Genomic DNA, 144,179 nt, shown 5'->3' on the forward strand with positions numbered 1-144,179 from the left:
GTAACTGTAGATTTACTCTACCGTAGATAGATGTGAGTTAAGTGCAGTAAACCTATACTTACCTGTATACATTTACCTTAACTGTATTTTGGAAGTTGATATTCTATATTGCTTTATTTTTGTAGTTCAGTATTTAAAACCCAAAATTCTAGTGGAGAGTTGTGATCAGAAGTTTTTAATGTTGATGATAAACAACGAGGAAGCAGGGATCCACATTCAATATGCATTGAATGTTATTGAGAATTGTTTCAATGCTATAATCTATCTGACATCCAGATTGATAATCTCTTAATATAATCATGATTATAAAAGAAGTTATTGGGTGGCGAGACAATTTTCAATTAGTTTCCAGATCCTCTGAAGATTGAGATGGGCTGGAAAATGGCTAAAGGGTTTCGGTCGGTGTACATTTCTTTTGAGTGGGTTAATCTTAAAGATTGACCACATCTTCAACATGTCTGGGAATGAGCCCTTAGGTTGAAAAGCATTGATGATTGCATGCTATTTCTGCAGAAAAATGTAAAAATGAGCTTTTATGATATTGGCAGAGAGGATATCCATGGATGGCAGAAGAGTTTGAGTTGTTTTATGATCTCACAAAATATTTTGTCACTGACTGTATTTGTCCCAAGTATTATTGGTTGGTGGGAGAAGGTACTTCCATAGAATTTGAGTTGGTGGTGAAAGTTCGCCCAATGGCTTTGAACTTTTCTGCAGAGGAATTCTTTGTTTTTAGTATTTGAAAAGGTCACTAGTTATGAACATGGGAGTGATAAGTTTTCTTGTATACATTTGAATGATGTTTTGTTGGGATTAAAAGAGTTGTTTATTTGTTCTTGTAAAAAACTGGAATTTGAGGCAACACTGAAAAGTTTGCAATCTCTTCTGAGGGCTTGTCGTTTGTGAAACAAAGGTGAATTTATTTAGTTACCTCCTTGTTTAATGTAGGACTTCTGTTGAACTTGATGGATTCAATTTCTTTCGCTGGTGTTTTAGTTGCTGTGGGGTTGCAGCACTGACTCTGGCCAGGATACGTTGCCATGGAATTGATGCCTTTCTAAATATCTGGAAAATGTGGTCTTGTTGGTAATCTTTCTACGCTGCTCGTTAGTTTCCTTGTCATACACAAATAACATAGCAGGCATTACATGTGGGCAAGTGCCCCATAAAACCTGTATTTAAAAATTAACCACTCCAGAGTGCACTGTAAGGTCAGCCTTGGAGATGCTGATAGGACACCCTGAGTCAGTTGAGAATGGGTTACATTTAAGGTCAGCTGACGAAGCCCAATCTTCACCTAATCTCGATAGCACTGATATCCAAGGAGATTCCCAAAGCCTGCTCCTTGTCTCCTCCAACCAACCCCCACAGGGTCCCGATTCTAGGAATAAGACCCTAGAGGCTAACCAAGGAAAAGGCGCAACCACGAAAAGGAAAATGTTCAACCAGGGTCCGGGGGGGAAAAAATCCAAAATACTAAAATACGATAACCCTCAACCCCCACGAAATAAGAGTAAGAAACGAGGGAGGACCCCCCAGGTATCTAACACTAACACAAGGGCAGAAGTTACTCCCCTATTGTCAAGTAGTCTCCTTGCAACTACTAATACTGATGGGGAAGCGCAACCAGGGGATAGAGCACTAAGCTCCACCATTGAACGCCTGATAAACTCCCTCGAAGATAGGCTATCACGGCTAGAGGCTAGGCTGACTGGCATTGAGGAGGGTATAAATGCTACTCAGCAATCCCTAACGGAATCTACCAGGGGGCTTGTGAAAGTAGAGGGTAGGCTGACTAGAATGGAGGGTCTAACGAAAGATTTGGTAAAGGGTGTAGGGACACGGAAGGTATCACTAAATAGCAGTGGCATCTGCTCAAAGTGTGTAGCAAGGGGAGGTGCTGCCCCCGTAACACCATCATCCTCCCACCAAACGAACCCATCCTACTCAGCCACTAACCAACCTAGTGTATCTGTTACCAATAATCGAGCCCCAAGTAATAACATAGCATGGGATACTTCAAACCCTTCCCTTCCACCCCCCCCACTTCTACCTCATGGGGAGGACACTACTAACAAAACTTCGGTAATGGCTATCCCTGTTACCCAGACACAGGTACCTAATTTTCCGGTACAGTTACCAACTGGACCCAATTTATATCCCAGGGAGCAACCCATGCAGCCTCAAATGAAGATTTTCGATCCAAAGCCCGCCAGGAGATCAGCCCATCTACCGCCTGGTGCCGCTCCCTATGTGGTAGTCCTTAGTGGTGTCCCGGAGCTTGCTGAGGGCTCCAATGAGACTCCCATTTCGATCAAAAACAAGACTATTGACTGGCTCAATAAATTCAGGCCCCTACCCCCAGGCATGTATAATGAGGTCATTCTGGCAAGGCGGGTTCCGTGGGTAGGAGAGACAATTAAAAGGGGAACAGGGGACTGTGTTCTGGTCAACTTTAGAGACCCAAGAACAGTTGCTTACATCTGCAATTGGGTTGGGGGTTCACCACACACCACCATACAGACACTTCCCCTATCGGCCTTTTACCCCGACAAACCAGAGCGGTTTGCCGAGGGAGGCGATGAGGGTTGGTCGTGGGCGGGCCGGAGAAAGCTGTATCAGGGAAGAAGAGTCCATCCCCAAGGGGACCCTCGGGGCATTAATAGATGGAACCAGCCAGCCCTAGATCTGAACGGGGTCCCATTCATTCACTCTAACAGATTCGACTGCCTCGATGCTGTGGACTGACGGTGCACTCCCAAAGGGGAGTGCACTGTCCGCCCCGCACTTGGGTGGGAGAGGAAAAATGGGGCGGGTGGGTGTTCACTAAGACAGATCCTCCCGCCACAGGTTATCCTAGATAGGGAACGCTCTGATACCGGGGTCCGGGCCCCCTCTGGGCCAGCACAAAGTATTCCTGACGAGATTGTTATAAGTACAGCTAAGGATCTGAGGTCACTAGAAATCCTATCTTGGAACATTGCTGGGTTACCCAATAAGTTAGATTGCGGTGAATGGGCAACCTTCATAAAGAAATATGATATATGCATGTTCCAGGAGACGTGGGCTAGAGAGAACTATTGTTACTCTGGGTTTGCAACCTTTAATGTCTTAGCCATATGGGGAGGGAAGGGACGTCCGTCCGGTGGTTTGTCAATATGGATTGGCTCCCATCTTGGCTGCAAGGCCGAGATTGTAGAAACCAATTCAGTGGACATTTTGTGTGTGGCCTTACGTTGGCCCACTGGGATGGGCCTAACACTGGTAAACGTATATTCCAGACCGGTTGGAGTAGCGGGCACTTCAGGGACAATGGAGGACCTGGTGACATTCCTTGATTCTCTCTCTAGTTCAGTAACACTCCTGGTCGGAGGTGACTTTAACACCCAGTATGAACCATTCCCAACTCATCTAGACGGGGTTAGTAGTGAGGAGGATGATCTCTGGGACATTCCAAGTATTGCGGGCCCCCCGGTTAGGTCATGCTCACCACTCCTATCCCAAATAATAACAATGACCCTTGCAAACTCACTTAGAGCTTGCAATGGCAGGTTCAAAGGGGACATACTACCGCAACCAACCTTCCACAGACTAGGCCAGGAGTCCCGGATAGACTACATATTGATCAAACTTCAGGTCTGGAAACTAGTTAAAGAATTTAAAATAGCCCCCAGGCTGGACAGTGATCACAATGGCCTGTCCCTCTCCTTGGCTGCTGACGGATTTCTTAATGCTGCTGCCGCAGAAAATAGAGTATTCGCCCCAAGTCTAACCATATCTAGTAACAGGCGAAGAATAAGGTGGGACAAACTCCTAGAAAAACCAAACCGCATTAGGACAATTTATGAGCTAGTGGCATCAGCCCTTGAAAAGGTGGGAAGACTTCTCCCACTATTGCCCTCGCCTGATGGGTGCCTTTCTCTCGGGGACATTCATCTGACCCTGTGCAATAACCTCGCCGAGGTATTGAACCCTGTGGTCCGGGAGAGGAAAGTGAGGAGAGAAAGAGCCTCCTGGTTCAATGCTAGCTGCAGGCGAGCCAAGGCAGACCTTCTCCAGGCATTTAAAATTAAGGAGGCTCCTACGGTCATTAGGGAAAAACGGGCTGCTTATAAGCTCCTTCTTGAAAATGCCAAAATAGATTGGGACTGGGAGAACTGGTCAGAAATGACATCTGCACTCAAAGTCAGAGACTCCAGGAAATTCTGGCAAATAGTCAAACATGGCTCTGCTGAGCCTGTTATGGCTATAGAGGGAAATATTGCGCCTGAAGTGTGGGAGGAACATTTTTCATCTCTCTACAGTGTAGCTGGGCTGGATCACCTAGGAACTGAGGTTGGGAAAATAGCCTCCCTAACTACTGATAACTCTTCCGCGATGGAAGATTTCAATTTGGAGGAATTGGAATTGGCAATTACTCGCCTTTCCTCGGGAAAAGCGCCAGGTCTTGATAAGCTCCCAGGCGACCTTTTAAAACACGAGGTTAGAATCTGGGCCCCCTACCTCTTGGTACTGTTTAATGCTATCGCCCACGGTATGGCGGTCCCCCCCACTTGGCTTGGGGCGGAGATCGTCCCTATATTCAAAAGGGGCTCACCTTTACTCCCGGCCAACTACAGACCGATCAGTCTGATAGACGTCCCTCAGAAGCTTTTCGCGAGGCTTCTGTTGAATCGTCTCTTGGACTGGATCGAAGATAGGGATATCTTGAGCCCCCTCCAGGCTGGGTTTCGGCAAAAGATCTCTACCATAGACCAGGTCTTCAGGCTGTCCCTCTTATACTGGAAAACAATACAATTGGAGGGTGGCAGCCTCTATACTGTATTTGTGGACCTAAGGGCGGCCTTCGACCTGGTTCCACGTGGTAAGCTGTGGGAAGTGCTGGCTAGAGCCGGGGTGCCAGGTGATCTTTTGACGATGATCATCCGCCTTCATACCAACACCTATGCTCAAGTGAGGTGTGGCAGGCATGGCGCCCTATCTAACAAGTTTCCCGTTGACAGAGGGGTAAGACAGGGGTGTGTACTTGCACCGACCCTGTTCTGCCTCTTTGTCAACGGGGTCATCGATCACCTCAACGAGGTCCCCAATTCCGACATCCCAAAGCTGGCGGGAAGGAGGGTTCCGGCAATTATGTTTGCGGATGATACCCTCCTTCTCTCCAAGTCGCCGATGGGAATTCAGCGTGTGTTAGATGGCTTTGGGGACTTCTGTAGAGAGCACGGATTGGAGATTAACACTCTAAAGACCAAATTTATGGCCTTCAATCCGCCACCTAGGTTTCACCGCATCCCACGCATAGGGAATAACATGCTAGAACGAGTTAACACCTTTGAATATCTTGGTGTAACCCTTAATGAGAAAATGGGGTGGGGTCCGCATCAGGAGAAAGCAAGGCTAAAATTAGTGCAACACGTGGGTGGGATACTAAGGCTGGCGGGGAAGAATAGGTCGACCCTCAAACCCATAGGTCCTCCGCTCCATATTTATAGGGTGCAAGCCAGAGGAGCCGTCATCTATGGCAGTGAACTATGGGGTCATAAAGTCTCACCAAGCTTGACAAAAGAGGAGAATAGGTTTCTCAGGTGCCTAGTAGCCCTCCCTTCAAGCACACCCCTAGTGCCATTAAGACTCGATCTAGGCATCAGACCCCTGGAAGAAGAACTGGCGCTCCGCCCTCTGATCTACTGGCGTAGATTGTGGGCGGTGCCCGAATTGATTCACTATAGACAGGGCTTGCAGGAAGTCCTTAGTCTTCCAAACTCGGGGAATATTGCCTGGTTCAAATTTGTAAGGAACAGTCTGGTGGGTTTAGGCCTTGACACACTCTGGAATGACCCCCTGAATGCTTGCCCCAGGCTCCCAAAAAAGGTTCTAATTAAATTGCATTATAACTCCAAGGCTCCCACATTATATTCTTCCATAACCTTAGGGACTCTAACGGAGCAATTTCTCTGTATTAAAAATGCCTACAGTTTGGAACCAACCCTGGACAATATTTACCCTGTACTAATTAGGAAGCTCTATCTACAATGGAGGCACGGGTCCTTGCCAATACGTGCATTCACTAGTCATTGGTCTGAGTCTGCATCCAGCACTTGCCCGGCATGCAGAGTAAGTGAAGAAACCGAGCTGCACATCATATTTTTTTGCCCGGGCTATAATGAGGCGCGCAGAAAATGGATCATTCCCATTTGTAGGAATTTGGGTTTTATTAGGTGTCATGAAGCCTTCAGAATCCTCAAGAGTGAAATGGCTGCTCATATTGTGTTTGCTGTGGCCAAATTTCTGGGGGCTTTCTGGCATACGAGAAAACGGTACCTGAAAATGCTTACCTGATCCAACTTGCACCAGGTTAAATTGTACATGAGTTTTGTAACTAGCGGACATATAGATGTCCTGGTGTTTTTAATGTTGTAACCATTTTAACCACTTTTTAACTATCCAATGTATGTTTTTAAACGTTCTTTTATATTTTTATCTTATGTACCTTTTATGGAGACTTTCTCCGAAATAAAGTTCTTTTGACTTGGTTACATTAACTTTTCACCTGCTCATCCCATCAATCCAGGCAGATGCTATTAACCTTCTGCCCTACTGAACTCACTTAAAGCCCGCTTCGCTCTTAACGGTCTGGTCCTCAAATGGTTCTCCTCCTTCCTTCAACACAGAACACAACAAATCAAAATCCAAGTCTGCCTCTCCAACCCTACACCTGTCTCCCTAGGTGTCCCCCAGGGCTCTATTCTCGCCCCCTTCCTCTTCAACCCCTTACCCTCATTTTGAAAACAAGCTGGAATCAATTGTCACCTCTATGCCGACGATACTTAACTCTACTACAAGATTAGATCCCACTCAGACATCCTTCATCTCAACAACACCCTGAGCAAGATCCAAGACTGGTTCTTCTCTAACCATCTCAAACTGAACCCGAAAAAAACTTAAATCATTCTCTTCTCCCCCCAAAATATCCGACTACCCATCCAAAGCTGGATCTCGGACGTCAATGCCCTTAATTGCTCGCTCTCCCTATCCAACTCGGCCAAATCACTTGGTTTCAACCTTGACAATAACCTTACCCTCAATTACCATATAAAAAATTCTGCTAAAGGAGCTCTTTTCACTCTCCGACACATTTAGAAAATTAAACCCTTCATTTCTTTTGAGGACCTCAAATGTGCTGTCCAATCTCTTGTGCTGTCCAAACTTGACTACGACAACGCTATCCTCACCTGAACACCTAAAGTACACCTAGCTCACCTTAGATCCGTACTCCATTTGGCGGCCAGACACATCACTGACTGCAAACGATTTGATCACATCACACCAACCCTCAAAGCCCTCAACTGGCTACCCATTGAAGGCAGAAGCCAAAGTGCTTCACCAACAAATCTCGCTTTACTTTACTAATAAACTCAACAACGCAGGGTGCTCCTGACCAACAAGAAGTACCAATTCTTTCCTCCTCATCCCCCTTTTGTTTACTAAGAATTCTACCCAATATCGCTTCTTCTTTGGGAACTCTCCGAACATCTGGACCTCACTCTCTAAAGACCTGCGCTGTAATCTCTCTTACCTCAGCTTTAAAAAAGACCTCAAATTCCACCTCCTCAACAAATACTTTGGTCCATAATCTCTCCTCCTACCCTACTCTCCATGTCTCCCTGCATTAATGATAATTTTTGAATTCATCTCTTCCCTCTACTTGCCCCCTCACTTTATTAAGCCGCCATCTTTCCTGTTACTTGTCCCCCATTCGCCCCCTCCCCATTTCCCCATCTTCCCCCTCCCCTCACTACCCTGATTGCTTCCCTACAATTCATCATCCAGTAACTTATGTTATCTTTGATGCTCATATCATGATAATCCTCCACGGTTCTGGCCCTCAATCTACGGCTGAGCCCTTCCGGTGTGCTTTTTTTTTATCCCTTGTAAACTGCTCCTCCTTCCCCCCTCATCCCAGGGTAATTACCCTGTTATGTACCATTTTATTTCCATACCATTTTGTGGTGCTGTAACTGACTGTTTTGGTTTTACCCTTATGCTCTCCTCTTTTGTATCTTGCTTGTGCCCTTCCCTTTTTACCTAAATCAAGTTGTTATTTTGTAGTTTATGCGTTACCCTGAACAATTGTTTATATTTTCTGTATTGCTCCTGCTCCTGTAAAGCGCTCTGATGCCCACGGGTCTAGCCAGCACTATATAAAATCTTTCAAATAAATAAATACCCTGTTAGTTCAAGGTTGAGTCATAAAGTCATCAAATGCCTTTACATGATTTCTGCATCACTGGATTTGAAATGTCTAATTGCGAAGTGTCCTCCTTTCTTCCTTCTTAGTCAATGTATTAATACCCAGCTCATGCTGTCTCAATAAATTAAGATGGTCTTCTCTCATAGTTTTCAGCCCTTTATCACCAGGTCCCTTTATTATTATAGAATCTGATTCTGGCACTGCCTGTAGTGAGAGCAGAAACCAGGGTTTGGGGCTCCCAACCATTATCTTGCTTAAACCCCCACCACCATCCTGACAATGATTCATATTTCCCTTTTTCCATTCTGTGTTTGGAAACCAACCTGTCCTTCTCTGTGGGGCTCCCTTCGTCGTTTCCAACTTCAGATATTTTCAAGTGGGACTCGTTGACAAAGTCAAGTGCAACATGTTGGAAAAAGTAGTCACTCTTTTCCTGCAGTGCCAGGATCCAGTTCCTCGCTATAGTGGACATACTAAACCACACACGAGAAGGACTCTGCGATAAGTTTTACTAGTCTACAGCACAAGGGTGAAACCTGGCTTACAACCTTCCTTCTGCGGTGCGAGAGAGGACAGACACTGATCTTTGCGTGCATCAGAAACACTCTGTGCTCCCTGCAGACTAGAACCTGTTCTGGCTTCCCTGACCAACCTACTCGCCACCACATGGAGTGGCTCAGCCACCCTGTGGATGTGATGCCCTGGCCCCTTGCTCAATCTACAGATGAGCTTCCTCTTTGTACCATTCCATAAGAGTCACCCACCAGTCATACAATGATGCTCAATAAGGTACCCTTCACTCACATTTGGTAATGTGGCATGAACACCTGGGGCATGTTCTAGGAAAAAGTGCATGTGGTGGACATGTCACAATCAGAGCAAAAGAGAACATCTGAAAGATAGGAAATAGCTTTAAGGACCACGCTAAGGGGGTCATTAGGATGGCGGGCAGATCGCCACTGCCAGCTAGGCTGTGGCAATCCGCCCGCCATCCCAACTTGATGTACCCCCGCCATATTATTATGGCGGGGTGTATCGCTGCAGACGCGATGCCGCCATGAAAAATGCTGGTGGGGATGTGCTTTGGGGACCCATTGCGAGCGCCCAGGAGGAGTGGAGGTGCACTTGGGGGGTACCCATGGTACCCCCCTGCATTCCCATGCACAAGGTGGCAGGCACCACGCGATGCCTGCCACGCTGTGCATGGGAATGCACAACATGTCAATTTGGCATTGCGCGGGTGCTGCTGTAAGCAGCACCCACCGCAATGCCAAATATACGGAATGCGACCGCCAGGGTGGCGGTTGCATCCTAATCAGGGGTGCGGGACCACTGCACGTCTGGCGGCTGGTCCCAGCACTGTGAGTATGGTGGGCAGACTGAAGTCCGCCCACCATCCTAATGGGCCCCTATCTGTTGTGATGTTGCTCATCCATTACATGCCTATTGTTCCGCTTAGACTCTACCAGGAGTTGTATTTCCGTTGACTCCTGGAGCTCGTAGGGGCTGTGGTGGATAAAGAGAACTGTTAACAACCTTCTGCATATACTCTATGACAACCTTGCATTCGTTCTACTACATATTTGGCAACAAGGATCACCGCAGCACACACCCCCACTTTGGAAAGCGGTAAACAAATCTTCTGACAACAAAATTTTGGACAGGTTTGGAGCATTTTACAGCATGTGAGTCTCCTCTACTGTATGCATCTAGAACCCATTGAAAAATGTTGAAAATTTAGCCTGCTCACTGATATTTCCTTTCCTGCAGTCCAAACGTCCTTTCTATGATGATGTGTGATCACCGAGTTTTGATTCAGCGGATCACTAACAGAATATCGACAGTCAGAATATCGAGGTACGAAATTATCGACACAAAAATATCGATGTCCAGAATATCGAAGTCCTATCTACATAATGGTAAGCACAAAAAGATCCCCAAAAAATATTGTTGTCAAAATATTGTTGTTAAAAAGATCGATTTTTTAATGTTTAAAAAATAATGTAAAATAAAGTTAATAATACATATAATTAAAAGAAACATAGTTCAAATTATTTTAAAATGTTTAAAATTATAACTAATATATATAATGTAAAATTAAATTAAACATTCACATACATCAATAATATAAATAAAAATATAAAAAATATATACAGCAAATGTAAAAGGTAGAATATTTTTAATCTTTTTAAAATACATTAAACACTACATTAACTAAAACAGTAGAGAAAATATTGGATAGCGGAGAGGATAAAATTACTATTCCTACTCCAGACAGTACAACAGTGGGGAAAGTGTTGGATAGGGTAGGGGTAAACATTACTATTCCCACTCCAGTGAGTGCAACAGTATGGAAAGTGTTGGATAGCGTAGGGGTAAAAATGACTATTCTCACTCCAGAGAGTGCAACAGTAGGGAAAGTGTTGGATAGCGTAGGGGTAAAAATTACTAGTCCCACTCTAGAGAGTGCAACAGTAGGGAAAGTGTTGGATATCGTAGGGGTAAAAATTACTATTCCCACTCCAGAGAGTGCAACAGTAGGGAAAGTGTTGGATAGCGTAGGGGTAAGAATAACTATTCCCACTCCACAAAGTGCAACAGTAGGGAAAGTGTTGGATAGCGTAGGGGTAAAAATTGCTATTCCCAATCCAGAGAGTGCAACAGTAGGGAAAGTGTTGTATAGCTTAGGGGTAAAAATTACTATTCCCACTCTAGAGAGTGCAACAGTAGGGAAAGTGTTGGACAGCGAAGGGGTAAAAATTACCATTCCACTTCAGTGAGTGCAACAGTAGAGAAAGTGTTGGATAGCGTAGGGTAAAGATTACTATTCCTACTCCAGAGAGTGTAACTGTAGGGAAAGTGTTGGATAGCAGAGGGTTAAAATTAACATACTTATCAATTTTTTATTTATTTTATTTCATAACCAATTAATAATTAATTAATAATACATTATTTATAAATAATAACAAATTAAAATTAATAATTACTTCATTATAATTAAATTACTTCCCACTCTATTCCCCTATAACCCCACAACCCGCTCCTAAAAAATAACACAATCAATATAATTATCAATAAATCAATTAAGAAAAATGTATTACCAAGTAATAATTAATTAACAATAAATTAATTATCAATACCAATAAATAAAAAATATTTACTTTATTAAAATGAAATTACTTCCCACCCTATTCCCCTTTAAAGCCACAACCCGCTCCTAAAAAAAAATTAACACAATTACTAGCATTATCAATTAATCAATTAATAAAAATTAATTAGCAATTTGTAATTAATTAAAAATACATTAACTATCAATACAAATGAATAATTACTTTATTATAATTAAATTACTTCCCACCTTATTCTCCTATAAACCCACAACCCGCTCCTAAAACAAATAACACAAGCAATATAATTATCAATTAATCAATCAATAACAATTAATTACCAATTAATAATTAATTAACAATAAATTATTTATCAATACCAATACAAAAAAAATAATAATTACTTTATTATAATTAAATGAATTCCCACCCTATTCCCCTATAAACCCATAACCCGCTACGGAACTAAAACGCAAAATTAATAACTTCCAAAAATGTAACACAAATATTAAAAAAGAATACTTTGTTATCTGTGGGACTTGTCTGCCTACGGGGAGAAAATCGAAATAACGGAGTCCGAGGCGAGGGGCTGCGAGACCACTCCCCTAAAAGGTTGGACTGGAGTCCACATGCTCTTAGCGCCGAGTGAGCTTTGACCAGCTGAAGAGAGACGAGTGCCGGAGAGATGGAGGTTTGAGGCGGACGGCACCTCCCAGTAACACCGGGACTGGTGCAGCCGTTGGATCTATGATGATGCCCCCAAGGTGAAAACCTTTTATGTTGTCCTGACTGCTGAGTCCGAGCAACATGGCTAGTGCCCGGTGGAGCTGTTTAGTCAGCTATAGAGGAGATTGATTTTGGTTTTACCCCCTTGGCCGTCACCTACCCAGCCGGACATTGGACATTGTTTTTCCTCGTCTCTCTGCTATGTCTCCTTTCCCTCCCCTACCTCCTCCCTCCGTGATCCTGTGGCTGCCCCCTCCCCCTTCCAGCCCTGCCTGACTTTGTCTGTTTTGCTTTTTTTCCCCTACACCCTTGTCTCATTCCTCCCCCCACCCATCCTCATGCTCCTATTGACTCGTATCTGTTTCTATTGTATGCTATTGTAACTGATGTAACTATGTACAATCTGTTCTCATGTAAAGCGCTCTGATACCTCCGGGTCTAGCCAGCGCTATATTAAACTCTTCAAATAAACAAAGAAAAATAAATACAATACTTAACAAAAAATATAGAACACATACATTTAAAATACATACTAAAATACGTAACACTAATATAAACATCGATATTATTAACAACAATTGTTTTACAAACAATATTACTGACTTCGATATTAACAAAAGTGATATTTCTTACCTTCATGTAGATATTCTGGTCACCGATATTCAGTCCATTCGATATTTCCAACTCAATATTTTTGCACTCCGAAAATATATGTCGATATTATGTCTGTGCACCGATCCAGCACAACCTGTGTATCTTCCCCTAACAGTACTTTTGGCTAGTGTGGTGTCCCTCAGTACAGACGACAGAAGAGGAGTCTGGGTAAGAAGAGTCTTTATTCAAGGCACCTAAGCTGAGATGAGAGATCTAAATGATCACACAATTATTATCGCTAACCCTGACTTACCATATTTGCCAAGGGTGAGCACGATACTTGAAAGGTATGATTTTGGTTTGAGAAGTCAAGGAAAAGATGAATCCGTGGAGGAGTTTGTCACTAGTTCTAGGAAAATTTGGAGGCACTTTGGATGAGAGGATCAGAGGCCAATTGGTACTGCGTTGTCACGGTGATAAAAACCAGGAAGAACTATGGATGACCAATGAACCACCATTAAAGGAAGTGCTTTCCGTTGCCTAATATTGAGGAAATTAAATCGAACCTTTGCAAAAGCAAAAGTATTTACGGCATTATATCTGATATCAGCGTACCATCAAATAGAGCTTGATAAGGCATCATAAGATCTCACAGCTTTAGCGTCACCTAAGGAAGTGTATCATCTTAAAATAATGCTTTTTGTTTTGATCTCTTTAGCAGCTGTTTTTAAAAGGGCAATGATGATGATTTTAAAGGGAATTTCTGTGGTCAAATGTTACCAGGATCACATTATTATTTTTGGCTCAAACATAGAGGCAGAGACGTATGTGTTTGGTGTGAGTGAGGTAAATTACCATGGCTATAAAATTCCGGGTGATGGTATCCATCCTCAAAAAGACTTGGCGGACACCATCATGTCAATGAAAGAACCAAAGTCTAAAGAAGAATTATCATCATTCCTTGGACTGGTTCAGTATTATAGCAAGGTTGTGAAAGATTTTGCCAGTAAAATATCCAACATGAAAAAACTTTTGAATAAAAAAGTTTAATTTCTGTGGGGAAGTGAATGTACCGAGGATTTTAGGATGGTGAAGGAAGAGTCATGTTCCATCTCTGCAAGCATATGATCCCACGTGTGACACAAAAGTGTTCTGCGATGCGAGTGTAAAGGACTTATGGACCCTTCTCATTCAAATGAGAAATGGCCATGAGAAACTCGTTGCATGTGTCTCTCAGGCCCTAAGAGATGCTGAATGTAACTATTCGGTTATAGAAAGGGAGTCTCTTGTGGTTTTTTGGGCTATTAACAGATTTAAAAATGTTTGTGGGGAATGAGATTTGCAGTTCAAACAGACCACAAACAATTAGCAAAAGTCTTCATGTGGAGGGGCTTGATTCTATTTCCTCTTGGATCCGTAGGTGGGTTGTGGGTTTTCAGGAATATTGCTTTCTAGTACAATATATATATGGAGCAGTGAACCTTTCAGCACATTGTTAACAAGACTGGTTGGTGTGTGTGTGATTCAGATGACATGCATGAAGGGGATCCTGTGGATGAGGGTATCAGTGTTTGCAAAGTTACCCAAGGGAGCATTGAAGAGGGATGATGGTTACAAGAACTAGAGAGAGATGAGGAATTAAAGGGAGTGATTGATTTGTTGTCTGCTGAGAAACTCAATGGGAGAGAGTTGAAGACGTGTGGTGGACGTGAATGGACGCTGAGGCAAGAACTTGCCATTGACAAAGGGTTTCTTTTCAGAGGGACAAGATTTGTACCACCACAAAGTCTATGGCAGAAACTATTATAACTGGCACATTAGGGTCATTTAGGAATAGTAAAGACAAAAGGGAAGCTTCAAAGAGATTTCTGGTGGCCAGCCCTTGATCATGAGGTTGAGTGTTTGGTTAGGGAATGTTTTGAGTGTGTGGCATTTGACAAAGGTTTGAGAACCAATAATACTCCCATGGTGTGCAGGAAGCTATGGTCTTTTCCCTGGGAAGACGTCACCATGAATATTTTGGGGCTGGTACGGGAAGAAAATGCTACTCCATATGCAGTAGTGCTCATGGGTTTACAGTTAAGGTGGGTGGCTTTATCGTGTTTACTGGATATTTCCTCTTCAGCTGTGATACATTTCCTAGAGAATATATTCAAGAGGGAAAGTTATACCCGATATTTACTCAACGATAATGGGGTACAGTTGTATTCCAAAGGATTGAAAACGATTTAAACGAGTGTGAAATAGAACTTAAGATATTTGTTTTATATCTCCAACAGATAAATGGCACAATTGAGAGGGTGATAAAAACATTGAAGAAGGAAATACAAATGGCCAGGGTGAATAGTCTTGATTGGAAAATGGAGTTGTCCTGGAGGATAGCTCGGTAGAACATGTCTCCACACTCACTGCAGGCGCATCTCCATTTGAACTGTTTAGGGGTGGAGCCCCATCTATAAAAGTGTGTCTTGGGTGGATGTTGTGGAATAAAGGTTGCGTGAGTAATGTCTCGGGAGGTGGGAATAAATGGAAATAGATCTACAAAAAAGAAGAAATGAGAGGTATATCAAACAGAAGAATGTAAGGAAAGTTGTAGTCAAGGTGAGAGATTATGTAAGAGTGAGAGCGCCAAAGGGGTGTGCTGATTGGTCCAAGTTTACAAGGAAATTAGAAGTAGCCAAAATCTAGAAATGCCTTGAAAACCCAAACACATGATGACAGGATCTGGAACAGAAAGTCAGTGTCAGTTCTTACCCATGTTCCTGTGGGATATGAGATCATTACAGATGATCAGAATGGTGTGAGGGATGGAGCAGAGATTGTAGGTATCAACCGACCTCCTGTGGTGGCTTCTGATAGGAGGACGAGTAGGAGAGTAACCACGAAACAATCCTCCTATTTACAGGATGTTGTTGCACAGTAGCCTGGGTGCTCCTCCAGTTCTATGCACAATGTTTATTCATGTCCTTTTCTTGGCATTTTCAGTGCAATGTGTTTTATGATTATTTTAGTAGTAGTTGTTTATTGCATTTTCTTCGTATTTCTTTGCTTCTCCGTTTGAATATTTTTTGATTGAGTGTCTGTTACGGGGGAGAAGTGTGGCATATATAATGCTATCATGTACCCTGCTTAGAATGGGAATGAGAATGTGGTGAGGTAACAGAATTAGAATGTAGTGGGGGGGCAGTTGAAGGAGGACGGTCAGTTGGCGGTGACTGAGGTGCCTGGAATAACGCCTCTTCTCTCCTTGGCTCCTGTCCTGTCACCTGTACTGAGAGACACCACAGCTACCCAGGTGTTTACTAATGCATGTCCAGCAGTGGCTTCTTTGAGCACGCCTCTCCTCCTGCCTCCATGATTTCAATCAATCAATCAATCATAGGCATTTATATAGCGCACTACTTACCCGGAGGGTCCCAAGGCGCTCGGGGGGGGGGGGGGGAGTGCTGCTACTGCTCGAATGGCCAGGTCTTGAGCTTCTTCCTGAAGGAGAGGTGGTCTTGGGTCAGGCGCAAGTCGGTCGGTAGGGAGTTCCAGGTCTTGGCGGCCAGGTAGGAGAAGGATCTTCCTCCCGTTGTCGTTCTTCGGATGCGGGGGACGGCGGCGAGGGCGTGGCTGGCTGATCGGAGATGTCGTTTGGGAGCGTAGAAGTTGATGCGGTTGTTGAGGTAGCTGGGGCCTTGATCGTGTAGGGCTTTGTGTGCGTGGGTGAGGAGGCGGAAGGTGATTCTTTTGTTGACGGGAAGCCAATGTAGGTCTCTCAGATGTCCGGAGATGTGGCTATGTCGTGGGATGTCGAGGATGAGTCTGGCTGAGGCGTTCTGGATCTGCTAGAGTCTCTTCTGGAGCTTGGCGGTGGTTCCGGCGTAGAGGGCGTTGCCGTAGTCCAGTCGGCTGGTGACGAGGGCCTGGGTGACCGTCTTCCTGGTCTCGGTGGGGATCCACTGGAAGATCTTCCGTAGCATGCGCAGGATGTTGAAGCATGACGAGGAGACGGCGTTGACTTGTCTGGTCATGGTGAGGGAGGAGTCCAAGATGAAGCCCAGGTTGCGTGCGTGGTCTGTCGGTTTGGGTGTGCAGCCCAGGGCGGGGGGCCACCAGGAGTCGTCCCAGGCGGAGGGTGAGGAGCCCAGGATGAGGACCTCCGTCTTGTCTGAGTTCAGTTTCAGGCGGCTGGTCGTCATCCACTCGGCTACGTCTTTCATTCCTTCGTGAAGGTTGGCTCTGGCTGCGGCGGGGTCGTTGGTCAGGGAGAGGATCAGCTGGGTGTCGTCAGCGTAGGAGATGATGTTCAGGTTGTGTTGGCGTGCGATGGCCGCAAGGGGGCTCATGTAGACGTTGAAGAGGGTGGGGTTCAGCGTGGATCCTTGAGGGACGCCGCAGATGACTTCGGTGGCCTCTGACTGTACGGTGGTAGGCGGACTCTCTGTGTTCTTCCGTTGAGGAAGGAGCTGATCCAATCCAGTGCCTTCTCCTGGATTCCGACGTTGTTGAGGCGTTGCACAAGGGTGCGGTGGCAGACAGTGTCGAATGCCGCGGAGAGGTCTAGGAGGATGAGGGCCGCTGTTTCTCCGTTGTCCATCAGGGCTCGGATGTCATCGGTAGCAGCGATGAGTGCGGTCTCGGTGCTGTGGTTGGCTCGGAAGCCCGACTGTGAGGGGTCGAGGGATCCATTCGTCTCGAGGAAGGCGGCCAGCTGCTTTTTGACGGTCTTCTCGATGACTTTGGCTGGGAACGGGAGGAGCGAGATGGGGCGGTAATTGTTGAGCTCGGTGGGGTCCGCTGTAGGTTTCTTGAGTTGAGCGCTGAGTTCGGCGTGCTTCCAGCTCTCCGGGAAGGTGGAGGTGTCGAAGGAGGTGTTGATGATGTTCCGCAGGTGGGGAGCGATGACAGCGTCGGCCTTGTTGAAGACGTGGTGAGGGCAGGGGTCGGTTGGAGATCCGGAGTGGATGGAGTTCATCATGCGGACGGTGTCTTCCGTGCTGATCGGAGTCCAGGCGCGGAGGGTGGTGGTGGGGGGCGGTGGTTCGGTCGTGGCAGGCGTCGGTTGTGTGCTGAAGCTGTTGTGTATGTCCGCGATCTTGTTGTGGAAGTAGGAGGCGAGGGAGTTGCAGAGGTCTTGCGATGGGGTGATGTCGTTGTTTCCGGCGTTGGGGTTGGAGAGCTCTTTGACGATGATTTCAGTTTCAGCTGCGTCTGAAGACGAGTTGGAGTGTCGCAGTGCAGACACCCTCTCGGCACCATTTTACCACACAGCACATGTGCCTTCTCAGCACTATTTTGGAGTTTAGTGCATCTACACAAGCCCTTCATCAGCGACTCTGTCTGCTATCAACCCCATTTTAAATTCTCAGTGCATGCGTATCATTCATCAGCGCCATTTTGGATCTGGATGTCGACACATTATATTGTATGTGCATTGCTCTTCTCTGTCTCTCTCTTTCTAACTCTGATAAGCATATCGATGTTCAAGTAACAAAATCACAATTTTCGAATTGCGAGCTTTTCTTCCAAACTCTACGTGTGACATTTTTAATGTATCTTTTTGAACAGTATTCATCTATACCATGCGTGTCCAGGACATCCGAACATTGTTGAAACTGTGACATGCACACCTCTACAAGGTTAATTTAAATTTGTTTTTTTATTTACTCAACATATTTTGTGTTGACAGCATGCAAAGTGTACGTACTCTCTCACCTTTTCTTAAGCTCCAAGGAGAACCACCAGTCTATTAGGATGGCAGGCGGGGGCAAGATGGCGCGAAGGCAAGATGGCTGCTGGTTGATTGCAGCGTGAGGTCGCGTTTTCTCTCCCTCTTCCCTGGTCCCTGAGTATGCCGTTTTAGAAAAGGCGTTGGGATGCTTGGGATCCCCCTTCGAGTAAACTATTTGACTGCGGCCCTGTCCCGGGAATTGTGGTCGCTACGCTGGGTGTCACAGCTTTCAGTAGCCTTTCAAACTTTTCAAAATGTTCACCCCGGTTTGCTCTACCAGCAGCTGCGGCGGCTCTGGAGTCTTAGAGGTGAGCTGGATATGGCGCCTAGGCCGCCCAAACAACCGAAGGATGATGGGGTCCAGAAAGAGCAGCTGGACCATGATGGTGGCAAGGACTACCCGAAGGATCCGCCGGCCCCCGGGTCACAGCGAGCTATGCTGCCACGGAGAGGCTCCAAGAAACCGGACGACGCGCGAGGCTATGGAGGCAATGGTGTATGCTCAGCGTCTACAGGTATTGGAAGAGATCTCAGCGGGTATACTCACAAATTAGCAGCGGCGGCAGTGAAATCCGGCATTGACGGGAGTAGGCTTAAACCCCTCAAAACCCCCAAGGACCCACGACAGGAGCTACGACAGCCTACCCTGCAGGAGTCCTTCTCTGGGAAGACGGCGGAGACGGTCGTGAGACAAGCCGGGGCGGGAGACAGAGCTGCACCAGTGGACGCTGAAGGTATTGTTGCCGAGCAACAAATGGATACACTGTTGCAGGTGCCCTCTGAGACCCAGGATACTTCGATCGCGGTCCCTACGGGATTGAGAGTCGAAGCGCTGAAATTGCAGAGCAAGCTAGAATTGCGAGCTCCCCTGTGGTGGCGCGAAGCTGGCTCATAACATTGTATGTGCTAGCGGCGATATTATACTCCCTCAACCTACAGATTTTGACGGGAGGGAAGGTAACGAGCCTATGGGACAGGCTAAGGTATCACTTAACAGAGGAATCCCTGGCACCCCGGATGGAGAATGCTTTTTTTCATTAAATGACGAATCTGATTCCTTATTGTCAAGCGAGGGAAGTCTGGATACTAGCTCTGATTTAGACTCCACAGTTAGCTCTTCAGTCCAGAAGGCACCTGCTACTCACAGGGCTTTGTACAAAAAAAGGACAAAATCTAAACCAAAACATCTTCCCAGCCCATCAGAAGCTGGGGAAAATAGGAAACTTTGCTGGGACTATTCGGCGACGCCAAATCTCTATCGCGAGGGTGTGGCAGCTGATTCACAGGTGGATCAGGATGAGCCCCAGGCCACATCTCTTGATCTTCTCTATACTACTCTGAAACAGATGCAAGGCGAGGCTTGACTCGAGAGTCAGAGAGCTAAACAGGCGGCGAAAAAAATTCAGAGTTCTATGCGGAGGATGAATAAACTATATGAGGAGATGGCTGACAGGGTCGCTCATGTCGAAGAAAGAACGGGTCGGCTCGAAGACGACGTTAGCAGATGGCATTCATTCAGAGAGGCGCAGGAGAAACTGACTGAGGATGTTCAATGGAAACTGGAGGACTTTGAGAACCGCCAGGGACGTAACAATATAAGACTTTTGGGCGTAGCGGAAGGGGTCGAAGGACAGGATGTCAGGGCATTTGTTATTAATTTGTTTAAGGGAGCTTTCCCCGAGATGGAGTCCTGGGGCTGGGAGAGTGAAGTCCAGAGAGTGCATCGCTTCCCTTTCATTCAAAAAAAGACTTATGGGGCATCTCAGGCAGCAAGACCTCGGGCAATCCCGGTTTACATAGGCAATTTTCTCCTCAGGCAGGAGATTATCGAGAAGGCAAGCCAGAGGCTAGACGTACATTTGACGGGGTCACTTTTTTTGCCCGGCCTGATTTTTGTCACGCTACCGTGGAAAGAAGATGGAGGTTGAGGCAATTGATAGCGCCCCTTCAGAGCCTCGGGCACGAGGCCTTTTTGATGTACCCAGCAAGGCTTAAGGTTGTTGTTAAGGGGCAGGTTAGGATCGTTTTTTCAGAGATCAAGGCCCAACAATATCTGACAGAATTAAAAGAGCAGAAGGGGGGTTAGGGGTTAGTTTTTTTTTTCTCTCGGCTTCCGAGAGATATGGTTTTTCTTTTGAAAGACTCTTCGGTAGGGATTAAGGAATACAGGGGGGACATGTGGGACATGTGGGAGAGGGGGGCGCGACTGCTGCATTCTAGGCTGCCATATATGGGTCATGAGTGACCCATTTGCCTGTAAGGGGGGAGGGTCTTGGGGGGGGAGCTGCAGGGGAGGGGTGGGCTTGGGGAAGGGGAGGGGATGGGGGATTATATGGTTTATATGGTTTTGCACAGCACTTGGTCTGAGATGTTTGAACAATCACAAGAGAGGTATTAATAAAAAAGGGGAGGTAAGGCTACAATCTATCCAAGAAATAAGGAATATATGCAATGACATTTTGGTTATCTGGAGGGGCAAGACATACGACGTATTTTAATGAGTATAAGGATTGCTTCTCTTAATGTGTGTGGGCTGAACGACCAGGTGAAAAGACAGCGTGTCGCAGCTGCCCTGAGATTAATGCGGTTGGATTTTGTTTGCTTACAGGAGACACATGTAGAAGGGATACGGGGTCACTTAATGGAACAACTTGGTTTCTCCCTGCTTGCATGTTCAAGACAGGGTACTAGGACCAGAGGGGTTGCTATTTTGTCTAAATGAAGGGATGTTAAGGTTATTAGGAAGAAGGAAGATCAATTGGGAAGATGGGCCTTGATGGAATGTGTAATTAATGATCAAACAGTTACTATTGGGTCAGTATATGGATCTACCGAGGATGACCCGGGTGTTTTTGAATTTTTTGATTCAGAACTGGCTCTATGGCCAGAACCAGTTATTTTGGGGGGGGTTTAATATAAATGGGGTTGGGGGCTTGGGTACTGAGGAAGGACAGCGATATCGAGGTAGGAAGAAAAAAGTATGCCGAGCAATACTTAACTTGGCGTACCACAATTCCTTAACTGATGCATGGAGACGCTTGAACCCATTAGACGATGGAATAACTTACTATTCTGCCCCTCATAAGGTGTGCGTTAGATTGGATTATTTTTTTATATCAAATTCTTTAATTTCTAAAAACCAGATTGAGAAGTTTCCTCGATTGGTTTCTGATCATAATCCATTGGTGTTAACACTAAAATCGATAGGAAGTGATAGGCGGGAGCGAACATGGACTTTTGAGAGGAGGTTGCTTAAGGATGATGATTATGTTAATCATATGAATAACTGGATAACTACATTTTGGGAAATTAATCGTGGTAGCACCTCCTCGGGTGGGATCTGGGACGCTTTTAAGGCTGGTATACGGGGGAGACTTTAAGCTATAGTTTGTATAAACAAAAACAAGAGGAGGTTAGAGTTAACAAAATGGTTAAAGCAGGCAGAGCCGGAGCTGATACTTGCAGTCCAGGCCGGCGACTCTCCGGATCCGGTGCTTCTCAAAATGTTGTGTAGTAAAGCAGATATAAATGAGGGTTTTGCTATAAAGGCAGCCGCGACCTACTTGACCAATAGGGAGCAATGCCATGAGTTGAGTGAGCGGGTGGGGCATATTCTCGCAATTCGCACAAGCCAAAGAGTGGCGTCGGGAGAGATTAAAGAAATATCTGATGGTAAAGGAGGTAAAGTCACTGACTCTGAGGAAGAAGTCTTCAGACAGTTTTATGTTAAATTATATAGCGAGGATCAGTTAGGAGATCCCTTAGATATCCAGCGGTAATTGGGGGGTTACTCCTCCCCAGCTCTCTGATGAAGATAGGCATTAGATGCATCCTTGAACTCTGAGGAAATCCTCGTGGCACTTAATAGTCTCCCCTCAGGTAAGGCTGCGGGTCCTGACTTAATCCCCATCGAATTTTATAAAACATTTCAAAACGTATTACGTTCTGACCTGGTTGATACAATCTTACAGGCACAGTCAGGAAAATCTGTTCCAGTTTCTTGGGCAGGTGCCGATATTGTGGTGATCCCGAAAAAGGGTAAGTCACCCCTGGAACCGGGTTCGTATAAGACCTATTACTCTTATGAATTTGGATGCTAAAATTTTTTGTAAGGTAATGGCTCTTAGGCTGTGTAAAATAATAGGTCAATTGGTTAGCCCTACACAGCATGGGTTTATCCCAGGGAGGGGAACCACACAGCATGTTCGTAAGGTAATAACTTTATTTGATGCCACGGAAGTCTCAGGAGATCCTATGGCGGTTATGTTCCTGGATGCAGAAAAGGCATTCGACCGGGTCTCCTGGGACTACCTCTGGGCTGCTCTATCATGGTGTGGTATTGGAGTAGGGTTTATTAGGGCAATCCAGGCACTTTACCGATCTCCCACAGCCCAGCTTAGAATCAATGGAGGGCATACATCGGCAGTGCAGATTAAACGAGGCACCCGTCAAGGGTGCCCGTGCTCGCCCTTGCTATTTGCGGTTTACATTGATCTGCTGATTCGTAAGTTGGAAAAAAATGACCAAATTATTCCAATTAAGATTCAGGGCCAACTGTTTAAAACTCTAGTTTATGCGGACGACATCGCGATAGTGACTCCTTCCCCAGCTAAGGCAATTGTTGAAGTAGAAACAGAGGCTGAGGTATTCGGTCGGATATCGGGATATGCATTAAATGGCCCCAAGACACAGATCGTTAAGAATAGCCAGGTGGTCTGTAACGATGTGCGGGTAGTCAAATCGGCTGGGTATCTCGGTATTGCTACATCAGCAGATTTAGATAAGATAGTAGAGCATAATATTGAGCCTATAATGGTTAAAAGCAAGAAAGATCTAGATAGGATACATAACCTTCATCTCTCTCTTGTTGGGCGCTCTAACGTAGTTAAAATGATTATTTTGCCCAAATTCCTCTATCTATTTAGGACAATCCCATTGATATTTGAAAATAAATGGTTTGTGGCAATTGAACGTTTGATTAACAGGTTCATATGGGCACAAGGGAAACCAGGAGAGCCCTCCGATTTATAACTCTTCCTAGGGATAGGGGAGGATGGGCGGTTCCCGATTTTAAGTTATATTACTGGGCAGCAGCCTCCCAGTACATGAGTGGGCTTATGGGAGGAGACACCTCAGATCCGCAGGTTAAGATAGGATCAACTGATATATACGCAATACTTATTGGCGAAGATGCAGGAGACTGCTTCCTGAAATATACAGACCCCGGATACTATAAAAGAACCAGATTTAAGACACTTATAGCAGGTTTTAAAATTTGGGCATCATTCTGTAAAAAACTGGGGCTAGGTAGATTTAACGCCTATACTCAGATCGAAGGGAATGTGTCTCTTCCAGGAGAAATATTTGCAGATACTGTTATGGGTGATTGGGGGCGGCGGGGGATTCGGAAATTGGGAGACCTCATGGGAGCTCAAGGCATCTTACAGTTTACTGACATTCAAGGGAAATATGGTATTATTAGGAATAATTTTTTTAAGTTTTTGCAAGTCCGGAGTTATCTGATAAATAAACAGGGTGGCACTGCCGAGTTTTGTAAAAATAGGATATTGGATGTCATTGAGGGTGGGGCAGGATGTTCTATAAGGAAAATTTATGCTGAACTGTCTGTCTTAAAAAGTGATGATCTGGAAAAATATGGAAGGAAATGGGCAGATAAGCTACAGGTTGATCAGGATTGCTTCCAGGACTCTCTAGAGTTGGGGCGGACCATACTTTGCTCAGCATCACTACAGGCGCAACAATATAACATGATATACTCCTTATACCATACACCTGATAGGATTGCTCAATGGGGGGGGGACAACAGGAATTACGTGCCCCCGGTGCGACAGCGGCAAGGCTGATATTATCCATATTTTTGCGTTATGTCCACAACTTAACTCGCTACATAGGGCTATTGAATCTTTCATAGATAGAAATTTAGGAATCAATCTTGCCCTCACGCCAGCATGGATTCTCCTTGGGGTAGGTCGGGGAAATGAGCAGGTTAGTTCGTCTTACTTCTTGTTCATGGCTGTCAGTTTTGAGAATCTGTGTGGCAACAGCATGGCTGGATAAGGTAGCCCCAACATTCCATCAATGGTTGGCTAGACTGTTGTCAGTATATAATTTAGAAAAAGGGATATACGACAGGAAGGGAAAAAAGGGTAGAATTCTAGGAAAACGTATATGGGAACCTATTAGGAGGTGGAAGGAGAATGTTTGAAAATAAGTTTTGGGAAAAAGAAAAATTTGAACTTATGAATATTTTCATTTTGTGGTATAAAGGATTCTTTACAGGTTTTTAGTTCTATTTGCCTCTCGGATAAGGGAATGTGCTATGTGCAAAATTACTGTAATTTTTTGTTCGGGTATTTGGAAAACTCAATAAAATTAAAAAAAAAATTTTAAAAAAAGGATGGCAGGCGGACTTTAGTCCGCCCGCCACCCTGCCGTGCTGGGACCGTCTGCCAGTGGTGTGGTGGTCCGGTACCTGCAATTAGGATGCCACCGCGGCATCCTCAATTCACAGCATTGTGGTGGGCGGTGCTCACAGCACCACCCGCCACAATGCTGGGAATGCACTGTGTGCATTGTCATGCACAAGGTGACAGGCACCGTGAGGTGCCTGCCACCATGTCCATGACAATGCAGGGGGGTACCATAGGTACCCCCATGTGCACCCCCCACCCACCAAATACCCTGGGGGCCTGCAACGGGCCCCCAAAAGCAGACTCCGCATGGCTTTCCATGGCGGGGTCTCCACCATGGAAAGCCATGCTCTGCTGCACATGCTAATATGGATGGCGGTGTCTAGCAGACACCGCCGCCATATATAACCCCTTTTCCGCCCGGTCAACCGGCGGAAAACCGGCGGACGGTCTTTCCGTCTGCCGGGGTCCCCCGCCATACTAATATGGCGGGGGAAATGGGTGGCGGGCGGGGAAGGATTTAGGGCAGATCGCCACTGCCATGAGGGCGGTGGCGATCCGCCCTACATCCTAATCGACCCCTAAGTAACTAGGCGCTATAGGACGAAACAGATACTGTGCAGAGAGTAAATGTTATATTTTCAACGTAATCTAGGGTCACGTCATTTTTTAACATTTGCCTCCATTGGAAGATACTGATGAAGAGGTTGATGGACATCAGGATGCTGTACGCAGATCAGAAAAACTGTTTGATGAACATCCAAGCGTACTGGTAATGAGGAAGAAGTTCTTTACAAGAGAGCAACATCAGGATGAACCCGCTGATATTCATGCAGCAGCTCTGCGCATGTCAGCTTCTGACTGTCAGTTTAGAGAATTTACTTCACACTTGATTAGGGATCAAACTGTTGTATTCTGCAGGGATAAAAGGTTCAAAAGAAATTACTTACACTTAAGAATCGTTCACAACAAGAAACTATTAGTATTGTTAAGAGTATTGAAATGTCTCTAGCAACATCTAAAGAACGTGTGAAAAACAATAATTCTGGTGTGGGGGCAGTTAAGGATCAAATAACCAGGCATATCACAGGAAGACATTTTGGAAGGGTTGTCTTAAGGTTGTCCTTGTCCAGTTAAATAAATAAAGGACATGTTGTGACTGTGGTAAACAAGGACACTATGCTAAAGCGGGCCAGGGAAACAGCAGGGTCAGCTGTTTGACACAAGAGGATGGTGTCCGTGAAGACACATTCTGAGGGAGAGGTACATCTGAGGAGGTCATTTTGGTGATCAGACAAGATTCTGACAAGTGTTTTGATCCTTATACAATACTTTTTAATGAATAATAGGAATCTCAATATACAAGCTGACCCAATGGCTAGGATGGCCATGAGAACCCAACAGTTGTTTGGAGCGAAATGGAGTAACAAGCAGCTAGAACCATGCAATAGGAACTTCGGGCCTGATTACGATCTTGGGGGATGGGATACTCCGTCACAAAGGTGACAGATATCCCGTCCGCTGCATTACAAGTTCCATAGGATATAATTGAATTGTAAATTGGCGTACGGGATATCCATCACATTTGTGATCGAGTGACCCTGTCTGCCAAGCTCATAATCCGGCCCTTCGTCTCTTATGAAGGCTGGAACATTGATTTACTACAGTACTTTGTAGCCATCTTAAAGGTCAAGGACTGTACCATACAGGAAAAGGTGTACTTTGCTTAAAAAGATTTTAACATTCTTGGTATCACCAAGGTTTATTAGACATGAAAATAAGACTAGGAACCAAAGACCAGCTGCCACTTATAGTTGAAACTTATGAATGTGAAAAACAAATTGACTGATTCTTTCAAAATGTTTTTTGGATAACCTACGCTAATCAAATATTTTAAGCTCAAAATTAAGGTTAAAGAAAGATCTAAACCTATCAAATAGAAGTTGAGAAATGTACCTTTCAGTGTAAGGGAAGATTTAGCGGACAAACCTAGACAGATGTGTGAAAGAGGAGTTATGGAACCAATAGAGTCATCCTTGTGATTATCTCCTTTCGTTATTGCATGCAAAAGAAATGGGTCTTTGAGGGTGGGTTTCGACGTATACAGCCTAAATAAGGAAATATGGATAGATTAACATCGTCTTACAAGAATAAATGACTTCATTACCATAGCTGCAGGGGCCAGGTATTTTTTCAAGATTGATTTGGCTTTAGCATATCATCAAGTAGAATTAGACCCTGGCCAGCTTCTATTTCTCCCATAGGCACTTTCCAGAATGCCTTTTGGATTGACATCGGTGGCTTCTTTATTTCATGGAATAATGGAAAATGTGCTATCAGGGGAGGGTTGATTTCCACCTTGACCTGTTAGTGGCAGGCAAAGATAAAAAGGAACTTGATAAGATAAAGAAGGAAGTCCTGACCAGATTGAATGATGCTGGAATTGAAGTCCACAGAGAGAAATGTGTTGCAGCCAAAGATTAAATAGAGTACTTGGGATACGTTATTTCTCAAGATGGGATGAAGTCTAGTCCGGGTTTAGTTATAGCCAATATTGAAGCACTTGTTCCTACAGACAGGGCCAGGCAGTGTCAGTTCTAGGGCTTTGCTCATTTTACTCAAAGTATGTCCAAACTTTAGAAGCAAAATCTAAATGTCTATATTAAAAAAAACATAAACCTTTGAATGGATTGAAATGTGTGAGAAGGATCTTCAACAACTAAAAAAAAAAAAAAATTCTTCACAGAAAGTGCTTTCTCCATTTCATCCCATCAAGGGCTGCATAGTGACGATTGATGATAGCTTGTGAGATGTAGGAGGGATGATCCCTCAACTCTGTGGCAATCAAGAACACACTTTACAGTTTGCCTCATTCCCTTTCAGAAGTCCTGTGCTTTTACTAAACTGGTGCTTCTGTCTTACTATAGCACTCGGGACCCTAGAATGAGGCAAGCAACGTGCTATTTATTTATAAACCCTTCAGGATACACCTCACACTCCTGATGTTTATTTGTGAGATAAAATATAACCTGACATTTTTTCACATGAAATTAGTACAAGGTTATTGATAATAGATGTATACAGCTAATTACTGCATACACTAGATGCATCATTATATCCTGCACTACAAAGGTTCCTTTGCTAGCTGCCCTTCATAAGCAGAACTCATTGAATCTCTTCAGCATTTGTTTACGAATCACACATTTTGCAGTGAACTAAATTAGCAGTCATGTGCATCGTCACTACTGAACTGTAATTTTAAACTAACTGTGAGAAGCTAGCATCACATTTCTGCAATTATACCTCTTTTGAGCTGTACATTTAGTTTGCTGCGTCAAAACTACCATTAGGTCAACCAAATTTGTCACAAAGCACAACACTGTCTTTTTCTGCTCATATTTGTGCTCTGAACATCGCATTTGCATTATCTACAAGTGTTGATCACAACACAAGTTGAATGTCTACTAATAAGCACGGGAACAATCTCCCTAAACAACCTCTTTTTGCGGAAGTTCTCAAAAAATCTAATACTATGCCTGTGAAAGGAAATACTTCCACTGTAATGAATTCGCTGCAGGTCACACCTCCTTATCCTGATCGCATGGCAACAGAAACTATGGAACGTATATTGCATGAAATTTCAGGGGTCAGCCGTCGACTGGAAGGCATGGATATCACTATTGCATCTTTGGCTGCAGAGACTAAGACAATTAGAGCAGACATTGCGGGCTTTCATACTAAAGTTGAAGGAATTGACTCAACTGGTGGTGATGGAGAATCGTCCTGACTCAGTACAAAACAGAGACCAAGAACTCCTATTTCTAGTAGCAAAATAATTGATTTGGAAGATTGCAACGGAAAAGACAATATTTGTTTCTTTGGGTTTCCGGAACGCATTGAAGGCCAACATACTAGCGCCTTTCTGTGTGACATTCTTCCAAAGTTGACTGTCATTTCTTTTAATCCATAGTTAGAAATTCAACGAGCTCATCACATTGGTCCTCCGCGTAAAGATCCCGCAGCACGCCCGAGACCGCTTAAAGCTTATTTCCTACGCCTTGAACAAACGAGACAATTGTTAGCTGCAGCCCATTCTCAAGCTTCCTTTTCATATGATGGCCATCTCATCCACATAGCAGTGGACTTTTCTAAGGAAACAAATGAGCGTCGGAAGGCATTTCTTTCCATGCGACCTCTGCTTTGACAACTAGACATTAAATATGGCTTAGGCCTAGACTGTATGAAACTCCAAGACATGGAAATTCAGTCTCCGTCACAAGATCAGCTCCAATGAACCTCTCACTTCTTCCAACCAGTACCAGACCGCAGCATAGGAAATCGCAGCAACCCAAGACACCGGGGCGGAGACTTAGAAAGATCAGCCTAACATAAGCCACTGAGGCTTAACCTCTCTGCACTGTTGCTATGGTGAATTACCATCAACAAAGTTTTTACCTTACTGTTATACATTGTTATTTAACACAATATTCTCAACAGTATTTTTTGTTCTTACAGTTCACCATGTAAAATAGACAAACAAACAACACACTACAATGTCTGTAGCAATATCTTCAACCAGAATTTTATAAAATAAACAGTTTCTTCAAAACAATTGTGTACATAAACTTTTTGTACAATAAAAAATTCATAGAGATGGCACAGTGGCCAGAGCCAATTGTTTGCTGCGGCGACCTAAATATTCATGATCATATTGGTTCATTTTTAAAGCCAGGTGGGCAATATAATGGGAGGAAGAAGAAGACATTTAGGGCTCTTTCAGATATGGTTCAGCATAACTCCCTGGTTGACCCATGGATTGAACTACACCCATATATAGACGGCAGCACATTCTATTCTGCCCCCCACAAGGTCTTGGTAAGGCAGGATTATTTTTTAATTTCCAGGTCCTTGATGCAGGGTTCGCAGATTGATAGATACCCCCGCGCAGTTTCCGATCATAATCCACTGGTTCTAACAGTCACAATAGGGAAGCAGCAAAACAGGGTCACTCAATGGACTTTTGAAAGAAAATTATTAAAAGACGAGGTATATCGGGAGTTTATGGAATCTCGGATCAGGAATTTCTGGGATATAAATAGGGGAACAGCACCTCCAGGGGTGGTATGGGATGCCTTTAAGGCTGGGGTTAGGGGTGAGACTCTGAGCTTTGTCTTAGCAAGGAATAAAAAGGAGAGACTTAGGGCCAAAGAAGTTCTAAACAGCTTACTTAAGGAGGAAGAAATGCTGGCCCTCGATATACAGTACCATCGTCCATTGGAGCAGCATCTGCTTAAAATTGCAGTACTCAGAGCTGAAATCACAGAATCCATTTCCAGGAAGGCTGCCGAGAACTTCCTTACTAGAAAAGAAAATGCATATAAATTAAGTGACCTCTGACCCTGGAGATTGGACAAAAGATATAGAGAGCTATCTTGAGGGTACTCCTTCCCCTTCATTACTAAAGGAAGCCAAAGATATGTTAGATGTCCCATTCCAAAGGAAAGAACTCACCGCAGCTCTGTCTAAATTACCTTTGGGTAAGGCAGCCGGACCGGACCAGATCCCGGTGGAATTTTATAAAGTCTTTCAAAGGGTATTGGAAAGGGACATGTTTGGTATTATGGTGCAGGCGCAGAAAGGGGAAGCTATCCCCGAGTCATGGGGAGGGGCGGACATTATAGTGATCTTAAAAAAAGGGAAGCCCTCGTCAGCACCAGGCTCATATAGGCCAATTACGTTAATGAATTCAGATGTCAAAGTGTACTCAAAAATGTTGGCAAGTAGATTGGCCGGCATTATTGAAACTCTGGTAAGCCCCGCACAGCATGGCTTTATCCCAGGGAAGGGAACGACTCAACACGTTAGACAGGTAATCACAGCGTTTGACGCAGCAGGCACCCTAGGAGACCCAATGGCAGCCCTCTTTTTAGATGCAGAGAAGGCGTTCGACCGGGTCTCCTGGGATTACTTGTGGTTGGTCTTGAAGTGGTGCGGCATAGAAGCGGGATATATAGTAGCCATCCAAACACTATATAAAGAACCGATAGCTAAAATAAGAGTTAACAGGGGATGCTCGCTCCCAGTTAAGATTACCAGGGGGACTAGGCAGGGGTGCCCTTTGTCCCCCCTTCTTTTTGCTTTATACTTAGACCCTCTATTATGAAGGTTAGAAGACAATCATAACATTCCTCCTATGAAGTGTAATACTATTGAGGTTAAAACGTTGGCATACGCTGATGACGTGGCCATTTTGACACCTAATCCCGCATTGGCTATTACGGAGGTGGAAGCTGTGGCACAAACGTTCGGACAAATATCAGGCTATAGACTGAATAGGCCGAAGACTCAAATAGTGGAGAATAGATACTCTAATTGTAATGACACAAGGGTGGTTAGATCAGCAGTATATCTAGGGGTAACAATTACAGCTGACTTAGAGAAGTTGGTAGAGGGAAACATGATCCCACTTCTTAGCAAGGTAAAAATAGACCTGGAGAGGTTGAACAATTTACATTTATCCCTGGTTGGTTGTACCAATCAGAAAAACTACCTGAACGAGTCAGGTAGACAGGAACCTAACCGGGAGAAACAAAAGGTGTAGGAAACAATTTGATCCTTAAAGACACCGTTATCAGAAAGAAAGGGAAGTATTATCTCTTTCTATAGTCCCCTCACTCACCAGGGTTTCCCCACGGTGACATGCTTCATCATAGGGGTCCTCCCAGTCCTCTACGGACTGAGGCGTGCTACGACTTGCGGTGTTACGTAGGAGCACTAGAAATTTTGTAAACTATGTGTAGTGCAAGTGAAGTAGTGGTGGAGTGGGAAAATTAAAATAATCAGCTAGTGGGCTACAAAATAAACTTTATTGGTGCTCTAAGCTGAAAAAATTAAAAACGGGGTAATATGACAAGGGACCCTAACTATAATGGAAAGGTGTGCCTAGCATATCTTGAAGTCAACTAGTTTCGAGCTCCCCAGCTCTTCGTCAGGACTACACTGGGACCAGCCCAGTGTCAAGAAACTTGCCACTCCTAGTCAACCTTAATAGGGTGAAATAAGTGTGATGCCACAATAGTAAGGCATGCGTTTTTAAAAAAAATATACATACGTAATGTACGTTAGCACACTGATCTGTAAAGTACAAAATCACAGTTAATTGCGAGGAAAAAAATATAGATATATATATGCATAGTGTGATACGTAATTGTCGCTAAAGTTGTGAGCACACTACACACAGGTGGATGCACACTTCCATGACTGACGTGCCGCTAAGTGAAAGACAGAAGAGATGCAATTATTCACTCCATGCCGGCGTGGTGATGGAAAAAGTGTGCTGAAATTAAATAAATTATTAGGTCTGACTACATACACAATAACATACAACATAAAACATGTAACATACTTAAGAAAAAGCAACACTGTGCCTCATGGTCACTGGAGGGGATGCGGAGATCTCGTACATCTAATGGAGGATAGGAATCGAGATCGTTAGGGGAAAAAGGCGTGTACCGTAATGACGGATCGCCCAGCATGGTGTGAGGGAGAAGGAGAAGGGTCTCCTCGCTCCGTCCGGGAGTTGAGAATGGCAGCACTTACTTGTACGTTGAACCCCGCATACTTCTGACACCTACTGGAAGCCAAACCTCTCGGACCGCATTCTGGCGTGTCCTCGTAGCCGCAATGTTTTTATGTGCTGGCGGGCGTGTTACAAGGCTAGAGATAGAAGAGGGCAAGCTCCGGTGCCGGTATGCGAGTGGAGCCGCCATCTTGGAAAAGGATGGGACTGTTGATTTTGATACTATTAAGTAGTCAAATATATTTTCTGTAAGGTCTCAATGCTCCAGCGTGGGTATGTAATCACTCGCAACTCAAAACAAGTTATGAGGGCGAGAGACGGTGAAATATGGAGCCATAATATGATAAAGCTCATATATTGAGGAAAACTTGAACTTTATTGAAAAGACAGGCTGGAGCTGCTCAGACCTAGGTCAATGGGATCGGCTGAGATGAAAGCCGCCATCTTGGAGTGGGAAGGGGAAGTGATGAATAGTATTGAGGAATGGGATATTTGTTCCAATTATACGCTTGTTACAATTCGCTACGGGGCCGTGGAGAAATAATAATCATACCCGAAAGGGAGATTAAGGATGCAGGATTGAAATATGAAGGAGGGATATTGGCTCATGGAATGACGTAAATGTTACAATAATGGATAACAACGAGCGAGGTTATTGCCAAGTCCAACCTGATAGAAATTGATGACTTAATCAGCGGGTATTCCAGTGATTAAGTAAACTGGCACCAGGGTATGTCATCATTGAGACCCCTGTCGTCCGAGCGTAGCTTGAACACCCAACGTTGTTCCTTCTCATGTAGCTGTTTCTCTATGTTGGGGTGATTCTTGATGTGTTCCAAGACAACCCAGTTGAAGTCATTAGGAGTGTGGCGTTTTTCCAGGAAATGGGTGGTCATCTTTGTATTATCACGTTTACATCTGAAATTACTACGGTGCTCAATCATACGGGTGTTTACTTTCCTGGTAGTCATACCTACGTAGTGCAAATTACAAACGCAAGTTATTAGGTAAACAACACCTGTTGTGTTACAGTTTGTGAAAGACCGAAGATTCCAGGTTATCCCATTGTTGCATTTTACTGTCTTAGTCACCTTTGTCAGATGACAAACACTGCAGTTACTGCACGGGAAATGGCCCTCTGGTAGGGGTTGGAGCAGGCGTTGGGGACCTGCAGTTTTTGTCGTAGTGGGACGTGTATGGACAAGATGATCCCTCAGGTTGCGTGCTTTGCGATGGCTGAACATAGGTTTCTGTAGGTCTAGGCCCCCGCTGTTCAGGGTGCGCCAGTGTTTCTTGATTATTTTACTAACCAAGTTAGATGCAATACTGTATGTAGTAATACAAATTTGTCTTCGTGGTTCATCCTGTCTAGCTACGGTTTTAGTCTCTAAAAGAGCCTCCCTATTGTTATTGAGGGCTCTTTTTCTGGATCTGGACACAAGATGTTGTGGGTAATTCCGTTGTATCAATTTTTCTGATAGTTCTTTTGCCTGAATGTTGTAGTCTTGTCTTGTCGTACAATTCCTTCTGAGGCGCAAAAACTGGCCAAATGGGAGGTTGTCTTTGAGGCTGCGAGGATGGAAGCTGTCATATACCAGCAGGCAGTTCCTTGCTGTGGGTTTGAAATGTGTGGTACTGAAGAGACGTCCGTCTTGTGCTGATATATTAAGGTCTAAAAAGACCATAGTGGATCGGCTCATCGAAGAGGTGAATTTCAGGAAAGGGTCTTGTTGGTTTAGCCAGACTAGGAAATTTTCCGCTTCTTGTTCATTACCTTCCCAGATCAACAGTACATCGTCTATGTACCTTTTCCATAGTTTAATATGTTCGATGTGAGGATTGTGTTGGTGGAGAATATTCTGCTTCTCCAAATGATGCACATACAACCCCGCCACACTCGGCGCAAATGTGCTTCCCATGCTGGTACCGTGGGTTTGCTTGTACAGGACATCGTTGAATTGGAAAAAATTCTCAGTCAAAGCCAGACGGCAACATTCAAGGACCACATGTCTGGGTGTGTGGTAACCCCAATCGTTTAGATAGAGTACCTCTTCCAGGATGTCTAAGGTTTCCTTATGAGGGAGACTCGTGTACAGACTCTCTACATCTAAACTGATTAAAATGTTAGTTGTGGGGTTGAATTCGAGATCCTGGATTAAGCAAAGGACTGCTTTGGTGTCCTGTAGATAGGTTTCAGTAGCCTGAACCAAGGGTCTTAAAAAGGCATCCGCAAATTTAGACAAAGGTTCCAAAATCGAACCGATCCCTGATACTATGGGTCTTCCTGGGGGTGTTTCCATAGATTTATGTATCTTAGGAATCGTGTAGAAGTAAGGTGTTATTGGTTTTTTGTTTTCTAGGAAATCTGCTTCTTTTTTGCTGATCCAGTCGTTAGTCAGAGATTCTTCCACTAGGCTTGCGATCTCTCTGCGCAGGCGTTCAGTGGGATCCTGTTGTATTGTTAGGTAGTTACGTTCGTCACCTAGTAGTCGTAGGCATTCGCGTTGGTAGTCAATCGTATTCTGTAGAACAATAGCTCCGCCTTTGTCGGCTGGTTTGATAGTTAGGTCCTTGTTATTAGATAATTGGTTGATCGCCTCCAGCTCGATTTTGCTCGTGTTGTTGAACAGGGATCGGTTCGATTTTGGAACCTTTGTCTAAATTTGCGGATGCCTTTTTAAGACCCTTGGTTCAGGCTACTGAAACCTATCTACAGGACACCAAAGCAGTCCTTTGCTTAATCCAGGATCTCGAATTCAACCCCACAACTAACATTTTAATCAGTTTAGATGTAGAGAGTCTGTACACGAGTCTCCCTCATAAGGAAACCTTAGACATCCTGGAAGAGGTACTCTATCTAAACGATTGGGGTTACCACACACCCAGACATGTGGTCCTTGAATGTTGCCGTCTGGCTTTGACTGAGAATTTTTTCCAATTCAACGATGTCCTGTACAAGCAAACCCACGGTACCAGCATGGGAAGCACATTTGCGCCGAGTGTGGCGGGGTTGTATGTGCATCATTTGGAGAAGCAGAATATTCTCCACCAACACAATCCTCACATCGAACATATTAGACTATGGAAAAGGTACATAGACGATGTACTGTTGTTCTGGGAAGGTAATGAACAAGAAGCGGAAAATTTCCTAGTCTGGCTAAACCAACAAGACCCTTTCCTGAAATTCACCTCTTCGATGAGCCGATCCACTATGGTCTTTTTAGACCTTAATATATCAGCACAAGACGGACGTCTCTTCAGTACCACACATTTCAAACCCACAGCAAGGAACTGCCTGCTGGTATATGACAGCTTCCATCCTCGCAGCCTCAAAGACAACCTCCCATTTGGCCAGTTTTTGCGCCTCAGAAGGAATTGTACGACAAGACAAGACTACAACATTCAGGCAAAAGAACTATCAGAAAAATTGATACAACGGAATTACCCACAACATCTTGTGTCCAGATCCAGAAAAAGAGCCCTCAATAACAATAGGGAGGCTCTTTTAGAGACTAAAACCGTAGCTAGACAGGATGAACCACGAAGACAAATTTGTATTACTACATACAGTATTGCATCTAACTTGGTTAGTAAAATAATCAAGAAACACTGGCGCACCCTGAACAGCGGGGGCCTAGACCTACAGAAACCTATGTTCAGCCATCGCAAAGCACGCAACCTGAGGGATCATCTTGTCCATACACGTCCCACTACGACAAAAACTGCAGGTCCCCAACGCCTGCTCCAACCCCTACCAGAGGGCCATTTCCCGTGCAGTAACTGCAGTGTTTGTCATCTGACAAAGGTGACTAAGACAGTAAAATGCAACAATGGGATAACCTGGAATCTTCGGTCTTTCACAAACTGTAACACAACAGGTGTTGTTTACCTAATAACTTGCGTTTGTAATTTGCACTACGTAGGTATGACTACCAGGAAAGTAAACACCCGTATGATTGAGCACCGTAGTAATTTCAGATGTAAACGTGATAATACAAAGATGACCACCCATTTCCTGGAAAAACGCCACACTCCTAATGACTTCAACTGGGTTGTCTTGGAACACATCAAGAATCACCCCAACATAGAGAAACAGCTACATGAGAAGGAACAACGTTGGGTGTTCAAGCTACGCTCGGACGACAGGGGTCTCAATGATGACATACCCTGGTGCCAGTTTACTTAATCACTGGAATACCCGCTGATTAAGTCATCAATTTCTATCAGGTTGGACTTGGCAATAACCTCGCTCGTTGTTATCCATTATTGTAACATTTACGTCATTCCATGAGCCAATATCCCTCCTTCATATTTCAATCCTGAATCCTTAATCTCCCTTTCGGGTATGATTATTATTTCTCCACGGCCCCGTAGCGAATTGTAACAAGCGTATAATTGGAACAAATATCCCATTCCTCAATACTATTCATCACTTCCCCTTCCCACTCCAAGATGGCGGCTTTCATCTCAGCCGATCCCATTGACCTAGGTCTGAGCAGCTCCAGCCTGTCTTTTCAATAAAGTTCAAGTTTTCCTCAATATATGAGCTTTATCATATTATGGCTCCATATTTCACCGTCTCTCGCCCTCATAACTTGTTTTGAGTTGCGAGTGATTACATACCCACGCTGGAGCATTGAGACCTTACAGAAAATATATTTGACTACTTAATAGTATCAAAATCAACAGTCCCATCCTTTTCCAAGATGGCGGCTCCACTCGCATACCGGCACCGGAGCTTGCCCTCTTCTATCTCTAGCCTTGTAACACGCCCGCCAGCACATAAAAACATTGCGGCTACGAGGACACGCCAGAATGCGGTCCGAGAGGTTTGGCTTCCAGTAGGTGTCAGAAGTATGCGGGGTTCAACGTACAAGTAAGTGCTGCCATTCTCAACTCCCGGACGGAGCGAGGAGACTCTTCTCCTTCTCCCTCACACCATGCTGGGCGATCCGTCATTACGGTACACGGCTTTTTCCCTAACGATCTCGATTCCTATCCTCCATTAGATGTACGAGATCTCCGCATCCCCTCCAGTGACCATGAGGCACAGTGTTGCTTTTTCTTAAGTATGTTACATGTTTTATGTTGTATGTTATTGTGTATGTAGTCAGACCTAATAATTTATTTAATTTCAGCACACTTTTTCCATCACCACGCCGGCATGGAGTGAATAATTGCATCTCTTCTGTCTTTCACTTAGCGGCACGTCAGTTATGGAAGTGTGCATCCACCTGTGTGTAGTGTGCTCACAACTTTAGCGACAATTACGTATCACACTATGCATATATATATCTATATTTTTTTCCTCGCAATTAACTGTGATTTTGTACTTTACAGATCAGTGTGCTAACGTACATTACGTATGTATATTTTTTTTAAAAACGCATGCCTTACTATTGTGGCATCACACTTATTTCACCCTATTAAGGTTGACTAGGAGTGGCAAGTTTCTTGACACTGGGCTGGTCCCAGTGTAGTCCTGACGAAGAGCTGGGGAGCTCGAAACTAGTTGACTTCAAGATATGCTAGGCACACCTTTCCATTATAGTTAGGGTCCCTTGTCATATTACCCCGTTTTTAATTTTTTCAGCTTAGAGCACCAATAAAGTTTATTTTGTAGCCCACTAGCTGATTATTTTAATTTTCCCACTCCACCACTACTTCACTTGCACTACACATAGTTTACAAAATTTCTAGTGCTCCTACGTAACACCGCAAGTCGTAGCACGCCTCAGTCCGTAGAGGACTGGGAGGACTCCTATGATGAAGCATGTCACCGTGGGGAAACCCTGGTGAGTGAGGGGACTATAGAAAGAGATAATACTTCCCTTTCTTTCTGATAACGGTGTCTTTAAGGATCAAATTGTTTCCTACACCTTTTGTTTCTCCCGGTTAGGTTCCTGTCTACCTGACTCGTTCAGGTAGTTTTTCTGATAGATATATTTGTGGAGGGTGAACCTAACTTTTACCTCTACTTTCCCCTTATTTCTGGTTGTACCAATGTCATCAAAATGTTAATTTTACCTAGATTCCTTTACTACTTTAGGACTATCCCCTTGTCTTTTGAGGCCATGTGGTTTAACGCGCTGGAGGTAATATTAAATAGATTCATTTGGGCCCAAGGGAAGACACGAAGGGCTTATAGGTTTATTTCTCTCCCTAGAGAGAGGGGCGGATGGGGCGCACCGGATTTTAGATTATATTATTGGGCTGCAACATTGCAATACATCCAGGGGCTGATAGGAGGGGGTGGAATTGATGTAAGAATCACTTCAAACTCTACCAATATTTATGCCACTGTCCTAGGGGATGAGTCGGAAAACTGTTTCTTGAATTGCATTGAGTTTGGGTACTATAAAAGAACGCGGTTCAAGACAGTTAGCGCGGCTATTAAAGTATGGAAAGCCTTCCTCAAGAATGCTGGCTTGGGAAGACTCAACAGATATACCAAACTATATAGGAATAGGTCTTTTCCGGCTGCAGTCTTTGCTGACAGGACAATGGCGGGTTGGGCGGACAAGGGAATAGCTCAGATAGGGGATATTATGGATTCTGAGGGAGTGCTGCAGTTCACCGATTTAACAAACAAATTTGGTATTGATAGACAAGGGTTCTTCAAATATCTTCAAGTAAGAAGTTTTTTGAACAATAAAAAGGGGGGACCAGCAGGGTTTGCAGTGAATGAAATTTTAGAGAAGATCAAGATGCTGGGGGACTGCACAATCAGAAGTTTTTATGCAAGTCTGATAAAGGGGAAACCAGATGATATTGAGAAATATAGTAAGAAGTGGGCTGTGGCTCTCAGCGGGAAAGAACAGTGGTTTTTGGAGTCACTGGACCTGGGCTACACAACTCTGTGTTCGGCTCCCTTGCAATCACAACATTACAAGACCCTATATTCATTATACTTTACACCTGCCAGAATTTCCAAATGGGGGGGTACTACAGGGACTTCTTGTTCTCGCTGTAATTTGGTGGGAGCAGATATTGTACACGTTTTCGCATCCTGTCCCCAACTGTATACCTTAATAAGAGATATAGAGGCATTTATAAATAGATCTTTAGGCATACAATTTACACTTACGCCATTGTGGATTTTACTGGGGATTAGCCCAGACTCTGAGACACCGCAGAGGGAATTTATGTTTATAGCCATGGCAGTCTATAGACTAATGATAGCTAGAGCATGGCTGGACAAGAACCCCCCAGGTTGGCAAACATGGCTGGCTAATCTCTTGGCAGCATACAATTTAGAAAAGTCTATATATGAAAGGAAGGGAAAGAGAAAAAGACAGCTCGGGTTAAAAATATGGGAACCTGTCACCAGGTGGAAGGCAGGCTTCACTCAATCCTAGGCAGTCTAGTAAAGTTGATCATAGTATATGCCTAAAATATTACTGTGGGTATTTGATTAATTGACGATTTGGAAGTATTAAGGCAATGTTTTGAGTTGTAATTGCAATGAATATGTATTGTATAGATGCTGTTAAGGAACCCATTGAATTTGATGAAATGTATGGTGATAAGATTTATTATATGTGCAAAACGGTAAAATAAAAAAGAGATTAAAAAAAAAAAAAATTCAAGGATTCATTCCATTATTTCGAAGATCGCCCAATGCATTTCGGGCCTTGTTGGCCCTTCTTCGGGGGCCTTGGATCTACAGAAAATGTATACAAATAAAGATTTTTAATTGTTTTAGAAAACATCATCTTGCATTAACGACTGAAAACAATAATCCGTACAAGGAAATACATGAACACTGTCCCAATTGTACATCTCTATTGAAATCATAAGACTTCGTGACGCATGGTGAAAGTAATAGTGCTGTGAAAATGAACAAAACCCAAGTGCACAAAAAACGATCGCAACCAATGTTACTCCGTGTTACCTTCACCTGCTGTGTGTATCTTCACATTAAATACTTACAGAAAGGAACTGCCTTCCTCCGTTCCTCGAAATCTGAAACCAAATAAAACACCAATCTATACCGTTGGACTCCCTTCACCACAAACAAACTATTGTGTGTTCCAAGGAATGACTCATACCTTCCTAAAAATCCTGCTCTGTAATGTTGCCAAGGGAACCAGTCAATACTCCTGCAATAAACACTCGTGCTGTAAAAACCGCAAGCACCATGAATGCAAAACCTACTATCTCGACAAGTCTACCCGCTCCTCTCACCTTCTTAACGCCAAATCTTTTAGTCTCGTTTCGTTACTCTCCACGGCAACTGCCAAACAAACAACGGACTTCAAACAGCCCCATTGTACGGCCGCCATCTTGAAATCACTCCGAAGTAATGACAAGAGATGCTTTCATACCTTAATGCAACAAATCATGATGTGTCCCAAATGGAAATGGACACTATAACTCGAGATAAACACCTACTGCTCTGAGATCAAACAGACTCACACTACTGCTAGATTCCTGTTTTGTCCTCACTTACACAGAACAAGGGTGATGAAAAAATTGTGAAAAAAAAAAGAGTGCTCAAAATTAAAAACAAATATAAAACCATGGTCACCTCTATACTATTACAATACATGTATACAATACACAATGTAATACCACAGGACATATTCTGACACAAAAACGCTTTGTCTAGAGAAAACGCGAAAAATCAATTTTATCATTCATTTCCTTTGGGTCCTGAGTATCAAGTCTCCTAATCCAATATGTTTCCCTTTGAAGCTGGGATCTAGCTAAATCTATGCCTGGGTACTGTGCAACTCTCTCAATGATTGAAAACTGCATCTGGGCTCTGCTATGCCTTGCCTCTATCCAATGTGCAGCTAAGCTGCTATTTTTGTTCTGAGACCTAATGGTACTTTTATGCTCCGATATTCGAATTTTTATCTTTCGTTCTGTTTTTCCTGCATATAATTTCCCACATGGGCATTTTATATAATAGATTCATTTGTTTGCATTATATTCTGAATCATGAAATAGTTTGATTGATTCTCTTGTTTGTGGATGATGTAGTATATTTCCACTAATCACAATATTACAATGTACAGAGTTTGAACATTTTTTCATTCCTTTATCGTCTTTTTTTATGGCTTTTCGATGGATTCATCAAGATCTCTTTTAAATTCTTAGACCTAGTGAAAGCAAATAAAGGTCTCTGTGTGAATATCTCCTTAAAATCTGGCTCATTTTGAAGGAGTTCTCATCTATTCATGATTCCCTTTATCTTCTGGGAACTTGTAGAGAATTTGGATACAAACACTTGTCTCACTGTACTCTTTTTTGGTTGTTGTTTCAACAGTTCACTGCGTTCATATTTTAAGATGCGTGATCCAAAATGACTTCGGGATAACCTCTATCCAGATATTTTTGTTGTTAGAAATGTAAATTGTTCTCTAAATCGCGTGGATCCGAACAAATCCTCTTGATATGTAAAAACTGTGAAAATGGCAAGTTTTGCTTCAGATTTTGAGGATGAAAACTCTGAAAGAGTAATGAATTGTTCACATCAGTCGCCTTTCTGTGGATTTCCGTTTTTATTTTTAATTCCTCTACCGTAATTGCAACATCCAAAAATGATATCTTAGTATCGCTGGTGGTGTGTGTAAACTGAACATGATCATCGGACTTATTTAGTTGCTCTATTTTCTGTTCAAGTAGCTTTTTAATACTTGTCACACCATGAAGATTTCATCAATATACCTACAGTATAACAGAAGGTTGTCTTTCCATTCAAAATCACTATGGATAAATTCAAACTCAAATTTCGCCATGAAGGTGTTTGCAAACGCGGGTGCCCCCGCAAAACCCATAGAAGTTCCTGTTTGTTGTAAAAAGAAGTGATCATTCCATTGAAAATAACTGTGATAAAGGCAAACCTGCACAATTTCAAGTAGAAAAACTTTATCCGCTCTGATAGAAGTTTGACGTAACAGCGCCCATTCTACAGCTTCCATACCTGCTGCATGGGGAATTGATGTGTACAGAGATTTAACATCAACTGTACAAAGTATGGCATTCCTTTCCAATTTTACTGACTCCAGTTTCAACAAAAAATCTTTTGTATCCTTAACATATGATGTCCATTGCTGGACAAATGGCTGAAGAAAATAATCAATGTACTGACCTAAAGGTTCAAAAATAGTACCACAACCTGTCACAATCGGCCGCATGGGAGGATTGTGTAGATTTTTATGTATTTTGGGAGCATATAGAGTCGGGGTCTCCTAGGATGTTCAACAGTCATGTACTCTTTTGTGGAAGCTGAAATCCATCTCATCTCATTTGCATGATCAAGAATACTTTTCAGGGTTTCACTTAACTCATTGGTTGGATCATTCTCCAATGACAGATATGTTTGTACATCCGCAACATCTTCATTAACTTTATCCATGTAAAATGTTTTATCCATAACCACGATTGCACCCCCTTTATCCGCTTTTTGAATTACAAAATCTTGGTTGTTCTGTATTGAATGAAGGATGTTTATATCCTGGTTAGATACATTTTTCCTTTTAGATCTTCTCATGTTTATTTGTTGAAAATCTTTTCGGACTAAATTCTCGAATGAGTCCAAAACTTTGTGGAATATTGGTGCTTGATATTTAGATTTATGTCGAAACTCTAAAAATTCAGTTTCTGCCTCTTCAGGTCTACTTGGAAGCACATTCGTGAAAAAATGTCTCAATCTCAATACCCTCATAAACTTGAATAAAGCTACCTCTACATTCTAAAAGGTTAGTATCATATGTTGGGACAAAGCCCAGTCCTTTGTTTAATACTCTTATTTGATGTGACATGAGTTCAAAAGATGACATGTTGACGACTAGGTTTGTTTTTTACTCTTTGTGCGCATGATTTTTCTCCTGTTTTCAACGTTCCCGGTGGCTGACTTGAGTCTACTCCTTTGGATAATAAATGTTTCGACCCTGATGCTTGCGCTCCATTCTTTTCAATCACTTCGATGGGTGTTTCTCCTCCACTCATCTGGGTGTGAGCTGAGGTCTATTCATGCTGGTGTCTATTTCCGTTAGTAAACTCTCTTCTGATGACGTAGTCACATTCTTTTTCTTCTGCCCATGTGTACACCTCGTTGAGTTTGTAATCCAATGTATCCCTTTTATACTTCTGGAGTTTTCCTTCCTGAAGTTTTTTCGTATATTTGTCAAGTCTACAATTGATTTCTTCCAATGATTTATTCCAATCTACTTCTTCCATCCGTGTTTGTAAATTTTGCTTAATTTCTTCAATCTCATTTGATATATCACTGATTGATATTGACAATTCTTCCACCAGTAATAAAATGAAATCTAATGAACATTTTTTAATGTAGAGTACCATCTCTCCATAAACTCTTTGGGCCCAATTCACAGAATTAACTTAAGACAAAATCCTAAACTTACTACTTTTGGTATTCACAGAATGCACTTACTACTTTTGGTATTCACAGAATGCACTTACTACTTTTGGTATTCACAGAATGGATTTACGACTACTAACTTTACGTCCGCACTCGGGCCGGAAATTCCGGCCCGGAGGTGGAGCTTCCGGCCCGGAGGCGGAGCTTCCGGCCCAGAGGCGGGGATTCTGGCCAGTGGCAGAGATTTAGCCATGGCCAAAATCTCCACCTCTGGGCCGGAAGCTCCGCCTCTGGCGCCCTGCCTCCGGGCCAGAATTTCCAGCCCGAGTGCGGACGTAAAGTTAGTAGTCGTAAATCCACTCTGTGAATACCAAAAGTAGTAAGTGCATTCTGTGAATACTAAAAGCAGTAAGTGCATTCTGTGAATACCAAAATGGTAGTAAGTTTAGGATTTTGTCTTAAGTTAGTTCTGTGAATCGGGCCCTTTATTTAGATGGAATTTAAATAACATAGGTAACCTTAAACCTTGTGGTATCCTTTTGGCACTGTGATACTGCACCAGTGTTGATGCATGTAAACGTTGGTTAAGCTCTCTTCTCACCAGAAGTTTTAACTGTTGTATCACTGTGTTCCCTTGTACATCAGATGTTTTCACATCTTGTATTAGTGAATACATTTCAGATGATTGTTCGGAAGTATAGGCGAGAGTACTCGCCCTATTCTCTGTCATACTTGTGATGGCATCAAATGACATGATTTGGGTGCGTTCTCTAAGTAGACAAAGGAAATTTGCAAATCAAATTATCAGAGAAGCACTCCTTTATGAAAAATTACTAATCCTCAGTCTTTAACCTAAGAGACTTAGAAAGACCTAACCGCTCTCAAGAAGACAAACTCAATTCTCCAACCTACCTCTGCTTCTACCCAACACCTACATAGAGATAAATCTAGGTCTCCTCTTAAATCCATATTGGACGTGAGTTGAATATACCATCATTTAGTCTCCTGTTATCTCTTGCAAATATAATAATATCGGGGCCTTGATTTGGCTCTTGAGCCTTTTCATTCGTACGAATACTATGACCACTTTGTATTTTCTTATATGAAATAATATTTAAGTTTTGTTTAGTGTACCATAGTATATTGTATTTTTCTATCTTGTACTAATGTTTTGCTTCCTCGTTATTGTGAAAAATTGGCATATTTTTGCATGAAACACTGTTCAAATTCTACTTGGTTTGTCATAGTAGAGCCTAATATTCTATTTTATATTTATGCAATTCTATTTTCACAATGTTCTCCTTCCTCAGGTTTATTATCTGCTATTTTCAATATGCTCTGTTACATTTTACTATTCTAGGCTGCAATGTCTTATATTAATCTATATTATTCTATTTAATGTTTATACTGTTGATTAAGAATGGGTTATAATTCATCTTAGGATATCCTTCTACCACTGTATTGCTATTCACAGTTCACATTTCACCATAGGCCAATTAGACTTCATCCATTTTCAATATACCATAGCTCATTATAAGATTATATTTTGTGCCTCTAATGTTTTACCCTAGTAGATTTTTTGTTTGTTAATCTTAATATTATACGTCATACTGTACCACTTTAAGCCATATTTTTTATATTTATAAATCCTCATTTATATAGACTTACTACTCTCAAATCTCTATTTATGCATGTATTGCACATTCCTTCGGAATAATCCATGAAATGAATATCTTTCTTCTTTAATCACTGTTACATTATTTACTTCATATTATCTTATTTTGTGTTTCTCAGATGGATTAATGCACTATCATAGGTTTGCCTCTTGTAATTACTATTAACCCTCCTCACTCTCTCGCTTTCAGATGGTGCCCAACCCCGCGGCATTGCTCCAGTGAGCCCAGACCCACGGTTAACACTTCAGAGTCCCTAGTCCTGTTTCATTCATACTCTCCTTTCATTTTAATTTTCTTCTATATCCCCACATAACTTGTTGTATTGTATCTACTTTACTATTTTTCTAGACTATTTTCACTCTCTACTTGATTGTCTTCTAATATCCACATACTGCTATCTTTGTGGTAAGCCAGAGTACCCCCCTTTTTCCTATTCTGCCCTTTCTCCTCTCATTGTATTCTCATAAATTTATAGCTCTTTTCACTTTGACAAATATATTGATTCCTGCACTATTAATTCCTTTTGACTGTACTTCAGCATGACAAGCACTCACTCTTTATCTACCATCACATGGAATGTACATGACCTCACCCACTACATTGAAAGCAAAAAAGTACTTTCTTATCTCCAATCCAAACATGTAGATATAGCTTTATTACAAGAAACTCACCTAGATGTGCTAAAATCTGATAAACGTTGTAGAGATTGGGTGGGGAAGGTCATTCACAGCAGCATCCAAAAGATGAATCCACAGCTACTAACCCTGTCCGCAAGTGTGGAGTTGCAATCCTTATTCGCAAATCACTCCCAGGTACGATCTCCAAAACAGGGTCGGATCCTGATGGCCGTTATGTGTTCGCTACATTACGTATTGGGAATTCTTACATCTGCTTAGGATCAGTTTATGCTCCGACAGGCACTAAAAAATCATTCTTCCTCCAGTTGAACCGTCTACTAACAGAGATTGATGCCTCACAATATCTCATTGGTGGGGATTGGAATTTGGTACAAGATCCTATACTAGATAAAACAGGTCCATTGGCAAAGGAAACGCGGCAGATAAAGCTATATTAAATGACATACTTTCAGATAACGGATTAGTTGATCATTGGTGTCTTAGTCATCCAACAGACACAGAATACACTTTCTTCGCTCCCACCCATGGCACGTTTCCTTGCTTAGATTATTTTTTGACATTACATAAAGAGATTCAATTGGTCACGGAGTCTCGCATTTTAGAGGCAGCTTTGTCTGATCATTCTCCTGTCCTTCTATCTTTAGATCTAGGACTCTCCCAGCCAGGGCACAAACCATGGCGTATGAACATCCAAAGACACAGGACACCCAAGGGTAAACACCAATTGCAATCTCATCTCGCAGATTATCTCTCTACTAACCAGCAACTGTAACTTCTAGCAGGACTATATGGGCTGCAGCTAAAACCACTATCAGAGGCCAGTTAATGCGTTACGCAGCGCTCGCTAATAAGCAAAATGCTGCACGGCAAACAGAGTTAGATCAAGACATCCAATCTTACTCCCGCTTGTATGCATCAACTCCAACCTTGTATAATTGTAAATTATTAGAGGAAGCACGCATGTCCCTAAATAGCCTTTTTACCTCTAAGGCTGAATAAGCTTTGCAGAGAATGAAGGGGCGGCATTACGAGCTGGGGGACGCCGGGAGGTTGTTAGCTGCACAATTGCGTCAAAGGGAGGCAGCAATGGCCATCCCATTCGTTCAACACAAGGTGACATACTCACAAGACCTCAGGAGATTGTCAATGAATTTGCCTCTTTTTATCAATCCCTTTATACCCCAGGCAATTAAAAAGATCTAGATAAGATGTCTTCTTTCCTCGCAAGGATGGATCTTCCCCGTCGCTCTGATGATGGTAGAATGTCTATGTCTATGTCTATGTATTGGTTTTTGTAAGGCGCGCATATCACCCAAAGGTCTCATAGCGCCGACAGATGTTCAGATGGTAAGGTAGGAGACAAGCAGAGTTAAAATAGCCATGTCTTTAAAAGTTTGCGGAATATCTGATGGCTGGGTTCAAGTTTTATGTGCAAAGGTAGAGTATTCCAGCTTTCTGGGGCAATTTTGGAGAAGGATCTATCTCCATTTCTGACGGTTCGTACTTTGGGGACCGCTAGGAGGTGAAGACTGGACGATCTAAGTGTTCTAGCAGGGCGGTAGTTCGTCAGTTTTTTTGCTAGGTAGGCAGGACCGTTGCCGTTCAGGGTTTTATGGACTAGGCAGCACATTTTAAACTTAATACGTTTTTTAATGGGGAGCCAGTGAAGCGTCTTCAGACAGGGGGCAGAGGAGGTGCGGGCGGGTAGATCGAGGGCCATTCTGGCTACTGTATTCTGAAGAACCTGTAATTTATTTAGGAGGTTCTCATTGATGGAGGCGAAAAGAGCATTGCCATAATCCAAGCGACTAATGATTAGTCCCTGGATTAATGGTAGGCGAGAGGACAGAGGAATCCACTTAAAGATTTTCTTTAGGTTGCGCAGGAGACCGAAGCTGGTATGAGAGATGTTATTAATGTGTTCTGTCAAGGTGAGCTTATTGTCTAGCATTATGCCCAGGTTGCGGGCTACTGGTTTAGGAGGAGGACAGGCACCCAACGGTGCTGGCCACCATTCGTCGGACCAATGCTTGTGAGCATTGCCAAAGAGCATGATCTCCGTCTTAGACACATTCAGTAGAAGATAGTTCTCTGTCATCCAGTCCTTAACTGCTAGCATGCAATTTTGGAATCTCGATTTGGTGTCGGTTGCGTTTGGTCCCAGGGTAATAAGGATTTGAGTGTCGTCAGCGTAAGACACGGTCTCAAATCCGTAGGCTTTAATTAATCTTGCAATGGGAGAGACATAAAGATTAAAAAGCGTGGGGCTCAAAATAGAGCCCTGGGGCACACCTTTGTCTGCTTCCTGATTAGCAGATGAAAATTTGCCAATCTGAACCTTTGAGGTACGTCCGGTCAAGTAGCTTTTGATCCATACCAAGGCTGAGCCCTCGACACCAACCTCAGTCAGCCGTTCTATCAGAATGCTGTGTGAGATGGTGTCGAAGGCTGCGGATAGATCTAGTAATATTAAAATGGCTGATTGTTTGGCATCCAGTGCCAACCTGATGTTATCGACTGTTTCAAGTAGGGCTGTTTCGGTGCTATGGAATGCCCTGAAACCAGACTGGGAAGGATCTAGAATTTTGTTGGACTCAAGGTGTTTAATGAGCTGAGTATTAATTAAGGATTCCATGACCTTGCCAAACAGCGGAAGCAGCGAGATGGGCCTGTAATTCATAGGAAGGGAAGGATCGGCAGAGGGCTTCTTCAGGATAGGTCTGACGATGGCTTCTTTCCAATGTGAGGGGACCGTTGAGTGAGCAAGTGAAAGATTAAAAATTTTAGTTAAGTGAGGTACCAAGATGGGCGCAATTTTAGATAGGAGGAGAGAAGAGGCTGGATCAGCAGGGGAGCCTGACTTAATTCTGTTCAGGGTGTTAGCGACTTCTTCATCCGTAAATAAGTGGAATTGGCTAAGGGTTGTGATGGGAACCGGCAAGGATATATTGACGGGTGAGTCAGGTGAGGAAGTAGAAACATTGGGGTTAGTGAATGATTTGTAAATATCGTTTATTTTATTGTAGAAAAAAGACGAAAGGGTGTTAGCCCATTCCCGGGACTCATTTGTGACAGGTTGACAGGTCAAGGGGTTGGAGAACTCTTTGACTATTTTATGGAGTTCTTTGTGCGAGTTAGCGGCCTGGTCTATCCTATTCCCCAGATAGGCTTTTTTGGCTAGCGCTATACCGCTCATATATTGGTGGTGAAATGTTTTATAGTGAGACCTGTCACTGGGGTCTTTAGTGCGGCGCCACTTGCGTTCGTGGGCTCTAACAGCCAGTTTCATGGTCTTCAGTTCAGCAGTAAACCACGGGGACATTTTATTAGGACATCTCTTAAGTTTATTGGGGGCGATTATGTCGAGAGTAGCAGTGATGGCTTGTTCTAACTCGATGGCTGCCAGGTTAGGGTCATTGAGCATTTCCGTGGGAGGGGGGGAAAAATGGGAGAAAAATGCTGCGGAGTTAATCCTGTTCCAAGGTCTACTCAGGATAGAGTTTTTGCTGGGTTGGGGAATAGGTGAGGTAAGTTGAATCTGAAAATGAATTTTAAAATGATCAGACCAAAGGACGGGTTCAGAACAGTCAATCGTTATTTTACTGGAGTTAGTGAAAAGGAGGTCTAGTGTGTGCCCGGCAGAATGGGTGGGGCCGGTTACTAGCTGGTCAAGGCCTAACGCATTCATACTGGAGATGAGCTCGACGGTGTAAGAATCCAACTTGAAGGTGAAATCACCAAGGATGAGATCTCTAAAGCCATTACTGCCCTACCCTATCATAAAGCTCCTGGGGACGATGGATTCCCTGCTGAATTCTATAGATGAGAAGGACACAATATTATTGATACACTGCATGCTGCATTTCAGGAGGCAGATAATAAATTCTCATTGGGACCCCTTTCTAACCAGGCAGTTATCGCTGTGTTACCTAAGCCCGGTAAAGACCCTCTGCTATGCAGTAGCTATCATCCCATCTCATTATTAAATTGCGATATCAAAATACTAGCCAGCATCCTAGTGTTTCGCCTTCGCAAAGTCTTACCTTCTAAAATACACCATACTCAAGTGGGCTTTGTCCAGGGGCATTCCTCTCGGAATCATCTCCGTACGTTGGCCCATACATTGTGGTCTGCTAAACACCTATCAGAAGATGCATTAGCCCTTTCACTTGACGTAGAAAAAGCGTTTGATCGCATTGAATGGGAATACCTTTTTACAATAATGCAACGAGTTGGATTAGGTGATCAATTCATAACTAAAGTACGTTGTTTATATGATAATCCCTCGGCTAAGGTGAATTGCGGGGGGGTTTCTATCTGATGCATTCCCAATTCAGAGGGAACACACCAGGGTTGTCCCCTATTCCCCCTTCTTTTTCTTTTGGCAATCGAGCCACTAGCTGCCACAATCCGCCAGTCTGCTGAAGTCATGGGTGCTCCTATCCCAATTGGACATTCTAAAATCTACTTATACGCAGATGACATTCTACTTACTCTTACAGATCTTCCTCGATCTCTTCCGTCTCTCCTTCAAATCATTAATGACTGCTCCTCTTTCTCAGGTTATAAAATCAATTGGGACAAGACTGAAGCTCTACCCATTTCTGATGGAGCTACAAAAGCAGCTGTATACGGTTTTCCTTTTCATTGGCAGTCTTCACACCTCAAATATATCTGAATTTTAGTTAATAAGGGTTTGGAAAATATGGTTACTGACAATTTAGCTCCTCTGCTTTCTCAAATGCAGCGTGACTTTGTCAAATGGAAAACTTTGGGGTTATCTCATTGGGGCAGAGTTCAAGCTATCAAAATGGTCACTGTTTGGCGTTTCATCTGTATTTTAGGCATGCTCCCCCTTCAGATTCCTTTAGTTACCCTTCACTCAATAGATTCCAAGATTAAATCCTTCATATGGGGTTCTGCTAGACCACGCCTTGCAATGGCAAAATTAAAGGCTCATCAATTATATGGAGGAATGGGTCTCCCATCTATTGGGCACTATTCTCTTGCATTGCACAGCTCTCAAATCTCTTACTTCTTGCCATGAGTCAAAGTTATTCCACAATGGGTTTCTATTGAGCGTCATCTTTTATCCAGGGGTTCAGGTCTCTCTCTTTTGTATGGCAGTGGCACTAGTCTTTCTGATCCCAAAAAGCCCAATCTTATCAGTTATGCATAAATCCTGGCAAAGAGGTCATCGTTTATAAGACTTAAACTCACGTATTCATGTCAAAGCTCCCTTGTGGAACAATTCAGGTATACGTATCAATGGTCGCACTTTATCCTGGCCTTTGTGGCAAACAGCTGGCATCTTCTCCCCAGATCAACTTCTTCATAATGGCGACTTCAAATTCTTCTCACAAATAAGGGAAGCATTTAATCTTCTTATACAGCAATCTTAAATATCTTCAACTCCAACAATGTTTGAAGAAACACTTGGGACCTCCCACTTGGTTACTCCAAGTATCTCCAATATTATCCTACTTAAATATATGGGGAAAACATAAAGGAGTGACCACTGGCCTTTAAAAAACCTTTACGCTTCACCTATTTTCACAAACCCTCTCTAATAATCTTCAAAATAAATGGCAATCCCATTTATCTAATTCCTATACAGCCACTGAATGGGAACAGGTTTTAGAGGGTTTACATAAAGGTGTCCGTGAATCAAGGCTTACATTTTGTATGTTTAAAATTCTTCATGACTAGCACTGGTCACCGGTCAAATTGCACAAACCTGGTTTACTTTCCGACACCGATTGTTGGAGGTGTTCCACCTCTGGTTGTGACACAACTCATATTTGTGAATGCCCAAAGATACGGCCTTTTTGGACCTTTATAGTAACACCTTGCATTCCACAATGCCATTACGTCTTCCACTCACATCTGCCAACATTCTTTTGTATGATTTTCGTTATTCTCAAAAGCTCTCCAAACCACAAATTTGTCTCTTCCATACTGCGTTAGCTACAGCTAAAATTTGTGCTCTACGCCATTGGAAGTCATCATCTCCACCCTCACACGAAGAATGGTTAGTGGCAATGATGCAGACGGCTTCACATGAACGCACGATATACGACCTCCAGGATCAAGCTGATATCTTTCTCCAGACCTGGTCTCCTGTCCTTAAAACTGAAGTTGATAATTCTGCTAATTCCGCTGTCTCTCCTAACGTAACTTGTCACATAGACTCTTTTACTGTTTTGCATCTTTATACATTAAATTTTTTCCCTCATTACTTGTTTTTTTTTCCATGTTCCCATATTCCTTTACCATTTCTTTCCATTCCTTTCTTTACCTCTTCCCTCCCTATCGTTTACTCTGGCTCCACTTTTCCACATTTCTATTCTGGTCTACTATTTTCTTCTCATCTTCTTCTTCCCCTTTACCTTTCTTATATTATCTTATTATCCTCTTGCAAACTATTGTGTTCTAAATTCTTGCAAGGTAAGTATTTTCTATGATAGCACTTTTCCCTATTATTATTAGGATGATCTTATATAAAGTCGCTTCTTTCATGCTTACATTTGATTCATTTCTATTGTATCTATTATTAATACATGTGATATCAATTTTCTATTTCTGTCATTTTTCACTATTTATCTATTTATTTAATTATTTATATACAACGTGACTTCTTATATATTTCATGTTTATATGTCCGTATTCATCACAAACACCATGTATTCCATGTTACCTTTTATTCCTATAATTGTTCTTAAGTATTTATTAAGAATTTACTGCTTTTACCTATTTTGTGTTACCATGTATTTTACTGTAAAACTCAATAAAAAATGTCAACACAAAAAAGATCACAAACCACAAATTGGTTGCATGATTGTTTAGATTTCCTTCAATGCACTTTCAAAGTTCAACACTGATCTGGAGGTAAGAATATCAGGGTGGATTATTTGTCGAGATCCCCATTACCAGGAACCTCAGAAAACGATATAAAGACGGACGATGAAGAAGAAAGTTGGATAGCAGCAGTAGGCGCGCGCCTCATGGGAGGATTTGCAGAGCCGGAGCGGTTTCTGAATCGAAGAAAGATGAGGTTCTCTGTTCTGTTTCCAATGTCACAGTCAATGGTTAGCCCAGAAAAAAACAACTTTCTTGTGATATCCAGTTATTTGTCAACATGTCAGATGAGTTGTCACTGGAGAAAGATAATATGCTAAAGAGTGGAGATAAATCCATTCCGCCAACAAGTTTGAGACCATGCATTGTAGACTAGGGACCCAATGCGCATTTAGGTCCAACTATCACAAAGAGAAGGGATTGCCGAGCCTGAAGAGATATGGTAACATCTCCCAAACCTGGTGGGACTCCACTGACTACCCTTGCTAGCCTGCACGATCTTCAAAACAAGGTGTATCACTTACAAAGCCATCATGACCAGCCCTGCTGCTTAGCTTAAAAACAGGTTCGCCATCTCTGGTGGTCCTCGGCACACCCGCTGGCGGGGCACCATCAGAAGGCAGACTTAGAAGTGTAAAAAGTGATTAGAAAGCCAGCAGGCCTTTCCCATCGGTGCACCAGGATCTGGAAAAACTTTCCCGTATCCACCAGGAGCGCCACAATACTGTTCCAGTTTATAAAAGAGTTTAAGAGTCACCTATTTAGAGATCACTATATCCCGATCCAATCAATACCCGCACATGACCCGGCTTCCACTCCTATCACTTTTAGACTTTACTCTTCTCTTGACCCTGTACTGCGCCTTGCTGCCTTTAGGCTAGGTCTGTGCTACAAAAGTAACATATACATACACACATACATACATTCATACATATATAAAAACTAGGAGGACGCTTGTTGCATGACACATATTTGTATTAGTGATGTCATCAGTGATGCAAGAGGGGATGCCATCACTGACATCCCGTGAGACCTAGAGCAGTGTGTAGTAAATTACTTGTCAGCTATTCTCCACTGTACTGCTATGTTAGAATGTTGCATGACATCATAGAATGCCTGAGTGTCTCTCTGGGTGAGATTGTCAGTTGGTCTACTCTGGCTGAGCTGTAAGGAGCTTGCTCCTGGTGGGGTTATCTTTGTATCATCTATCTTATCCTACTATCCTGACCACCTATGCTGGAACCTAGCTATTAATAAAGAAGTAACCTACATGTACAGATGAACCCTGTATCTTCCTTTACAACAATTTTGGCGACGATCTGAAGAACTGACGTGTGCATCAAGGAGTTAAGACTACTGAGGAACCAAGGAACTAAAGCAAGAGGAACTAAAGGCTTTAATCATTTTCAAGACGTCAATTGAAACTTGGGTAACGCTCTGGTCAGCCCCACCAGTGTCCTGCACCATCTGGACAGCCTGCAGCCAGGGCGTCTGTCTTCACTTTACTGAGAACACTGCTGTCATCTGGATGACTTCCTAACAGTCTCTCCAGCAAGAAGCCTCCCTGCGCCTCAACAGGTTTGCTCTTCTTGTTGTGTTTGCCTGTCTGACTTGGGCCCAAATCTGTGTGGGGAGTCTGAGTCTGACAGAAGTTTCTAAACAAAGTCTGCACTGTTAAGTGAGAGTATCCCAGTGCCTGGAGCGAGATTGGTCTTTTGAACATTGTGGAGCCTGAACGACTATGACAAGCACTTTTCGTGTGTGTAATTTTGGGGACTGTTATTACATCAAACGGCTTTCAGCAACCTTTTCGTGGGAGTTGGCCAAGTGACTTGCTGTACGAGTGGCGCCACCTTGTGTGAGACCGTGCATTTTCTGGTGAAATGGGGCACTTTATTTTCTAGGATTCATCTTTTAAAGTGGACCCTTACGGTAGCGCATCGTTTAAATTCAAAGTCCGTGCTCGCGCTTCTCACCGTTTCTCCAGCGTCGCGCGGATCCTCATTCATGGTGACGTCCTTCTCCCTTCATGCTTCTAAGCTGCTGTGTGACGCCCGCCTGCAGTAGCGCGCCGTGAGCCACTCGGCTCGGCGTGATGCAGCGTGCCGCCATCTTGGAATTGGCACTGCGAGCTGTTTGGGTTACTTTTTGACAACCACGTTCGTTTTACTCCTACCGGCTTCGCAGTCTGACAGATGCTTACACGTAACAATGTTGTTGAGCGGATCAATGATGTGACACGAGTAATGGCATTACTTGACGTGCACCACAAGAATGAAGGTGAGATTGATTCTTGTGGTGACTGCTTTGAAGTTCTCGACGAGTTTCTGCTGGACTTGCTTGTTGCAGTTCAGTGTATTCCTGTCAAAGTCTGCAAGGAGTTACCTATCAAAGCAGGGGCAAGAGCAATGTTCTTGGAGCTGTGGTGGCTATGTGGACAACACATGGATAATACATGGAGTTGCAGTTCTTCTACCGGGACACAGAACTAGTTGATATAATGCATGTCCTGTTTGGTTTATGCTCTGCGTGTAGGGATCTCGGGTGAGAAATCGCTCACCGGTGTTTGACTAGTGCCTTGTGATTACAACATCTGTATTCATTATGTGTGTCCTCTATAGGTCTGTGCTTTCATCGTGTGGGGGAGGGGTCAAAGGTTGACATAATGCATGTCCTGTTTGGTTTATGGTCGTGGTGGGGAGGGCTCATGGTGTCTTGCCTTAATTGCCTTAATTTTGGTTGTTCATCTCAAGTGTACCACCTAGGGGAGGGTGTGCAGATGCAGTCTTTCCTCGGTGTTTTTATCCTGTGGTGTACCCTTATTAAGGGAGGTTGCGTTGTATGTGGGTAGTCAATGCCCGTATTAGTTCTCCAGGGTTAGTACCCTGTGGTGTACCCTAGTTAGGGGAGGTTATGTTTGTGGGGGTAGTCAATGTCTTTAGTTTCGAAGTTTTTGTATATAGAGTGTACCCTTTTCGTTGGGGAGGTTGTGGGTGTAGTCAATGCCTTTAGTTTTTAGCTTTCTAGGGTGTGTGTACCCTATGGTGTACCCTATCTAGGGGAGGTTATGGGGGTAGTCAATGCCCTTAATTTCGTAGTTTCTGTACATAGAGTGTACCTATTTCTTTGGGGAGGTTGTGGGGGTAGGCAATGCCTCTAGTTTAGTTTTCAGTTTTCCAGGGTTATTACTCTGTCGTGTACCCTATTTAGGGGAGGTTGTGTTATTTTCCGGAGCTGTTACTCTGTGGTGTACTCTATTTAGGGGAGGTGTTGTTGTTTTCCAGGATGTCTACCCTGTGGTGTACCCTATCTAGGGGAAGTGGTGTAGTTTTGTAAAGTGTTTAACTCGTAGTGTACACATCCCTTTGGGGAGGTTGTAGGGGTAGTCAATGCCTCTAGTTTAGTTTTCAGTTTTCTTGGGTGTGTGTACCCTATGGTGTACCCTATCTAGGGGAGGTTGTTTTGTTTTCATGGGTTAGTACCCTGTCATGTTCTTTGGTGAAGTTTGTGGGTGGTTCCTAATGTTATCTTGGGTCTTCCTTTCATGTGGACACCATGCTCCGGTCGAAGTCTACCTGCGTGGAATTCGTGGCCAAGGGTTTCACGCTTGTACAACTTTGAGTGGGAAGTTTTTTTTCGTTAGTGTTTAGACCTCTTTAAGTGTCAGCATGCCTTCTACCAAGGCACCTCGTGTTTCTTTACAGAGGGTTTTCTCTCTGGAGTATATTTGTTGTTGTGGTGGCACTTTTCTTGTTATCTAGAGTGTATTTAGCCACTATTGTTTCTCTTTGTTGGGGATGTTGTTTTCTCCCAAGGGTTTGTGTTTTACACCCACTTTTGTTTAACAGGGTGTCTACCCTGTGGTGTACCCGAGTATGGGGAGGTTGTGTGGGTGACCTCCCTTCTTTGTTGCAGTGTTTTTTATCTAAGCTGCTGTGTTTTCCCTAAGGGAGGGGGATGGGGCGTGTAGTAATGTTGTTTGCGATTTTAATGTTTTAACATCTTAACACATTTCTGTTCATGCCAGTGGAATTCATGATACCTCATGCAATACACCTGTGGATATGTGCACCTCATTGTTGCACCTTCTTGTTAAAGATTTATTGGGGTATCTTATTTGTCTTTACTTTTACTTCTGTTGTTCCCTAAGGAAAGAGGATGTGTAGTAAATTACTTGTCAGCTATTCTCCACTGTACTGCTCTGTTAGAATGTTGCATGACATCATAGAATGACTGAGTGTCTCTCTGGGTGAGATTGTCAGTTGGTCAACTCAGGCTGAGCTGTAAGGAGCTTGCTCCTGGTGGGGCCATCTTTGTATCATCTATCTTATCCTACTATCCTGACCACCTATGCTGGAACCTAGCTATTAATAAAGAAGTAACCTACATGTACAGATGGACCCTGTATCATCCTTTACAACACAGTGCATGCTGGGTGTTGTGAATTATTGTTTCTACAGCTCGCCTTAATTAGCAAATTCAGCATTTTATAAGATGCACTTCACCTCTATAATGTTACTTTCAGTGTAGTTTTCCTGGGAAGCTTTGTGGTTCTTATAGCTATCCATGTATTAGGCATAAGGCAGCCATACGTTGTATTCACAAACATATTTGCTGCCAGCTCACACCATCTGGGAATCAATCCCATGTTTGCACCGGGAAAACGTTCATAATAAGGGCTTTTGGGGTCCTGCTCCAGGGGTGAGGGGTTTTTATTTACATAGAAAGTTGTAGGGGAGGGGAGTTATGAAAAGAGACAGCACAGGAACACAAGGGGTGGAAGGAGGAAACTAAACGAGACACTCGTGGCACACGGGTGGGAAATGAAAAGAGACATTTGGGAAACACAGAGACCAAAGAAAGGACAACAAGGCAAACACACAAACAGCGAACTACAGAAAAGACAATAGGGCAGGAACCCTCACCCCTGGAAGTGTGGAGCCCGGGGTACAGCACGGGTGTGACTGTGAGCAGACGCACTTACTGAGGGCTGCCCGGGGCATCCGAGGATGGCAGCACATGAGGGGCACTGGGTGACAAGTGAGGGCGGGGGAAGCTGACTGTCAACACAACCCCCCACCTGTGGGATGCAGGAAGGGGCACAGTGTGGCGGAGAGGAACTGAAGACAGGCGGCAGGGGTGCAGGGGGTCTGCTGCAACTCCAGAGCGATGTGGGAACAAGAAGGACGGGGGCAGCCTAGGGCTGTAGGGGGCAGGGGACCGGTGAGCAGAGGAAGAAAGACAGGGCAGGGAAAACTAGGCATGTGGGGTGGCACGGGACAGGGAAACTAGAGCTGTCAGGTGGCAGGAGACAGTTGAGCAGAGGTAGGCAGACAGGGCGGAGAAAACTAGGGCTGTAGGGTGGCAGGGGTGAAGCGAGCAGAGGAAGGCAGACAGGGCAGGGCAAACTAGGGCTGAAGGGCGGTAGTGGACAGCTGAGCAGAAGAAGGGAGACTGGGCAGGGCAAACTAGGGCTGTAAGTTTCTAGGGGATAGGTGAGCAGAGGAAGAAAGACAGGGCAGGGGAAACTATGACTGTGGGGTGGCAGGGGACAGGGGACAGGGAAAACTAGCGCTGTACGGGGGGCAGGGGGACCAGTGAGCAGAGGAAGGGAGACAGGGTAGGGCGAACAAGGATTGTAGGGGGCAGTGGACCTGTGAGCTGAGGAAGGGAAGAGTAGGGCGCTGTAGGGCGGCAGGGGACAGACGAGCAGAGGAAGGGAGACAGGGCAGGACAAAGTAGGGCGGCAGGGGACAGACGAGCAGAGAAAGGGGGACAGGGCAGGGAAAAGTAGGGCTGAAGGGCGGCAGGGGACAGACGAGTAGAGGAAGGGAGACAGGGCGGGGCAAAGTAGAGCTGTAGGGTGGCAGGGAGCAAGCTAGCGGAGGTAGGAAGCCGGCAGGGAAAACTAGGACTGTGGGATGGCAGGGGACAGGGAAAACTAGAGCTGTCAGGTGGCAGGAACCAGGAGACAGGTTAGCAGACGTAGGCAGACAGGGCGGAGATTACTAGGGCTGAGAAGAGAGACAGGGCAGGGAAAATTAGGGCTGTAGGGGGCAGGGGACCGGTACGCAGAGGAAGGGAGACAGGGCAGGGCAAACTAGGGCTGTAGGTCCACAGGGGGAGGGGAGCAGAGGAAGAGAGACAGGGTAGGTAAAACTAGGGCTGTAGGGTGACAGGGGGCAGATGAGAAGAGGAAGAGAGACAGGGCAGGGAAAACTAGGACTGTGGGGTGGCAGGGGACAGGGAAAACTAGAGCTGTCAGGTGACAGGAGGCAGGTTAGCAGACGTAGGCAGATGGTGCTGAGATAACTAGGGCTGTAGGGTGGCAGGGGTGAAGCGAGCAGAGGAAGGGAGACAGGGCAGGGCAAACTAGGGCTGAAGGGTGGTAGGGGACAGCTGAGCAGAGGAAGGGAGACAGGGCAGGGCAAACTAGGGCTGAATGGCGGTAGGGGACAGCTGAGCAGAGGAAGGGAGACAGGGCAGGGTAAACTAGGACTGTAGAGTTCTAGGGGACAAGTGAGCAGAGGAAGGAAGACAGGGCAGGGAAAACTAGCACTGTGGGGTGGCAGGGGACAGGGAAAACTAGGGCTGTAGGGGGCAGCCGGGCAGGGGACCCGTGAGCAGGGGAAGGGAAACAGGTCAGGGCAAAGTTAGACTGTAGGGTGGCAGGGGACAGGCGAGCGGAGGAAAGGAGACAGGGTCGGGATGACTAGGGCTGAAGGGCGGTAGGGGACATTTGAGCAGAGGAAGGGAGAGTGGGCAGGGCAAACTAGGGCTGTAGGGCTCTAGGGGACAGGTGAGCAGAGGAAGGCAGACAGGGCAGGTAAAACTAGGACAGTGGGGTGGCAGACAAGTGGGCAGAGAGGGAAACTGAGTATGGCAAGAGAAATTAAACTGCCCACAAACTGCAGTTAGGACACAAAAGATGCAGTCGCGTCTCGCAATTCTCACGGGTGGGGGGGGTGGGATCACTCGGGGTTTATCGCGCGGGTGTTACCGTTGGGGGGTGGGTAAAATATAAATAAAACCACGTGTAATGCTTTGTAAGTTTGTAGATACGAACTGCAAAATACAAAAGATCCTCTTTAATAAAGACATTACCCACGCAGCGGGTCTTATTACACCCAGACCTGGCAACTCCAGTTACAAGCCGGACCCTGCAGTGGGCACAGAATCCTCAAAGCTCTTTCATTGTCATGCAAACCAGAGGCTAGCAGATTCCACAGACATCTCTGCAGCACGTGCATTAACTACGCAAGTTTTGCTGTCAGTGTTGTACCCTGACAATTGATGGATATCAACAGATCTCTACAACAGTAAATTAACGCACAAAGGGACAGATGTACGACCCTTTTTTGCGGCCACAAACGGGAGATCCTCCTGTTTGCGACCGACAAAATTTCATGTACAAATGCTATTTTGCTAGTCACTCACTCGCAAAATAGCATTTGCGACTCTGGCTATTAGGAAGGGGCGTCCCTTCCTAATAGCGAGTCAACATGCCATATACTAATGTTTTGTGTCCGCAAAACACTTGCAGTTTACCGCCTACTTCAAGTAGGTGGTAAACCACTCACCCCTTTCCCTCTGTGAGTAGGTGGGAAAATATCTTTTAAGAGCAGGCAGTGGTCCCAGAGACCACTGGCTGCTCTTAAAAAAATTAAACTGAAAAGTTTAATTTTTCTTTTTTAAATGCATCCAGTTTTCCTTTAAGAAAAAACGGCCTGAATAAAAAAAATAAAAAAAAGTCACTTTATTAAAAAGCAGTCCCAGACATGGTGGACTGCTGAGCCCAGCAGGCCACCATCCCTTGGAGGGCTGGCATTCACAATGGGAATCGCAAAACAGTGTAAACACACTGTTGTACATTTCATTTAGCACCTCGCAATTTGCAACTCGCAATCTGTCGCAAATTGGGAGGCGCTAAATGAAAGGGTCGTACATCTGGCCCAAAGATATCTCAAAGTTGGGCAGTTTATGACTATTAATTAAACCAGAAAAAAACGTTTTACCATTGTTTTTTTCATTGCCAGTTTTTTTGTGAGCACTATTTTTATACACCGTGCGCATGCATTCGCAGAGCCTAAGATGCCTGTTCGATACATTATTTTTGTCAGCCCAGGCCACTTCCGAATGGCTCACCCTATGCTGCCCAGAGGTCTGTGCTCAGCTCCTGTCTGCGCTATTTCTGGCAGGCAGCAGGTATTTCCATCCCAGAGCCACAGGCGAGAGAAGCAGGCAGGGCTGAAGGATGCTGACCCAAAGCCCTTCGCTGCATATTTGTGTGTTGATAACATGAGCTGTGACACCCGCTAAAGCGGTCTCTGGGCAGACCTAAAAATAGGCTGACCCTGTTAGATGTCCTTTCCAGTTCACACTATATTTACTTTAGCGATTAGCTGTCAAACCGTAAGAACTTCACAGCAGCAACGACCCTAGAAATGCATTTTTCTCTTTACTAATATGATCATGTGTCCCCCATTATCCCATATGAAACCGCAGTCTTGTCAGCAATTAGTACCAGTCAACGTGTGCAAACGTTACATGATTAATCGATTACAGAGGTCATGCGAACCATTTGCAGACTGAGGGAAGATGCTTGACACCCCCCTGCTCACGGAGAGGGTGGTCTAGGCTGTGACCCGGAAGAGGTCAAGTAAATAAATGGGGGCTGGACCGGATGATCCGGGTCAGTGCACCGAAGTACAACTAAGGTGTAGGTGTGTGTTTTCTCTCACCCCGATACCGGAGTGCATGCTGCCCGCCTACCGTACATGCTGTACTCTCTTGGTCTCCATACAATATAACAACTGGCGACGAAGGTGGGATTTGATGAACTCCCGACCCACGAAGGCTGAATCCTCGCTGCCTGCTCCCCCGGAGCCCGTGTGTGTTCCCGAGCGCCGGAGCGCTGCCTGACCCGCTCTGGTGGCGGCTGCCACACGGAGCGCTGATCCTCGCACGTGCGTGCGTCTCCGCGGCCTGTACCTGCCGCCTCCCTGTTTTGCTCTTCATCCAGGGCCCGCATCGGGGCCGATGTCGTCACGGTGATGAAGCACGCGCACGTGCCTGGCGCCGTGCATACAGCGCGTGTGGGAGCGCTCTCTTCGGCCGGCCTGCTGCCTGGCTGCTTCCTCGCTTGAGATTGAGTCCCGGTGGTGCTGCACAGAAGAAAGAAGGACGCCACCTACAGCCTGCTCTTTCCTGGTCAGTTCCTGTGTGTGTGCCCTGTGCAGTGGCCTGCTGGCTGTGGTGGAGGCATCGGTGTGACTTATGGGCTGCTGGGAGACGGCGGGGTGTTCCTGACTGCTGAGTCTAGCCCAGGGGGCCTATCCTGCGGCCTCCGATTGCCACGTGGGGCGCGCCCTCCTACGCTGACCGCCCGGACCCTGAGGCCTGGCTGCTGAGTGCCTGGAGGCCGCAATTTCACCACTGCCTGCGCCGGAGGTGAGGGGTTGGTTTTCTTGACTGCGTCCACCCCTGTAGCACATACTCTGTCGCGCCCAGGTCCGCCTGCGCCTGCTGAATCGGACCTCCCGCCTAGCCGGTGTGAGGATGACGACGGTGCCCCCGATTGAAGCGTTCATAGTGGACGGCCCGCCATCCGCCCAGGTGGCTAAGTGGAAAGAGTGGCTGGAGCGCCTGGAGAACTATTATGCCGCAGTCGGCCTCAAGCCCGAACGACATCGGCCCATGCTACTGCATCTGGGTGGTTCTGCCATTCACCGGCTGGCCAAATCCGTGGTGGAAGCCGGCCCTCCCCACACCTATGCTACGCTCAAGGCAGCTCTGACCGCGTATTTTGAACCCCTAGCAAATCCAGATTACGAACGTTTTCTCCTACGACAAGCTAGGCAACAACCGGAGGAATCCGTTGACACCTTCTATGCTCGGTTGAAGGAGCTGGCAAGTACCTGTACCCTACCGGACACAGATGACGAGCTGCGGGCGCAGTTTATCCAGGGCTGTTCGTCCGTCAAGTTGAGAGAAAGGGTCCTCGAAACGCCCGGAATCTCCATGGCCGACATTCTCACCATGGGCCGGTCTAAGGAGTTGTCCAAAGTGCGCGCCGCACATATGGAGACAGCCCTTCAACGTCAAGTGAAGACGGAGCCAGTGAACGCGGTGGTGGCGACCACCTCGAAGAAAGCACCTACAAAGAAATCGGAGCACAGCAAACCACCACCCTCGTCTCGTTCCTGCTACATGTGTGGAGGACCGTACCCACACCAAGGTCCATGCCCTGCACAAGGAAAAAGGTGTTCGGCGTGTCGTCGTCTGAACCATCTAGCCAAAGTGTGCCGCTCGGCGGGACGTCAGCGGCAACAAAGTCGGCAGATCAATGCGGTGGAGGCCCCTCAACAGGAGGCTGAGGAAGATGATATGGACGACGATGAGGACGAAGGCACGGTCCATGTAATTCACGCCCTGCAACCTGATGGATGTCCGAGACGGAGGGCCCCAAAGTGTAACGTCAAGATTGCAGGACATCTGACGCCGGTGCTGATTGACACAGGTGCGTCCATAAACATAATGGCCCAGTCCATGCTGAGATCCTTCCCGATACAGCCTGTCCTAAAGCCTACGTCCATACAGGTGTTTGCCTATGGCTCCGGCACACCACTCACTGTGCTAGGCGTCTTCACCACCGACATCGCCCATGAGGCTAACTCCGTTCGCACAAAAGTGTACGTCACCAAGGAGGGTGCGGGAATGCTGCTGGGCTGTCGTACGGCGGAACATTTGCAACTGGTGGTGTTTGCCTTCGCTGTGCACCTGGAGGATGTTGAGTCACTGGTGGACGAGTTTCGAGACCTGTTTGACGGAATCGGATGTTTAAAGAACCACCTGGTACGGCTGCACATAGACCAACCAGTTGCTCTCAAGCATCGGAGAGTAGCGTTTCATCTGCGGCCGAAGGTCGAGGAAGAACTAAGAAAGTTGGAGGCCGCTGACATCATTGAGAGAGTGGAAGGACCGACACCATGGGTCTCCCCCATTGTGATAGCCCGAAAACCGAAGCAACCAGGTGAAGTCAGAATATGCGTGGACATGCGTTTGCCGAATCATGCCATCAAGCGGGAACGCCATCTGACACCCACGGTCGACGACATTGTTGCGGAGGTCAGCGGATCACACTGGTTCTCGAAGATGGACCTTCGGGCGGGCTACCATCAACTCCTGCTGGATCCCGAGTCAAGGGCCATAACCACTTTCTCCACCCATGTGGGACTGCGCCGCTACAAGCGCCTCAGCTTTGGGGTGTCCAGCGCGGCGGAAGTGTTTCAGGACACCATCAGAAGTGTATTGGCTGGCCTCAGTGGGGTCATAAACGTCAGCGATGACATCCTGGTACATGCACCGACTCTGGAGGAACACATGAACCGTCTACGATGCGTATTCCGGAGACTCCAGGACAGTGGCCTTACGTTGCATCGTGAAAAGTGCGAATTCCTAAAAAAAGAAATAGCGTTTTTTGGATATCACTTCTCACAACAAGGAGTGTCGCCCGACCCCGCGAAAGTCCGTGACATCCAGACGGCACCTGCCCCGACCACAGTTACCGGAGTGAGAAGCTTCCTGGGCATGGTCACCTACTGTGGTCGATTCATCCGGAACCTCACGAACCTAACGGCACCCCTACGGGACCTCACGAAGAACGCCGCCACATGGGAATGGGGTCCCGTTCAAGAGAATGCTTTTCAGGCCACCAAACACGCTTTGTCCGCCGAAACAACCTTAGCGTATTTTGACCCCACCCGGGAGTCTGAACTATCGGTGGATGCCAGTCCCATTGGTTTGGGTGCCGTATTATCCCAGAAGCAACTGGACGGTGAGTGGGCCCCGGTAGCCTACGCGAGCCGGGCTCTGACGGAAACAGAGCAAAGGTACTCACACATCGAAAAAGAGGCGATTGCGATACATTGGGGGTGTCGCCACTTCCACCTCTATCTATATGGACAGCCATTCACGGTTCACACTGACCACAAACCGCTGATCTCTCTCTTCATGGGCGTGTCGTCGAAACCACCTCCAAGAATTGAAAAGTGGATCCTGCAGCTGCAAGAATATCAATTCAAAGTAATCTACCGCCCCGGGACACAAAACCCGGCGGACTTCCTATCCAGACATGCCCGGCCGGTCACCCGAGAAGAGGAGTCTGAAGCTCAGGAGACGGAGGAGTACGTCAGGCTGGTGGTGGAACGCTCTCGGCCTCTGCCCATCAGGCTAGAGGACATCCTGGAGGCGACCAAACGGGATGACTGCTGGGAGATGGTGATATCAGCGATTGGATCAGGAAGGTGGCATTCCCTGCTGGAGAACCTGACACACCGTACAGATGATGCACAAGTGGCGTTAAAAGCTCTTCACAACGTCCGGTCCGAATTGGCCGTGTCCCCCGAGGGATGTCTGATGAGAGGTACGCGTCTGGTTATCCCCAGGTCACTACAGCAGCGAGTGGTGGATTTAGCTCACATCGCGCACCAAGGGGTGGTCAACACAAAATCACGCCTGAGGAGCAAGGTGTGGTTCCCGGATTTGGACAGTGTGGTGGAGAGGACTGTCCGGTCCTGTGCGCTCTGCCAAGCGGTGGGCCCCGCTGATCCGCCGGCCCCAATCCTGACGGAAGACATACCTCCTCACCCGTGGAACCGGGTGAGTGCCGATTTTGGGAGCCTACCGGATGGCCGACACATGCTTGTCGTCATTGATGACTTCTCAAAATACCCCGAGGTCGAGATACTGGACTCCATTACTGCGAGCAACACCATACCTCGGTTCGAGAAAATCATGGCCAGCCATGGGCTAATCAAGGAGCTACGCACAGACAATGGTCCGCCATTCGCCAGCCACGAGTTCTCTGAATACCTCCGGTCAAGAGGTGTCCGACATGTGAAGATCACACCCCGGTGGCCACAGGCTAATGGTGAGGCTGAGCGTTTCATGCGCACCCTAAACAAAGTACTCCGGATAGCAATGTCTCGAGAACAGAAAATGGAGTGTGCCCTATACAATTTCGTGAAAGAATACAGACTCACACCTCACTCGACCACCATGGCCAGCCCTGGGTCTTTGTGTAATCAACGGGTGCTGAATGATGTGTTTCCTCAGTTGACACCATCCTCGCCTGCATATCGTCAAGTATCCAAACGCCTCCGACAGAGGCGGGCCAAGAATGACCGAATGTCCCAGAGGCGCCATGCCAGAAGCAGAGCGTTGGTGGCCGGTGATTTGGTGCTGGTGAAGAATCGACATCCCCGAGGGAAGTTCTCCCTTCCATTTGAACCCGAGCCCTGGGTGATCCAGACAGTCAAGGGCACGATGGTCACTGCCCAGAGGGGTCGCGAGACAGTCACCAGGAACATCTCCCAGTTCAAAAAGTACCAGTGTCCGGCACAACCAAGTGAGGGGGTGCCAGAGTCTGAGGATGGCGAACCGATGGGTGACGTTTTCAACGAGGAGAGTGTCTCACCTGGGTCAGCCCCCCCAATGCCCGGGGCAGCTGTGGAACATTCGCCAGGGGCAGTTGGAGCTGAAGGCAGTAGAGATGGGAGCGAAGGTCGAGGTGGACACAGATATCATCTCCGAGCCAATCCGGCGGTGTCGTCTCGACTGAAAGGTTTTGTGATGGAGTGAGGAAAAGAAATGCAGTGGTTTTCTTTTTCTCGTTTTTTCTTTTTCGCTCTCTTTTTTTTCTCTCTCTCTTTCTCTCTCTCTCTCTCTCTCTCTCTCTCTCTCTCTCTCTCTCTCTCTCTCTCTCTCTCTCTCTCTCTCTCTCTCTCTCTCTCTCTCTCTCTCTCTCTCTCTCTCTCTCTCTCTCTCTCTCTCTCTCTCTCTCTCTCTCTCTCTCTCTCTCTCTCTCTCTCTCTCTCTCTCTCTCTCTCTCTCTCTCTCCCTCTCTCCCTCTCTCCCTCTCTCCCTCTCTCCCTCTCTCCCTCTCTCCCTCTCTCCCTCTCTCCCTCTCTCCCTCTCTCCCTCTCTCCCTCTCTCCCTCTCTCCCTCTCTCCCTCTCTCCCTCTCTCCCTCTCTCTCTCTCTCCTCTCTCTCTCTCTCTCTCTCTCTCTCTCTCTCTCTCTCTCTCTCCCTCTCTCTCCCTCTCTCTCTCTTCTTCTATACTGGAAGGTTTTCTCCAACCGGTGTTGTTGTTGTTTTTTTTGTTTGCCATGATAAAGGAGGAATGTTATGTTCAAGGGGAACACCCCCCTGCTCACGGAGAGGGTGGTCTAGGCTGTGACCCGGAAGAGGTCAAGTAAATAAATGGGGGCTGGACCGGATGATCCGGGTCAGTGCACCGAAGTACAACTAAGGTGTAGGTGTGTGTTTTCTCTCACCCCGATACCGGAGTGCATGCTGCAGGCGCGTAGCTGGGGGGGGGCGGTGGGGGCGGACCGCCCCAGGCGGCACTATATTTAGGGCGGCCGCTCGGAGCAGTGCTGACCCGCCGATTTCAATTTCATTTAGGCAGCAGGGCCTGAGTGACACACATTACAATTTATTAAAAACCACCTGACCTGACCATGATGACGTTCGTAGAGGCGCGCAGCGCGCAGATGTCTCCGCCTCCGCGTCTGCGCGCCGGGGTTTTACAGTTAGTTTTACCTTAGGGTGGGGTCTCTGCTGCCTGGTGACTCTCATCATGACCTGCGCATTAAAAAGTGCGCGTGACTCCGAGGCGAGGTCGAGAAGGCACTGGCAGGCATCTCAGAGGCCAGAGACAGGACTGGGAAAGAGAGGCCCGCAGGTGAGTCTGTTTAATTATGACTGGACGCCAGCCGTTTAAATTGCATGCAATGCAAATGTAATCCATATCGTTTATGCCGCGCCAAGCCATGCTGGAGGCGATGAGACCGGCACAGGCATCCGGTTGAGAGAAACCGCGTCGTTGTTGTGGCGTGCTGTTTTTTGTTTTGCTGGCTTTGTAACACGTTAGCATGGCCCTACCTTCAGAGCATAATGAAAGGACTGCTTGGCAAAAAAGTGTTGATCAGTTATAAAGGGATGTGCGTCACATCAATATATTCAATGTATGCAAAGTTTCACGCATATTAATGAATTTAAAAAAAGCTTTTGTATATGTTTTCATTTTATTTTCATGATTTGCATAGCGCTGGCACGACGCCTTTATGTCTCTCTGCAGCCAGGGGCCCAGCGCAGGTTGGCAGGCAAGCAGGTGTACAAACATGAATGGTATAGTTTTTTTGTTTTGTGATATAGTTAGAACTTCCTCAGTCTTTCATCATTCTAATGTTGCTAAAATGAGTATGTTTGTTTGGGCAGAGATACGTTTTTATCAGTAAAGCTGACCCCCATGGAATACTCTTTTAAATCCTAAGGTTGTATTTCCCCAGACCAAACCCTCTCAAAATATACTGCCCACCAGTATGGATGACATGTGATTCCTACACCTTTTAATCCTCATTGGCTTATGTGACATTCCCTGTAGACTGATTTACATACTTGTATGATTCATTGTCCCTGTATAATGTGTTCGTGGTGTAAAGTGCTGACACATTACACTGATATGAGTAGCGCTAAACAACAAATGAATATGAGAGAGGGGCTACGGAGCGATGAGGGGCACTGGTGGAGGGTGGCAGTGAGGGAATCTGAGGAGGAGGTAGTTGGAGGGGCTGTGGAGCGATGAGGGGCACTGGTGGAGGGTGACTGCAGGGCTCGAGTCGGGTACCAGGCGGGTGGACGGCGTCTCCTCACTTATTTTAACGGGAGCTCGATTACTGGAGCAAATGGAGCCACACATTTATTCTTTGGCCTCTCTGGGGCGAGATTGGAGCTCATTCAGAATGCTGCTCACGCGCTGGCTTCTCTGATGCAATGGCATCTAAGGGGTGAGCGAGGGGAGGCAATGAGCCTGATGGTGCAAGCCACCTTTCGTGACATCACTTGCTGTTGTGAAGTCAGCGTCCCCCCACTTCTTTTGTTTTTTTTAGGACTTGTGCCCTGGGTGACAGTGAGGGAATCCGAGGAAGAGGTCATGGTGTGGAGGGGGAGCTAGGGTGAGATGAGGAGCACTGGTGGAGGGTGGTAGTGAGGGAGTCTGAGGAGGAGGTCACTAGGGGGGCCATGGAGGGATGAGGGGCACTGTTGGAAGGTGGTAGTAAAGGTATTTACGGAGAAAGAGGTTATTAGTGTGGCACCAAAAAAGACTTGCGCATCAGCGCTAAAGCCCTGTCATGGCCTTTCTGTTTTTGTTTATTTAATTAGCAGTCAGGTCATAAGGGCTACTGTGGAACATACTTTAAAGTGCATGTAATTATATTTACTGCTATATTCAATGTTTTAAGTTTGAAGGTGATTTTACTAATGTTTTTACCGGGAAAAAGCAAAGTGGAGCCCGATGGTGCCTGATATGGGGCTGGGGCCCAAGGTCAGCTGTGAGATAAGGTGCACTGGAGAGAGGAGTAGTGGATAATCAAGCCTGTAAGGGAGAGCGTTGCCGAGTCCGGGGTCAAGTGGAGGTAGTAATGAAGAGGGATTCTCCCTGAAGGCTTGCACAGAGGGAGCCTGTAAGGGAGAGCGTTGCCGAGTCCGGGGTCAGGTGGAGGTAGTAATGAAGAGGGATTCTCCCTGAAGGCTCGCACAGAGGGAGCCTGTAAGGGAGTGCGTTGCAGAGTCCGGGGTCAGGTGGAGGTAGTAATGACGAGGGATCCTCCATGAAGGCTCGAACAGATGGAGCCTGAGTAGTATCACTTGCCTGATACTCCCGCCTCAGAAACCTCCTCTTCCCATCAAAGGAACATTACATGGAAAGTGATAATATTTAGAAAGAGATTTGGAAAAGAGTGAGTTTTACTGGTCCTATTTTTCTGGTTTCTTCTGAATATTCAAGGAGTGCCGCAGTGCTGGAACAGTTTGTCCCGGGTCTTGGATAGAGTTGAACAAGTTCCCATGGCCCCCACAACTGTGTTTAAGGATTGTGATCATAATAATAATAATAATAATAATTCTTTATTCGGTTTGTCACGAAGAAAACCATAAAAGAGAACAATCATACAGTAAAAAAGAAAAAACAGCTGTCATTTGTTTAAAAAGAAGAGGAATTTTTTGCTTCTGAGAATCAATGCTTTTTCCTAATGCGGTTTGTTAAAGGTTTTTTCTATGGTTCATAATACATTTTAAAAAGTTTAGGACCAGGTAACAGACTTCTTCGGACTCTAAGGTTTGCAGTCTAAGGAAGGCCGGTCGACATTGTCTTAGGCCCCATCGCCTGCATAGCAGAAGTATCCAAAATTTTCTGTGTGGTTGGTAAAATTTACAGAAGATAATGACGTGGATATTTGATTGAGTTGATATCGCATCACAGGGACACGGAGGCAGCTTTGAGTCCCAGGCCTTATTTAGAGGAAAAGCAACCAGTCTAAAAAAGAGGTTCAGTCTGAGCCTGGTAAGCAGCATCCTCTCATATGTTTTGGTATGCAGAGTAAGGTATGGTTGAATGCCAAAAGTTAGCTGGACTGTGTTCGCGTGAACCACTGAGGGTTTTGCAGCCTCAGTTGACAGTCTTAGGGCCTCATGTAGGTAGCCAAATACCGGTCGGTAACGGCCGATTTTCGGTAATTATACCGTTACCGACCGGTATTTTGGCTATTGGTATGTAGGGGGACAATTTCTGGATTCGGAATTTACCGAATCGGTAAAATTACCGAATCGGTAATTTTACCGATTCGGTAAATTCCGAATCCAGAAATGAGATGTAGGGGGAGTGTGTGGGTGTTGTTATGAGTCGGTATTTACCACCAACTAATAGTTGGTGGTAAATAATGTATGGATGAGGAAAAGCATTTAAAAGCACTTAGAAGTGTGCACATGTGGCAGACATACATGCCCTTAGGGCATGTATGTGTGCCACATATGCACACATGGCCGAATCAGGGGTGCAACAGGGTGTCAATGTGACACCCTGCCACCCTTGCATGTTCTCCCCCATTACCGAATCGGTATTTACCGATTCGGTAATGAGGCATACCTTCCCCTCAATGGGAAGGTATGCCTCATTACCGAATCGGTAAATACCGATTCGGTAATTACCGAATTTTAACGAATCGGTAAAAATTACCGACACATTACCTACATACGAGTTACCACTTCTTAAATACCGATTCGGTAACGTTCGGTATTTAAGAAGTGGTAACTGGTATGCTACCTACATGAGGCCCTTGGTGTTTCCAGATGCCGTAGTGTAAGTTCCTTGAGCTCCTTTTTTGGGAGGGCAACAATCGATTCTGGGTGGAGATAATATTTTTCAAGGCCCATATCTGTAAAAAAGTTTCTGATGTAGCGGAGCCATTTTAAACTAGAGGCGTGATCGAGTGACATTGTGTCAGCCACTATCGACTGTGATAGCGTATTAGCATCCAAAGTCCATATACGCCTCCACAAAAGCAATGGCTGGATTTTAAGGAGATCCTGCAAATACGGAATTCCCAGTTCCATATGGGAGGCGTAGGTTGGTGAGCCTTTTGGGGTAGCAAGAAGGAATCTTATAAATTGATTTTCAATTTTTTGTAAGGCTCCAACATCTATATGGCCCCAGACCCCTGCTCCATAAAGAGCAATCGCTTGGCACTTGGCGTTGTAAATTTTTAGCAGTTCTGCTGGCCGCCTCCTTCCCAATTTCCTCGAAGGACTGCAGGGCTGCTATTGAGCGCTTAAAAAGGTGGCATCTCGCTTCCACTGCTGGTTTCCAGGTTAGCTTATCATCAATCATGATCCCGAGGTATGGGTATTGTGTGGTGACCTCCAATGGTTGGCTATCGAGAAAGATACTTTTTTTTTTTTCCTTTCTTCGCCCCCCCCCCCCGTGATCATGACGAACGTTTTTTTAACATTAACCTTTAGATCCAAGGCGTTCATGAAGGTGGTATATCTATCTAGTGAGAGCTGGAGTTCGCGCGGCGTTCGGGCCAGGATGACAGCGTCATCCGCATAGAGGAGCGCTGGAATCGGTCTCTGTTTCATTTTTGGGAGGTCCTGAGCCCCCCTCAGCATCTCCTCCTCCAGGTCATTTGTGTAGAGCGAGAAAAGGAAGGGGGCCAGAACACAGCCCTGCCTAACTCCACGCTCCACGCCAAATGATGCCGTCAGCTCACCGTTCTTTCCGAACCGAACTCTAGCCGAGGCCCTGGAGTAGAGCTCTCTAAGAAGATCCAGCAGTGAGGGGTCCACGTTCATTGCTCTTAGGACTGTCCATAATTTGGAATGTGCGACGCAGTCAAAAGCGGCAGACAGGTCCACATAGACCATGTATACCGTTGATTTCTTTGCATGCGTGTATTTGGCCATTATAAGGCTAAGGTTAAGTGCCTGCTCTACTGTCCCGAGGCCTTCTCTAAAGCCGAATTGTAGGTCCGAGATGATACGCTTTTCCTCACTCCACTGATGTAGTCTCTCCAGAATGACCCTCCCCACCAGTTTGCCAAGGGAGTCCAGGAGGGATATGGGACGATAGCATTTTGGGTCCTGTCGGTCCCCTTTCTTAAAGATGGGGACCATGATTGATCTGGTCCAGGAGTCCAAAATGCCCTCACTGGCTGCTGCTGTGCATACTCTCGTCAAGATAGGTGCCCAGAGCTCCTGGTTAAATTTAAAAAGGTCCACAGGGACGCCATCAGGCCCCGGGGCTTTCCCTGTTTTACTTTTTTCCAAAGCCGCCAAGATTTTGGAGATGTCAAAAGAAATTGGGATTGGATATTGTACTTCATTATGGAAGTGAGATGGATGGTCTGTGGTTCCTTGGTCTTTGAATATGTTTTCGAAGTGAGCAATCCAAGTTCCCTCATCTATAGCGACCTCTATCTTGGGAGAGTTGTTGTCCGAGAGGAATGGGGATCTAATCGTTCTCCAGAAATCCTTGCTGTTTTTTGATTGGGAGCTCTTGTCTAGGTCATTCCAGAGTTTCTCTTTAATTTGTTGTAGTTTTAGTTTGCGTTCCAGTTTGTATTTTCTTCTTAGAGATTAAATAAGGCCCACGTCTCTTGGTTTTTTGTGGAGGGCAGATTTTAGATCAGTTAGGGCTCTCGTACAGTTGTGGTTAGACCAACCTTTCCTTTCTGTATGTTTGTTGGTTGTATTCCCCGTGAGTAGTCTCTTGGCTACTGTCAGAATTTCTGCGAAGTTCAGTAGGACTTCCGTATGATTTAGGGCTAGGTCCAAACAATTAAGAATATATGGGTACGCCTGGTTAATTAATTTTTTTGTGAGATTTTGTGGGTCAATCTTTTCCCATTTTATGGAATAACCATTATGTTTGCGCAGTTGCAGGCTGTCTTGAGCGAGGGCAGTTGCTATATCAGTGACCTTAGATCTGTATTCAGATGGATGGAATTCAATCTTTAGTGCATAGTGATCACTTAGTGTGTTGCCAATTACTTGGTGATCTGTGACTTTTGTAGCGAGACCATGGGACAGCAGGATGTAGTCCACTGTTGTCTGGTGGCCTCTAGCCACGTAAGTTGGATTGAACTGATTTTTCTCCGCCTTCAGGGAATTAGCGATAAATTAGTCAAACTCTGACAGTGTGTTATTCAGAGCGTTGCCAGATTTATTGTGGACGAAATGGGCTAGTGGAACGTCGTTGTCGTCTGCAAATCCGCAACATTGGGTATCTGCCATTTGGCAGGGATGAATATTGAAATCACCTCCCCAAATAAGATGGATCATTTTAGAGTTGTCCTCCTTGTGTTGAAAGGATCTTAGTCTCTCCTGCATATCTTAGACAAAAGTCAGGAAATCGTTTTCCGTTAGGTTGTTATATGAGTTGACAAGGGTAATAGTGTCCTCATTTGCAAAGGAGAGGGAGAATATCTGACAGTTAGAATCGGTGGAAAGATTGGTCACTTTTAACTGTGATAGGGTGTTGGCGATGTAGATTGTCAGGCCTCCTTTGGGTCTACCTATTGCGCTTTGAGTAGCAAATGAGGAGTAAGTTTTGTACCCCAATAAATGGAGCTCTGAGGTTGCCCAGGTCTCTTGAAGGCAAATTATTTTGCCTTGTTCTAAGAAATTAACGGCAACGGGGTCTTCGATCTTTGTTCGTAGGCCCGCCACATTCCAAAATAAAAAAGGTATTGTGTGGGGATTCACTTTCGGGACTGAAATTGGTGGGGTCGTGACAATGTTGTTGCTTAAGGAAGGGAAGTGTGGCAGGTTTGGGGTAATATATTCTAGGTCCCTTGATGGTCAATCCACCATTTCTAGAGGACTATATCTATTTGTTGTTGGAATGTTGTACCAGGGATCCCATCTGGGCGGTTCTCTGCGAGTCATCCTCTGCTGTTGGTATCCCCATTCTCCCCAGTTTAGTCCCTGATGACGTGGATTGACTATTTGCCAAGGGTTTTCCTGCTCCCGGAAGCGGGAGGCGCCATATTGTCTGTTGTCATAGAAAGTTGGTTGGCGCTGAGGTGGTTCCACCCGAGGAAAAGCGGGGTCCTCAGAGAAGTTATTGTTTGAGGTTTGAATGAGAGGATAGAAAAATGAGAGGGGTTTAATTCTAATGCTTCCATTTAGGTTCAGTTGTTCCCAAGAGGTGACATAGTCTGCCACCCATGGGTCCTCAAAGGTAATGATGATGCAGTCCCCTGGATATTGTTTGGTGCCTTTCCCCACCCACGGGGTCCTGCAGAGAGGAAATCCTACCATGGCAATTTGGTGGCATGGGGCGATTTGTCTGCAACCAATGGTGTACTTTGTTTTTTAGGGGCAAAGAGAGGAAATCCTACCATGGCAATTTGGTGGCATGGGGCGATTTGTCTGCAACCAATGGTGTACTTTGTTTTTTAGGGGCAAAGAGAGGAAATCCTACCATGGCAATTTGGTGGCATGGGGCGATTTGACTGTGTTTAAGGATTGTGATCATAATGTGTCGCCCCTCCCTGTATTTTAGCTTTGGGCCCCCAGGCAGGCTGTGCACCATGTGTGTGCTGAGGCTGCTTTGAAGGAGAGATGCACTATTACAAGCTGGTTTTGGGTACCAAGAGCACATGTCTTTTCATTCCCAAGGAGTTGGTTGCTGCTGCTTGGAAGAAATGACAGGGAGCGACCCCTGGTTATTGCCTTTGGGGCCACCAGAGTGGGCTTTGTATCCGGTCTGTGTTGGCAAGGTGAAGCTGACTGACCCCTTTTGCTGCGTTTAGTTTTAAGGGCACACAGTGAGTCATTCCCTGTGAATAATTAATTTGCTGTTTTTGAAAGGTAAAGCATCACAGGCTTCAACACTGTTAAGTTGGTTTTGGGTCCACAGAGCACATCACGTTTGTGCAGGTCCCCACTGCTTTAATGGGGGGGGACCATGATGTATGGTCATTTAATGTCAGCTGTAGATGAAGGTTACATGAACAGTGTCATGTATGTGCATGTTTGCATTGTGTTGAGGGGATTACCAGGTAATTGTTCACGCAGCTCTCTGATGGATGTCACATGCGGTTTTTCTGAGTCCCCAGATAGATCATGCAGTCTGTGTGTTCTCTTTTGTACTGCCAGTCACCGGTGTATTCAACTGTGTAGCCTTGGACCGTGTCATGTATGTGCATGTAACTTGCATGATCAAGGTAACTATTAGCGGCGATACTACTTGTCTCTCGGACCTCTTTGAAGTGCATGCCCTCCCCCCATTCCCCCCCCACCCCCTGGGGGGGGGGGCGGCAATCTGAGGGATAGCCCCGGGCGCCACAAGCTCTAGCTACGCCACTGGCATGCTGCCCGCCTACCGTACATGCTGTACTCTCTTGGTCTCCATACAATATAACAATGCTCAATTTTCAATTTTCCCTTTGGTTTACTAAAACTATCTTTTTTCGCTTCCGCACTATAAAAATATTCATAGCAGCTTAATGGATGTAGTGTTTTCCTGTTTCTAAGCGCTATCAATAACTAGTGTTACTTACAACCGATTCAATGGAATTCGATTTACCGACTTCGTAGTAGTGGAAGCCTGAGTTGCCCGGCTGCAGGGATTTACACTCATGTTCTGCAGATCACAACAGATCACAACAGATGCCAGCGGGGATCGTTTAACACTCATTGGTAATGGCAGCTGTGGGAAGAGCTCCTTCCAATCTTTCCTGCACGAGCCGTTTCAGGCCCTGTCAGTTGTAAGATACGTATGCAGATAACTTTTAAAACGATTACAAAATCTATGTATGGTCCTACCAAGTAACGTGTGCGAGTTAGTTACGTATTCCCTGACCACTCCCCGGGGAATGCGATTGGTCTAAATTAATCGCACGCACAAGTTCTGCGTTAACACGTCAGTGCCTCTACTGTATGCATCACAGGCGGGCAACTAGAGCCAAATTTCGGGGGGGGGGGGCTGAAAAAGATTTCGAGGGGGGCTGAAAAAGATTTCGGGGGTGCCAAGTCTTCCAGCCATAGGCAGGGTGGCTGTAAGAAGGGCTGAAAACACAACAAAAGCCTCATTAACGAGTAAATGGTCTTTTAAAGACCTGTGAAGTACTCGGGTGCGGCTGCAATTAGACGGACGCCAGCCCGCGAGGCTGTCTCAGCCGGGCTGACACAAATGATGGGGGGGGGGGCTGAAGCCCGGTGAGCCCAATGGGTGTTGCGCGCCTGATGCATCACGTACATTTCTGTGCACCTCCTGCTTTATGGATCAGATGGTCATAACTTTTACTTTTTCCTAGTCCGACTCAGACGAACACCAGACAAAAACTTGCAGAATCAGTTTCGCTGTGTTGGGATCCAGCGGCTTTAGTTTGCATCTAGGAGTTTGCTAAAGCGCCAGCCGCGGAGGGTCTGCTCGGATTGACCCTGTGGGGTCCTGGTCAGTGGGCTGCACGCTGCTCTGAAGTTCATTTTTTGCACACGGGTTGACTGGATGAATGTTTGAATCACTGCGTTAAATGGAGATATAGAAGAGCAGGGCCTCACCCTTTATAGTACTTGCTTGCTTATGAAAAGTGCCGGTACTCTCCCCTTAAATGCAACGCAGCAGTGCAGGTTCTCTCCCCTTAAATGCAATGCAGCAGTGCAGGTTCTCTCCCCTTAAGTGCAATGCAGCAGTGCAGGTTCTCTCCCCTTAAATGCAACGCAGCAGTGCAGGTTCTCTCCCCTTAAATGCAACGCAGCAGTGCAGGTTCTCTCCCCTTAAATGCAATACAGCAGTGCAGGTTCTCTCCCCTTAAATGCAACGCAGCAGTGCAGGTTCTCTCCCCTTAAATGCAACGCAGCAGTGCAGGTTCTCTCCCCTTAAATGCAATGCAGCAGTGCTGAGAAGTGCCGGTACTCTCCCCTTAAATGCAATGCAGCAGTGCAGGTTCTCTCCCCTTAAATGCAATGCAGCAGTGCAGGTTCTCTCCCCTTAAATGCAACGCAGCAGTGCAGGTTCTCTCCCCTTAAATGCAACGCAGCAGTGCAGGTTCTCTCCCCTTAAATGCAACGCAGCAGTGCAGGTTCTCTCCCCTTAAATGCAATACAGCAGTGCAGGTTCTCTCCCCTTAAATGCAACGCAGCAGTGCAGGTTCTCTCCCCTTAAATGCAACGCAGCAGTGCAGGTTCTCTCCCCTTAAATGCAATGCCGCAGTGCTGAGAAGTGGTACAAAAGGGGGTGGTGATGGACGGAGCATCAGAATCAATCAAACACTCACCCCCAGTCAACAGATCTGGGTTTGATCCATCACCGTTCTTTAGCCCACTCTGCCACCCCAGTTCAGACATGCCCGTATGCAAACCAGTCTGACCCTGTGCCTCATGGGAACAGTCCAGCCCGAACTGCCAAGCCATGTCTTCCCTGGACCAGAAACAAGCTTCCTAGGACCGGTTTCTGGCATTTCAGCCATCATAATCCAGTGGCGAAGTCAGCAAGGGACTCACGTCTGAGCATACCCTGCCAACTTAGGGCGAACAAAGCGGTACAAAAGGGGGTGGTGATGGACGGAGCATCAGAACCAATCAAACACTCACACCCAGTCAACAGATCTGGGTTTGATCCATCACCGTTCTTTAGCCCACTCTGCCACCCCAGTTCAGACATGGCCATATGCAAATCAGTCTGACCCAGTGCTGAGAAGTGCCGGTACTCTCCCATTAAATGCAATGCAGCAGTGCTGAGTAATGCCAGTACTCTCCCATCAAAAGGCAATGCAGCAGTGCTGAGAAGTGCCGGTACTCTCCCCTTAAATGCAGTGCAAGAGTGCTGAGATTGAGAAGTGCCGGTACTCTCCCCTTAAATGCAGTGCAAGAGTGCTGAGATTGAGAAGTGCCGGTACTCTCCCATTAAATGCAATGCAGCAGTGCTGAGTAATGCCAGTACTCTCCCATCAAAGGCAATGCAGCAGTGCTGAGAAGTGCCGGTACTCTCCCCTTAAATGCAGTGCAAGAGTGCTGAGATTGAGAAGTGCCGGTACTCTCCCATTAAATGCAATGCAGCAGTGCTGAGTAGTGCCGGTACTCTCCCATTAAATGCACTGCAGGAGTGCTGAGAAGTGCTGGTACTCTCCCATTAAATGCAATGCAGCAGTGCTGAGAAGTGCCAGTACTCTCCCATTAAATGCAATGCAGCAGTGCTGATAAGTGCCGGTTCTCTCCCCTTGAATACAATGCAGAAGTGCCGGTACTCTCCCCTTAAATGCAATGCAACAGTGCTAAGTAGTGCCGGTTCTCTCCCCTTAAAAGCAATTCAGCAGTGCTGAGAAGTGCCGGTACTCTCCCTTAAATGCAATGCAGCAGTGCCGGTTCTCTCCCCTTAAATGCAATGCAGCAGTGCTGAGAAGTGCCCGTACTCTCCCCTTAAATACAATGCAGCAGTGCTGAGAAGTGCAGGTATTCTCCCCTTAAATGCAATGCAGCAGTGCTGAGTAGTGCCGGTTCTCTCCCCTTAAATGCAATGCAGCAGTGCTGAGAAGTGCCGGTTCTCTCCCCTTAATTCCAATGCAGCAATGCTGAGAAGTGCCAGTTCTGTCCCCTTAAATGCAATGCAGCAGTACTGAGAAGTGGAGGTACTCTCCCCTTAAATGCAAGGCAGCAATGCTGAGAAGTGCCAGTTCTGTCCACTTAAATGCAATGCAGCAGTACTGAGAAGTGGAGGTACTCTCCCCTTTAATGCAATACACCAGTGGTGAGAAGTGCCGGTACTCTCCCTGTAAATGTATTGCAGCAGTGCTGAGAAGTGCCGGCTCTCTCCCCATAAATGCAATGCAGCAGTGCTGAGTAGTGCCGGTACTCTCCCCTTAAATGCAATGCAGCGGTGCTGACAAGTGCAGGTATTCTCCCCTTAAATGCAATGCAGCAGTGCTGATAAGTGCCGGTTCTCTCTCCTTAAATGCAATGCAGCAGTGTTGAGAAGTGCCGGTACTCTCCCCTTAAATGCAATGCAGCGGTGCTGACAAGTGCAGGTATTCTCCCCTTAAATGCAATGCAGCAGTGCTGATAAGTGCCGGTTCTCTCTCCTTAAATGCAATGCAGCAGTGTTGAGAAGTGCCGGTACTCTCCCCTTAAATGCAATGCAGCAGTGTTGAGAAGTGCCGGTACTCTCCCCTTAAATGCAATGCAGCAGTGCTGAGAAGTGCCGGTACTCTCCCATTAAATGCAATGCAGCAGTGCTGAGAAGTGCCGGTACTCTCCCATTAAATGCAATGCAGCAGTGCTGAGTAGTACTGGTTATCTCCCCTTAAATACAATGCAGCGGTGTTGACAAGTGCAGGTATTCTCCCCTTAAATGCAATGCAGCAGTGCTGAGTAGTGCCGGTTCTCTCTCCTTAAATGCAATGCAGCAGTGCTGAGAAGTGCCAGTACTCTCCCATTAAATGCAATGCAGCAGTGCTGATAAGTGCCAGTTCTCTCCCCTTGAATACAATGCAGCAGTGCTGATAAGTGCCGGTTCTCTTCCCTTGAATACAATGCAGCATGCTGAGAAGTGCCGGTACTCTCCCCTTAAATGCAATGCAGCAGTGCTGAGAAGTGCCGGTACTATCCCTTTAAATGTATTGCAGGAGTGCTGAGAAGTGCAGGTAATCGCCCTTTGTATGTATTGCAGCAATACTGGGGAGTGCAGGGACTCTCCCAATAAATGTAATGAAGCAGTACTGGGGAGTGCAGGGACTCTCCCATTAAATGTAATACAGCAGTACTGGGGAGTGCAGGAAGTGCAGGGACTCTCCCATTAAATGTAATGAAGCAGTACTTGGGGAGTGCCAGGACTCTCCCATTAAATGTAATGACACAGTTCTGGGGAGTGCAGGAAGTGCAGGGACTCTCCCATTAAATGTAATGAAGCAGTACTGGGGAGTGCAGGGACTCTTCCATTAAATGTGATGAAGCAGTACTGGGGAGTGCCAGGACTCTCCCATTAAATGTAATGACGCAGTACTGGGGAGTGCAGGGACTCTCCCATTAAATGTAATACAGCAGTACTGGGGAGTGCAGGAAGTGCAGGGACGTTCCCGTTAAATGTAATGAAGCAGTACTTGGGGAGTGCCAGGACTCTCCCATTAAATGTAATGACACAGTTCTGGGGAGTGCAGGAAGTGCAGGGACTCTCCCATTAAATGTAATGAAGCAGTACTGGGGAGTGCAGGGACTCTTCCATTAAATGTGATGAAGCAGTACTGGGGAGTGCCAGGACTCTCCCATTAAATGTAATGACGCAGTACTGGGGAGTGCAGGAAGTGCAGGGACTCTCCCAATAAATGTAATGAAGCAGTACTGGGGAGTGCAGGGACTCTCCCATTAAATGTGATGAAGCAGTACTGGGAAGTGCAGGGACTCTCCCATTAAATCTAATACAGCAGTACTGGGGAGTGCAGGAAGTGCAGGGACGTTCCCGTTAAATGTAATGACGCAGTACTTGGGGAGTGCAGGGACTTTCCCAAAAAGGTAACGAAGCAGTACTGGGAAGTGCAGGGTCTCTCCCATTAAATGTGATGAAGCAGTAGTGGGGAATACTGGTACTCTCCCATTAAATGTAATGAAGCAGTACTGGGGAGTGCAGGGACTCTCCCATTAAATGTAATACAGCAGTACTGGGGAGTGCAGGAAGTGCAGGGACGTTCCCGTTAAATGTAATGAAGCAGTACTTGGGGAGTGCCAGGACTCTCCCATTAAATGTAATGACACAGTTCTGGGGAGTGCAGGAAGTGCAGGGACTCTCCCATTAAATGTAATGAAGCAGTACTGGGGAGTGCAGGGACTCTTCCATTAAATGTGATGAAGCAGTACTGGGGAGTGCCAGGACTCTCCCATTAAATGTAATGACGCAGTACTGGGGAGTGCAGGAAGTGCAGGGACTCTCCCAATAAATGTAATGAAGCAGTACTGGGGAGTGCAGGGACTCTCCCATTAAATGTGATGAAGCAGTACTGGGAAGTGCAGGGACTCTCCCATTAAATCTAATACAGCAGTACTGGGGAGTGCAGGAAGTGCAGGGACGTTCCCGTTAAATGTAATGACGCAGTACTTGGGGAGTGCAGGGACTTTCCCAAAAAGGTAACGAAGCAGTACTGGGAAGTGCAGGGTCTCTCCCATTAAATGTGATGAAGCAGTAGTGGGGAATACTGGTACTCTCCCATTAAATGTAATGAAGCAGTACTGGGGAGTGCAGGAAGTGCCGGGACTCTCCCATTAAATGTGATGAAGCAGTACTGGGGAGTGCCAGGACTCTCCCATTAAATGTAATGACGCAGTACTGGGGAGAGCAATTTCAAAAAGCATTTTTGCGCCCACAAAAGGCTTGATTCTGCGAATTGGACCGTTTGTGACAGCTGACATGCTTTGTCCATCTGGCTTATAATTATGCTGCAGAGAGGATCAAATTGTATGGCAATAAAAGGCAAATTATGCGGTATAACACAGGACAGTTTGTGATAGTATTGCTTCATCATTTAGTCATTTTTACAGGTGGTTAACAGTGCGCAGTCAACTACTTTTCCTCATTAGTACCAGTTTAAGAAGCAAAACCCGCAATAAGTAACGGAAAGAGGACCAGTCCAGCTCTTCAAAGGGTCTTCCACTGCGCGGGAACACTTCACCACATTTTAAGTAACGTTTTGATCGGATTGAGCTCGTTAAAATCTGCAGATTGTGATGGATTGTATGGTAAAGTGGAAAATTCGTAATTATGCGGAAAATACCACGGAAGCTGAATCGCATAATTCCATTGGCCCTGCCTATGCTGAGAAAAGATGACGACCCTGTGAGGTTCATGGACCCAAAGATGGCCCATGGAATCGAAGACATTCTAGAGTGCCCTTCACGAGGGTTACCGGCGTCTGAGACGAGTAATAAACTTCGCATAACAAGCGCTCCCTTACCGCTTTTCCAATATCTCATTTACGGCTCGTCAATTAATTCACGTGATTAAAAAGACAGCATAATCAATTCACGAAGCCAGCGATTCTAAGAAGCACGTTGAGTTATTACATTTGTCATAATTATTTCAAAAATCCACATTATTCTTTCCATGGCGCTCAATAGTGTGGCGGGAAAATCAATAATTAATTGTGCTGCAATTACAGAACTTTCATTCTTATCACAGCATTAGTCAAGCGTGTCATCTGCAATCCTTGTATTTACATAGTTTGGATTTCAAGCCCCCTCGTCACGCGGCACGTCACATGCACGCGCGCGCGCTCCACTCTCCACAACAATGGCCGCGCGGGCACCTATTGTCCTTCAACTTGGATTTTTTCAAACGTGATGAAGAATAGAAAGGAACCGAGCTCTAATTGGGAAGCCTAATTATACCTTGTTGTATTTTGATGATTATCGTAGATCGACAATGTTTTATCCTTGTTGAACGCACCTACAATGCGATTTTAGATCTGGATGACGGGTGTGGGTTTAGCAAAGTTTTTCAGTTTCATGGCTCTTAACGTATCATTGGTGGCTTTTCCTGGAAGCTACCGCGTGCCCTCCTGTGTTTGCTTTTTGCTGTTGAACCTGTCAGCCTTAGGGTGTCTTCCCCAAACGTTTTGTATATTCCTCAATTTTTTGTTCCTCTCTTTTTTGTTGGCCATAGGACTCTGTACTCTTTACCACTGCTAACCAGCGTGAAAGTTCGGGTGCTCACTCCTTAACACATTGCAACATTGGCTTGCACCCAATTGGCACCTTTGATTTACTTATAAGTCCCTAGTAAAGAAGTCCTATAGGTACCCAAGGCCAGTAGGTTAAATGCTACTAATGGGCCTGTAGCACTAACTAAGCTAAACTAAATTGAAGAGCGCGCCATTAGGTCCCGGCCACCTGGGATTCCAGCCCCACCTCCGAGGTTGCTGGGGTAGCCCGATTGGCGACCAGCAACAGAGGGAAGTCCTTCCGGGTCGGGTGATGACGCAGTTCCGGCCGGGACTGGCGCTGATGGGGAGGGGGGGAGGAGCTGGAGGCCTATTTGTGCTGGGGGGCCCCAGACTCCATCCTCTTTCTTTCCAGCGCTGGCCCCGGGCATCCAACCTCGACGAATCTCCCGCCCACCCGTCCCTGAGATTAGGTATTTGGGTAGGGTAAGCGGTAAAGAGACCACAGCAAGATTGAATCGCACGGATAACGGGAGTCCTCCTACATACTCCCCAGGCCAGCACTGAGGGGGAGAAATGGTAAGCTCCCCACACAGAGAATGGGGACCCCGGCAGGGGAGGCAAGGGCTCCAGGTCACAAGCTAGGGTAGGGGGCAGCGGCCCCTGGTTATTCCCTACGAGCCCCCTTGGCAGCCTGGTGGTAGAGGGGTGGGCCCTAAAAATGGCGGACAAGGACCAGAGGGCTGGGACTCACCTCTCAAGGACGCAGGTGGGTTGCGCCTTGCGTGGTTTCTCAATTGGGGAATGCTAGCCAGAGGGCCCCTTGGTGCGGGAGTGATGGAAGGTCTTAGAATGTCAGTAGGTTATACTGATTGTTTTAGGATTGCCAATATTAAAAGTGTAAATATTGAATTGGGCAATGTATAACTGTGTAAATAAGCAATTTGAATTTGTCATGTTTAGTTGTGTTGATGTTGATGAATAAACATGGCCGTTTTTACCCACCGTTATAGCATCAAGTCTTGATTGTAGGCGTTGTGGGGGTGCGGGGCTGGGAGCATCCTAGGGGGTCCGGGCTCTAAAGTAGTCTAACATGTCTTCTGCCTGCTATTGCAGAATGTGTGTGCAGTTTTAAACTGCCATTTCAACCTGGCAAAATAAACCTTTCACCTGGCCCAAACCTTTGTTGTTAATACATATAGGTTACCACTAGGGTAGGCCCAAACAGCCCATAGAGTAGAGTGAAGTGTATTTAAATCGTTGGGCATGTACTTGTAGGTTTTACATGTCCTAGTAGTGAAAACATTTTACATTTGTGTTTCACTAGTGCTAGGCCTACGTCTGCTATTGGATAACATTAGGTTACCTTATTGTCTGTTGTGATTTGCCTTAATTTGCTTTCTTCTCCTCCTGCTACTGTTTTTAGGGCTCGGCCTGACGTAGGCAGCGCATGCGCTCATGTGCTGCCTCGTCATAAGAGGCTTTTTGGAATCGATACAATTCCAAATGCCTCGTCCCAGCTCCACCTTAGCTTTTCATTTGTGCGTGTCGTTGTGCGTCACAAATTATGCCAAAGCCAGTGCAATGATTGCACTGTAGGCATGCCACCCGCTGCTTGTTGCCACCCTGTCTCCTTTTATCCACGCCCTGCGGGATTGGATCTCTTACCAGCGGCAGTAGACACAGCCCTTCATTGCACTTTTTTCTTCACTTTTTTGCGCTAACATGCCCCGGAGCACTGAAGCAGCTTTGTCCCCAAGCATCATGCCTTACTTTTTCCAAGTTTCTTTACCGAGCGCTACACGAACCACGACCTACATTTGTAAATGTCAGGAGTTGCGGGGATGTTAAGCACAACTTTCACACGGAAAAGGGAAGCAAAGCGTTAATACAGTTTGAGGATTCAAATCCTTCACTCGTTGGGAGTTAAACATATTAGACAACCTGACATTGAGACGCCCAGATGTTGCACTGCATATGTTTTCGTAATGGAACTCCTCCTGATGTGGGGGGGGGGGGTGGGGGGGGTGCTATGCTAAAGGGGTTACGAAGCTGCCTCTGGCACTCTTTCTCACACAGGAGAAAGCTCATACATCTTTTCAAACTCGGCTGCCAAGTCTGAGAACCTAAGGTATGAGAGGCATTTGATCTGGCTGGACTTCGGGTCTTATCGCACCGTCGTAACTTTAGGAACAAAACACTTCTGAATAAAATGGTTGGCAAAGGTGTAATAGACAGTCCTTTTACTGAAGGAAAAGTGGGCATGGTATTTACAATTGCACAATTTCCAACTCCCAGTCGCTTTTCTACACATGCTCAAATACGTCGTGTCGTGTCATCTTTTTTAACCCCACAGCGCCATGCGGGCCTACAGGTTTTAAACGAATCTTTCTACAAGGTTTTGGGAGATGTGTTGTGTTGGTTGAATGCAGCACAATCTTAAGGGAAGTCTTTATGAGCGGCGCTATCTCCCTGCCCCCCCCCCCCCACCCCCAGCTGTCGAAACAATGTTTACGAATGATGTCGACAAGAAGGAAACAGGCCCCCTAATCCCACAATAATCTGTTCATTACTCCGGCTCTCTCCTGGGGATTCCAGCGCAGCAGTGTGCAGCACGCGCTCACAGGGGACCAGTGGAAGGGTTCCATGGAGAAGACACGTTCAGAGTTCAAGCCCGTGGGACAGATCAGCCAAGGCCCGCTCCTTAGAGTCGGCGACTAAGAATAACGCGTTTTAAATGTTATATAGAAGTCTGTCTGATGATACCAGTGGTGTGATCAAATATTGCATGTTAACTTCCCTCCCCAGGGCATTAAAAACAAGCGAATGCAGTGACCAATACACGACGGGAGCTCCATTAATACTCAACTAACAAATGGTGCCTGGTCATCCCAGCCTCAGGCCTGAGCCCAGGTTACTAGCCTGCGCCCTCAAACCCTGCAAGGGGCTCTGCTGCCGCCCCCCCCCCTCAAGAATAGCAGTGTGCTCTATTCCTTCGACCATGTCTCAAAGGCGTCGGTTGGTCGGATGGTAATGAAGGTCACCTTTGTGGTCTATGGCATTACTTGTTTTTTGTACCGTGGGCCTTGGACTGGTTATGAGGCGGTGTTCATATGTGGAGGGTAGGCGCAGTGCCATTGCAAGGGTACCGTGGTGGAAGCAGAGAACATTGGTGTCCAGTCCTCTGGTTGCGAGTAAAATACAGACGTAACTGTGGCGAGTTGGCCTCTGGCACCAGTGATGTTGGGGGCACTGAATGTCCTCCTGTGTCATTGATGGCTACATCCCATGCGGGTCGTAGTGGGAGGTCGCCCATGTGCCAAAGTTGTGTCTTAGGACTGTTGACTTTCTAACCACGGCCCTTCTAGTGCTCGAGAGTTTGAGCTCCATAGATGCATGTCTTGATGAAATAGATGTTTTGTGGCCATTAAATCTTGCAGGAGGTAGGGTCTCACCAAAGTTGTTGTGGTTGCAGCAGCCATCCATCAAGAAAGCAGGGTCTGACTTTGCACTGTGTGGTTATTGCGATGGTACAGGGCTGGTTGTTTAGTGTCATGGATCACACATCGCTATTGAGGCATTTCTTTTTTTTGTTTTTTGGTTGCACACCTAACCCTGTGCCTCTACACTCTGTCATTGTGGTAGCTCCTAGGATGGTTTCAAAGAGATGTCCACCAGCTCAGAACTGCCTCAGGCTCTTTATTTTCAAAAAAACAAAACCTTTGTAATTCCAAGCATTGAGTTTCTCAGGATGGAGTAGGTGTTGGCAGATGGATGCTTGCGTGTCTACAGGCAAGTGGCACAGGTCATTCTGTGTCTGAATCCGCTACCTGTAGTTCGAGAGGCCTTGTCATGTGTACTGACCCTATATAGAAGGCATTGGCCTGCAAACTTCTGACTTGGCAGTGCAAAGAGGCAGCAGTAGGTAATGTAGGTGCTGTAACAACAAGCATTGAAAATGCAATACATCTCGCCTTTGATTAAGTTAAAGCCATTTGCTTTGCTAATGGTATTGTATAGCAAAGCAAATGGCTTTAACTTAATCAAAGGCGAGACCTATTGCATTTTTAATGCTTGTTATCTTCTGTTTCCAGTCTCTGCCTTCTGTTCCCCCTGCCGTCCTCACCTGTTCTTTCCTGCCACTGTGTCCCTGCGGCCCTGCCCCCCCTGCTCGCCCATTCGCCGCCCCGCTCCCGCCACCCAGCTGCTCCTCCCTCCCACCTCCCGTTATATGGAGGCCGCGCAGCGGTGAAAGGAGCGACCTTTGACCCTGCTCTCAGGCAGGTCGCTCCCCACGCTGCTGTGTTGCTCTGTTCTGTATTTGCCTATTTGCACTGCTGCTGTATCGTTTTGTGCTTGTCTGTTGTGATTTGCCTTAATTTGCTTTCTTCCCCTCCTGTTACTGTTTCTATCTTCTGTGTCCTGTCTCTGCCTTCTGTTCCCCCTGTCGCCCTCACCCGTTCTTTCCCGCCGCTCCGTCCCTGCGTCCCCGCCCCACCGCTCGCCCATTCGCCGCCCTGCTCCCGCCTCCCAGCTGCTCCTCCCTCCCACCTCCCCTTATATGGAGGTCGCGCAGCGGGCACGTTGCGGACCTGCGCAGCGGGCGCGCCTAAGGCAAGACCGTCCGCGCCTGGACAGCGCCAAGCGCCAGGACTCCTGGCCCCCGCGAACACCACGACGCCCGCCTCCGCTACGACTCCAGCACCCTCCAACCACTCAACACCGGACGATCCCACACCTGCTTCCTGGCCACCCCGAAGTACACCCAAGGACCCTTCTCCTGCTGGAACTGCAGCTTCACCAGCATCAGGCCCGCCAACACACCGACCAGGAAAGAACCCAACTACCTCAGATGCATTCTTCTCAACACCCGCTGCGCACGCAGACACGCCATTGAACTCTGGGACCTACTCGACTCAACCACCCCAGATGTCGCCTTCCTGACGGAGACCTGGCTGAACCCCTCCTCGGCACCTGACATCGCCATAGCCATCCCGGAAGGCTACAAGATCACCCGCAGGGACCGCACCAACAGAGTAGGAGGAGGAATCGCCATCGTCCACAGGAACACTCTCAGAGTCTCGACCAACACCGACAACACCCTCAGCACCGCCAAACACCTGCCCTTCCAGATCCACACCGACCCCAACACCACCCTCAGAGGAACCCTCATCTACAGACCCCCCGGACCCTGACCACAGTTCAGCTACTACATCGCCGACTTCCTCAGCACACACGCCCTCGCCTCCACAGACTACATCCTACTGGGGGACCTGAACTTCCACCTCAAGAACAACAACAACACCAACTCCACCATCCTGATCTACAACCTAACCAATCTCGGACTCAGACAACTCGTCACAACACCCACCCACTCCGCCGGCCACACGCTCGACCCCATCTTCTCCGCAAGCCCCCACGTCTCCTTCAACCACACCACTGAACTCCACTGGACCGACCATCACTGCATCCACTTCACCTTCCGGAAACCCACCACACACCACCGCACCCAACAGATGCCTCGCCGCTGCTGGAGCAAAGTCAGCGAAGACCAGCTAACCACCACCCTCGCCCAGAGCCCACCCGCCGACCCCACCGATCCCAACACCGCCCACCCGCAACCTCAGACAGTGGATCGACGACTGTGCCAACACCCTCGCCCTGTACAAGAAACCCTCCAACAGCCACAAAAGCAAGAAAGCCAGCTTGTTCACTGAAGACCTCCAGGCCTCCAAGCAAACCTGCCGGAAGCTAGAGAAGAACTGGCTCCGGGAACAAACACCGGACAGCTACGCAGCCCTAAAGAACGCCACCCGCAGACACCATCACCTCACCAGAGCCGCCAAAACAGCCTCCTTCAAAGACCGCCTAGACAACAACACACACAACAGCAAAGAGCTCTTCAACATCGTGAAGGAACTCTCCAACCCCAGCTCCAACACCAATGACATCCCACCCTCGCAGGACCTGTGCGACTCGCTGGCCACCTTCTTCCATCGCAAGATCGCATACATCCACGACAGCTTCAACGCCACGACTGCCTCGACTACCACTGAGACCTCCGCCCCCACAACCACCTTCCACACCAACTGCCTGCTCTCCTGGACCAACATCAACGACGACGACACCATCAAGATCATGAACACCATCCACTCCGGATCTCCGTCAGACCCATGCCCTCACCACATCTTCAACAAAGCCAGCACCACCATCGCACCCCATCTCCGGAAAGCCATCAACATCTCCTTTGAGACAGCTACCTTCCCGGAGAGCTAGAAGCACGCCGAGATCAACGCCTTACTCAAGAAACCCAAGGCGGACCCCAAGGACCTCAAGAACTTCCGGCCTATCTCCCTGCTCCCGTTCCCGGTGAAGGTCATCGAGAAGACCTTCCAACAAACAACTGACCCGCTACCTTGAGGAGAACAGCATCCTGGACCCGTCCCAGTCCGGGTTCTGCAGCAACCACAGCACCGAAACTGCCCACATCGCCGCCACCGACGACATCAGGACCATGCTAGACAACGGAGAAACCGCGGCCCTCATCCTCCTGGACCTATCAGCCGCCTTCGACACGGTCTGCCACTGCACACTACGCACACGCCTCTACGACGCCGGGATCCAAGAGAAGGCCCTGGACTGGACCACCTCCTTCCTCTTCGGCTGAACACAGAGCATCCGCTTCCCCCTCTTCCGCTCCGAAGCCACCGAGATCATTTACGGTGTACCCCAGGGCTCATCCCTCAGACCAACGCTGTTTAACATCTACATGGCACCGCTCGCCCACATCGCCTGACTGCACGACCTCAACATCATCTCTTACGCCGATGACACCCAGCTGTTCCTGTCCCTCACCAAGGACCCCCACACCACCAAAACCAACCTCCACGAAGGAATGAAGCCCGTCGCCGAATGGATGAGGAACAGCCGACTGAAGCTGAACTCGGACAAGATGGAGGTCCTCATCCTCAGACCCACCCCTTCGGCCTGGGACGACTACTGGTGGCCGACCGCACTGGGAACAGCTCCAACACCCACCGACCATGCACGCAACCTAGGGGTCATCCTCGACTCCACCCTCTCCATGACTAAGCAGGTCAACTCCGTCTCTTCCTCCTGCTTCAACACCCTCCGCATGCTCCGCAAGATCTACAAGTGGATCCCCACCGAAACAAGAAGAAGGGTCACCCAGGCCATTGTCAGCAGCAGGTTGGACTATGGAAACGTCCTCTACGCTGGAGCCTCGGCCAAACTCCTGAAATGGCTTCAACGCATCCAGAACGCCTCTTCACACCTGATCCTCGACATCCCTCGCCGCAGGCACATCACACCCTACCTGAGAGACCTGCACTGGCTCCCCGTCTACAAGAGGATCTCCTTCAAGCTCCTCACCCACACACACAAGGCACTCCACAACACCAGACCAGTGTACCCCAACAGAAGACTCAGCTTCCACACCCCCACCCGCCAGCTCCGCTCCGCCAACCTCGCCCTCGCCACAGTCCCCCGCATCCGAAGAGCGACCTCCAGTGGCAGATCGTTCTCCCACCTTGCCGCCAAGACCTGGAACACCCTCCCCATCCACCTACGGCAGACCCAAGACCTGGCATTTTGAGCAGTAGCAGCACCTCTTACCCCCAGCGCCTTGAGACCCTCACAGGTAAGTAGTGCGCTTTACAAATGCTATGATTGATTGATTGATTGACATTACATTTAATAACTGATAACTTTCAATTTGGAGCAGATCATACTATCGAGTTTGGTGTCTAAGAAATTGTAATTTAAAACCCTCTTTAATTGTAAAGTCGGATTTTAAGACACAGTTCTCAAAATGTCACTTTTAGAAAGTTGTTATGTTCTTGCCACAACCGGTTGGTGCCTGCAGTCTGTATTCTGGTACACATGATTAGGTGTAGCTGGCAGTTGGTCTTTGTGTATTGCTCCCAGAGAGAGAGAGAGACAAAGAGGATAGGCATTTACAGAATGGGCCTTTTCTGACTTAATGGGTGTAGGAGCTTTCACCTGCCACACTTGTACATCACAAAGGCTATGCCTCAGCACACTCACAAAGGGTTTCACACTAGTCTTTTGTGCCTCCAGACAAGCAGAGGCCAGGGCCGGGAGGCAGGAAATTCCAAACATCTCTGGGGGTGGAAACCTCCAGAACTCTAGCCCCCTAGTGGTGCCACCCCAGTCCTGGACCCTGGATAGTGGGGAGGAAGATGTGGTCTTTAGGGCAGAACTGATACAGCAGTCCGCATCTCCTTGCAGCTCTGCATCAAAATCACTGCTGCGTGGCGTATCCCCAACACAGGACCTCGCATCGCAGCCCACAGCTCCTCTAAACTGCTGTTGCGCGATGCATCCTCAATGCAGAACTTAGCATTGTAACTCTCTGTTAGAAATGGGGGTCTCTAGTTGGCAATGGCTGGCCACTGTCCAAGTAGGGACCCTTCTTCCTAAGTCAGAGTAAGCGGGCTACACCCTTTGATAACCCCTGCTCAACCCTGTGGTAACGTAGCACGAGCAGCCAGGCTTATCTCAGAGGCAGTGTGTGAAGCATTTATAACCATACAGAGTAACACAGTGAGGAACACTACAAAGGGACACCACACAAGTAGTTATAAAAAATAAGTATCTTTATGTATAGACTTAATACAAGACCAATAACAGTAAAAATCCACAATACTAGAAAAATAGGGTTACTCTTGAAAGGCTGCAAAAATAGTTCAAAGTGTGCAAAGAGGAGTTCAGTTCAAGGCAGTGGTCTCTGCGACCCTTTTACTCACAAAATATCTGGATTCTGTAGCAAAGCAACCAAAATGTCGCTAAGGAGCTGTAGCGATGATTTTCCTCACGCGTGACCAGCGATGCATTGAATCCTTGCCGCAAGGGAGGATGATGCGCTGATCTGTGTGCAAGACAAAGCGACAAACTTCTCCATGCTAAGCCGGCGATGCATTGAAATCCTTGCCGCAAGGGAGGATGATGCGCCGAGCCTATTGCGTGTGCGATCTTGTTGCGATGAAAAGAAATGGCGCGCCGCGAGGGAACGACGATCCTGATGCAATGCGATGAAAATGACAGACGCTCGACGTCCGCGCTGCGATGTCGTGAAGCGAGGAACTCAATGCGATGATCTTTGGTTAGAGAGCACTTGGAGGCCCGCAAACATGCGATGATCTTCGGGTTAGCCCGCAAACATGTGATGCGATGATGTCCAGCAGTGAGCGCTCAGCGGCAGCAGCGCGATGATTTTTCGGACGCGCTTCAGCTGTGGCGGCTCGCAAACGGGCGTTAGCGACGATTTTCAGCACTCTTTTCTCTGGAGTAGAACTAGAGGCCCTGGAACTCACAGGAGCCTCACCTGCAGATAGAAATCCTCGCTGGGAGGAAACAGGAAGCTGATGGTGGCGTCTGATGTGCCTGAGACTCCAGCAGGAGGCTAGCTCCCTTCTAGCCCTTGGGTGATTGCTGTAGCAAGATAAAATAAAAGTTCCTTCAAAGTCCTTTTCCTCTTCTTCCAAGTCCAGTAGTAACCACTGCAGGCCAATCCAAGAAACAGCAAACAAGCACAAGGACAGTCACCTCCTGCAGATTCCTTCAGTTGCACAGACAGAGGTTCTTCTTGTTGTCCAGAAGCAATACCAATTGTAGGCGTTTCAGCACAGATATTTATACCCCAAAAGTCTTTGTTCTCAGAAGCTACAAGTCACTGAACCCAGCCAGAACCAGTTCTGCCCAGCCCTGGAGCACTTTGTTTACCAGGCTGCATCCTTCCTTTCAGAAAGAGGGGGTCTGCCATCAGACGCACAGTGGGAGGTGGAGCCAGCATTCACCTTGCCAGGCACAACCCTATTCAGGTCAAGGAGCTACCCCTCCCCATACTCCAATGCAGATCTCTCTATTCAACCCAGGTCTGACTCAGCCTGCCCTGTCCCTCCAAAACCAGACAGCCAATACACATAACAGCAGAGCACACTGGAAGGCTTAGGCAAGAAAACACCTGCTTTCTAAAAGTGGTATTTTCAAACACAGAATATAAAAATAAACTTCACTTGAGTCCAGGCATACTAAATTAGTTTTTCTACCATGTTCTTTGGGTCAGTTAGGACTGTAGAATGTAATAGCCAAACCTCCCATTCTGGCCTATGAAGAACAGGTAGCCTTACAGTAGTGAAAAACGAAATTGGGTGTAATTCACTACCAGGACATGCTACACACACCAGGGCATGTCCTACAATGCACCCTACCAGAGGGTGGCTTACATGATGCCAAGGGAAGGTCCAGGGGCTGGGAAGTGGGTGCACTTCACAGCCAAGATGGCAGTCCTAGACTGCACACAGACTCTGCAGTGGCAGGTCTGAGACACACTTTACAAGCTGCTTCTGTGGGTGGCGCAAACCAGCGCTGCAGGCCCACCAGCAGCATTTGGTTTACCAGCCCTGGGCACACACAGGCCACGCTACTAGGGACTAACAGTTAAACCAAATAAGCCAATCATGGATGTACCAATTCAAATGTCATATTTACACAGGGAGCATTCGCGCTGTGGCACTGAATGGCAGTGGCACAGCGCCCAGAGCATCTATTACCAGCAAAAACAGAGGAGACAACAGCGAAAAATGGAAGGGAGACCCACGCCAATGGTGCCAGGTCTAACACTCTCCACCAATGGCATCCTCATTGATGACACAGGACCTTGCATCGTAGCTGGCACTTCTTCGGACCCACTGTTGCTTGACGCAGCCTCTCAAGGCTCCACAACCAGAATTTTAGGTACTTTGTTCAGCGGGCCTAACTTGGTCCCTGTATCCGGCCAGCGCTTCATTGTGGTCAGTCTGTACTTGTGACATGGTCCCAGTCCAGCGTGACCAGATAACAAGAATTGTCGCTTTCTGCTTTCAGGCACTATTTTTACCAAAATATATAAAATTGCATATCTCCAGATCTAGTGATTGGATTTTTGTCCATTTGGTGGCAAAGAATGTATTACATCTTACTCTGTTTTTCTCAACTGGTGGGGGATTTTTCTTGTGTTGTGTTTTGCTTTATTACTGTTTGAAGTGCTGCATCAATACTTTTCACATTGCCCCTAAGTGAAGCCTGACTGCTCTATGCCAAGCCAGGAAAGTATTAAGCACAGGTTAATTTGGGGTTTGCTTGTGTTCCACGCTGACAAGAATTGTGGTTGCTGCTTGAGTAGGGTATCACCCCCCCTTCACCCAGTAGTCCAATCTCCTACATTGAGGCTTTGAGAAAATAAGATTCATTAACAAACTCTGCAGGATGGAAACACTGGATGCTGTAGGGGACCTGGAAGCGAGAGCACAACCTGACCTGGAAGTGGAACGTTCATGAGGTGGAGCGGACACCAGGAGCACTTGGCTTGACTCTACACGTCAAGTAAAGCCATGGATTTGTGACCTGTGAGGTACAGATGGAGATGACATAGTCCGGAAGCCCACCTGAAACAATAAGGCAGGCAGCGTATACTCACTAAGAAGCCTCGCCACGTGTATCGTTCTCAGCATCACCCAACAATGAGAAGGTCCGATTCAAAGGCAGCGGAGAACAAAGGCAGCAGTCAAAACTAAAATACGGTGAGTACACAGATTGACCAGAATACGGTACTAGTGACGCAGTCCTACCACAGGAAAACAAGGTCCAATAGTGAAGTGTCTACTGGAAGTGACCATACTTCACCGAATGTCACCGATCATGCACAATTAATGTCTGAGTATTATCCCAATTAACTTGGAGTGAGGAATGTAAGAGAACATACTACAGGCATTGGTAAGAAGCAAATAATGCTTTTCACTTTGTCACCATACAGTGCCCTAATGAATTTCACAACACTGTGCTCAGACTACAGAGAGGGTACCACGTGACATAGAGTTAAGATGCTGACATGCAGCATATCCCTGCAAATACCTGTGTTATACACCTACAAACCTACTGAAATAAGCTTGAATTTAAATTTTCACTAACTCCACCTGCCTTGCCAGAGGCCTGCTAAATAGCTTCTGCTCACAGACTGGACCTGCTTTGGGGCCATTTTTGTTACTGGTCCGGGGGGCGGGGAGGTAGAGGGGGGTGGCATCCAAGCACTTTGCCAGGGCCGGTTTTGGTTCCCAGCCCAGCCCTGCTCACAGAGGTCATGATGGGCAGAAATCGCACATGTGTCCACAGCCTGCTAAAATGTCTGAAGCCACCCTAGACACCATTTTGAAAAGCAACCCAACAGGTTAGTCAAAGATAACACAGCTAGGACAGTATGAGATGTTCTTTCAGCGAGGTAGGATATTACTGCTTTTAGTTCTAGACTGATGGTAGCACAGGACAGGCTGGAAGCAAAAACGAAGAAAAAGGCCGGATTTCTGGATTACTGGAACATGCAGGGAAAATAGATTGAACTGGAAGACAGAAATAGGAGAAACAACCTTAAAATTGCCCAAAACCTGTAAAGCTATAAGTGGAAGGCGTGCCTTTCCTGACATGCTACCTACCAAGACTAATATTCTTAACCATCAGCCCACCTCTGGAATTCAAGAAGAGCCCATTGGATCAAGTCAAGGAACTATACTCTCATATAGAGGATTAGGAAAAAATTGCATGTTTTCTGTTTCAGCAATAGGAAGAAAATTTCCTTTACCAGCTAAGAAACAATAACCTTTCTCACATAACAGCCACAAGCTTTTCTCATGAAACTAATCTTAAAGGGAAAGATTTCTTTATTCCCAGACCCTGCATCAAAAAAAGATATATACAATTTAAAGTCGTAAGCCCGGCGAACATGCTTGTCACAAAGCATCATCAAACTATGTTCCATGAGCCGGAGATCTTGGAGACATTGTTGGACACATTGGATGTCCCAAAGATGGAAGTCAGCCAACCGGATAAACTGTGCCACTTGCTACAGAGTGAGAACCTATATCGGTGCCCTATTATGTAAAGAACAATCTAGTGATGGTATATGAACTCCGCACGACCTTTGACACAGAAGATACCAATGATCTGCGCTGTCACCCTTCTCCCCTTGATCCTTTCTTACTTTTCTGCCATGTTTCTTACAGGGTCAGGTGGCCTCCTCAGTTAGTGAAGGGTCCACCCACAAGTGCAGCTTTGGCTTCCAGTGGCCACACGCCATCAAACTGACCCCATAGAAGCCATTCATAGAAAAGGTGGGCTAGCAATCCTGATTTGGAAATCTCTTCTATGCTGAGTACTGAAGACATTCTCAGACTGCAAACGAAATGAAATCCTTGTGAAATGTAAAATTCAAAATGTAATACTGGTGCTCAGATCACTTGAAGCCCAGGAGGCGTTAAGTGCGATTTATCCGCAACCTCTCCAGAGGACTGCATAAGTCATCATGGGCGGGAAGTGGAACCAGGGGTAAGACTCTTTGTTAGACAAATCTAGGAGACCTTACTTCCACCAATCCAGAGGCCTCCATCCCCTACAAGAGTTGATCTCCCATGATGCATTAGGAGATCCATAGAGACCTACCCCCAGGAGACAGAGGTTACACATTCACCTCCTGCGCCCATGGGACCCACTCCCAAATAGATTATTTCTTAACCTTTACAGGTTAGAGGGTAGGACAACGGGACCTGAGTATCTGGAGCTTAAACGTCAGATCTGTGGTAAAGCACCATCAGGAGGTTTACGACCTTCTTATTGATGGTTCGCCGGATGTGCTCTTTCTGACGGAAACGTGGCTCCAGGACTCTGACTCCTCGATAATTAACCTAGCCTTTCCCCCAGAGTATGCTATTTTCACTTTAAATCGGACGACTAGAGGTGGAGGTATTGTGATGGCCACCAAACGGTGTTATCCCTGCGAGTGGAAAGCCGCTGAATTTTTGGGGTGTGAGGGTGCCCTATTTAAAATAGCGTTTAGTCACCAGTTTACCTTCTCTGGGCTATTAATTTACCGGCCTCCGGGCTCTTCTTGAGTATATTAGCATAGAGGCACTAGGATGTGCAAATTTTAATGTTGTGGGAGATCTTAATCTCCATTTGGACTGCCCCTCTTTACCCTCTATTAGGAGCTTTCTGGCGGATCTTGAGGCTCTAAAGCTCTCGCAGATGATTACTTTCCCCACACATAAAGGTGGTCATATTCTTGACCCGTTCTTCACAAATCTAGAAGGATTCAGAGTTCTTGGTTCCTCCCAGTTGGTTTGGACAGACCACATGCTGGTGAAAACGGCATGCTCTTTGTCTGACTCTCCTTTTCTATCTCAGGATAGACTTGTTCTTAAACGACTCTGGAACAAATTAAGACTGGAGGACTTTTACCATCAGCTCGAGAAGGTTCCTTTAGGTCCGCTCACCGAGGTTGATTGTGGATACGACTCCTTCTGTGAGTGGATATCTGGTGCCCTCGACTCTCTGATTCCTATGTGTTGGTCCAAGTGTCACCGGAAGGAGCCGAGCCCTTGGTATGACACTTCCTTGGCATCTCTTAAGAGGGCCTGTAGACAGGCCGAAAGATTATGGAGGAAGTCGTACGACCCTGATCTGAAAATATGTTATCTGGCCAAGGTCAAGATTTATCACAGGGCAGTGTGTCAAACTCGCGCTTCCTTTTATGCTCAACAGTTTCAGAACTCTGGCAATCCATCGAAACTTATTTTTAAAGTATTAAAGGACTTGATGGCGAAGAGAGCAACTGCAGTGGAAATATGCTCGGACTCACATTGTGAGGGTTTGGCCTCTTTCTTCCATGAAAAAGTGCAAGCCATCTATCGCACTTTCCCAACGGGTTTCCTGATGCTAGAGCAGGTTGGTCGCACCTTAGGTGAGGGGGAATGTCTTTCCATCTTACCCCCCTTATCTCTGGAGGTGTTTGACTTTCTCAGCGCCAAAATCAAGTCTGGATCTCCGGCAAACCCGCTGAAACCAGCCCAACTCAAGACCCTGGCACCGGTTTGCCGTACCCCGGTGCTGTCCTTGATCAACCTGTCTCTCTCTTCTGGAGTGGTTCCCGTTAGATGGAAGCAGGCAGTAGTCACGCCAATTCTGAAGAAGGCGACCCTTAACCCCCTTAAACCTGAAAGCTACCGCCCTATCTCCCTTCTCCCTTGGGCCACGAAAATAGCGGAGGCCCATGTGAATGCCACTCTTACAGACCATCTTGGTAGGCTTAACATTCTCGACCCTACCCAGAACGGGTTCCGTGTGGGTCACAGCACGGAGACGGCCCTTCTCTCGATGGTCGAGCATCTGCGTTCCGTGCTGGATTCCGGTCGGACGGCGGCACTACTGTTATTAGATCTTAGTGCCGCCTTCGACACGGTCTCGCACGGGATTCTGATTCGGCGTCTTGAGGAGGTGGGCGTTTCTGGCTCCGCCTTGCACTGGTTTCATTCCTTCCTTACGGATAGGTCATTCCAGGTGGCGATCCCGCCCGGTAAGTCGTCATCCTACCCGCTAGACCAGGGAGTCCCGCAGGGGTCTTCACTGAGTCCCACCCTTTTCAATCTCTATGTGAGACCGCTGGCTGCGGTCGTCAAGCGGTGGGGCCTGACCATGGTCTCTTACGCAGATGACACGCAGCTGGCGGTCACACTGAGTGGGGACTCAGACCTGGAGGCTCCCAGGTTCTGTGATGGTCTGCGGGAAGTGGCTAACTGGATGAATTCCAACTGTCTCCAGTTAAACACCAAGAAGACGGAGATTATGGTGGTTGGTAAACAGGTGGCTTTGTGGGATGACAAATGGTGGCCTTCGGAGTTGGGTGTGACTCCCCTCCCAGCGGCAGAGATAAAAAACTTGGGGGTGTGGCGTGATCCTTCTCTGAGTTTCATCTGTCATACCAAGAAGGTGGCGGCTTCTTGCTATGGCATCATCAGAGGACTTCGACCCATCCTCAAATTCTTTGATGCACCCACAAGACAGCTGGTGGTCCAAGCATCAGTGCTGTCCAGGCTGGACTATGCCAGCTCCCTACTGGCGGGGATAAACCAGTCAGAATTTCTGCGGCTCCAGCGGGTTCAAAACGCTGCGGCCCGACTGGTGACAGGTCTGCCTAGGCGATGCTCGGTGTCCAATACTCTGCACTCTCTCCACTGGCTCCCTGTGCAGCAGAGGATTAGATTTAAGGTTCTCTGCTTTGCATTTAAAATCCTAAAGGGTACTCCCCCACAAATCTTGGAGAAATTGCTGATTCCCTATGTCCCCTCTCGCACTCTTAGATCGCTAGGCCAGAACTTAGCAGTGGTGCCGCGTTTTAAGTTGAGCAGAATTGGTGGCCGCTCCTTTCGAGTCCTGGCAGCGAGTTGGTGGAATTCTCTTCCTCCACAAATTCGGGCCATCGATGAGCTCCTTCAGTTTAGACGGGCTATCAAGACCTTTTTATTTGTTTAGCTCATCTGTTGTGTCTCGTCTCCTTTTGTCCGCTTTTAGTGCTGTGTTGTGTTCACCTTCTCAAAGCGCCAGGACGCCCCTTTGCTGGGGCAGCTGTGCGCGGTATAAATAAAAATAACATAACATAACATAACAGAACCGTACAGTCTGATTATGGGGCCTTTTCTCACCCCTGAGAGTGTTTCTGAGCATGGCATGGTTACCTAAGCACTGAAGCAAGCATACCTATGGCGCCTCCCAGCAGTTTCTAGAGAATGGGCACATTATGAGACACAATGTCCCTGAACAAAAAGCACTTACACTTTTTTCTAAACACTAGCTCCAGTGAAAAAGAGGAGGTAGTGGCCTCTCCTGGCTACTAAGTGTAGCAAAAAAGGCTTACTTTAGAGTAAAGTTGATGAAAGATGCAGGGACAGCTAAGAGAAATGCAGAAGCGGAAAGAGAAATCGCGACACTCACTATATAACAGACAGCCATTGAACAGGGGTGTAACATTAGCACCGGCAGTCCCATGGTAGCGGGTGCACCCGCAGCCCTGCAGTGGGGGGGAGCTCCAGTAGGCCCCTCCGGCTCTGTTCATGGGCGGCGGGCTCCTGACCTCAGAGCTCCTGACTGGCTCCAGGGGTGGGAGCAGGACGGAACCCTCCATGTTCTCTGCAGGGGGGACCCCTCAAGTTTCATTATGCCAGTACTGTAGAATGCCTACTGCTGTGACCCGCAGTGAAAAACATACTGGTCCACAGCTTGTAACATCCCACGCCTCAGGTCTGTTCCCTGGCTTCAGAAGCTGCCCCACATCAGTGCCACGCCTCACCTCCCTGCAACCATACAGGTCCACCCGCCCTTCCTGCAGTCCACGTTTATTAACCCCAACAGGAGCATCTCAGAACATGCCCTGCTCCATGAAGTCCTGGAAGAGACATCCTGCAGCATCTCAAAATAATGTCCTGATCCGTGAACTCCTCGACATGACATCCTGGAGAATCTCAAAACATACCTTGCTCCTTGAAGTCCACCACAAGATGTCCTAGAGCATCTCAAAACATGTCCTGATGCATGAAGTCCGCAATAAGACATCCTCGACCCTATGCTAAACTCATCTTGAAGGTTTGGTGTCTGCCGTCTCCTACTCCTGGGACTAACTGGATTCTATTTGCAGAATTTGAACTTGCCACCGCGCCTCGCGGCCCCCGCTTCGCGGGAGCCGCTCGAGGGATCGAGACTCTGCTGCCTGCTTTCTAAAGTGTCACCGGTGCTTTCATTCCACGCTGCCCGGATTGCTGTATTGTGCCCGAGATCGACGAGGGGGTGTACCTGGACACTCTGATTACCGTGAGTGCCCGGCGCAATCGGGACTGTGAGGACCAGGGTGCTGTGCGTGACGCTGACTAGCTGCACCTGGTCCTCTTCCCGACTCCTCCCCCAACACCTTCATCAAGCACTGTAGCTCTTGCTCTATGGGCTCCGCTTGAAGGTTTGGTGTCTGCCGTCTCCTACTCCTGGGACTAACTGGATTCTATTTGCAGAATTTGAACTTGCCACCGCACCTCGCGGCCCCCGCTTCGCGGGGGCCGCTCGAGGGATCGAGACTCTGCTGCCTGCTTTCTAAAGTGTCACCGGTGCTTTCATTCCACGCTGCCCGGATTGCTGTATTGTGCCCGAGATCGACGAGGGGGTGTACCTGGACACTCTGATTACCGTGAGTGCCCGGCGCAATCGGGACTGCGAGGACCAGGGTGCTGTGCGTGACGCTGACTAGCTGCACCTGGTCCTCTTCCCGACTCCTCCCCCAACACCTTCATCAAGCACTGTAGCTCTTGCTCTATGGGCTCCGCTTGAAGGTTTGGTGTCTGCCGTCTCCTACTCCTGGGACTAACTGGATTCTATTTGCAGAATTTGAACTTGCCACCGCGCCTCGCGGCCCCCGCTTCGCGGGAGCCGCTCGAGGGATCGAGACTCTGCTGCCTGCTTTCTAAAGTGTCACCGGTGCTTTCATTCCACGCTGCCCGGATTGCTGTATTGTGCCCGAGATCGACGAGGGGGTGTACCTGGACACTCTGATTACCGTGAGTGCCCGGCGCAATCGGGACTGCGAGGACCAGGGTGCTGTGCGTGACGCTGACTAGCTGCACCTGGTCCTCTTCCCGACTCCTCCCCCAACACCGCCTCCCTTTGCCTTATAAATCGCATTCCCTCTTACACGTGCTAGCGGGACGCGCGCGGGTCTTAGGCCGGGGCTAAGACCGGGCAAAGAGCGGGCCGTTTGAGGCTGTTAGAGAACGGAAGAGACCGGACCGGGCCATCCCCCTAAAGCTCTTAATTCTCTGTGAACTGTGTACGTATTATTACATGTAATCTTATTCCACTTTTATTGTATATTTATGTTTTTAAAAGACTGAGTATTTCCGATAAATACGTGCACCTAACTTCCTACCTATTTCTACTGGTTTCTAGGAAATATGGTACTAACCAGAGGAAAAAAAACTAAAACTAAAGTAATGGGGGGTGGAGGCAATCTTTCAGGCCCCATGGATGATTTTATAGTCAAGGCTAACACATTTATTGATCAAAGTATCAGTTTAATAGAAGGTAGGGTGTCATTGGATCTAGCTTTGGCTAAGAGATCATCTATTGGTACCTTAAGGGACGCGAAAACCCCGGAAACTTCTAGTATCACTGGGCGTAGGTCGCCTTGCGAGGGTAGGCGTAGCTTGCCAAACAACGTTGACCTATCGGCCTCTCAACTATCTGATTTCCAGCTAAGTCTAGACCTAGAGAGGACACCAGAGATGATTCCCCAATTAACACCGGATGATCTGAGACAATCAAGAGGGAGGAGGGAGGGCGCCATACGGAAACGAAAGAACAACTCAAAAAATACTAGCGCCCGAGAAATTGTTGATCAGCGTAGTGGGGAAGAGATTGTACCTCCCAGTGTAGAACAGTTAACTGATCCCATAATGATAAATCAGTCTACACACGATACTTTAGAATTAATTAGCGAGGAAGTTCCTATGCACCCACCATCTAGCAAAATAAGAAGTGATATTGAAAACTCACAATTGATCAATAATATCACAGCCCTCTTAAAATCTTCCCTCGCTCCACTCGAATCAAGATTAACACAGATAGAGCATCAGCTATCGAACCTGATTAATATTATGAAACTTAAGCAAGCTCCTGGGGACCAAAGCAGAGAAGGAGCTAAGATGCCCCCTCAAAAGCCAGCACACAGACAAAATAAAGCCCCAGAAACTCTACCTGTAAAAGTAACATCTAAATTACCACCATCTAAAGTACGAAACACCAACAGAGTAGTGGAATCTACCCTAAATCCCACGATAACCTCGCCCCAGGGAAATGTCCTGATAGAAAAAACTCCAGTCCCGATAATTTCGGCACCTAAAAAACTGTTGCCTAACATTAAAACTTTGTCCTCAAAAAAAAAACCTTCCCCAAAAATCGTGACGCCTGATACCAATAGAGGTGACTTAAGGAAACCTCCTGAAACTAGTTTGGCTGTGGATCTGCCCCCAGAAGCAAGTCCTTTCGTAGTTGTAATGACAGGTGTCCCTGAAATAGACGACCCAAACGCAGAACCTACGTGGTCATTGAAAAATAAGGTCCAATACTGGTTAAATACGAATCGTCCTGTACCAGCGAACTGGACTTGTAGGATTCTGATGGTACGTAGGACCCCTTGGGTGGGAAATAGCAGAAAAACAATACCAGGAGACTGCATTTTGATCACATTCGAGGACCCCAGTGTGGTAAATTATATTTGCTCCTGGGAGTTCTCGAATGTAAATGAGGAAATAGGAACTAGGAGACTCTCCTTTTTTTATCCTTCCGGCCTCTATAAAGGGATTCCAAACCATTTCGCTCGCCCCTGGGAAGTAACAGCTTTACGTCATGGGAAGCATTCCAATCACTGGCAAGTAGCGGGTTCCCGCTACTATGACTACGATGGTCCCTGGCACTTATCGGTGCCACGACATTGGGGAGGAGGACGGGACGATGGGGGCATTCGTATGCCATATAGAGAGCCACCCCAAAGGGACGTTTGGTCCAGTATCCCGACGGCAAATAGGTACAGTGTTCTTGAATCGGTCGATTGACCACCAGTGATGACAGAAATAACTAATCCCAAGTTATGTCACCCAATGCCCAAGGGAAAAACAATTTGCCTAACAAATGAACCTGTGACCGACCCAGAAATTATTAACTCCAAGATATGTTATCCAGCGCCCAAAGAAAAAATGATTCGTGTAGTAAACGAAGCGCTGACTAATATAGAATCACAGCCCTTACCTATCCTCTTCTGGAACGTAGCGGGTCTTCGCTCCAAAATTGACGATGGGACGGCTGCTACCTTCTTGGAGTCGGGAAAAATTATATGTCTTCAGGAGACATGGTCTACGACCGAGCTCCATCTTCCGGCTATAAAACATTTTTTACCCCCGCTCTGGGTACTAGTGTAGGTAGACCTAAGGGAGGGTTAATTACATACATTGCAAATACAGTTAATTTTTTGAAAGTATCTGTAGTAGTGTCTGACCCAAATTTCCAGTTACTCTTCCTTGTGTTAAAAAATAAAGAGTCGATCCTCCTGCTTAATCTCTATAACAATCTAGAAGAGGACAAATTCTTGATTCTTCTTTCTAACATCAAGGAAAAGTTAACCCACAATATAAGGATAGGAAAAGGGGCAGTCCACCTTTTATGGGGAGGAGATTTGAATTTACACCCATGCCCACATGTCGGAAAAAACCGTTGCGGGATCGTGGATGAAAATGATACTCCCCTCATGCATTTTTCTCATAGCAGGGGGGGGACCGCTATGAACAATGCCCTATTAGACCTGGAACTTGTAATCGCCAATGAGTCAAGCCCACGTTCAAATTCCCTGCAACCAACATATGTGGGTCGGGGTCACAAAACGACAGTAGATTACATCCTCTTGTCAACAGGACTGTTGCCCCGAGCCAGGTTGTTCGAGGTCTTGACAAATGACCTAAGTGATCATTCTGCCCTTAGGATGGAGTTTTTTGTAACTGTTCTTCAATCTCCAAATGCTGCTATAGCGAAGACCCTTGTACAAAATAATCTAGAGTTAGGAAGGAAAAATGGCTACACATTAAAATGGGGGAAGATAAACCCGGAAGAAATCACAGGAAAATTGGTAAAGGAGGCATACGCAAATATAATTAACTGTTTGGATTTAGGAGCATCAGACGTAGAAGTCCTAAATAATTTCTCACTAATATTAGAGAAAATTAAGGGACTTCTCACAGTAACTTCAAACAATTTAAATCCAACTACTAAAGGGTGGTTTAACCACAGCTGCACTACGGCTTTAACTAAACTTAAGGAGGCGCTAAATAAAACTGTTAGAGATCAGGAGCAGATCCAAGCCTTGAGACATCAATATCGATGGGCACGCAAGCAAAGAATCAAAGACTTAAAAGAGAAACTATGGAATGATTTACATTCCAGTGCTGTTTCCAAAAACAGTGACGCTTTTTGGCGAACTGTTAAAACCCCTTATTTACAAGACAAAGATAGCCCAAAGATAGAAGTTGCAATAGAAGAAGATATTTGGGTGTCCCATTTTTCTAAGATCCTTAAAAATACAGCAACACCGGTAGGGACACAATCCTTACTCCCAACAGTCGTATATCCAATTCCCTTGTACTTCGACATTTCTGAAGTTATAGTGGCCTTGGAAGCAAGCAAAAGCGGGAAAGCCCCAGGCCCAGATGGGGTTCCAGTGGATCTTTTCAAATTCAATTTAGATCTCTGGTCCCCTATCCTCACGAGAGTATGTATAGCAGCCGTAAAGCTGGGTCTGCTAAAATCCTGGACAAAATCAATCATGGTCCCAATTTTTAAAAAGGGTGACCGTCAAGACGTGAAATGTTACCGTCCAATCTCTCTATTAGATTCTTTGGGAAAGGTCGTTGGCAGAGTCGTGCTTGAACGACTCTAGCTCTGGGCTGAGGAGGGAGACATTATCTCAGATCTTCAGTTTGGATTTCGGGAGGGTTTTGGAACGGTAGAGCAGGCCCTTAATCTCAGTTTGATAGTGGGCAAATATCTCCAAGCAAAGAAGGACACGGTTTACATGGTCTATGTGGACCTGTCTGCCGCTTTCGATTGCGTTTCACACGCAAAACTTTGGATGATCTTGGCCCACATGGGAGTGGACCCCCCTTTTTAGACTTTTTAAGAGAGTTATATTCAAACGCATCAGCAAGGGTGCGTTTTGGCACGGGGGGGGAGTTGACGGCAGCTTTTGCAGTAGAGCGTGGAGTCAGGCAGGGATGTGTCCTGGCCCCCTTCCTCTTCTCTCTGTACACAAACGGACTAGAGGGGGAGATGTTGAGGGGGGCTCAGGACCTACCACGAGTAAAACAGCGCCTGATCCCCGCTCTGCTTTATGCAGACGATGCCGTCATTTTGGCACGCACGCCGCGAGAATTACAGAGGTCTTTGAATAGATATGTCGACTTCATGGGTGGGCTGGACCTACAAGTAAACGTTAAAAAAACGTTCATCATGGTAGCAGGTAGCGGGAAAAAACGTATAAAGAATATCTGCCTCAAAGATCAAAAACTTGAGGTAACTACTCAGTACTGCTACCTGGGTATCATGATTGACGAAAGACTTAACTGGAGACCAGCAGTAGAGGCCAGATGTCATCTTTTTAAAAGAGCCATAACTTCCTTGATGAGTTTTTCTCATAGACTAGGGAGAAGGCCCCCAGTGGAATTACTAAAAATCTATATAGCCAAGTGTCAGGCGATTGCACTTTATGGGGCGGGAGTCTGGGGCTATGTAGATGTTAGTGCCCTACAGGTGGCTGAAAACACCTTCCTTAGATTCCTCTTAGCAACACCGCGTAGTACTTCAACTTACGCTTCCCATCTGGAACTTGGAATTCCTTACTTAGAGGACTTACTAAGGATTCAACCACTATTGCTTTGGCGGCGCATTTGGACTTCTGATAAAAACATCTTAACCCAGGAAATTGTGGCAGATACAATGATCCTTGATCAATCATTAAAAATTAAATGGCTTCGGTACATCAGAAATTTCTTCAATGACCTCGGATTGGAGAAATATTACCTTGAACCCAAAAATATTATCGAAGTTTCTAAGCGATCATTGAAACAATTGGCTCTGACACATTTAGAGTCATTGAGATTGACATCTGAGTCGACAAAATCCTCTGTTCTTCATGCCAACATGACTCAGCTCACGTTTTTTATCCAGCCCTATCTAACATTACAGATTAGTACCTATGATAGAATGTTATTGACAAGGTTCAGACTAGATCTTTTTCATAGATTAGTATCCTTTCCGGAGAGAAAAAAAAATTGGGATCCAATTCTCCCTACCTGTCCTTGTGATGAGGAATCAATACAGTCGAATTTACATACAATACTGTTCTGTAAATTCCATCATCCACACAGGAGGGTTTGGTTATTACCCCTATTAAAGCAATGGGGACTTAGACAATGTCGTCCTGCGATGCTACGTCTTCAACTGCTAGAATCTGAACTGGTTTGTTACTGCGTCCTTAACTTCTTAAAATGTATTATAAAGCATAGGAAAAATCTGTAAAATGTATGTTTAATGTACTCCCAGATACGGTATTGAAACCATAAGAACCTTTCTTTGCAAAATATCTGACATCGCCCTTGTGTAAATTTTACTTTTTATCTTGATTTCTGTTTTATTGTATATTTGTATTCTTTTTGAAATGAATCTTTTATGGTTTTACAATTTGTAATAACCGAATAAAGAAGTTTATTATTATTATAACTCATCTACAAGGGCCAGAAACAGACGTGTCTGCCCGATGTGAATTTTAGATTCAAGGTTCATATTTGGGATTTGAAAAGTGGTCTGTGTACATTTTTGCCCCAGGATATCATTGAAACAGGTCTCTAATTTAATGATCTCTCCTTGCACCTGGTCGGGACGGGTATGCCCAGATGTGGGTCGCAAGCTTTCCATGCCACTGGATTCAAGCTAGTCGGGCTGATGAGGGCTGAAAGCCCGAAACCGGTCCTAGGATGCTTGTTTCCAGTCCAGGGAGGACCTGGCTTGGCAGTTTCGGGCTGGACTGTTCCCATGAGGAACAGGGTCAAGACTGATTTGCATATATCTGGGCCCAAACTGGAATGGCATGGTGAGGAAAAGAACGATGGATGAAACCCAGATGTTTGTGAGGGGGGTCAATGTTTGCATTGTTCAGCTTTCCGTCCATCATTTGTTCTTTTTGTATTTGTTGCCCTAAGTGACACGGGTATGCCCAGACTTGGGTCCCGTGCTCGCCATGCCATCTGAGCCAAGCTATCCTGGCTGATGAGGGGTGATGCCCTGAAACCGGCTCCAGGATGCTTGTTTCTGGTCTGGGCAGGACCCGATTTGGCAGTTCCGTCTGGACTGTTTCCCTGGGGAGCAGGGTCAAGACTGATTTGCATATGTCTGGGTCCAAACTGGAATGGTATGGGGAGCAAAAAAACGATGGGTTAGGTTCAGATTAGTGACTGGAGGTGAATGGTTGACACTGTTTGTTCTTTTTGCAATAGTATTTCAGATATTGACGTTGGAATCCCTCATCAACCATGTATACAAAGACTGACTCCCCCCCAGTGTTGTGGGTCACTGCGAGTGCACGTCCGCAAATACACACAGAAGTACTGATGTATTGTAAACAGCTATTTATTGCTCTGTCTACTCAACACTTCCATCAATGAAGCGGCGTTACATGTCACAGGGAAATTGCTGCTCTCTGTATGTTCCGCCACTTTGCGCTCATTACATCCAAACAGACAGCACCAGAGTAACTCATCAGCCCTTCATGTGTGAAGATTGCATTAAATATGCAAACGATGCTGCATAAATTCAGTGACATAATTCAATTTCATTGCACACATCCATAAAACATTTCACAATCAAGGATTGCACCGCCGATGCTCACTGGATAACGGTAAATATAGGCCGCTGCATACAGCCTCTTTGCCAGTTAGCTGGGCTCTGCTTCGGAGACACCGGAGGGCTGGAAGGTACATAACTAGGCGGTACTTTTGAAGCCACGTGCGGTCGCTCGGAGTCTTTCCCTTGAAATGAGGAATAACAGGTTGGGCCTAAATTTACTGATGCTTATAGGGCAACTTTTCACCATTATGGAAAAACAAAGTAGACATTTCCCCTGCTCTGAGATGGTGCAAAGTGTCTTTGGGACGGGGTTGGGAGGTGGGGGGGTATGAGTGAAGCACACACATTTACCTGCCTGGAGAGAGCATATCTAACCCCCCCCCCCACCCCCCAGGACTGCAGGGAAGGGCGGGGGTATGGTACTGCTGCTGTCTGCAGACTCTGCTCTACAGTAGATCTTGCAGGCCCAGCTTGTCCGGGTCCAGAATGATCACGTCTGCAGTTTTCAGACCCGATACTTCCAGGCCCGGACACATTAATATTGGGGACTTGGTTTATTTCACCCAGAGTCATCTCTGAAATAATCCAAATCATGTCCAGGGCCTGTACTACCACCGATAGAAAACAACCCAGACTCTTGCTATCCGCCAACAAAGTGGCATCAGTCTAACAAGGATGAGATAGCTGCAGATCAGTGCACTCTGGAGACGATCCAACACAGGGGCATCAGTCGAACAAGGATGGAATATCTGCCGATGACTGCAGTCTAGAGACGAGCCAACACAAGCGCATCAGTCTCACAAGGGTGGAATATCTGCCAATGAGTGCAGTCTAGAGATGAGGCAACACAAGGGCAACAATCTATCAAGTAAATGTATCATGAAGAAGATCCAACACAGGGGCAACAGTCTAACAAGGATGGAATATCTGCCAATGAGTGCACTCTGGAGAAGATCCAACACAGGGGCAACAGTCTAACAAGGATGGAATATCTGCCAATGAGTGCACTCTGGAGAAGATCCAACACAGGGGCAACAGTCTAACAAGGATGGAATATCTGCCAATGAGTGCACTCTGGAGAAGATCCAACACAGGGGCATCAGTCTAACAAGGATGGAATATCTGCCAATAAGTGCACTCTAGAGAAGATCCAACACAGGGGCATCAGTCTAACAAGGATGGAATATCTGCCAATAAGTGCACTCTAGAGAATATCCAACACAGGGGCATCAGTCTAACAAGGATGGAATATCTGCCAATGAGTGCACTCTGGAGAAGATCCAACACAGGGGCATCAGTCTAACAAGGATGGGATATCTGCCAATAAGTGCACTCTAGAGAAGATCCAACACAGGGGCATCAGTCTAACAAGGATGGAATATCTGCCAATGAGTGCACTCTGGAGAAGATCCAACACAGGGGCAACAGTCTAACAAGGATGGAATATCTGCCAATGAGTGCACTCTGGAGAAGATCCAACACAGGGGCATCAGTCTAACAAGGATGGAATATCTGCCAATAAGTGCACTCTAGAGAAGATCCAACACAGGGGCATCAGTCTAACAAGGATGGAATATCTGCCAATAAGTGCACTGTAGAGAAGATCCAACACAGGGGCATCAGTCTAACAAGGATGGAATATCTGCCAATAAGTGCACTCTAGAGAATATCCAACACAGGGGCATCAGTCTAACAAGGATGGAATATCTGCCAATAAATGCACTCTAGAGAAGATCCAACACAGGGGCATCAGTCTAACAAGGGTGGAATATCAGCCAATGAGTGCACTCTAGAGAAGATCCATCACAGGGGCATCAGTCTAACAAGGGTGGAATATCTGCCAATGAGTGCACTCTAGAGAAGATCCAACACAGGGGCATCAGTCTAACAAGGACGGGATATCTGCCAATAAGTGCACTCTAGAGAATATCCAACACAGGGGCATCAGTCTAACAAGGATGGAATATCTGCCAATAAGTGCACTCTAGAGAAGATCCAACACAGGGGCATCAGTCTAACAAGGATGGAATATCTGCCAATAAGTGCACTGTAGAGAAGATCCAACCCAGGGGCATCAGTCTAACAAGGATGGAATATCTGCCAATAAGTGCACTCTAGAGAATATCCAACACAGGGGCATCAGTCTAACAAGGATGGAATATCTGCCAATAAATGCACTCTAGAGAAGATCCAACACAGGGGCATCAGTCTAACAAGGGTGGAATATCAGCCAATGAGTGCACTCTAGAGAAGATCCATCACAGGGGCATCAGTCTAACAAGGGTGGAATATCTGCCAATGAGTGCACTCTAGAGAAGATCCAACACAGGGGCATCAGTCTAACAAGGACGGGATATCTGCAGAGGAGTGGATGCTGAAGACGATCCAACACAGGGGCAGCAGTCTAACAAGGATGTGATATCTGCAGAGGAGTGGAGGCTGGAGACGATCCAACACAGGGGCAGCAGTCTAACAAGGATGTGATATCTGCAGAGGAGTGGAGGCTGGAGACGATCCAACACAGGGGCAGCAGTCTAACAAGGATGTGATATCTGCAGAGGAGTGGAGGCTGGAGACGATCCAACACAGGGGCAGCAGTCTAACAAGGATGGCATAGCTGCAGATGAGTGTATGCTGGAGACGATCCAACACAGGGGCATTAGTCTACGAAGGATGGAATGTCTGCTGATGAGTGCATTCTAGAGTAGATTCACCACAGAGGCATTAGTGTAAGAAGGATGCAGGGGAGGGATATCTGCACATTCTAAAGACAACATAATACAGGGACATCTGTGCCTCGGCTGGGATAACTATGCATTAGTGCATTCTAAAGACAATATAATACAGCGCCATCTGCCATCAGGGGTGGCACATCAGTTAGTTCCATCTGAACTTAACTCGTGGAGGGCTGCTTGTCATTCTGTTCCAGGAAATGTACACATCAGGTCATGTTCTCGCTGGTCTCGTTCTTAATCTGATGTCATTCTGAATTCTGTTGAATTGTAGCTTTTCATTAGGTCGTGACCAGTTTGAAATGTATATATTCTGTTTCCTTTCATTTTTGTATTTCACCAGCCTACTGCACCCCTTTGGATTTGTGTAGGGTAGCGCCTTTATGACTTTCATGAACATAACATAAACAACCCATATTTTCCAATGAGTTTATGTGGGAAAGTCCCCATTTTACTAAAGCAATGGAGGTGAGTTGTATGCGCGTGCAAACTTTACAAAACTTCAAAGTTAAAACCTTGGCGCAGCTCTGCCAGCAGAAGGAGAGCGCGCCCAGCCCTACTTGCTCGGTATGTCCGAAATGCCTGAATTAGATGCCATATTTTGAGACCCCTGCCTGCCTGGCATGGAATATATTGGCTGCATTTCATGGGGGGCGCTGCGGGTGAAAAGTAAGTAAGGCAGTAAGTAAGGCCAAGCACATGCCATGCTTGTTTGGCTCCGCTAAGAGTAAAATAAATACCCTCTAGTTTATTCAAACTCAAAAGCAGTTTCAGTAAAGAAAAACACAGACTGGCCCCGAGGTGCAGGGAGATTTCTCCCTACGCATGGGTCCTGCTTTGAGTTCCTTACCAGGCGCTACTTGGCCACCCCACCCCAGGCACAGGAATGGAAGGAGCTTTACACCACGCTAAACAGGAAGTGACGTAGGCCGCTGTCACCCTGCCCAATGGATCAAGGCCTTCCGACGCCGGAGGCTGCTGAGCTGAGCTCTCCTCATGGAAAGTCGGTAGCGCTGGCAGTAAGACCACTTAGCTTGTTATTACAGTGCTTGGAGACAGCAAAACCACTGAACAAAGCGCTGTTAAAAAATTTAAATAAAAACAGGCCATTATTATTACCAAAATGAGAGAGGGGAAACTTTGTAAAATAAAAACGAGTCCACAATAAACATGGCTGCAAATGACCTCGAGGCCTAGTCTGAAGACGGGGGGTGGGTCCTGACCGACAGGGGCTGTGGAAAAGTATTGTAAGCTGGTCCCCGGTAGAGGTGACGTCACACCTCCAAAGATATAATAGTAATACAGACACTTATAGAGCGCGACAGCTACTTCAAACAGAGGTGTCCCAGTCGCTAAAGCGATCGGCAGTACACAGATGGGGAACCATAATGCCAAGCCCTGGACCCACTATTCTGCCCTAAAGAGCCATGTCTTAACCATTTTCCTAAAAAGAGGCTCTGCTTCAATGTTGCGGAAGTCACTTGGCAAGGAGTTCCACAAACTAGTAGCCCCGACCGTGAAGGATCTGCCCCCCAGGCGAGCCTTCTTGAAACGGAGCGTGCAGAGTATTGGGCCTTAGAGATCTCGTCTGCTTATAGCCGCGTAGTCTTTGTTTCCAGTAGCTGGGGCAGTTACCATACGTGGCCCGGAATGCAAGCGTCAGAGCCTTAAACTCGATTCTTTTAGCCACTGGTAGCCAATGGAGCTCTTTTAAATTCGGAGAGACATGCTCTCGGAAAGGAACATGCGTAATCAGTCTCGCAGCTGCATTTTGTACCATCTGAAGGCGTCTGATTAGGTACTTTGGCAGGCCCAAATAAAGGCCATTTGCATAGTCCAGCCTGGATGTCACCTTGGCATGAACTATGATTTTTTGGCACTCCTCTGACAACAAATGTAGAAATTTCCGCAAATTTCTAAGTTTACTGAAGCAGGTAGCTGTCACCTGCCTTATCTGTGCCGAAAATGAAAGATCAGCCACATCTACAGGGGAACATGGAAGGACCCATTTTCCTTGGCCACCAGAGATCCGGTGCTGGAGGTGGCTCTTTCCCAAAGAACATCACCTCCGTCTTTCCTGCGTTGAGTTTAAGTTTGTTATTGTTCATCCACAACGCGATATCTCTCAGGCAGCCCTTAAAACTCCTGAAGGAGTCCTCGGTCTGCTCTTTAAAAGTGAAGACCAGCTGGGTGTCATCGGCGTACGAAATCGCCTTTACCCCCAGTTGGCTATCAAAGAGAACAGTGGAGCCGGGTATAGATCAAACAGGAGTGGACTCAGTGCTGACCCCTGAGGGACACACCAGAGCTGTTTCGGTTTAGACACAAAGGGTTGCAGCGCGACGTTCTGTGAGCGATTATTCAAGTAGGAGTTCAGACAGGCCAGTACCGTACCCTCAATGCCCATCTGCTGCAGTTTCTGAGACAGCGAGGTGTGGTTGACAGTGTCGAATGCTGCCGAGAGATCTAGAAGCACCAACATCGCGGATGTCCCTGAATCCACCGCCAGTCTCATCAACTCAGCCACCTCCCAGAGGGCCGGCTCGGTACTGAAACCAGACCAAAAGCCAGATTGGGTATCATGTAGGACGTCCTTACTCTCAATGAAGTTGGTCAATTGTTGGTGCACCAGTTTTTCCAGCATCTTTGCTGGCGCAGGCAGCAGAGAGATAGGCCTATAGTTATTCAAATCCCCTGGATCCCAATTTGTTTTTTTCCTCAGGGGGAGAAGCGTGGCATGTTTCCATATGTCTGGGAAGATGCCGGACGCAAGGGATGAGTTCCATATGTGAGACAGCACGTGCTTCAGAGAGTGTGCCATCACTTTCCAAAGTTTAGGGGGGCAAGGGTCATCTGGTGCCCCTGACTTACACCCCTGGATTTCCGCCAGCGCTTCCTGCTGAGAGATAAGGGTACAATTTGTAAGTGAAGGCTCTAGAATGCATACCTCCCTAATATCAGATTCCTCTGTCTCAAGTGTCGCTGAGGAAGGAATTGTAAACTGTCTTAATTTTATTGTCAAAAAAGTCGAAAATACTTTCGCACAAAGAGAAGGAGGGTTGCACATCGATCTCTAATGCTCTAGGTTTGAGAAAGGAGTTGACCACCTTAAATACCTCCTTGGTAGAGTTGTCATCCTTGTATAAGCAGCTGGTTAGGTAATCCCTCATAGCTACTTTTATCAAGTTGTGCAATTCTTTCAATGCGTTTCTATAGGTGGTCTTGGCCGACTCACAATAGTTTGCCCTCCACTGCCGTTCCAGTCGTTTACAACTGCTCTTGTTAGACCTAAGTGATTCCGAGAACCAAGGGGCAGAGGGGGAAAGCCTCAATGACCTAGCGGGTCTGGCCGGGGCGTGGATTCAACAGCTGTCGAAATCCACTGATTGAAAGCCAAGGAATCCGCATTAGGATCCGATGAGAGTGTGGGTTGGCTGACCTGTAAAATAGGGTCCAAGGACGCTGTTGTCAGATTTTTCCAATTTCTTTTGATAAAAGCTGGGTTACCCCTACTCTGACAGGGTTTATCCACACTAAAGAAGAATGGAAACAGATAGTGGTGACCAAGACCAATTTGATAGGGGCCTCTGTGCGCAGGGACGCCAAGTTAGAGAACACGAGGTCAAGGGTGTGTTAATGTTAGGTGCACAATCCGGTGGCCTATAAATGAGGATGCCTGGGAAGGAGGTTGAAGGGTCAATTTGAAAACAGAAGTTAAGACCCTCTATCCCCTCCAGATTAAGCAGTGCTGATGAAGCTAAAACACAGGAGTCCTTAAAAATATTGGCTACGCCTCCACTTCTTTTTCCACTCTCCCTATTCACTCTAAGGCCCTGGTTACTGGTGGCCTGAGGTGTGGTGTAGGAATTACAGCACTCAATAAAATATGAAATCCACGAGTGTCAAATTTATTACAAGTTTACACAGCCTTTGATTACACCCTCCATACGTACCCTCAAGACACTGCACTAACCTTTGTTAGCAGAGGACATCAACAGACCCACAGAGAAGCCATCTATGCTTCACTCCAAGCTCAACTCCAGTTGTCGTTTGCACCTTCAACTCTCTCCTCTTCCCTCATTCAACCACTTCTCTGTCCATTCTCATGCTCTCCCCTTATCTCATTCTATCATCAGTATGACCAGTGTCACTCTCTCCTCTGCGCTCAATCTACCCTCTCTTTGCCCTGCAATTCTCTCCTCTTCCCTCGTTCTACCATCTCTCCCTCAAGACCCACTCAAGACCCACTCTCTCCTCTTCCCTCGTTTCACCATCTCTCTGTCCAGTCTCACTCGCTTGTCTTCCCCACTTCTACCCTCTCTGTCCAGCATCTCTCTCCCTGCTTCTTCTCCCTTTCTCTCCATTCGTACGCCCCCCTCTTTCCTTGTTCTACCATCTCTCTGTCCAGTCTGACTCTCTCCTACTTCCTCTTTTTACTCCTCTCTCTGTCTAGTCTCACTCTTCTCTGTTCTACCCTCTCTCTGTCTAATCTCACTCATCTCTGAACTACTCTCTCTCTCCAGTCTCACTCTTCTTTGTTCTACTCTATCTTTGTCTAGTCTCACTCTTCTCTGTTGTACAATCTCTCTGTCAAGTCTCACTCTTCTCTACCGTCTCTCTGTTTAGTCTCACTCTTCTCTGTTCTTCTCTCTCTCTGTCTAGTCTCACACTTCTTTGTTCTACCATCTCTCTGTCTCGTCGCACTTTTCTCTGTTCTACCCTCCCTCTGTCTATTCTCACTCTTCTCTGTCTACCATCTCTCCGTCTAGTCTCACTCTTCTCTTTTCTACCCTCTCTCTGTCTCGTCGCACTCTTCTCTGTTCTACCCTCTCTCTTTCTAGTCTCACTCTTCTCTTTTCTACCCTCTCTCTGTCTCGTCGCACTCTTCTCTGTTCTACCCTCTCTCTTTCTAGAGTCACTCTTCTCTGTTCTACACTCTCTCTGTCAAGTCTCACTCTTCACCACCCTCTCTCTATTTAGTATCACTCTTCTCAGTTCTACCCTCTCTTTGTTTACTCTTACTTTTCTCTGTTCTACCATCTATCTAGTCTCCCTCTTCTCTACCCACCCTCTGTCTAGTCTCACTCACCTCTCTACTACTCTCTCTCTTTCCAGTCTCACTTTTCTCTGTTCTGCCCTCCCTCTGTCTATTCTCACTCTTCTCTGTCTACCATCTCTCTGTCTAGTTTCACTCTTCTCTGTTCTACCCTCTCTCTGTCTAGTCTCACCCGTCTCTGTTCTACCCTTCCTCTGTCTAGTCTCCCTCTTCTCTGTTTTACCATCTCTCTGTCTAGTCTCACTCTTCTCTGTTCTGCCCTCTCTCTGTCTAGTCTCACTCTTCTCTGTTCTACACTTTCTCTGTCTAGTCTCACTCTTCTCTGTTCTACACTTTCTCTGTCTAGTCTCACTCTTCTCTGTTCTGCCCTCGCTCTGTCTAGTCTCACTCTTCTCTGTTCTACCCTCACTCTGTCTAGTCCCTCTCTTCTCTGTTCTACCATCTCTCTGTCTAGTCTCACTCTTCTCTGTTCTACCATTTCTCTGTCTAGTCTCACTCTTCTCTGTCTACCATCTCTCTGTCTAGTCTCACTCTTCTCTGTTCTACCATGTCTCTGTCTAGTCTCACTCTTCTCTGTCTACCATCTCTCTGTCTAGTCTCACTCTTCTCTGTCTACCATCTCTATGTCTAGTCTCACTCTTCTCTGTTCTGCCCTCTCTCTGTCTAGTCTCACTCTTCTCTGCCTACCATCTCTCTATCTAGTCTCACTCTTCTCTGTCTACAATTTCTCTTTCTAGTCTCACTCCACTCTGTTCTACCCTCTCTCTGTCTAGTCTCACTCTTCTCTGTTCTACCCTTCCTCTGTCTAGTCTCACTCTTCTCTGCCTACCATCTCTCTGTCTAGTCTCACTCTTCTCTGCCTACCCTCTCTCTGTCTAGTCTCACTCTTCTCTGCCTACCATCTCTCTGTCTAGTCTCCCTCATCTCTGTTCTACCCTCTCTCTGTCTAGTCTCACTCTTCTCTGCCTACCATCTCTCTGTCTAGTCTCACTCTCCTCTGTTCTACCCTCTCTCTGTCTAGTCTCACTCTTCTCTGTCTACCATCTCTCTGTCTAGTATCACTCTTCTCTGCCTATCATCTCTCTGTCTAGTCTCACTCTTCTTTGTTGTACCCTCTCTCCGTCTAGTCTCCCTCTTCTCTGTTCTACCATCTCTCCGTCTAGTCTCACTCGTCTCTGTTCTACCCTCTCTCTGTCTAGTCTCACTCTTCTCTGTTCTACCATCTATCTGTCTAGTCTCACTCTTCTCTGTTGTACTCTACCTCTTCCCAGTCTCAGTCTTCTCTCTTCTACCATCTCTCTCCAGCCTCAATGCTAGAGGGGTCACATTTGACATCTTCTTGAAGATTATCACGTCCACACTCGCGCACACATGCTCACAAGAGCTACCCACGCCTGTACACACCTCCCCGCCCTTTCCTGAGTACTCTCCCAACCCCATGGCTATGGGTGCTGAAGACAACGCACTAAAGTGATTTGCAGCACCAGTCCAGTTCCTCAGGCTCATTCTCTGTCTCTTGCGGCCCTCGTTCTATTCCACCTCCCTGTTGGGCGGAGCCCCTCTGTCTCTTGAGGCCCTCCTTCTATTTCACCTCCATGTTAGTCGAAGTCCCCTCTGTCTCTTGAGGCCCTCCTTCTATTTCACCTCCCTGTTGGTCAGAGTCCCCTCCGTCTCTTGCGGCCCTCCTTCTGTTTCACCTCCTTGTTGGTCGGTGTCCCCTCTGTCTCTTGCGATACTCCTTCTGTTTCACCTCCTTGTTGGTCGGTGTCCCCTCTGTCTCTTGCGGCCCTCCTTCTATTTCACCTCCTTGTTGGTCGGTGTCCCCTCTGTCTCTTGCGGCCCTCCTTCTATTTCACCTCCCTGTTGGTCAGAGTACCCTCCGTCTCTTGCGGCCCTCCTTCTGTTTCACCTCCCTGTTGTTCAGAGTCCCCTCCGTCTCTTGTGGCCTTCCTTCTATTTCACCTCCCTGTTGGTCGGAGTCCCCTCTGTCTCTTGCGGCCCTCGTTCTATTTCACCTCCCTGTTGGTCGGAGTCCCCTCTTTCTCTTGCGGCCCTCCTTCTATTTCACCTCCCTGTTGGTCCAAGTCCCCTCTGTCTCTGTCTCTTGCGGCCCTCCTTCTATTCACCTTCCTGTTGGTCGGAGTCCTCGAGCACCATATGTGCACTCTTGGCAGGGCTCCTGAACACCGGCAGTTTTTTTTAAGGGGGCCTCGAAACGGGTCTCTATCGGGCTCTGTGTTGTGCCCTGGCACAGGTGGCCCGTTTTTTTTTTCCGGACTGCAGTGACAGCAGGCACATTGATGTGCGGGTGGTGAGCGTTGTAGGGGTGATGGAGCAGGTAAAATGTTTTCTTTTTGTATACCCAATCCATTTATATAAGTTTATATTAAAAGGACTAATAATTAATTCTAATAATTTATTGATTAAACAAGAGAATACCCGCGGGAATGCATTTGCATGGCTAAAATAATAAGTGAACTAAGTTTGTACGCATATTAAGACGATAAGTGTTGCTTAGGCAGTGTTAATGTGATTTGCGCTTAAATAAACCAGCATTAATGGCTCTAAATGTTGCATATGGCTAGATAAATGCATACACATAAGGGTATTAGCAAGGGAATAACATTGTTTTAATCATTTCCATGTATTAATTACGATTTTGTGTTTCTTTGCTTAAAGTTGACCATTCTGGCCTACCTAAAGATGGCCGCCGACTGAAGCCTAACTAAAGTACATGACTTCATCATTCTGAGCAATGGAAAAAGGCGCCTGCACTAACTTCGTTTGTGGCCTTTCCATGACCCGTCAGGCCTGGCCCATGAAGACTACCCTGGGCAAGGTGCCAATGTCCCTGAATGTGAAGCAATTGTTGCCAATGTGAAAAATGAACTTCCAAAAGCCACCTATTTCCAATAGACTGTTACTTTCTTGACCTGGGAACGGCTTTTCCCATACGCCGAAAGTTGATCTTCGTCACCATGTGAAAATTTGAAAATGTTTCTTAAAGTATTGGGATGCATTCGAATTCAGCCAATCGATGGCCTGGGAATAAAGAAAATGTTACTGTTATATGTACATTTTAGTATAAATATTAGTAGTCTAGAGATGGAAATGACCCCTAGCTGATCGATGCTTCTCTATGCGACACTCCATGCTGCTCTTCGTTAGAGATCCTGACGGAAGAGGACGGGACTTTAGGACTCTGATGAACTTTCTGAGGACCAGTTCTGACTTAGAAAACGACAATTATCCAGAATAGGTGAATATGACAAAAGATAATATTGCATTACTAGGATTTAACCTGCATTTTAATTAGATAAAGAAAATCATTATTTTAAGAACTGTGTCGGGTGATTATTTCTTTGAAATGTTTATTTGAGTAAATTAAGAGTTAACTGCTTCATCAAATTCACTATCAACTAAATGATCTTATCGACCTCCGGATGGAGGAACTGTTAGGGTGATTCAATAGATGTGGTTTCCTCTATCCAAGTAAAGAACTGTAGTTCGGGATTTTGAGAGAATGAATGTTGGTGTTATGGGCCCCACCAGCGTGTGATGTGTGTATGTGTGTGTGACTGAGAAATCATTCTGTCCGTGGAAGCAGAGGGAGAATTTGTGTTCTGAACTGCACCAGGGGAACGGAAATCCTTTAAAGAGAGTCATTTTCTCTCTGGACTTCCCTACTCTTTTTGAAACTCAGGAGCAGCAATATTGTCGTGGCGTCACCAGGGCTTTAAGGGGAAGTGTTTTTTCAATATTATATACAAGCCATAGTTGCTGCTTATTTATCTTATACAGCTAGCAACCATTGACAAAGCCAATAATCCTTACTTGTAGGTATGATGTGACTTGTTGTATTATATATCTGGACGCATTGACAGGAACAGCAAAATACAAGTCGGGAGGCACACTGTGCGAAACACAGATTTTTAGCCTACGTGTTTTATGCCACGCCCTTAATTACACTGACCACGCCCCTTTGAGAAACCGCCCAGTTTTTTCATCCCACTTAAAGCCCTGACTCTTGGTGACAATATCATCTCTTTGCCTTGTAGGACCACCCTTGTGATCTGCTGCACAAATCGTCGCTTTCCCTGCACTCACTCCTACCCGGCACTGAGTGATGTGTCCATGTGGGAACATACAACAACAGAGCCAAAACCTTCATCATACCGCAACATCTCCATAACATGTGATGCTCTTGAACCACTGTCTAAATCCAGTCAAAGCCACTTCCGTATTCGTTTGTAGGAAGATGTTCATGTACTCTCAGGATTTTAAGAGTTTATGTGTCAGTCTCAGTTCACACAAGAGATGGTTTTGTGTTCCTAGAGCCTCAAAAACCCTTGGCAGAGGTAGAGACCCGCTGTAACTCTGTAAGGGCGACTCCTTTCAGACCTCCAGAGGCCAGACAGAGACACAGGATCATCTCCCAGGAGAGCTGCCGTAGCCAGACAAAGACTCAGGGTCATCTCTCATGAGACCTATAGCAGCCAGACAAAGACACAGGGTCATCTCTCATGAGACCTATAGCAGCCAGACAAAGACACAGGGTCATCTCTCATGAGACCTATAGCCGCCAGACAAAGACACAGTGTCATCTCTCATGAGACCTATAGCAGCCAGACAAAGACACAGGGTCATCTCTCATGAGACCTATAGCAGCCAGACAAAGACACAGGGTCATCTCCCATGAGAGCTGCGGCAGCCAGACAAAGACAGAGTGTCATCTCTCATGAGACCAATAGCAGCCAGACAAAGACACCGTGTCATCTCTCATGAGACCTATAGCAGCCAAACAAAGACACCGTGTCATCTCTCATGAGACCTATAGCAGCCAAACAAAGACACCGTGTCATCTCTCATGAGACCTATAGCAGCCAGGCAAAGACACAGGGTCATCTCTCATGAGAACTTTAGCAGCCAGGCAAAGACACAGGGTCATCTCTCATGAGAACTTTAGCAGCCAGACAAAGACACAGGGTCATCTCTCATAACACCTATAGCACCCAGACAAAGACACAGGGTCATCTCTCATGAGACCTATAGCAGCCAGACAAAGACACAGGGTCATCTCTCATGAGACCTATAGCAGCCAGACAGAGACACAGGGTCCTCTCTCATGAGACCTATAGCAGCCAGACAAAGACACAGGGTCATCTCTCATAAGACCTATAGCACCCAGACAAAGACACAGGGTTATCTCTCATGAGACCTATAGCACCCAGACAAAGACACAGGGTCATCTCTCATGAGACCTATAGCAGCCAGACAAAGACACAGGGTCATCTCCCATGAGAGCTGCGGCAGCCAGACAAAGACAGAGTGTCATCTCTCATGAGACCAATAGCAGCCAGACAAAGACACCGTGTCATCTCTCATGAGACCTATAGCAGCCAAACAAAGACACCGTGTCATCTCTCATGAGACCTATAGCAGCCAAACAAAGACACCGTGTCATCTCTCATGAGACCTATAGCAGCCAGGCAAAGACACAGGGTCATCTCTCATGAGAACTTTAGCAGCCAGGCAAAGACACAGGGTCATCTCTCATGAGAACTTTAGCAGCCAGACAAAGACACAGGGTCATCTCTCATAAGACCTATAGCAGCCAGACAAAGACACAGGGTCATCTCTCATGAGACCTATAGCAGCCAGACAGAGACACAGGGTCCTCTCTCATGAGACCTATAGCAGCCAGACAAAGACACAGGGTCATCTCTCATAAGACCTATAGCACCCAGACAAAGACACAGGGTCATCTCCCATGAGAGCTGCGGCAGCCAGACAAAGACAGAGTGTCATCTCTCATGAGACCAATAGCAACCAGACAAAGACACCGTGTCATCTCTCATGAGAACTTTAGCAGCCAGACAAAGACACAGGGTCATCTCCCATGAGACCTATAGCAGCCAAACAAAGACACAGAGTCATCTCTCATGAGACCTATAGCAGCCAGACAAAGACACAGGGTCATCTCTCATAAGACCTATAGCACCCAGACAAAGACACAGGGTCATCTCCCATGAGAGCTGCGGCAGCCAGACAAAGACAGAGTGTCATCTCTCATGAGACCAATAGCAGCCAGACAAAGACACAGGGTCATCTCTCATGAGACCTATAGCAGCCAGACAAAGACACAGGGTCATCTCTCATGAGACCTATAGCAGCCAAACAAAGACACCGTGTCATCTCTCATGAGAACTTTAGCAGCCAGACAAAGACACAGGGTCATCTCCCTTCAGACCTCCAGCAGCCAAACAAAGACACAGAGTCATCTCTCATGAGACCTATAGCAGCCAGACAAAGACACAGGGTTATCTCTCATGAGTCCTATAGCAGCCAAACAAAGACACAGGGTCATCTCTCATGAGACCTATAGCAGCCAGACAAAGACACAGGGTCATCTCTCATGAGTCCTATAGCAGCCAAACAAAGACACCGTGTCATCTCTCATGAGAACTTTAGCAGCCAGACAAAGACACAGGGTCATCTCCCATGAGACCTATAGCAGCCAGACAAAGACACAGGGTCATCTCTCATGAGACCTATAGCAGCCAAACAAACACACAGGGTCATCTCTCATGAGACCTATAGCAGCCAGACAAAGACACAGTGTCATCTCCCTTCAGACCTCCAGCAGCCAGACAAAGACACAGGGTCATCTCTCATGAGTCCTATAGCAGCCAAACAAAGACACAGGGTCATCTCTCATGAGACCTATAGCAGCCAAACAAAGACACAGGGTCATCTCTCATGAGACCAATAGCAGCCAGACAAAGACACCGTGTCATCTCCTACGAGACCAATAGCAGCCAGACAAAGACACTGTGTCATCTCTCATGAGATATATAGCAGCCAGACAAAGACACTGTGTCATCTCTCATGAGACCTATAGCAGCCAGACAAAGACACAGGGTCATCTCTCATGAGAACTTTAGCAGCCAGGCAAAGACACAGGGTCATCTCTCATGAGTCCTATAGCAGCCAAACAAAGACACAGGGTCATCTCTCATGAGTCCTATAGCAGCCAGACAAAGACACAGGGTCATCTCTCATAAGACCTATAGCAGCCAGACAAAGACACAGGGTCATCTCCCATGAGAGCTGCGGCAGCCATACAAAGACAGAGTGTCATCTCTCATGAGACCTATAGCAGCCAAACAAAGACACCGTGTCATCTCTCATGAGAACTTTAGCAGCCAGACAAAGACACAGGGTCATCTTCCATGAGACCTATAGCAGCCAGACAAAGACACAGGGTCATCTCTCATGAGACCTATAGCAGCCAAACAAACACACAGGGTCATCTCTCATGAGACCTATAGCAGCCAGACAAAGACACAGTGTCATCTCCCTTCAGACCTCCAGCAGCCAGACAAAGACACAGGGTCATCTCTCATGAGTCCTATAGCAGCCAGACAAAGACACAGGGTCATCTCTCATGAGACCTATAGCAGCCAGACAAAGACACAATGTCATCTCTCATGAGACCAATAGCAGCCAGACAAAGACACCGTGTCATCTCCTACGAGACCAATAGCAGCCAGACAAAGACACTGTGTCATCTCTCATGAGATATATAGCAGCCAGACAAAGACACTGTGTCATCTCTCATGAGACCTATAGCAGCCAGACAAAGACACAGGGTCATCTCTCATGAGCCCCCAAGATGCCGGACAAAGACACAGGGTCATCTCTCATGAAACCTATAGCAGCCAGACAAAGACACAGTGCCATCTCCCTTTAGACCTCCAGCTGCCAGACAAAGACACATGGTCATCTCTCCTCAGACCTCCAGCACCCAGCCAAAGACACAGGATCCTCTACCTTCAGACCTCCAGCAGCCAGACAAAGACACAGAGTCATCTCCCTTTAGACTTACATTCACCGGAGAAAGACAAAGAGTCATCTCCCAGCAGCTAGACACAGGGCAGCTCCTTACAGACCTCCAACAGCTGGACAAAAGACAAGGGGAAAGCTCATTACAGACCTCCAGCACCTAGACAACAGACACGGGGCCTCCCCTTACAGACCTCTATCAGCTGGACAACAGACACAGGACACCTCCTTCCAGACAACCAGCAGCTAGACAAGAGACAAAGGACACACCCTTCCAGACCTCCAGTGGCTAGATGACAGACAAGGGAGCATCTCCTTCCACAACTCACGTTGCTAGACAACAGACACAGGACACCTCCTTCCAGACATCCAGCAGCTAGATAACAGACACAGGGCATCTCCTTCCAGACCTCCAACAATTGGACAACAGACAAGGGGTGCCTCCCTCCAGACCTCCTGTAGCTAGACACAGGGTGTCTCCTTACAGACTTCCAACAGCTGGACAGCAGACACAGGGGCATCTACTTCCAGACAACCAGCAACTGGACAACAGACAAGGGCTTCTCCTTCCAGACCCCCAGCAACTGGACAACAGACAAGGGGAAAGCTCATTACAGACCTCCAGCACCTAGACAACAGACACGGGGCCTACCCTTACAGACCTCTATCAGCTGGACAACAGACACAGGACACCTCCTTCCAGACCTCCAGCAGCTAGACAAGAGACAAAGGACACTCCCTTCCAGACCTCCAGTGGCTAGATGACAGACAAGGGAGCATCTCCTTCCACAACTCACGTTGCTAGACAACAGACACAGGACACCTCCTTCCAGACCTCCAGAAGCTAGATAACAGACACAGGGTATCTCCTTCCAGACCTTCAACAATTGGACAACAGACAAGGGGTGCCTCCCTCCAGACCTCCTGTAACTAGACACAGGGTGTCTCCTTACAGACTTCCAACAGCTGGACTGCAGACACAGGGGCATCTCCTTCCAGACAACCAGCAACTGGACAACAGACAAGGGCTTCTCCTTCCAGACCCCCAGCAACTGGACAACAGACAAGGTCATCACCTTACAGACCTCCAGCAGCTGGACAACAGACAAGGTAATCTCCTGACAGACCTCCAGCAGCTCTACAACAGACAAGGTGCACCTCCTTCCAGACCACCTGTAGCTAGACAATAGACACAGGGCATCACCTTATAGACCTCCAGCAGCTCTACAACAGACAAGGTGCACCTCCTTCCAGACCACCTGTAGCTAGACAATAGACACAGGGCACCACATTACAGACCTCCAGCAGCTGGACAACAGACAAGGGGCACCTCCTTCTAGGCCTCCTGTAGCTAGACACAGGGTATCTCCTACCAGACCTCCAAAAGCTGGACAGCAGACGCAGGGGCATCTCCTTCCAGACCTCCAGCAGCTGGACAACAGACAAGGGGCACGACCTTGCAGAGCTCCTATAGCTAGACAACAGGCACAGGGCATCTCATTACAGACCTTTGACAGCCACACGGTCAACGTCTTACAGACCATTGACAGCTGGATAACAGACACAGGGTCAACACCTTACATATCTTTGACAGCTGGATAACAGACACAGGGTCTACGCCTTACAGACCTTTGACAGCTGGATAACAGACACAGGGTCAACGCCTTACATATCTATGACAGCTGGATAACAGACACAGGGTCAACGCCTTACATATCTTTGACAGCTGGATAACAAACACAGGGTCAACACCTTACATATCTTTGACAGCTGGGTAACAGACACAGGGTCTACGCCTTACAGACCTTTGACAGCTGGATAACAGACACAGGGTCATCGCCTTACAGATCTTTGACAGCTGGATAACAGACACAGGGTCAACACCTTACATATCTTTGACAGCTGGATAACAGACACAGGGTCATCGCCTTACAGACCTTTGACAGCTGGATAACAGACACAAGGTCTATGCCTTACAGACTTTTGACAGCTGGATAACAGCCACAGGGGCAACGCCTTACATATCTTTGACAGCTGGATAACAGCCACAGGGTCATTAGGTTACAGACCTCCGGATAATCAATCAATCAACTTGGATTTGTAGAGGGCGGCTAAGCACCGCAATGGTATCCAGGCGCTATGCTACAGACACAGGGGCGGGTCTTTCCCCCAGGAAACTTGACTTGAGGTGTGCGGGAGATGAGGAAACTTTCAGCCTCTCCGGTCTCAGGTAGGAATTTATTACGCTCTCTTCCATATCATTGACAGTTTTTTTTAAAAGCGTAAAATGTTTTAACAATTATCTATAATAAGCTATTAGTGTAATGAGGCTTTTAAGAAGCTGCGCCTCCTCGAGGCGCGATTTCCCGCCATTGTTTCCCGGCTCGCTCCGCGATCACGCGGTTCCTCTCTCTTTCACGGATTGACACGTTGTTTACGCAGCGTTTCTAAAGCCCTGAAGTGCACAGAGCATCCTTTGTTAACACGAGCTGCGTGCGTTGTGCGCGCGCTCCTCCTAGAAGGCAGCGCTTCCATTGTTTTAGAGGTGACATCTAGGCGCTCGTTACGAGTGGCCCGGGAAATTGCAAAGCACAGGACTCGCATTTATAAATATTGGGATGTTGTTTATCCCTCGCCGTAATCGGGGGGTGCCATGGACATCGCACCCTCCTTAAACTTCAGCAAGTCGCAAACCTGCCAGAAATTAAAGAGGGGAAGATGCCGATAAAAACCGGGACATGCACCGTAATCCAGACGTTATTCCCCACCTTGATGTCGAAGGCGTAAAGTCGAAGATTGGATTGCGTCATTAAACATCACCCTGGAGAAGAACTTGGGGTAACAACAGAAGATTCCATTCCTAAATGCGTGAACGTTTTTGAACAATTGTAAGCTTCCGTGTCCACACTTTGGCAGTAGAGGGCACTAGTGTTTCAGTTCTGGGGCGCAAGCAGAGTGGCCAATGGGATGTGAAAAATTCCCTGGCAGTGGTTGGGGGGGGGGGGGGGGCCTGGGAGACATTGAAGAGAACACAATTAGCCACCTCCCCATTTATCCATTTTTCAGAGCCTCTTTCACGCCCCTTCCAGATGGTCAAGAGGCGAGCTGGAAGGAGCCACTGAACCTAGCTGTGGTGGTTGAGGCCTTTCACTCCTGATGTCCCTCAGCCGACCTACTATGGGCTCTGAGCCACTGGGCCAAGTCCCCCTTCTGCCCGTGACTCTCAGTGGCAGTGCGGGCGAAGCAGTTCATGGCTCCGCAGGGAGGAAGCAGGTGTAAGGTCAGCACTAACGCACAACTCAAAATACATCCAGCAACCCACATAGATGATTCCACAGTCAAATACTTGTTTTATTCTTTATGGACACAGCAAATAATTACACAGTCTTCTTAAGGCAAGCCCACCTTAGCGGGTCAGCTTTCCAGTCCCACTTCCCACTTATGCATAATGGTTATTCCACATTCAGGTGTGGTGGAGTCCAAGCTAGATCTCACTAGCGACTTATTACCAACGCCACCAACAGCTCAAAGAGTATTTTTCAGATACTCAAAAACTTAACCAATCCAGACTGTGCCATCTCTACACAGCCTCCCACCCAAGCCCTCTGCGACAATCTTGCAGTGTTTTTCATTAATAAAATAAACACCATTATTCAAAACCTCAAAACACCTCCCTCTTCGGGAACTTCCAACACGCAGGGACCAGACACCAGCTCTCGAAACTTGTCGTCTCCAGGCTCTGTCCTTTTGGCTAGACTACGGGAATTTCCCCCAATCCCGGCCTCCGAGTTTGAAAGACTGGCGCTTGGTATCACCTCGGGTTCTCCACTCGACCCCCTACCTCCAAAAGTTTGGAAAAATTTTGGAAATGATCTTTTTGGCACCATGCGCCTAATATGTAACCAGTCTTTGCACAGTGGCTTTGTCCCAACCCCGTGGAAACAGGCGCTAATCACCCCTCTCTTGAAGAAACCCTCCCTGAGCCCAGATTGTCTTTCAAACTACCGACCCATCTCCCTGCTGCCTTTCCCAGCGAAGGTCGCCGAACGATGGGTCAGTTCGTGCCTGTCCGCCCACCTAGAACAAAACAACCTTCTTGACGATCACCAGTTCGGGTTCCGTCCTGCCCACGGCACCGAAACAGCAGTCTTAACAGCCATGGAGGATCTTCGCTTGCGTGCAGACAGGGGCCAACCAGTGGCGCTGATACTGCTGGACCTGTCTGCCGCATTCGATACGGTCAACCATGGTATGCTGCTGCAGAGACTTGGTGAAGTGGGAGTGGAAGGCACTGCACTGCTCTGGTTTCACTCCTACCTTCGGGACAGAAGACAGGCTGTCTCCCTTCCCCCATTCCAATCCACCTTTGCACCAGTACCCCAGGGAGTCCCTCAGGGCTCCTCCATCAGCCCCATCCTTTTTAACGTGTACCTCATCCCGCTAATCAAGCTAATCCAATCCTTTGGGATCAAAACAATAAATTACGCTGATGACACGCAGCTCATCCTCTCTTGGGAAGGTGAAGATGCCATTCCTTTTTCCACCTTCCACGACTGCCTAAGAGAGACGGCTGGATGGCTACACAGAAACTCCCTCCAGTTTAATTCCTCTAAAACGGAGGTCCTGTTTTGTTCAGGCACCAAGATACCCCGCCAGTTTCCGAATGAATTCTGGCCCCCAGAGATTAGAGACAAACCTCTGCCAGTTGCCTCGGTTCGCAACCTGGGAGCCATGCTTGACAACAATTTAAGTATGGAAACCCAGGTAACGAAAACTGTGGGGATCTGCACAGCCCTGCTTCGCTCACTGCGGAAAATCATGCCTCTTCTCCCGGCACAAGCCAGGGCGTCGATAGTCAGGTGTACGATACTCAGTCGCCTCGACTATTGTAACGCCCTGCTCCTGGAGTCTCCAGTCACGTTGATGGATCGACTACAGCGAATTCAATCTGCCGCCGCCAAGCTGGCTCTGGGCTGGACGAGGAGGGCTTCGGCCACAGCAGCTCTGGCTGAGCTACACTGGCTACCCTTAAAACAACGTGTGGCCTTCAAGTCCCTTTGCATTGTCTTTAAGGCTCTGCACGGACTTGGACCCAAACCTCTGCAAGCCCTGTTTCGGTGGTACACTCCTGCCAGAGATTTACGATCATCCTCGGCCTGTCTGGTAAAGGTACCCAGATTCAATAAAACCAGAACAGGGGGCAGATCCTTCAGGGTTGCAGCGGCCAAGCGGTGGAACAGCTTGCCCACTGACATACGTCAGATTTCACAGCTCCTTCCATTCAGGAGACGTATCAAGACCTGGCTTTTCCCCCAATAAATGTCCGTCTGACTGTTCCCCTGGTTATCCGTCAGCAGAGTACTCTCCAGCGCCAGGAAGCCTGCAAGGTATCAGTCGCGCTTTACAAATTCTCAAAATAATAAATAAATAAGTCCTATGAGGGCTCTTTAACAAGCGTCCCGATGTACCTGCTCTTGGGTGCAACAATCAGAGCAAGTTCCCCCAGGCATCGGTAGCCTGTTTCTCAGTCTTTCCTGCCCTGTTGGAGCGGTGGTTCAGAGGCCTCCAGATGCACCTGTTAGCCCGGCTGTGCACAGACATCAGGAAGCAGTGGTCACAGCTGCCACTGCCCACAGTATTCCTCCAATGCTATAAGTCTCTCTGGGAATCCGGTGGCAGGTATCCGATGCTCCCCGGTGTTTGGGATTTGAAGTAGTTGTTCTTTCTCCGTGGCTCACAGACTGCTGTCTCTTCTCAGCCTCAAGTTGATTCAGGGAAATGGACCCTTTTCCTCCTCCATGTCCTCCTCCTCCTGACATACAGGTAGGGTTATAGCACAAATACAAGGCAACATTCCTTTTTAGGTCTCGCCTATGCAGCACGCATGCGCTGCTTAGGAGCGCCTTTAGCTGTCGCTCTGGGCATTTTCAAGCACACACTCATGCTTGTGGCGCCATCCACCTTGCGGGAGTGTGCAGCGGCACGCCACAACCACGAGTGCAGTGCTTGAAAATAAGCCGACTGCGCGCGCACGCACACACCACTCCTGGGCTTGTTTTCTTTGTTATTTATTTAGTGATTTTCAGCAGCGTCAAGCATGTCGCTTTGCAGCCTATTCAGAGTGGTTTGTGTACGGCGCCCATGCTCAGAATTTCAGACTATGACCACTATACCACCCAACCCCACGGTTTGTTTTGAGATTTTTTATAATGGAACTGAGCCACAACATATCATTTTAACTGTTCTCCATCACCTGAATCGGGCTTTGATAACTGTAATTTTCGAAAGCTTGCGCTGCGGTTGCAAAGCTTTAATTCCACATGGGAAAGGAACGATTCTGAGCCCCGACTGTTTGAACATGAAATGTGTCCTGTCGAGTCCTACAAAATGTTTAGAAAGGTTTATCGTGGGCGAAAGCCTGCAAGCTCTCTGAACTTTTGATATTCTGTGCATAGAATTCGCCGTTTCCAGCACATTATTGTTCGGAAATGGCAAAACCGCTATTGTATTTAATAACTGTAATAAAAGCCTTTATTTTATGTCTTGCAATGTTTTCGAAAAGATTTTGTTTGTTATAATGAAAGCGTACTCTCCAACAGTCCAGTTCTGTGCGCTGTACCGTCTTGTCACATACCAGCAATATTGGAGTATTCTTCTCAATCTCAGAAATACATCAGCAGAAACAAACCTAATCTTTGCAAGGCTTTATTTCCTCTGCTTGGTGAAGCATTGCAAACAACGGCTCAGTCGGGATGTCAGCGAGCCTTTGCTTCACCGCTGTCAGGGGAGCTGTACATTAATTTCTTATGTCCATGGTGACAGAGGGCCACTGAGAAAGCGCCAGGAATTGGTGAGCTAATGAGAGTGTTGGATTCGTGGGATACTACTGAGCAAGAAATCATTGGCAAAGAAATAAACCTCGCCTTTCAAAGGCATTAGTCGACCTTTTGGCTTTGCCAATGCTCTTTGTTGCGCTGAACCAGCTAAAAGGGAAACAAGCATTGGCATAGCCAATAGGTCTCGCCTTTGGGACCTGCTGCATAACTAAATACTTCTAAGGTCCCAAGGGCGAGACCTATTGGGTATGCCAATGTTTGTTCTTCACTGTGGCCCCCATCTGGCATACGGGGGTTGCGGGCTGCACCAACAAGGTAGTGCCCTCGTCAGGTCATGGCACTGTATCAGACAACGACCCTCCTTCTCTCACAGCGTGGTATCAAGCGCGGGAACCCTTATCACATACTTACACGCATGGGCAGACAGTCTAATTGATGTGGTGGTCCCGGTGGACACGAATCTCACACTCCACTCCTGGGATCCAAATAGTGGGATCGCTAATGGACCTTGCTCTCTCTGAGCAATCCTCTTCACCTCACATGTCTGCTGTTTTTGGGACAGGCAGAAAATGGGGCCACTGGCTCCAAGCGAGTGTTCTTGATCCTCCCGAGCGGCGTCCCATCACCCAGCACGGGAGCCTGGCACGCCTGTAGGGCTCAGCCATGGTCACGACCAGCAGCATTGGTGCTGAGCTTCTCCGCGCTGATGTACAGCTTCAGTTTGACAATATGGGAGCCCCAAGCTCCGCTTTTTATGATCCATTTCTAGTCACACTTGTGATTTAGTGTCTCTACCTTTTAAGGTTGTGTCCTAGGGGGTTGCAAACCTTGAAGTGCCCAATCCTTTGCTTTGTTCTTCCTCCAGAGAGCAGTTTATTACAGCAGGACAGTCTCCAATCCTGACAGCCGTAACACAAGCCATGGGAGTGACTGGAGGTTCGCACCTGGAGGTCACCTTTAGTGATACCTGCATCAAGGGTTACCAAAGGGCTCCAGACCTACTTTTTGTGATCCCTTCTCCGCCCCTTCTCCTTCCACAGATGGGCGGCTTTAACCAGGTGCCTCCTTTCAGAATCAAAAAAATCCCCCTTGAAGTGCGTCCCAGAGCCTGGCTCTTCCCGCGTCCAGTGTGTGTCTCACCCAGCTCTCAGGAATGCAGCAATCCACAAATCCGCCTAGGAGTAACCGCTACCCCTCCCTGCTCCTTTAGGAACCAAATGTCTTCCCAGCTCCGTGCTGTTCGCAAGCACGTGCACATAACTGCTCGCACATGCGCACACACATGCATGCAGCCTCCACTTTACAGAAAAATATGCATCCCAGCCCTCTCACACAACACGGCGCTCTATCTCCTATGTGCCCTGAACCATCTCACTGACACACAGATGTATCAGAGTGCACCTGCAACCATGCACGCTATTTCCTGATGCCCTGTACCATCCCACAGGCACACGCACATACTAGTGCTGCATACAATCCCATGCAGGCCAAACATGAAGTTTACCAGAGTGGTCCAGAAGGGGCCACTCCTGTGTTACAGGTAAAGAGACCTATTCATCCTACTGATTAATAAAAACTAAGAACGTGGTATACTGCCACCACTTCGCTTGTGGTATTTAACTCGGGGTGAAGGCGGTAGCCTTCCAGCGATGGGGGCAGTGCTTTAGATATGCCCCCTGGTCTAAACAGACCACAATGCATGATACGGGCCAAGGTTATGAATGATGCACACACAATATCCATGTTTGCTTATTGCCAAAAATCATTGCTAATGTTCCAGATGGCTCTCAGGGCAGGGGTACGTCTATCACCATGCAAGGGACTTCTCCATACCGAGAGCCTCCCAATCTGGAAGTCATAATTTCATACAAGTAACTCTAGGGAGATCTAGGCCTTCTTGCTCATCCCGCACTTACAAATATCCATCAAAGGCGTGCTGAAATTGACAAGGAGCATCGGTGGAATAAGAGGATGGCCAGTGTGTGTTTGGTCACAATTGGCTGTGACAGAATTGGATGTTATCTTGCTTTTAATCATAAGGATTGTGGTGGTATTGGAGGGTGGAGAGGCTGCCGGTGTGTATGCATTAATAGAGTGGCTCAATGGGGTGATGATGGAAAGAGATGATGAAATTTGCATGCGTTCTTACATGGGATTCGGTGAATGGGGTGGGGCGGGTGATAGTGACACAGTAGTAAGACAGAGAGCCCTACTGGGGAGCCTTTAAGCCAAATCAACTCAAAGTGGAAGTCACTGAATACCTTTGGAGCTAATGACAGATGGAGATGAGGTTCTCACAGGATTGCACTGGAGTTTAAATTGGGTAAGTGCCATGATGTGTGTGTGTCAAGTATGGAAGGGCATTGGGCTGGGGTGAAGATAGTGTCAAGGCATGGGACCTGTTCACTAGGGTGCAAACTCTGCCTATTTATTGCAACTTTCTAGGTATGTGCATGAAGACACCATGATCAAAGTGACAGCTAGCATCCACAAGGCTCTATCTGAGTCTCTGCAATAGTGAAGAAGGGTGGGGTAGGGCTGAAGGTTTTATTGCACATGGAATCTGTGGGGCTGATTCCACCCGCCATCCCAGTGGAAACGGGACTGGCCGCCAGACATGCGGTGGTCCCGCAGCCCTTATTATGATGCGACTGCCACCCTGGTGGTCGCATCCTGCATATGTGACATTGCGGCGGGTGCTGTATACAGCAGCACCCACCGCAATGCCAAAATGGCATGTTGTGCATTTGCATGCACACTGTGGCAGGCACCGCGCGGTGCCTGCCACCTTGTGCATGCAAATGGAGGCGACATAGGGCCCCCAAAGAACATCCCCGCCAGCCTTTCCATGAAGGCGAAGCCCTCATGGAAAGGCCTCCACAACACACCATCCTAATATGGATGGCAGTGCCACCATATTAGGGGCCAATTCTGCCCGGCCGTCAATCGGAACGATTGCTGACTGGCAGAAAAGCAGCAAATGCACTTTGCGTCTGCCGCGAAACCCCCGCCATTGTAATACGGCAGGGGGTTTCACTCATTACGATGTTGTGGCAGTCGCCGCCGCCGGATCAGCGGTGGCAAATGTCACAACATCATAATGAGCCCCTGTGTTTTGTGAGCAGCTAGAAGCTGTCTTTGTTGCTGGCTATATCTTGGTAAAGTTTCAGATCTATTGAGTGATGGGGCAGGAGGCTTGATAAATTTAAAGGAAGGCAGTGTTGTAATAAAATGTTACCGATTCTCCCCTGCAAGTTACTGTGTATAGGGCCACTGATACAATGACTCGGCTACCCACTAATTTGAAGACCCTGCCCTTTCAATGGAACCCCAAGATATCAGCAGCGTTTACCCTGATACAATTAGCTTCAAGAAGATCACCATATTCTGTAGTCATGGAGATATCAGGGCATTTCAAAAACCTTTTAAATGTTGGCTGCACTCTGATGCCATAGTGGGCGGAGCTTTTTCAACACGTGCTTCCCATTTAAAGCGGATGGGATAGCGAACGTGCAGCGATTCACTGTAGGACTGCTTGCCCGGCCACCGACAGTGGGGAATCTCTTGGGGGCTCAAAACTTTCATTTTAAGACTATGTGCTTTTAAAATCTTTTAATCTGTTTTGCACTTTACACAATTGAAACTTTCTGACCTGCCACTCACTCTGGTACACCGCGGCAGGCTGTCGATTGTGTGGAGGGCGGGGTTGGCAGCAACACGCACTTCAGCTGCACTCTGACGCCATAGTGGGCGGAGCTTTTTCAACGCTTGCTTCACATTTAAAGCGGATGGGACAGCGGACGCGCAGCGGACGGGTGCATCGGGCGCACCAAAGGCAAGCCCGCCTGTGCCCGTCCGCGTCCGGCCTGCTCCCAGCGCCAGCCGGACTGCCCGTCCGGACCATACAACAAGAACTGTCTGGTCCAGGCATCAACTGCTTGAGCTGTCCATAAGAGGTTCACCCTGCCAACAAGCCTTGATCCAAGTACACTAAAACTAGGTGAAGACGGCCAAGAGTGGTATTGTAAGGCTTGCACCTTTTTTCTCAGTAAAGGACAGACCCAAGTATGTAGATATAAGGGCATTAGTACGGAAACGTCGTTCAAAGCAAGCACACCAGCCGTTGGGCCCATTATCAACACATGTCTAATCAATTGATCAGACCAGACAAATAGAAGCAATATCCTTTAGTATTAAAATCTCCTCCACCTTCGCGGTGGCAGGACTACTCGTCAACAGGTCCCCGGACTCTGAGCCGTCTGAGCAGCTGGAGATTTGCGATTTGATCGCGGATCTCTCACTGGGACACGCAAAGATTATTGTCCTGGGTGACTTCAATGTCCACATGGACAATGTTAACTGTCCCCTAGCCTCTCAGCTGTCCGACTCCCTAATGGGATTAAACCTTACCCAAATGGTTGTTCTTCCCACTCACAAAGCCGGTCATCTACTTGACCTGATCTTTACCAATATCCCAACTTTAAATGTGGCAGATCTCGTCCCCCTCACATGGACAGATCATAGCCTAATACCTTTCACTCTCGCTGGTCCAAGCCACAGAGATCCAGCGAAAGCCAAATATGAAGATAAAAGGAATTGGAGGAAAGTCTCAGTGGCATCTATGGAGCGCTTGGGGGGTGCCATGCATCTATGCACTGGAATAGGCTCTCAAACACCTCTCTGTTGCTCACAGGGGAACCTAGCCATGATGCTTCCTCTTTGAATGGCTGGATTACCACAGTTCTTGATAAAGTAGCCCCGATTAAAAATTCGAAAATATCCAGAACCAAACTATCCGCCCTCTGGTTTACAGATGAACTCCACAAGGAGAAAAGTCTCTGTAAAAAGTTGGAGCGGACATGGCGGAAAACATATGACACTGAAACTAAGAGCGCCTACAGAGCAGCTTTAAAACAATTTAAAAAACTCAAATGCCACACTATTAGGCCTTTCTGGCTGATCAAATTATAGCCTCTGACAATTCTTCCAAAGAAGTTTTTAGGATTATCCAAGAATTTATCAAACCAGAGGCCTTGAAATGCACCATAACACCATCTGCCACCTTGCGTGAGGATCTCTCCGTCTTCTTTGAGGATAAAATCCAGGCAATATACTCTGCATTTACCCCAACAAAACCGCCTAACCAGCCCCCACCTAAACCACACTACTCAGACACTTGGTGTGAATTTCACCGGTTCAGATCGGAAGCCTCCCTTAAACAACTTGTTAACGTCAAATCTGGATCCCCGATTGACCCGGCTAAGTTTTTTACTTCACTTGCCCCGTTACTGAATCCCTCACTAAACCAGATCTGGAATACATCCTTAAACTCGGGCACCTATCCATCGGTCTGGAAAACTGCACCAGTACAGCCTATTCTTAAAAAAGAAGATGCTGACCCGACTGAATTAAAGAATTTCAGGCCAATCTCCCTCTTGCCAGCACCGGCCAAGATCTTGGAGAAGGAAGTGCAGAAACAACTTTCAGCATCCCTAAAATCGAACAAACTCTTACATGACTCCAAATCAGGATTCAGGTCAGGTTAAAGCACAGAGACAGCGCTACTGGAAGTGGCAGAAATGATACAAGAAACCCTGCATCATGGTAATCACGCAATGTTAGTGCTGCTGGACTTGTCCGCAGCATTTGGCACAGTCTCACACCTGATCCTTCTGGAGAGCCTTGAGCAGATGGGTGTGGGGGGCACCGTTTTAACTTGGTTTCGCTCCTTTCTCGAGGGTCACTCCCAAAAAATCTTTCTACGCCCACATGTCTCCTCCACTCGCCCACTTGTTTGGGGAGTCCCTCAGGGCTCGGCCCTGAGTCCGACCCTTTTTAATGTTTATCTCACCCCACTTGCCTCAATCATTGAGCAACACGGTGGCAAGGTGGTTTCGTACGCTGAAGACACCCAGCTGGTGTTTTCTTTTAGGGATCACTCTGAGGCAGTTTTCACAAACTTCAAACAGTGTCTGATTAACATCTCATCCTGGATGACAGACAACTGTTTGAAATAAAACACGGACATAACAGAAGTTCTGTTTTTTAACCAGCCATCACCACCAAAAGCCGAACTCTGGTGGCCAACGGAACTTAATCCTCCTCCTCTGCCAGTCCCCACTGCGAGAAATTTAGGGTTCAAATTTGACTCCGCCCTCTCAGGGAAAGCCCAGTTATGCCAAGTCTCATCCTCATGCTTCTGGAAGCTGAAAACCCTGAGGAGATTCCTACATCTCCTGCCAATGGATTGCAGGAGAACGGTAGTTCACGCAGTGATCACTTCACTGTTAGATTATACCAAGAGTCTATACTCGGGTCTCCCAGATTACCTCATCAGAAAGCTGCAGATTATTCAAAATGCTGCTGCCAGGCTCATCAGGAACGATCCACTCCGCCATCACATCTCCCCACACTTGCGCAGCCTACATTGGCTGCCTGTTAAAAAGAGGATTCAGTTTAAGGCTCTGACCCTCTCCTATAGGTCTGCCAGAGACACTGGCCCCAAATACTTAAAGCTCAGACTGCCCAAATATAATCAATATAGGACTCTGAGATCGAATCACCAGGGACTCCTAACTATCCCCCGCTTCAAAAAAGCAAGACTGGGGGTCGATCATTTGCTTTTAAAACCACCTCTCTCTGGAGCTCCATGCTGGAGCATCTCCGAAAGGCCAACTCAGAACCTTTATTTAGGAAGACTCTTAAAACCTGCCTACCTTAGAGCCTCCCCCACCAGATACGACCACCCCGCAACTCGCTGTCAGCGCCGGGACACCTCCGTTGGAAGTAGCCGCGCGCTCTACAAGATGTAATAATAATAATTACAAAATATGGGTTTAGGGGTCCAAAAGTAGAGCTTCTTGCTGAGGTGGAGGGTCCCAGGACAAAGACACAGGGACACCAGCACATACACGATGCAGGGAACAAAAGTACTTCTGTTGGGCTCGTAAAAAGTCAAATTGCAATACACCAATGACCTTGCTATTGGTATTTTATATCTCTTGAATTTCTCAAATCCATCTCTCTAACTCTTATCTTTCACCTCTAGCTCTCATTCTGCCACTCCCATTTCTGCTTCAAAGATTCCCAATCTCTTAATCTTCCAACATCGCTTCTACCCCTCACCATCGTTTGAACCCCCATTTCACTGCTTTTCTCTACTCCACTTATTCTCTTGTATCTGTGACAGGCAATTTTACCCTCTCCTCTATTTCTTCCGTGTCACTTACACCTTTATCTATTGTTAATTCACTCGATCTCTTCCAGTTTGCTGCTTACCATGACTCTTAAACCCTCATTTTCTAAACCCCATCCTACCTGTCTTACTCTTCCCTCCATCTCTGCCAGTTCCACCCCTTCGCTCTTTCTCCACTCCCATTCGCTTTCAACCGGCTTGCCTCGCGTTCTCTCATTTCAATGCCGCCCACTCTCCCTGTCACATTCTTTCTTACCGTAGTTTGAACCCATTTATCTCCATCTCTTCAGTTCATCTCAGACTTCCAGCCTTTCTCCTCTCAGTGTCTCCCATTGTGACCCAATGTCACTTCCATCACCTCCTCTACCTCTGTCATCGTCTCGCTTCTGCACCGCCAGTCTCCCAGCTCCCGCCACCTTAACATCTCCTGTCACTTTAGCTCCATTGACTTCTACCCCTCGCATTCCCTCACATGCATCTTCCAACTTCCTGTTTTCCTCTTACTTTAATCATGGCCAGTCTTTCAGCCTACTCCACTTCCAGCTTCTCCCCTCCCTCCTCGCCCTCATACACTCGTTGTTTTACATCTGCTCCTTCACTCTCCCATTCCATCACACCACTCACACTGTTACATCCATCCTCACCCTCTGAATTCCTTCATCACTCTCCATTGGGTATCTTTCTTTCTCCTTTCCTTTTTCTTCATGCTCCTGCACAGCCTTTTGCTCTCTTTGCCTTTCTTTATGATGTTCGTCTTTTTGTTTCTATCCTTGCTGGTTCTCACTTACTTTTTTCAACTTCTTTGTTCTTTTTTTCTGTCGGTTCCTGTCTGAATTCTCATGTGCCTTTCTTATTCCTTTCTTGTTTCTGTCCCAACTTGCATTTCTTGGTTCTTTTTCTTCCTTATTATAACTCATTCTCTTGCTGACTAATATCCTTTTTCATTTTATCAGCGTCTTTCTTTCTCATTTCTAGCTATTCCTGTCCCTAAAATTTCACTTTGTTATTCTCTTCCCTGTTCACTTCCCTGTCACGTCTTGCTTTCTTAGTCTTTTGTCGCCAACTCTCCTTTAGTCCCAGTGCCCTTTGTGTCTCAGGCCTGTCTCCTCACTGGGCCATTTGTGAGCCTCTGCCTCAGTACATAGGCTCCATCTCAACACATGCAGGAGAATGCAATGAGAACAACGGTAAGAGGGCAAGAGCCTCAGAGAACAGGCACAGTACTGGCAGGAGCAGGTAAAGTTACTCACACTCAAAAGAGCAGCCTTCACTCACACACCCACGAGTTCTACTAGTCAGGCGAAAGGCATATTAAGACACACACACGCAGACACGCACTCACACACACACAAACACTGCAAGCACTCTTAATGCAAAATAGAGATGGTTGACGCAGCAGATATGTAGGGTTCCTTCATATGCAGAAGAGGAAGACCTCAGGCAGCAGCAATGCAACATTCAGAGACAAGGTGAAGCCTGCACAGCGGCTGAAACAAATACTGCATTAAGTAGCATTTCAAACCACCCTAACTAAACAGGTTCAGCAGCTGCAAAAGATTCTCTCACACTAAACATGAAAACTATGAGCAGCAGCTGTAGAAGTCTCCTTCATAAAATAGATATTGTATCGGAAAGAAGGAGTACTGCGAACATCCCTCAAAAAGCAATGAATCATGGGAAGCAAGGAGGGCAGCGAGCGGCGTCAGTCCCATGAAGACTGTGCGACTACAGGGAGATGCTCCCCCCCCCACCCCGGTTTTAGAGAAAATTTTGATTAACCAGGGCAATCCCTGATATGCGTACAAAAATTGGCAAGTAAGGTCACTGCATGAGACTCTACCACCACATACTGAGCATATTTCTGAGAACTTGTTGTGGTATGTTTGAGTCGTGGGACCGTAGTCCTGAAGAAGGCCAGATGACCCATGGGCTGATAGTTAGGCCGAAACATGTTGACAACAGATGAGATTATGGGGCACTTATCTCCCTAGTTCATCACAGGAGATGTTTCTTAACCATTCCTAGGGGACCTAGAATAAAATAACAATAGGGACACCCCTAGGGTAGTTTTGTCTGTATAGTGTGCACTGTGGATCTCTTTAAATGTTTGTTTTTCCAAACTACCCCAAAAAACTCCTCTTGATCCACTCTTAGCGTTGGTCTGCATAAGGGTGTTGTAGCACGCCCAATGATGAAGCATGCCACTATTACTTAGCCGTTGAGGGCAATTTTAAAACCTTCTTTGTTTTCCCACAGAGAGTTATATCCTTTTAATATTGGGGAACAACCTTTACATCGCGGTCAGTACACCGCGATGCAGTTACATCGCAATCGTTACAACGACTGCATGTTACCACGCCATGCCATTACAACGCAAGTCTTTACATCGACTTGCGCTAGATGGCGTGCTAACATTACAAATAGTGTAGTTTACTATCCAAACACCTTCCCTACTGTTAAGTGGACTGGAGTTGGAATAGTAAATTACGCTTTTCTAATGTTAGCACGCCATCTAGTGCAAGTCGATGTAAAGACTTGCGTTGTAAAGGCATGGCGGGGTAACATCGCAGTCGTTGTAACGACCGCGATGTAACGGTACGCGTTGTAAAAACTCGCGTTGTAACATCGTACATCCTTTAATATTACCTTCTCTTCCCTTTTGTGTGTGCTAGGCTGTCTGTTAGGGAGTACAGAAGAGGAGTGGTACCTCTTACCACTTCTTTTCCTGTGTTTTGAAGCAAGGAGAATTGACAGCTATATTCACAAGAGAAGTGTAGCGCGGGTGGTAACTATGAAAGAATCTTGCGCCCAAACTGGTAGTATATTACCGCAGCAGAGCAGGCCTCTCTCACAACACAGGTGACGCAAGAGAAGCGTAAAAGCATAGCTGTATACAGCTTCCAAGTAACAATTTATCACGTGTGACATTGAGGCACTCCTGCCTTTTGATGCACACGCACCATGCAAACAGGGGGTTGTCCTGCTTATTTAAAAAGGAAAGAGCAGAACTACAAGCCCCAAAATGCACAGAGATGGTTGTCAAAAAGCTAGGACTAGCTGGGGGCGACCAATTTGACATGGGGTTGTGTATGAACGTGCATGCGTGCATATACTTGTGTGTGCTTACATGTGTATAAACCCACACATGTTACAGGAACCCTGAAATATCTAGCAGTAAACCTAACAGTTACCTCAGGTGCAGCTGGGTTACACTTTAATCTGACAGCAGCGCTATGAAAACTGTATTATATACGTTTCTAAAATATGTAGTTTTAAATGTGCTTTGTAAACATAATGTATTTGTATTCTGTTTACTGATGATGGGTGAAATTCACATTACAGCGCCTGCCTGGACTCCATGTGAGCACGATGTCATAGTCGTCTATATATCGTCTTTCACTCTTAAATAAAAGGTAAAAAGAAACTTACAATTTGGAGAATTCATAGTGATCTGGGTAAAGGGGTCACCCTTGGGCCCCTTGAGTGTCATGCTAAAGGAGCTGTGTAAGGGCCCCACTTTAGGAGTCCAGGGCAGGCCACGCAATCAGAGATCACACAAGTGAACTGGAGAAGCCACAAGTAGAAAGTGAAACTACCGGCCAGTATTCACAGTGCGCTCTTGCTGCAGATAGGCTATTCGGCCACCTCATTTCGGAGGGTCCCTAGGCTCAGTGCTTAATTTGAGCCGGTGGTTTCCGTGATCAGCACTGGCACTTCATTTTCAGCACCAACTCTAATGACAGTCCACCACATAGTGGCGCTGTGTGTCCAATTTTGAGATAAGCACAGCAACAGTGTTTAATAAGTCAATAAACATTAAAAATGAATAACATCTGTCGCTTACACCATTATTATAGCTTTGAGTGGCCTGGGATAGATTGAATTGTCGCGCTTGTAGCAGTGCGAAGATTAGTACTGGTTTTGGGTCTGTCATTGGCAGCGCTGGCAGGGGCAATGAGTGGTGCAGGCTGTAGTGGCTTCCCAAGAAGAGCCTAACATTAACTGTTTTTTTACAAATTAAGCACTGCTGAGTCTTCCCCTAAGATGTTATCAATAGCAGGCAAAAAGCCCACCCCCACAGCCTCTTTCCCCAGTTCAACAGAACTGCTCGGTGGTCGCCCACTCAGCTGCAGGGTGGCTTTCATGTAATGTTGTTTTTATGACGTATAATGAAAATCAATACAAGATGGCTGCTGCCTGTGCCAGCATGGGTCAGTGGGCAGCCATTTTTGCATGTTTTTTCTTATACTTTCCAAAACCATTCAGAGATGAAAAAAATCACACTCACTGATGGTGTTCCTTGAATGGATTTTGGCATAATTTATGATTATTTTACAATTTTACCAGGAGCAAGGGCATTTTGAGATGGTAGAATAATTATAAAATGGTTATAAAGTATGCCAAGGGTGCCACTTTTGTAAAGAGAAATGAGCGATTCAGTAGCAGTGTTAAGGGATGTGCTGCGGCCTTGCAAGCAAAAAATAAATGTTCCGCATGCGGGAATCTAGACGGAACCATTGTCTTTCGGCCTCTAGCACACGGATATCGGCACGGCGCACCCGCCACCTCGCTCCTACAACCAGGATTGTCAAACCTATGTGATATACTTAGGTTTTCGATTACTCGGCCACCACACGGCGTACCCGCCGTCTTACGCTCTCTCACAAGACACTGGATGGTCCCAGTCACCGTTACTCATGCCCTCAACGTTCTCCCACGGACTGGCGCACCCGCCCCAGCTCCTCTACACCAGTGACTTGACACATTTGTCACATCTCTACCGAGGGCCAGACCTATCCTCGTGGAACCCCCGGCCGGGTTGGAATTATTACCGGCCTTGTGGAACTACCCTCCTTTTTGCACCACGCCAAACAGGCTTTTACTTCACCACTGTCAATACAGCCCTGAAGAGTCACAGGACTATTCCCGTTGTGACGAAACACGTGTCGGCTGGTTGCTTTCTTTTGTTGTTGCTTCATTAAATAACTTTGCACAATACACTGGTGTCGACCACAGCAATTTGATCTTATACAAGACTTTTATACCATTAGCATATCCCCACTACGTGTGCCCGGGACAGTGTTCTCAATTCTAGTGTGGGTTCTCTTACTCACACACCAACGGGGGTTATAGGATAATTCCCCCGACCTGGTAGCACCGTTTATAATTTCGAGCATAATTAACACCACACGTACTAGTCTGAGCGCCAATCTTCCGGTCCTACTAAAAACTCTGCGTCCAGACATCAAATGTAAAAAACATACTAGGAAATGTCACTGGAGCTCTGGAACTAAAGGCACTACTTTTATGGCAGAGGTGCACATTATGCACAAGGAAAACGATGTCACTCACTGTGCGGTGAGCTCAAGCCTGAAGCGGGCCGACCTAGTGGTCCATGCAGTGTGCTGTGGTGGGTGGAAGGAAAGCTTACTACGGTCACAAGATGGCTGCTAACACTTCCTGGTTTGAACTTTTGGCAGCCTATCAAATCTCTGGCACAAGATCAGGAATGGTCGCTGATCCACTGCGCCCACAGTTGAATATCTGAGAAATCTTTAAATTTCTCAGCAACTACTGAACAAATTTAGACCACTTAACAAACAGAGAGCTTTCTGGACCAACAGCTACCTTTCTGCTAAATTTGAGTTAATTCCATTCAGCATTTCAGGCAATGTCTAAAGTTTCCTATAAAATTAATATGGTTTTATAGGAAACTTTAGACATTGCCTGAACTGCTGAATGGAATTAACTCAAATTTAGCAGAAAGGTAGCTGTTGGTCCAGAAAGCTCTCTGTTTGTTAAGTGGTCTAAATTTGTTCAGTAGTTGATGAGAAATTTAAAGATTTCTCAGATATTCAACTGTGGCCGCAGTGGATCAGCGACCATTTCTGATCTCGTGCCAGAGATTTGATAGGCTGCCAAAAGTTCAAACCTTAGGACCCCCCACCTTTTTCTCAGCCCTCGCTTGATAGATTACCCCGAAACTTTCAGGACAGCAGATGATATTACTGGTGTATTATTTTTGAAAAAGTTGTGAGGATTTGTCAAACGACGCCAAAGTTATTGACAAATGAAAAAACGCTCTTTCTATGGAAACTACATCCTAACTTTAACTACCTCCTGGCGACTGCCTGTAGGTAATATAGATATGTATATACATATATATATATTCACTGAAAAAACCATAGTTTTCAGGGGCGTTATAGTTAGCTGGACTTTTCACTCGTACAAAACCATAGAAATTCCCCTGTTATAGTTAGTTCAGCTAACTATAACTCGCGCGCCCGCAAT

Source organism: Triturus cristatus, chromosome 3_2 (assembly GCF_964204655.1).
Source record: "Triturus cristatus chromosome 3_2, aTriCri1.1, whole genome shotgun sequence".
NCBI classification, from domain to species: Eukaryota; Metazoa; Chordata; class Amphibia; order Caudata; family Salamandridae; genus Triturus; species Triturus cristatus.